Source organism: Oryzias latipes, chromosome 19, assembly GCF_053564925.1.
Source record: "Oryzias latipes strain Hd-rR chromosome 19, Olatipes_Hd-rR_3.1".
NCBI lineage: Eukaryota > Metazoa > Chordata > Actinopteri > Beloniformes > Adrianichthyidae > Oryzias > Oryzias latipes.
In genome coordinates, this window is record NC_136255.1 from 22883827 (window position 1) to 23005722 (window position 121896).

The 121896-nt window shown below is 45.8% G+C and overlaps 4 protein-coding genes, 3 long non-coding RNA genes and 1 pseudogene across 10 annotated transcripts; 1 reads left to right on the forward strand and 7 right to left on the reverse strand.

Moving 5' to 3' along the window:
* Window positions 1-6203: 6203 nt before the first annotated feature.
* On the reverse strand, window positions 6204-39818 carry LOC144987816 (uncharacterized). 2 transcript variants are annotated; one of them, XM_078937282.1, is made up of 3 exons: window positions 39256-39818; window positions 8111-8684; window positions 6204-7099 (listed from the first exon to the last, which is right to left on the reverse strand). In XM_078937282.1, the coding sequence occupies exons 2-3, from the start codon at window positions 8375-8377 to the stop codon at window positions 6263-6265; spliced, it is 1104 nt and encodes a 367-aa protein (XP_078793408.1). In that variant the 5' UTR covers window positions 8378-8684; window positions 39256-39818; the 3' UTR covers window positions 6204-6262. The 2 variants fall into 2 exon arrangements, with proteins under 2 accessions (XP_078793408.1, XP_078793407.1); XM_078937281.1 differs by lacking the exon at window positions 39256-39818 and having other exon boundaries at window positions 8111-8928.
* Window positions 37683-38859, forward strand: LOC144987748 (serine/threonine-protein kinase pim-3 pseudogene; annotated as a pseudogene). The gene has a single exon (XR_013651410.1). The product of XR_013651410.1 is annotated as a serine/threonine-protein kinase pim-3 pseudogene (transcript).
* A 5847-nt stretch (window positions 39819-45665) lies between the features above and the next one.
* Window positions 45666-46863, reverse strand: LOC144987817 (uncharacterized). The gene is made up of 4 exons (XR_013651486.1): window positions 46726-46863; window positions 46549-46632; window positions 46347-46457; window positions 45666-45799 (listed from the first exon to the last, which is right to left on the reverse strand). It is a non-coding gene; the product is annotated as an uncharacterized LOC144987817 (long non-coding RNA).
* Window positions 46864-51648: 4785 nt separating this feature from the next.
* Window positions 51649-54665, reverse strand: LOC101170404 (uncharacterized). The gene is made up of 3 exons (XM_004085855.5): window positions 54524-54665; window positions 53042-53559; window positions 51649-52975 (listed from the first exon to the last, which is right to left on the reverse strand). The coding sequence occupies exons 2-3, from the start codon at window positions 53529-53531 to the stop codon at window positions 52554-52556; spliced, it is 912 nt and encodes a 303-aa protein (XP_004085903.5). The 5' UTR covers window positions 53532-53559; window positions 54524-54665; the 3' UTR covers window positions 51649-52553.
* A 2294-nt stretch (window positions 54666-56959) lies between these two features.
* LOC144987818 (uncharacterized) lies at window positions 56960-58096 on the reverse strand. The gene is made up of 4 exons (XR_013651487.1): window positions 58038-58096; window positions 57848-57920; window positions 57646-57756; window positions 56960-57132 (listed from the first exon to the last, which is right to left on the reverse strand). It is a non-coding gene; the product is annotated as an uncharacterized LOC144987818 (long non-coding RNA).
* Window positions 58097-62826: 4730 nt separating this feature from the next.
* Window positions 62827-68297, reverse strand: LOC144987819 (uncharacterized). The gene is made up of 3 exons (XM_078937283.1): window positions 68203-68297; window positions 66729-67246; window positions 62827-66662 (listed from the first exon to the last, which is right to left on the reverse strand). The coding sequence occupies exons 2-3, from the start codon at window positions 67216-67218 to the stop codon at window positions 66244-66246; spliced, it is 909 nt and encodes a 302-aa protein (XP_078793409.1). The 5' UTR covers window positions 67219-67246; window positions 68203-68297; the 3' UTR covers window positions 62827-66243.
* Window positions 68298-69961: 1664 nt separating this feature from the next.
* Window positions 69962-71049, reverse strand: LOC105358628 (uncharacterized). The gene is made up of 4 exons (XR_912204.4): window positions 70980-71049; window positions 70789-70873; window positions 70593-70703; window positions 69962-70134 (listed from the first exon to the last, which is right to left on the reverse strand). It is a non-coding gene; the product is annotated as an uncharacterized LOC105358628 (long non-coding RNA).
* A 2171-nt stretch (window positions 71050-73220) lies between these two features.
* kcnh4b (potassium voltage-gated channel, subfamily H (eag-related), member 4b) lies at window positions 73221-121361 on the reverse strand. Of its 2 annotated transcripts, none has more exons than XM_004080237.5 (16): window positions 121136-121361; window positions 109288-109521; window positions 104675-104806; window positions 104182-104315; window positions 96624-96864; window positions 94474-94631; window positions 92154-92355; window positions 91220-91414; window positions 89361-89560; window positions 88884-89133; window positions 88588-88802; window positions 80644-80682; window positions 79763-80130; window positions 78176-78267; window positions 76430-76506; window positions 73221-75050 (listed from the first exon to the last, which is right to left on the reverse strand). In XM_004080237.5, exons 1-16 carry the CDS (start codon window positions 121209-121211, stop codon window positions 74094-74096), a joined length of 3570 nt encoding a protein of 1189 aa, XP_004080285.1. In that variant the 5' UTR covers window positions 121212-121361; the 3' UTR covers window positions 73221-74093. The 2 variants fall into 2 exon arrangements, with proteins under 2 accessions (XP_004080285.1, XP_011486239.1); XM_011487937.4 differs by having other exon boundaries at window positions 79763-80133.
* Window positions 121362-121896: the final 535 nt, after the last annotated feature.

Sequence of the window (121896 nt, forward strand, 5' to 3'; positions counted from 1 at the left end):
ACCTCGTTGTAACAAGGGGGCGGTCGGTCGCAAGGCGACGAGGAGGATGATCTTGCGATCAGGGTGCTTAGGTGGCCTCTGGAGGTTACGGTGTACCTGCGCGAAACCTTCCCCGTGTCGCGATCAACCGGGTCCTCCATGAGGAGCACAGGGTTTATCGATCCCCAGTGACAGCGCGCGGGCAAGGGACCCAGGGGTCCCGAGGCTCGTTTCAGGCAGTAGTCGACCAGGTCGTTGAAGCGTAGCTCCGCGCCCGTGAACACAGTGAACGCGTAAGGAAAGCCCTTCGGGCCGTCCGTCAGCGTTCCGGACAGATTGTTGAAGGCGGCATAGATCTCCCCGACCCCGTGAGCGATTCCCGGATCGACTGCGGCCACGTCTTCGTCCTCGCTGCTCGCGAGGTCCTCGCCATCATTGCCGCCGACCTCCTCTTCGCGGGAGCTCCCGTTTCCTCCGCTAATAGGGGTCTCCCCCTCAGCCTCTGCGCTCCCGGGCTCTTCGACGTCGAGTTTGTCACCTTCTGTCTCGTCGACAGAGCCGTCCCGAGCCTCGCCCTCTCGGTGGTCCTCCGCAGGGTCCTCGTCTTCTTCGTAGTACCTCCATCGAGAAAACGAAAAGCGGTCCGAACCCACCAGTGGTACACCGTGCAGAGTGACGTGCTCCCCCGCACTACGGTCGAGCAGCCCCCCTGGCGCCACCATGTCCTCCAACTCGGGCGGCCCGGACCGGACCTCGGACGTGTAGTGCAGGCTCAAAGCTCGACGGAACAGGGGGTAATGGTGCGTCACGTCGTACTGCCTGCGGAGCATCTCCTTCACGGAGCGCGCAAACAAGACCTGAAGCCGGGCTCCGAGCCTTGAGTCCTCGCCCTTCTCGTCCTCGGGCTTCTGCGCGTAGCAATTCAGGAAGAGAGAACAGTCCACTCCTTTGGACAGGCACAGTCTCGTGAGCTCGTCCTGGCGCGCCGCGCACTGAAGGACGCCGCGTGCGTCTGTGTGAAAGCGCACATCTCGATCGAGGGCGCAGGCTCTGCCAGAGCACCCGAGCAGGACGAGGTCTACGAGTGCTTGCACGACAATGCTCGCGCAGCTCTCAAAGTTTCGATCCAATATCCTCGCCGAGCATTTGTCTCCGGGGCGCAGGTTCACAGCTTCGGACGACGCGTTCCACACGTTCCACTCATTCTCCTCAGATCCTCTTGTCAGGTAGCAGACGGGTTTGTACACGCGGTCAGGCGAGGGCCTCTGAGTTCCTCCCAGAGGACCAGAGCGCTGCTGCTGCTGCTCTGCCGTGTTCACCCTTCTTTTCGCACGCTTCATCGTGTGACTGACGTTCTGCAAGAGGGTGCGATGTTGCTGATATTCTTTTCCTACTTTTTTTTTTTCCTTCTCTTTCGGTAACAATCCACAAAGTGAAATTCGTCTCAGATTCTCGGGCCCGACGGGGACGAGGCGCAGGGTGAGGCTCGCTCGCGCCTAGAGAACTCGCCTCCGAAGCTCGGTGACCCGTCACAGAACCGAATCTAGGAGGGTGTCTTGTAGAGCGACCGCCAGCAGTCTTATTTTGTGATAACAGCGAGGCCCGTGCTCCCCTGGGCAGCGGCCGCACATGTAGCACCACAGTTTCTCGGACAACGTTACGTATAACCCGTGGGTGAGATGAACTTTCAGAGAAATGTCCGTCCCGGCCGGCACCCACACAGCCTGAGGGTGAGCGATTAGGCCTCTAGTGAACCTGGCTTGGCCCAACTCAATGGCGATGCGCTCGGGTGTGTAGTTTGAAGTCAGGACGGGGCAAGCGCCTCCCGAGACGAAAGCGTGCTGGTTCAGATAGGTCTCGCCTGGCGCCGCAACGACCACGTCCATGCCGCAGGAGAAACATCGACTGTGCCCCATGGGCTCGGCGGGAGCACGGCCTTGGGCGGCCTGCGAAATACCCGTTTCATCGTTCTCTCTGGGCATTCCCAGCCGTACCATTTCTTGTGCAAAATACAAATTGTCGTCCGGGTGGACGTCTCGGCCTCCGTTTGTGCTGTTCAACCACTCGAGCCTGCGCGACATGGAGACGTCAAAGTACGGGTCTAGGCCGATCGGCACGTACACGCCGTCCCTGCGGACGATGTTGCTGTAGACCGTAGGTTCGTCTCCCTGTCGTCGCTCCATCCCCTGGACTAGTTTGACTCCTGATGCGAGCCTGGCTGCATAATGTTTGTGAAACAGAATCCTCGAGCCTTATAAAGAGTCACTTACCTGGCACAGATGTCTGAAGTTGGTGTTACGAAATAAAATGAAAGGAGAGAGAGATAAAGAAAAAAGCAAAGACAGCAAGAAGAAGGAGCGAGGTGACAGAGAATGAGATAGATAGGGACGGACGAGGAGAACTAGTAAAAGAGTGCCCACTCACGTCGTTGCTGCTGGACAGAAAGTGAGCGAAGGACGAGCCCTTGTACCCGGGATCGAATCTGTACACCCGGTTCTCTGGGCTTCCGTGAACGCTCACGGTCCTCTCGGTCTGAAGGAAGGATGGGAGTCTCTGGAGTTCCTCCATGGCGGCTTCCACCCCTAGCCTCAGTGTGGTGCACATGTGTTTGTTCTGAGCCTGCACCATGACGTTGATGTCCAAGTGCAAGAGCACCGCCGCCAGTATCAGCCTCATCGCCAGGCTCTTGCCGCACTGCCTCGGGGCGAGGCACAGGGTGTACGGGTTGGCGTATCGAGCAAACTCCTTTTCCACTTCGTGCAGGTGGCTGCGCGCCGGGTCCTGGTAATCGTAGCTCTCGGAACCAAGAGGCGCGAGGTTCAGCGTGCTCAGCAGGGCGTGCTTGTGCCTGAAGAGCTCGTCTCCGAACTGTGCCTCGGTGACGCCCAGCACGACTCCTCTCAAGAGCTCCATCTGAAAGGGCTCCATGCGCATGCCGTTCGTTTGGAAATATTCAAACACCCGTTCTACCATGCGCCGAAATCGATACATGAGGCGATCGGAGGCGTCCCCTTCTAGATTTCCAGAGGCCCGTATCTCGCGCACCCTCGCCTTCGCGCCTTCCAAACCCAGCTCGCGAATCAAGACGGCTTGCGCCACTCGGTCTGTCATCAGCCGGTTGTATTCCGAGACCCTCTCCCGTTCCGAGCGCCTGCTCTCCTCCTCGACCTGATCCTTGTAGAGCCTGAGCCGTACGCAGTCCACAGCCACAGCCAAAGGCACCGGCGGCCTGGAGCCAGGCACGGGATCGCGCACGATTTCTCTTCGCAACCAAAGGATGTCATCAGGGTCTGGTGACAGAGCTCTCCACGGGGCTCTCGACAGGCCAGGGCGCGCTAGGCGCAATGGCCCAGGTCCACGCGTGAGCTCGCTGCTCGAGGAGAGGGCAGCGGGTGAGGCGCTGTGTCCGGCGGAGCTCATCGCGCACAGTGCCTGGGCTCGCCGAACCCGCGACGCAGAAAGACGTCCCTGCAAGGCCGCCGTGAGCGAGTTTGTGCTGCCGCTCAAAATCCACTTCAGGTACTGCTGGCTCTTCTCTGGGATTCCCGTCAGCGATGCGGCGCGACCGAGAGACGCGTGCCTGCCGGGAGTTTTAACAGATCTCGAAAGAGTTCGCTTCAACCGCGTAATGATGTCAGGAGACGGCGATCCCGAATTCTGCTGCGAGGGAAGGCTCTCGGACGTCTTCGGGATGAAATCTTTCTGGCTCACCACCGACGGAAGGTTGGTCGTCGTCGACTCGCCTTTCGAAGACGCCAAGTTGTCTCTGCTGAGGCACCGAAATCTCACGGACGCCCTGGCTCTCTGGGAAGTGCAGCCCGAGCTGTGCTCCCGGCTCACCGAGGACTCGAGCGCTGCGCACTCAGCCTTGATCGGGCTTTGCGGGGACGCGTGCCGCCTGAGCCGAGGCCGCTTCTACAACCTGTATGCCAGGTACCCTTTGCCCGTGGAGAAGCAAAGCGGCGGCCTCGCTTCCGCACCTCCCCAGAATCGTAAGGCCCCCGTCGAGGAATGCGACGTCTCCGCTCAAGAGATACGTTCTGGTCAGGAGTTGCTCTCGATCCTCGCACCTCTTTACGACACGTATTTCGCCTTGGTGGAGGGGGACCCGGCTCTGGATGAGCTCTGGCGCAGAGTGGATCTCCTCGGGGCGAGGTGGCTGGTTCGAGAAGAGTTTTCGGAGCTGAGCCTCTCCGTCAGGCTGCGCGACAGTCGGTTCGCGAGATTGGCGTTCGCCTGCGCTTTCTTTCTCTCCGACTGTTGAGCATGGCAGGTCTTTTGGGCGCAGAAACCGCCGCTCATTAACCCTGGACGCTGACCCGCGAAGGCCGCCGTGATCAGCTCTCGCTCCACCGAAGACATGGACCCTCCCAAGTTCGAAGACAAGGAAGAAACGATTAGGTCCATGCTCAGCACCCGCTTTGGCAGCTACCGCGTGGTCTTCAAGCAAGCTGCGTGCGACGTGTGGGTGCGAGGCAGAGATTGCACGGTCCAGTACCAGGTGCGCAAGCGCCCGGACGGGGCCGGGTGGTACGCCTACTCGAAATCCGAGTCCAGAATATTGGGGGAGTCGGCGGAAGACGTGATAAAGCTGTGCGTGAAGGACACGATTTCCGAACAGGACGAACGGGAGGACGAGGTGGTGGGGAAGGAGGACAACGAGGATGAGAACGAGGCGTCGCGGCACGACTACGAAGTGATACGCAAGCTCTTGGAGCGCGAGAAAGACAGCCGGCCCCAGGGAGAGACGATCCCGGACGTCGGGGACTATCGAAGGGCCGGGGGGTGGTTGAACTCGGGGCGGAGATGCGAGGATGGCGACCGATCGACCGAGGACGACGAGAGTGGCGATGAGCGAGACCGCTTGCGGGAAAGCTTTGGCAACCTCAGGCTCGGGGCAACGGATCGTGTGAAAGTCCAGCACCGCCATGCCGCTCGCCCCGTCAGCCCGAGTCTGGCTAACTGGGACCTCGACCCATCCGAAAGACGCTGGCCTGGCTTCCCCCCTCCAGTCCGTCGAGACCTGAAACCCGTGGAGCGCCTCTTCGCCAGGGGAATCCGTTCGATCTATTGTGGTGACGAGGAAGTCACGGATTCGAAAGGTCCATCGGAGTACGACAGCGAAGAGGATGGATACGCGTGGGGCTGCCGAGATAACAAGTCCTGAGCGTCGCAGCAAGCACCCGTACAAGCGCAAGGCAACGGGGCTGAATTTAGAAATTTAGAGTGTGTGTAATAATTTTTTTTTTAATTTTATTTCATTTTCTACCCATTTTCATCGGAACCACTTTACACCTCAGAGCTCCGGTCTATGTTCCGTGGAGATGAACGAGGTCGGACGAGCCTTTCCCGTCTACTTGAGCCCATAAGCAGCATAAGAGCGAAGAGACGAAGCCTCGGTCTTGTCTACTTGTCTGTTTCTGGAGCGTACACTCACACGAAAGCAGTCTGATACAACAAGCCCATCCGCCACTGCAGCAATGTCAACCACTCCAGAACAAGACTTGTACTCCTCGGATGTGACGCGCACCAGGGCATCGTCCTTCACGGTCACAACGGACACTGAATCGTTCACCACGGCCCGCAGTCCCGAAGGAGACGGTGTTGTTCCCGGATTCTCGCCCAGAGAGATGGCCCGCTCGGAGCATGACGGCGATTCGGGCCTTGAGGAGACCGAGGCCGAACCGGACAGCGTCCTTTACCTCCAGCTCTCGTCGAACCCTGGGATCGCAGAGCCGCGGATCGATTTCGAGCCCCCGTCCGATTCATCGGGAAGCGAGATCTACAGCTCCTCCGATGACGATGAGGAAGACAGCAGCATAGAAAATTATGATCGCTACGACCCAGCACTCCGGTGGCACCACCCAGACGTTGTAGACCACATGCGAGGACTGGGCCTGGCCATCGACGAAGAAGGATACTGGTTCGATCCGGGTTCCTTCCCCCTCTTCTCTGAGCCTAAAGGCGTCGTGTTTGAAGACGACGATTGAAGTTCTGCTTGCTGTGTGTGTGTCTGTTCACATTTTCGCTACCATCTTTATCTTATGAGACTCAATAAAGGTTCTGCTATCTGATAACCAGTGTGCTTGGGTTTGTCGAGAGCTCCCGACGCTCGTGCAGTGAAAGGTTTAGGGGGAGCATGGGTTCGAAACCCTAACGCCGGGAGTTTGAAATGGGGGACATAAAATGAAATAAAGAAACGTGACCACCGGCAACAGCAAGCGTTTGAGCCTTTTCCCTTTTCATTTTATTGAGGTGAAACAAAACAAAACACAGCTGCATTTCACGTACAATGAACCTCTCCGCATATTCTCACGGAGCTCTCTCCCCCGTGAATCTCGTCTCTTGTGTGGCAAAGGAGCAGAAACGCGGAGAGCACGTCGTCCCTGGTGTATTCGCCCCCCTTGGACTTTTTGCCTCCGGTGACCACGGTCCCCCCGCCGCCCTTGGCTGACTCCTTGATCGAGACGGCAGCCATTTCCTCCCTCAGTTTGCCCAAGAGCCGCTTCCCGTGCTCTGCGTGCAACCTGTCGGCCAACCTGCTGTCGGGTAGGGAGATGGTGTCTCGGATCTCCAGAGCTCGAGCGGTCGCGTCCGTGGCCAAATTGATACCGCTCCTCGACCTCCTGTACATGTGCACGGCCATGGAGGAGCCGGTTCTCGTGCTGGAGCCGGCGCCCCGAGAGACGCCCAGGGTGGCTTCCACGGCTCTGCCCTTCCCCACAGCCTCGGCCAGCACGGCCCAGCCGAGGGACATGACGCACTCGCAGTAGCCCAGATCGTCCCTCTCTATGGCGGACACGGTGCTGAGCACCATGGCCAGTTTGGTCTTGGCACTGACGTGTTTCCCCAGCATGTACCTGGAGTTGACCTGGGACCACTTGCTGTAAAAGAGAACCCTGAAGCCAGCGCGTGCCAGAGCGTGTTCGAGCAGCTCCTTCAGGTCGGCCAGCGCGTTCACGTAGGTGTTTTGCTCAAACACCACAACCACCGGCACCTCTTTCCAGTGCGCTGAGGGCAAAAGGACTTTGAGCAGCCTGACGTGAGCGCTCAAAAGGGCCGCGTACACCCTGGTGACTTGATCTAGGTCACGTATCTCCAGCTCGTCCAGTGACATGATCTGCAAAGAGACGGGGGAGAAAGCAGGTTTAGGTACTTTGTGGCGAAAAACGAATTGCACATAGGAAACCGCTGGCTGCTCAACACGATCACATTCCGCTTCTTAATCATCATCATCGTCATCATTATCATCATCATCATCACTTGTTGCAATATCACCCTTCGAGTAAGACGAAGGTTACGCTTTGTCAACATGTCTTTCTGTCCCGCGTGCCGCAGGGCTCGAAGACAACTCTTGAGCCTCATGCGCATGCCGTGGGAGCTGCTGCTCTCCCGGTACGAGTTCATGGTAGCCCTCGCTTCGTTCCGCCGCAACATGGACCTGTTCGTCGAGATGGACATCGGGCAACTGAGGACGGCGTACAGTCAGGTGGTGTCGTTCTCGCCCGCGAGAATACTGGTGACAGACTCGCTCGTCTCTCATTACGTGCTGAGTTCGAGGAACGAGCACTCGGGGCGACAAGCTCTGGCTTCGGCCCCGCGCGTCCCTGTGGAGCTTTCGGAGGCAGTGACCCTTGCCCTCGGAAACAGCGTGCCGAGACGTTTTGTGCACGATTGCATGAGCCAGCATGAGTGGCGTGGGCATGAGGAGATGGTTCTCTCTGCCTTCGCCTCTGCAGAGTCTGTGCGCGGCGGGCCCCTTAAGTACCTGGCCCTGGTAAAGGCCAGCTCCCGGAACGTGGCCTCTCTGCACACGGTGGTGGCGCTCGCCATTACGGGCTGGCTGATGGAGCTGTCGGGGCATAGCGCGGGGAGTTGCAAGTGCGGGGTCTGGGAACAGGCCCTGGAGCTCATCTCGTGCTCCGTGCCAGATGCGGAGACCTCCCTCAGCGTGCAGGACGAGAACCGCGTAAGCGCGTACATCTGCACCCTGATGGACGTGAAGCCCGGGCCCGAGGAGCGAGCTCTTCCCGGGCCGGCTCCCGATTACGGGTACGTTTTTAGAGATCTTCTGGTGTCCGGTTTAGGGGGGACAGAGGAGGGAGGCGCCGATCGTGGGCGGGAGACCTACCACTAGCTTGCCTCCAGCGATCTCCACGGCGCAACAAACTCCGGCGCAGGACCTGGAACCTCCCCCGAAGGTTGGGTCCAGACACAAGTAAGCCCTGGTCACGATCGATCGGGCCACGTCTTCCAGGGCCCAACAGTTGTTGGACAGGAACCTGTTGATGACGGAAGCCTCGAACGGGACTGTGGTGTCGGTCTTGATGTCTTCGGACGAAGTGCTGCTGCTGCCTGTGACCTCGCTCTCGAAACCCTTGGGTGAGACCATGTTCATGAGCTCCTTGAGCTGCCCGTCCACCGAAATGTGTTGCGGGCAGTAGACGCCGAGGCAGCAGCAGGTGAGCCCCGGATCACATTGCGCATTTGAAACTCTGAGACACCACGTGGTAAGCAGGGCCTCCCCGGTCGTCGCGGATGTCCGCGACCTTGTTCAGCCAAGGCGTGTTGTTGACGTGGCTGGTGATGTGAACCTGTTTCCGTCCTCTGAACGCGATGTTGGGCAGGACGGCCAGAAGCACCTTGGAATTCACGAAGCCTACTTCGTCCACCAGGATGAGGTCGGCGCTCTGTCCCCTGCTCGCCTGTGAAGAGAGGCAATAAAAATTGATAAGGAACAAAGAAAAGGGAAAGGAGAAGAACACAGAGAAAGGAAATACGAAGGGAGAGGAGGAGAATCGAGAGACGCTAAGGGAAATACGAAGGGAGAGGAGGAGAATCGAGAGACGCTAAGGGAAGCGCCGATGGACCGCTGGCCTTCAGAATTAATAGACGATCCGCAGTGGGTGAGCCACTGCGTGGAGGAGGAATGCGCTTTCGACGACCGATACATCCCGGGCTGTTACGTATGCTCAGCGCACCTCAGCAAGCACTCGTGCTCGGGATTCAACTGCGCCCTCGTGCGGGCTATGGCCGCCCGGGTCTCTTACGCCTCGGCGTCGGGGGAATTTTCCTGCCCCGTGGTGGGGCTAGCCGCATTTCGCAGGGAGGACCCTGACTTCAGGGGGCCCTGGTACTCTGGGACGGAGGCGACGGTGGGCTACGGAGCATTGGAAGTTGACCCGCGGACGGGCGGACCTCGCGGAGGTCCGTGGGTCGAAGACCAGTGCGGCGTATCGGCGCGGGTGCTGAAATCCTGCCTGCCGGCCATGATTGCACTTTTCTCCACCATCCTCACGCGGGAATTCGCAGAAGAGTACCGGACCGTTGAGCGCGGGGAGGGTCAAGTCCCGTCGCAGCGCTGCCGATGGACCTCTCGAGTGTTCAGGCTCGCGGGCTGCATCGAGTTCCGGACCGTCGGCGAGCGGGTCCGAGCAGACCTAGGAGATCTGGGAACGGTGAGGGACGCCACTCTCAAAAGCGCAGCCGCCGTGTCCACCCTTTTCTGCTCACCCGAAGCCAGGATCAAGCGCTTCGTGAAGAAAATGGTGAACAAGCAAAGCGACAAGCACTCGAGGAGAGACGGCTTTTACACTCTGGTGATCATGGCCTCTCTTTGCTTCTTCCCTTACTTAAAACTCGCCGTGCTGAGCGAAATGTTCGACAACAGGACCCTGGTGCTCATGTTTTTCGACAAGACCCTCGCCAGGCACAACCAGTGGTCCATGCTCTCTACCAACGTCCACCTGCACGTGAAACGGCCTCAGTTTCAGAGAGCGCTCGCCGACACCGACCCGGGTAGACTCCTGCCACTGGTCGTGAGGGCCGCCTTGGACGACTACGTTTCGCTATCGGGTCAGAACAGCGAGCTGATATGCCTCCCGGCCACAGTAGGGGCCGCGAGCCCATCCGAGCCTCTCTCGGAGAAAATGGAAACGCGCTCCGAGGCCGCTCCCGAGGCAAAAGGGGGATGCCCTCTCCGGCGGGCTTTTACGAGGTCCACAGAGGCAGGGTCGAGGAGAAGAGAATCCGCGTGAGCGGCGAGTCGCCCTCGTCGCACCGATCCAGACAAATCCGCGTGGGATGACGACATGCTACCTTTCGTCCGATGTCTTCGCATCTCACACTGAACATTGTACCTCGTGGCTGTTGTTTCTCTGCTGTGTTGTACCTACGCTACCTTCAATAAAATCTCCAACGAAAATGTGTCTGATGTGTTGGTTTGCATGCCTTGCCATCTTTTCTACCCCTTCATCCCCCCTTAAGAAAAGAATGGAAAAAAAAAACAGCGCTTGTTCAAATTCAGGTTTGGTGTATCGGCTTTATTTTCCCAACCATGTCACCCCAATGATACAAAGAAACGATGAAACGAAAGACAACGAAACAAAAAACAAAACAAAACAACAACCATAGAACCAGCAACTCGCAAACGTTACACAGCAGCACAAAGACACAGGAGGGCCTTAGACATCCCCATATCTCTTCTCTTTCAGTTTCCTCCCTTTCTTTCGCTTGGAGCACAGAGGTCTCTTCCATTCCACCCCCTTGCGCCTCGCGCGTTTCGCCTCTCTCGTCTCCACGTGGCCGGACGCATCCTGCTCCCGTAGGGCCGCGCTCTCCAGAGGCAGCTCTAAGAATCGCAGAGCACGATCCGATTTGAGCTTCTGCAGCGCCTCCCTCTTCCACTGGAGGTTGACCACGGCGGTCAACGGCGCGTGTCCGAATCGCACCAAAGCGTCGTACGAGCTTTCTGGGTTGGCCCTCGCCAGCCTATCGGCGAAAAATCTCACAAACGCGATCTCGCATCGCAAGCAGTTCCGCGATGCGCTCGAATGGCACGTGGGCTGATGCCACGGGTTGGGCCGAGTCCGATCCTCTTTGTCCTCTCGCAGACAGCCTGAATCCAACGTGGTCGTCATCAAACACGTAGATCCCGTCCCGAGACAGTTCCTCGGGTGAGTCTCCCATGAGCACGTATCCATGAGGAAGCTTGCGCAGTGTGCAGTACGATGTGATGTGAGCGAACAGCCAGACCAGAGAAGCGATCTTTCTGTTATAGGGCGTGGGTCTTGTCGTGTGTTTTAGCTGTCTGTCCACTCCCTCGCTCAAAGTCGCTCCGATCAGCGGAACCTTTGCTACCCGAGACACGCTCCTCACCAGGCTCCACGAGGTCTCCACCGACAGCCCCGACGCCACCAGGTGCTTGAACAGAACGATCCTCTCGGCCGTCCCGTTGTACCTGTCCGTGTATCTGCGGACAGGGTCCAGCGAGGCCATGCACACGTATGAAAGCAGTTTGTCGTTGGTACCCGTTGAGGCAACGGAGGCCAAAGAGAGCTTGAGCTGCTCCACCTCGAGGCCCGCTCGCGTGCGATAGTCCTCCCTCGCCGGGTCAGGGCAACACGTCGCCAGGAGCCTGGCCCTTTCTCGGCTCCTGTTCAGCGAACCGTAAAAGCGGTGCAGCCAGCGCACGGGATGGGTGCTCAGGTACCTCGGGGCTTCCAGCTCCTCCAGCGTGCGCACGTACGATCGGAGCTGATGAACCACTTCTTTCCCTAGGGCTATCTGTTTGTCCATCTCGTCCCGCCGCTTGATCGACTCCAGCTGCTCGAGGAACCTCACGGACCTCGGGCCACCACCCGTACCTTCCGCGGTCCGCTCCGTCCCGGGAAACGCGCCTCCGCTCGGCCTGGCCCCGGCCACCTCCCCGAAGCCTTCGCTGTTGCCCAAGTCCAGCGCGGCCAACGCGGCAGAGTCCGGGTCGACGGGGGGCTCCGCGCCCTCGTGCCTCAGCGTGAAGTGGCAGCAGGAAAACATTCTCCTGGTTTCTTCCCAAGTGTCCAGGGTAATGTCGGTTTCGAAGTAGCACTCAGGGCACTCCTTGGTGTCTGCGACCAGCCTCGGAATCATTGGGTAGCGCAGCACCAACGCGAAAAAGTCCCTGAGAGAGTCCAGCGCGAGCAACAACTCTTCGGTCGAGATTGTACCGAACTCCCTGCTCAGCCTCGCGTACACCTCCAGGGCTTCGGAGAACGTGAGGGGCTGGCCCGGCCGCCTGGCGATGGCTTCTCCTTCTTCTATGCCTCGCACCGCGAGCCACAGGGTGAACTCGTTCACTCGCTCTCCGCCCGGGTCCGCTGGGGTCGAGGCGGCCGTGCGGGGCTCAGAGAAAGTCCTCGCGAATTCTAGCAGCGTTGCGTCCGCGTGGCCCAGCAGGCGCGCCGCACAGGCTCTGTCGTACAGCTCGGCCACGGACCTCTGAGCCGTCACGGCTCTCGCTTCATCTCTGGAGCCATCAGGGCTTCCAGGGCGCCCGGAACCAGCGCGTTCGCGACGAGCCGGTGACCTTGCCACTCGGCCAGACAAACCATGAGTCCTATCCATCGCGGGTCCCCCGAACACGACGGGTGCTTCACGTCTGACCTGAGCCCCGCCTGAGGCCAGAGGGTTGTTAGTTGAGCGAACGTGGCCGCTCCGCTCTCTGAGAGGAACCGCCTGGGTTCGCCGTAGACGGGTCGCGCCCCGTAGCTCGACGAGGACGGCGATGCGGCCAACTCGCGGTCCAATCTCTCAGGCAGTTCTTCGAACTCGTAGGCCCCTGCCTTTGTCACGATCACGCAACGGGAGAGCTCTCGGGCGCGCTTCAGCATCTCCCCTCTGCCTCCGCGCACCACCAGCGTGACACCGAACCGTCCCGGGGGCGCGTCCGTCGATAGCACGTCGCCCAGCGCCAGAGCGCAAAGGACCAGGTCCAAGATCTTATCCCCCGCCGGGTCTGCCGATCCGTGCTCAAACACTGGCCTGAGGCCGCAGCCGAACGTCAAAACGGTGTGAACGTGATACGTCAGGGGTGAAAACGAACAGGGTCTGTAATAGCGTACGAGCTTGCCTCTTTCCGTCAGATCGAAATGCCTTTTCCAGGCCGGGTTGGGAGCGGGTGCGAAAAAAACGTGGCCCTCCACGGCAGGGACGTCTGGAACCAATTCGATTTCCAGTCGAGAGTTCAACGTGAGGATACTCGAAAGGCCTCTCTCTCGAAAGTCGCACTTTACTCTCACGGGCGCGGGCGTTGGTACCGCAGGGTCTCCTTCTCCTTCATCCACAGCTTCCCCTTCTAGATCTTGGTCTTCTTCTTCTTCTTCATCCTCCTCCTCTTCTACCCGTTCGTCTTCATCGTTTTCAGCTCTCTCGGTCTGCACCTGTGCATTTTCCGCTTCTGCATTTAGCGTCAGGGAGGCAGCTCGGCGCCTCATCTCGACGAGCGACGCCTTTGTGTCCACCGAATGCCAAAACCTGTCTCTCTTGAGCACGAGTCGACCGTCTAGGCTCCTCTGCCATCTCGGAGGGCTCGAACGTAGACGGGGAAGCCATTCGCAAGGTCCTCGAGCCGGCGCTTCGAGAGGCTCTTCGGTTCCCGACTCCCACCTGAACTTCAGCTCGGCCACCTTCGCGCAAAACGATCCCGGGTATCTCTTTGACCACGGCGAGGGGCCCTTCCAGGTCTCGGGGCCTCGTACACCCCGAGGCACTCCTTTCATCTCGCAGAAGGCCCTGAGGGAATTTTCGTTGCGCATTCGCAGAGTCTCCTGCTGCTCCTCCAATGGTTCGGCGTCCTCGGGTGCGCTGACGAGCACGTGCAGGCCGGGATCGCCCCGGATCGCTGCGGCCCTTAGGGTCCTGGGCTCGGAATGCAGCACCAAGTTGCCAGAGTGTTTCACCGGTATGACCCCTTTGGACCTTTCGACCAGTAGCGCAATAGCGTCGTCCTCCCGCGCGCCGTCTACGCCCGGACGCGACACCAGGTACCCCGTCCTTCTGCTCATCAGCGCGTCCAAGTCCCTGGGCAGCGCGTGGGTCCAGCGACAGGCGAAAGTCTGCGAGTCTGCCTCCGGGGTGTACACGGTCACGGTGCGACTCCTGAAGGGGCCCGTGGCTCCCGCGAACCAAGCCACCGCGCGCTGCAGGTAACCGTACAGTCCGCGTCGCGAGCATCTGATCTCCAGCTCCGCGTGAGTGTCTCCCGAGAGCATGGCTCTCGCGAGCGCGTCCGCGAACTCCCGGGCCGAGCTCACCTCGGCCCGTGAGGTCCGGCTCTCGAGCTCATCATCGTCGTCGGCCTCCCGCTCGCAGCCGTCGTCCTCGGGAACCGGCTTCGCGAACCACCTCCCGGGCTCCGCTATTTCGATCAAGCTGGAGATGGGCACGCGAGAGTCGCGCTGAAACCTACTGGTGCCTCTATTCGTGACGACGCAGAGACCCCTGGTCCACTTTCTTTCCGAGGGGCACGTCAAAACGCGCGATCGCAGCGCGTCGAAGCCTCTCCACTCTCTCGGATTCAGGGCCCTGGCGTGCCCGTCTTCCGTCTCCACGCGCCCGAGGCCCTCGCCTGGGCGGCCGTGGTGCGCGAACGCTTCCGGGGGAGCCCCGCAGAACCATCTGACGATCTTGACCCCTGCGCCTTCCGGACCTGCGGACCTGGAGCTCCGGGACACCGGATAGTCTCGCTCCCAGTCGCTCGGGCACGAGGTCTCGGCTGGGACTTTGGCGAAAGTCCACAGAGCGTTCTTCAGCCTTTTCCAGGAGCTCTCGCTCGCGGCGTAGCCTTCCAACGGATCCCTGCGCCCCCGACGCATGAACATCTTGTCGATGGCGGACGCCTTGTCCAGGCACTTGATGCGCGCCCTGGCCTCGAGGGGATCGGGAACGGGCCACGCGGGGTCTTCGTTCGTCAGAGCGTCGGTCCGGAACAGCGAACAGCTCTCCACGACCACGGCCACGGACTCCAGCCTCTGAACCAACGGGCCTTTGCCCCTCAGGTAGAACAGGGGAGACTCCGAAGCGAACGCCACCGTGTGCCCGTCTATCACGGACACGCCGGGGCGTCTGGAAGACGCCGTCGACTCGTGCCTCGAGGCCCCTTCGCTAGCTAGCCTGAGGAAGCTCCAGTCCCCCAGGCTCGTCGAGATTCTGCCCGGGAAGCGCTGGACCCTCTCGAACACCAGCGCGGGTCCCAGAGTGTCAGAGTACGCCCTCAGGAGGAGGTCTTCCTCGTCCCCCCGAGGCAGCAGCTGGCTCCCGGGGCAGAGCTCGGAAGCGCTCAGGGGTCTGGGTTCGCAGCACCTGGCCAGGAGCGGAGCCAGCCTGTGGTCCCGGGAGCAGAGGAAGGCTCCGATCGTGTTGACCCTGAGGCTGCGAGCGTGGCGAAACTCTGCGTCCGTTCCTCTGGTCCAGGCGGACGCGCCCCTGTGCCTGCTCAGCGTGAACAGCTTGCAGGACGGGTGGCAGGTCAGTCTGCAGCTCTCGGCCAGGTGGCCCAGGAGAGCGTGCGCCGGGGGCAGAAGGCCCCGTCCGTGCAGGACGAACTCGTAGTCGAGCATCACGTCGCCTCTGCTCATCTCTGGCACGCAAGGGTGCACGGCTCTGTAGAAGCGGGTCAGGCAGGCGCTCACGTCAAAGTCCTTCTCTGCCCCCTTCGTCGCCAGGACTCTCGCACAGTGGCCCAGCATCACAGCCTCGTCCAGGCAGGCTTCGTACGCGGAGCCGCACTCTCCGGGGCACCTGTCAGCCCTCTCCAGCGCGAATCGCTTAGGGCGCGGGTTCGCCGTCAGGTTCAGGTTGTATTCGCGCAGGGGACGGGAGAGGGCGTCCTCTGAGATGCTCCCGCTCGATTCTTTCTCGTCCCTCGCCACCTCGACCGTGGGGAAGAACTCTCCGTCCCCGATGGCGCCTCGGCACGGTCTGTCTCCCGCCGGCGACCTGAGCCACGAATGCGCGTGCGGTGGCTCTCCTCCACACGGCCCTCGGATGAAAGGCTCGTCTACGGCCAGCTCCAGCTCGCAACGCCCGGCCGTCCGGCGGGAAGATCTGAAAATGCGCGACAGCCTGCGCTCTTCGTAACCCCTGGCCTGATCGCTGCGCACGGCCCGTTCCAGGCCGGACGCTGCTTCTGCTGCGAGCGGGGAACACTCGAGCTCGGGGCCGGAACGGCTCCAGATGCGTTCCCTCCCCGTCTCCGGGGCGTAATTCAGCTGAAAGTAGCAGTCGTGCGTTTCGGGCGGCGGGATCCTCGGGGAGGCGCCGATCGCGCACAAGTCGTCGGTGAGCCTCGTGCGATGGGCGCCGCCTGACGCGCGGTAGCCCGGGCGCACGCCCTGCGTGTCGGGAATCTTCAGGATGGCCCTGTGGCGACCGCGTCTCGAGTGAAACACCCCGCAGACCCTCATTATGTTCAAGTCGGCGGTCCCCAGCGTGCGTATGCCTATCGTAATCCACTTGAAACGAGAGCTCGGCCCGATCCCCCTCCCGAAAAGTACGAGGTGGCCTGTCCTCTCGCACGCCTCGCTGGTCGGCTGAAAATCTATGCGGACACGCGGATCAGCCTCGTCGATGCCCCGGGCGTCCGAGAGCGGCGGCCGTCTCGGGGTGCCCCTTAGCAGCGCCAGGTCTCCCTCCAAACCCTCGTGCATCGGGCGCTCAGGCGATGCAGACGGCCCTAGATTCGCGAGGCGAGGGCCGGTGCTCAGCACGTGATCTGACACGATCTGCCTGAGCTTTGGCAGGATGGAGCAGTCGCTCGCCTCGAAGCAAATGCTGCTTTCCCTGGAACCTCGTTCGAAGCCCGCGTTTTCCATGCGTAGGTAAGAAAGGACCAGTGCCCGCGCCTCTGTCCACTCCAAGGGCCCCGAGAACCATAGGCTCGTCGGTACGTCTGGGCCCGCCAGCCTCACAAAGACTTCCAGCGCGTACAGCACTGCCGCGCAGCTCGCGCCGTCGAGCTGAGGAGGAGCGATCACGTCCATGCCCCCGGGGATCAGACACACGGCCCGATCGAAGAGGTACGCCTCTGACCTGAAGCCCTGCGGCATGACACCGCTGTACCGAGGGGTCCTGGAGACACGCAACGCGGGCGTCCTGCTTGCAGACGGTGATCTAGAGTTCCCTCGGACGACCTTCGGCGAGGATATCAGCAGGCGGGGCGCCCCTGGCGCGCCTGTCTCGATCTCCAGCACAGAGTGCCCGCTGGGAAACCATTCGGTGAGCCGTCCGCTCGGGCCTTCCGAAGCTGACCTCCATCTACTCTCGCTTTCAGCCCCCCGGGTTTCCCGCGCTGTCCTCGTCCCGCGTCCGCTCACACCTGAGGTGTCCTCGCGGCCCGCGCACCTCCTGGAGTTCGGACTCGACTTGGGCACAATCACCAGAGCGTCCCTGAGAAGGTGTCTCAGCACGGCAACGTGGTCGTTCTCGGCGAGCACGGAGAACGCAAGTGGCGTGGAGATCACCTCCCTCAGAGCCGAAAGGTCGGAGACCGCGCCGCGGCGAGTTTCGGCCGCTCCGTCGAGTTCCAGTCGAAAGCCCTGCCTCCTGCACCAGGACCCGACGGCTTTCCTGCAGAGTTTTATAAGGAATTCTGGGAACAACTGGCACCAACGTTTTATAAAACGGTAAAATTCATCAATGAAAGCCAATCTCTACCACCTAACATGAACTCTGCCAACATTATCCTTCTTCTAAAACCAGACAAAGACCCCACGAGTCCTTCCAGCTATCGCCCCATTTCTTTAATTAATGCAGATGTAAAAATTATCTGCAAAGCACTAGCACAGAGAATAGAAAAAGTCACTCCTCACATAATTCACTTTGATCAAACTGGATTCATCAAAGGCAGACACTCGGATGACAATGTCCGCAGACTCGTTAACATAATAGACTTTGCCACCATCAAAAACCAGGAAATGACCATACTATCATTGGATGCTGAAAAAGCCTTTGATAGAGTAAATTGGAAGTTCCTCATTGCTGCCCTCCATAAGTTTGGGTTTGGAGAATCATTCATCAATTGGATCAAAATATTATATCACAACCCCAATGCATCAGTTAGAACTAATAAACAGACTTCCAATAGGTTTTTTCTTGGAAGAGGAACTAGACAGGGTTGCCCACTCTCCCCCTCTCTTTTTGCAATATTTATCGAGCCTCTAGCCGCAGCAATAAGACAGAATGAGAGTATTAAAGGAATTAAAACCAAACACAGCCATCATAAAATTAGTCTCTATGCAGATGACATATTACTGTTTTTAAGTAATATACATTCTGTAAATGAAACGGCAACAATCATTAATGAATTCTCTTCTATATCAGACTATTCCATTAATTGGAATAAATCTGTTTTATTACCACTGAACAGTAACGCGGAGCAAGGACTCACAATACCAGTTAAATCAGGCAATATAAAATATCTAGGTATTTATTTTTCCCCCAAAATATCAGAACTGGTGCAGCTAAACTACACCCCATTACTGAAAAACATACAGGACGATCTAACACGCTGGACCAACCTGCCTTTGTCCCTTATGGGCAAGGTAGCCACGGTAAAAATGAAAATCTTACCCAAAGTTAATTATCTCTTCTCAATGATTCCCACACAACCGCCATTAAAATGGTTCAAAACATTAGACTCATCCATATCAAGCTTTTTATGGAACAATAAACCTGCAAGAATTAGTCTAAAAACTTTAAAATCTGCAAAAAGCTGTGGAGGATTAGAATTACCTAACTTCCACAATTACTTTCTTGCAAATAGATTACAATATATCTTAAAATGGTTAAAAAATAATCCAGAAACCAACTCATGGCTAGACTTGGAACAGGCGCTATGTGGAAAGATCAACCTGTCAGATCTTCCATTTATTAGCCAAATAGTTAAAAAACAGGATTGTTTCAAAAGTATTAATATAAATGCCACTTTAACAGCCTGGTGGGAATTTCTCAAAATATCAAAATCATCAATTCAACCGTGTAACATGACACCAATCTGGAACAACCCGGACATCCTCATAAACAAAAAAATTATCCACTTCCCAGCCTGGCAAGCAGGGGGCATAAAACAACTAGAGCACATAATTATTGATAGAAGATTCATAACTCCCCAGGAACTTCAAGACAAACATGGAATATATAACTTCTTGGAATATCAGCAACTTAAATCAATTATTACTAAAAAGTTTAAATACAGAGACAACGATTTAAAGCTACCAGATGTAGTTACCACTCTGATCAATTTCTCAATGAATAAAACTCTCTCCAAAATATACAAACTTTTATGTAATTTAGATAACAATATTTCACTTCCGACAACAAAATGGGATGCAGATTTGAGCATCAGCACAGATGAAAGCTTCTGGTCAGAACTTTGTCTAAACACCTTTAAAATGACAAAAAGTCCAAATCTGCAGCTAATCCATTTCAAAACTCTTCACAGAATTTACTACACTGGACAGAGGATGTTCAAGATGGGTCTCAGTAACTCAGACATTTGTCAGCACTGTGATAATAATCTACCCGATAATTACATGCATGCACTATGGTTCTGCACGCCTGTCCAGGCTCTCTGGCAGCAGGTATGTGCCGATCTATCAGTCTGGCTTAAGGTTTCAATCACAGCTTCACCGTCACTTTGTGTGCTTGGTGACATGAGTGCCATCGATGTTGAAGGAGGATTAGGTTCTATCATTTTCATAACTCTTTGCATTGCTAAAAAAACTATTTTAATAAATTGGAAAAGCAAGAAAAATATAAATATAAGTCAACACAGAAATCTGCTGCTTGATCATATCAGCTTGGAAAAAATGTCAGCCCAAGGTTCAAGTAACTTTGAAAGAATTCAGTCTCTCTGGTCTCCCATGGCTAACTCCATGACTTAGGGGGTGGGGGGGGCCTGGTCGTCGCTGCTCCTTGCCCTTCTGCCGTAGGCCGGGGTGGGGGTCGGGGCCTCCGGGGCCTGGCGGGGGGTGGTGGGGGCTCCGTTGGTCGGGGGGTCGGGTCCGGCGCCTGGGTGGGGCGGGCTGGGGCGCTGCGTGGTCCTCTGGGCTTGGGTGTGGGGGTGCGTGGTGGGGGGGTGGGGTGGTGGTCTGGCTTGGCTTGGGGGGGTGGTCCCTTTGCCTGTGCTGGGGGGGGTTGGCGGGGGGCGCTGCCCGGGGGGGGGGGCCCAGCGGCGCTGGATGGGCTTCCCATCTACACCTGGGGCTGGGATCGGCCCTTCCCTGGCTCTGGGGCGGGACGGGACAACCCTCTTGGGGCCCCCGGTCGCTCCGGGTGTCATCCGCTTCGGCTGCGGGGTCTGGAGGGGGGTGGGGTGGGGGGTCTTGTCGGCCCTGTCCTGTGGGGGGGCATTCTGGGGGAGGGGGGGGGGCCACTATTGATACGGGGCAGGGGGGGTTGACGGGTCGGGGTCTCCGCTGAGGCCATCGGCGGTTTCCCCGGCCGGTTGGCTGCCTCGGCCCCGTCGAGGCCTGACCAGAGCTCTTCTAGGGCCGGCGTTTGGGGGTGGGGGCCGGGGCTTGCTCCGGGGGGGGCCAACGCTTTCTGGCTCCTCTCTCTCTGTGTGGGGGGGGTGGTGCTGGGCCTGGGGTGTCGGCGCCTCCGGGGGTGGGGCCCCTGGGCTGGGTGGGCCTGGCCCCCTTGTTGGGGGGGGGGCGGGGGACGGCTGTTTGACCACCGGGGGACAGTCTATCAGCTGTCCCCAACTTACCCCCTTCCTCATATAACCTCATAATAGGATGAGGGGGTGGGGGGCTTAGCCTGCGATGGGCCTTGGGGGGGGGGTTACAAGGCAGTGGCCCCCCTCCTATGGTTGCCGTATGGAGTGGGCCCCCCCTCTTTCGGTTTTATTTGCACCTTAGACATGTAGGGCCCTTGGTAGGGGGGGTGCTTGGACATCACTGCCAGCAAGCAGCAGATGTCCTCCTAGCACCCTACCCGCCAATTTTAACCGCACCTTAGACATTTAGGGCCCCTTGGTGGGGAGGGTGAGGGGACGTCACTGTGAGTAATCAGGAGATGTCCCCTTAGTGCCCTACCCGCCAATTTTAACTGCACCCCCCCTTAGTACATACACCCCTCCCCCCTCAATATATACATCCCAACATAAACGCACACACATGCACACACACACTCTCTCAAACACACATACACGCACACACATTTTGCAAGGAAGGTGGGACCTGGGACCATCTGTCCCCTGCCTCTTCCCTGGTGGGGGGTCTGGGCCCCTTTGCAGCGGCGGCCGTGTCCCCGGGGTGCCGGCTTCCTGGGCCCGGCGGTGCTCTCTCCGCGCGGTGGGGGGGTTCACATTACATCTGAGCCGGGGGTGTTCGTGTCCCTGGGGGGTGGGTTCTGGTCCTCGCTCCTGAGTGCTGGGCCCCGCCAAATTTCCAACTGTGGCCGAGCCTGGTCGGGCCATATTTACAACACCCCTTGTGGGCCCTCCTTTTTCCCCGGGGTTCCCCCCTCCTGGGCGGGGGCGGCGGGCCCCTGCCTCGCTCTTCCCTGGACCAACCGTGGGCCGGGCGGATGGCTGCCTGGAGTGCAGAGCGGGTCTCCCTTGGGGGGTCCTGGCTCGTACCTGGGGTTGGGGCGGGGGGATGCCCGGAACTCCTGGGTGGTGGTGGGGTGCTCGTCTGGGGCTGTGGGCGTCCTTCTCCGGTGGGGCCCTGCGTTGGGTTCTCCCGGCGCGGCGGGGGGGCTGCTCTCCTGGTCGGGCTGGGGCGGCGCTCTCTTTCCCTCCGTGCCTCCCTGCTCTCTGGCCCTGGGGGCCTTGCGGCGGCCCTGCTGGCCCTGGCCTGGGTGGCGGGCTTGGTCGCCCGGGCGGTGGTTGTTCCCTGTCGGTTCCCGTGTGGCGTTGGGGGGATTCCGGCTGCCGCTGCTGGTGCGGTGGGGGTCTTGGGGTGGGGATGGCTGGGCACTCTCCCTCCTTCTTTTCACGTTCCACCATCCATTTTAGAAGAACATAAACACTCACCTGGGCACAGGTGTTAGCTCACCTTTGTACTAACAGTTTGCATGACTGAATGACTGAAATATTTCACATTAGTTGGATTTAAGGCATAAGTATGCGTGTGAACACTATCTGTTTTGTGTACATGTCGACAGGTGGACATTTTTGCAACTAACAGGTGTGTTTATAACATTTGAGTGTGTGTGTGGACAGGCTCCGCCCTTTTTGTACTACATTTGAACCTTACCGTAATGATTAACAACCAGTAAACTTGTTGCTTTATGCTGCTTCATGGTCTTACCCCCCTTCCCCTCCTGTTTTCACCCTCCTGCCCCCCCCTCTCTCTGGCGTCCCTCTCTCTTCTTCCCCTCTTTCCTTTTCCGTCCGGTCCAACACCAAAGATTTTCAGACATGTTTGAAATTAATAAAGGTTGGCCTCAATTACAAAAGGGGTTTATTCAGGCATACCTTTGGTTTGTCTGAAGATTAATAACCCCTCTTGTTAAAGTAAAATATGTCCAACCCAAGAGGCCCTCAGCTCTCATCTGACTGCCCAGTTGTTGGACAGGACAAGTTAAAAAAAAAAAAAAAAAAAAAAAAAAAAAAAAAAAAAAAAAAAAAAAAAAAAAAAAAAGAAAGCCCTGCCTCCTGCTGGCCCCTGGGCCTCGCGCAGGCCCCGGGAACCAAGGATGGGTCGGCTCCAGGTCCCTCAGGTCCAACGCGCAGTTGGCTTCTCCTGGAAGTACGCATCGCAGGGCGAACCGCGTCCCGAGCCCGCAGTCGCCCAACGCCAGGGCGCACAGCGTGCGGACGACCTCATCTCGGCAGCCGGGCGAGAAGACGAGGCAAACACGAGCCTCCCAAGAAGACACTGCCTGGTAGAGCGACAGGCCGTCTGAAGCGTAGATGATACCGGAGACGACCTCGGCTCCGCTCACGTCCCTCTCCTCGACCTCGTAGCCCACGCTCGTTTCTGGCCACCAGTGGGAAGAGCCGCCCGATTCGATCTCTGAGCGCGTCGAGATCACCAAAGCGGGCTCTGCCCCTCCGCCTGCGAGCTCCCTGAAGGCCACGTCCGAGAACACGGACAGGGTCTCCCTGAACACGGCGAACGCCGTGTCTGCAGGCCGCAGCCTCCTGGGAGGACGAGGCTCCGCGAATCGCTGGATGCTCAGCACTCTCCCTTCCGTGTCGGCGGTGACCAGCGCACCGTCGCCCAGCCTCGCAGCGTAGAGCGACGAAGCGTTCGAGATGCTCAGGGGGCTCGGCCGCAGGCGCCGCCGACGTTCCCGCTCGTACGCGTCGCGGCACCTCGACCGGTAGCCCTCGAGCCACTGCGGATGGAGGCGGGCTCGCAGGTTTCGGCCCCGCGTCCCAAACAGGTAGGCCAGCTCGTCTTCCGAGAGTTCTGCCTTGCCGGCGCGGAGGCATGCGTACACGTAGCGGATGTACTTATCACACATGCGGACGGGGGGCCCCGAACGGCCTCCTCCCGAAATTTTCGGAGGCGAACGGGCTTCGAGGGAGCTGCTCTCGAACGCTTCTACCCCATGGACACGGGCGCGGCCCCATCTTTCTGCTCCGCGTGGAGCCGGGCCGCCGGACATGCTGGCGGATCGCAGCGCACGACGCTGTTCCAGGCCGTGGAGTCTGCGTTTCGGAGGTATGAGGAAAGGGCTGCCGCTTGGAGGAAGATCGAACGAACGGAGCGTGAGACTAGCGGAGGGGAGCGCAGAGAGAGCAGAACCGGATGGTCCGCACCGGAGGAGGTCGAAATGAACACAGAGGACGAGTCGTTCGATCTGGATTCTCCGTCCGAGAGGTCCTTAGTGAACTTGAGGCGCTGCGAAAGCGAAGAGAGCATGTCTGTGCTCTCTCAAGGAAGCGAAGGCGAACCCGAGGGCGAACCCGGGGACGAACGCGAATACAGCATTTCCTGGGTACCCGTGAGACGGGAAAGACGCTGGCTCGAAGACTCTCTGAGCGACGGACGCCTCGGTCCGGGAGATCCTCCGTGCGGGCCCGCCCGGTGCCTCAAGTGCGAAGCCTACGACGCCCACTGCAAGTCCGCTGCTGAGAGCTACAGAAGGACCTTGGGCTGCTACACGAAAACGGTGTCCGAGCTCATGTTGGGCTTCAGGACCGTGCTGGAGAGGTATCCCGAGCTCAGGGTCGACACGGGCGACGAACGCCTGCACTTCATGGTTCAGGCCGCGCTGGGCCGTAACAACCTGGTCCGAGAAATGGTCCGCCTCTCTGCGAGGAGGACTCACGAGCGCGCGCTCGGGGAATCCAGGCGGGGAGAGTCCTGTCGAGAGTCCTGTCGAGAGTCTGCGGCGGCGGCGACCGTGTGCGAAGCGCTGAACTCCTGCTACACGGACGGCGAGGCGCTGCGGATGATCCTGGAGCGCTACACCGACCTGTACGTGAGGTACATGGAGGTGTGGAGGGGGATGTGCGCCAAGATTTCCAGGGATGTCACGCCACTGGAGTTTGTGGAAATCGTGCGGGACAGGCCCGGGGTGAGCCACGGTGAGCCGTGGAGCGAGGCGAGAGCGTATGTGGGTCGCTTGCTCGTCAAGGCATCTTCGCTGGTGCCCAGGCGCGTCGGGGACGAGTGCGCCCGGACGCTCAGGATGCTGGACCTCGAACTGTCCAGAGCCAGACCTCAGAGCTCAGAGGGTCGGGACAGGGTCCTCATAGGGCACGTGGAGAACGTGCGCGAGCGTCTCGACGAGGCGGGCTCCGGCATGTGGAGCTGGGATTTTCACTCGAACGATGCCTACTTTGACATCAGGAGCGACCTGGCGGTTCTCGAGAGCCTAATCGGCATCGGCGACATCTCCGTCAAGAGCCTGCTTTACGAGAGATCCCTGCTGATCTCTCAGTTGAGAAAGGTCGTGAGGAACGAAGGTTCTCTGGAGCTCAGCCTGAGCAGGGCACGCGGCGAGCTCGCGGAGGCCCGAGCGTCGATACGCCAGCTCGAGGCCGCCAGCTCCTACTCCGCGTTCTGAAGGTGCGCGTACGGGGGTGGGACGGGACGCGGTAAGATACTTAACGCGGAGGGCGACGGGCCGAACTCGCCATCCCCCTCACCATGGACGTCGACTGCGATTACTTGACGATCGGCGGTGTCGACGCTGAACCTGACGGTCTGATTGACTCTTGTCCGCATTGCTCCTCCGCGCGCTCCCTGCGCAGGGCATTGGTGTACCAGCCAGCGCACCAGGAATCTGACGGGGTCCCGGCTTCCATTTCGGTCAGGCCGGTCACTTTCGAGGAGGCTTCTTCCGGCAGCATGGTCCCCTACGTGCTTTCGCATGAGACAAGGGACGGTCGCGGCGTCTGCCCTGAGGACAGGGACGAGGCTGCGCTTTACTACGCGGTGCGGAACTGCCTCGCCTCGATCCGAGGCAGCGTCCACCTGAGAGACGCGGCGGAATACGGAACCTGGCTGTCAGAGGTGGACCAGTGTGCGGCGGCACTCGGCCGGTTGCGAAGCGCAGCTCACGTCTGCTGTCACCTGCCCGACCTGAAACGATTTGTGCTCGAGCAGAAAAATGACGATGGCCTGCTGCATCTCGCCAGCAAGTGGCTCAGGCGGGGCGAACACGCAACCGTCGGGATTGAGATGTTCGGGCCCTTTTTCGTCGACGTGGCTTTCGCGCCGGTTCTTCACAAGATCTTGAGATCTGACTGGCTCGTTATGCGCAAACGGAACTGTGGCACCTGCAACGAACTGAAACCGGGCTGGGCTCAGGAGTTCTACGACGCTCGCGAGGTCCCGCGCTCTCCAGACAGTGAGATGAGGTTCGTGGGCCACCCGACTTGTCCTTGTTGCAAGCCGGGGGAGGCGAAGGACCTTGGCGTCGTGGCTCGGACCATTGTGAGGGAGATGAGGCTCTGTGGATACACCCCTTGGTCCGCTGTGCAGGCGGTGCGGCGCTGCGAAAGCTCCATGCTGGAGCTGTCGTGCTCCGAGTGCCGTCGGGTGATTTTTACCCATTGCGCATTTCTCATGGAGTGCGCTGCGGTCGAGGCTTCTCGGGAACGCGACTGGCTGGTCCGCAACGAGGCCGTGATTCAACTGTGCTGGGTCGTTCATTCCCTCCTTCCGCTCGAGAAGCAAGCCGCGTTCCCTGCGACGGACCTTTCGGGCGCCTGCTGCTTATCGGAAAACTTCGCAGAATCAGAAGATGGGGGTGGAGGAGAAGGAGAAATCCCCAGACGAGGAGAAGAAGGAGGGAACGGGGAAGGAGAAGAGGATTTGCCGGCCTGCGAGACGCGCCAGCACGGAGGGGCTGCTGCGATGGACGCTTGGGCTTTTTCGGTGGCCGCGCACTGCGTCGCGTTTCAAACCTACGAGCGAAACGGCTCGCTGGATTTGGAAAAGATCGTGGTGCAGTACGCAAACGATCATCTCCCCATGCTCCTCGACGATCAGGACGCCCGGGGAGAAGGCATCCTGACGACGAGCGTGTCGCCGGACCCCAGACTGTTTGAGACGGCAGCGCTGAACACCGGCTTCGTCTCTCCTGGGCTCGACCCGAGGGATCGCCTCGAGGAGCGGGACATGCGGGTCCCCCCCGCCGGAGAAGTGCTGTACGAGCTCCCTGCGCCGAGGATATTCCGTAGCTCGGGTTCCGGGACCCCGGTCGCCCTGGCGGAGATCCCCAGTCACACCGAGGCCCGGGCTCAGGATCCCGAAGCGATAGCGGCCGCCATAGCGCTTCACTTTCCCAAAGTGTCGCCGTGCGCTCTCGACCGTCTGTGCCTAAAAGTGCCTCGACCCAGCTCGCTCAGGGCTGACGCCAGCTTGTTCTGGCCTGTGTTTGTCAACCCCACAAGGTCCTGCCACAAGCTGTTCAAGGCCCTGGCTCTGCCCGCGTCTCCGAGTCCAGCTTACGCGCTAGAAACGTTGGCGCGAGGATGGCGACGGGTGAAGGACTTCGTGCGACCAGACTCGCCTCTGCCCACCGCCTCCGGAGGGTGGGTCGCTGTGGAGCGCGAGCATTACGAACGTTATTTCGAGGGCCCCCTGGACCTCTTGACGCGCGCAGGGTTGACGAGTGAGAGCGAAAAGGAGGCGATGCAAGAGGCTTTGGCGAGAGGCGTTTTGCCGTGCTTCGCGGCCGAAGGGGAAAGCTTACCCGACGCGCTTGTGAATTCCACCCTGGCGCTATCGTTCGCGGCCAGCGGGTTGAGACTCTCTGCGCCTCGTCACCTTGGAGGAGTAGAGCGGGGTCGGCGAGGAGTAGAGGCGGACGGCCGGTCCGCGGTGAGAGTCACCGTGGCGGGTCTGTTGTACTTTGCCGCGTGGTACGTGCTGGTGTACGGTAACGCTCTGCACTCTCGTCCCAGCGCTCTCGAGGTTCTGGCTCGCAACCCGGGAGGAACAGACGCAGACAGGCACTTGCGTGCGGCCATGGAACTGAAGATCGACCGACGTGCCACGACAGGAGACTGGGGAGAGGACGACGTCGGCCCAGACCCGTCTTGCCGCTACTCTGTCCGCGGGTACAACGACCGCAGCATCGTGAGTGCCATGCTGATTGTGTTTGAGGGATTGCTCGATGCTCGAACTGTGCTGCGCGCGGCACAGCTGTACGTGCCCGAGCTCACGGCTCAGCTGCCTTTCTTCATGGCCCTGAACGTCGTTCCCGGTACGGTGAAGAGCGCGATCGAGGCACGGGACTCGTGGTTCGCTGCCCGCCTAGGCAACGCGGAGTCGTCTCCGGACGACCCGCCTTACGCCTACCTGGGCGACATTGCCCACGGGATTCGCAGCAGCCTGAGAGGCGCCTTAGATCGCGGCGACGAGCGGCCCGTCGCGGCTCCTCCGGCGAGCCTCGACGCTCGAGCCTCAGACCCCTGGCACGGCTGCCTCCTGTCTCTGAGCGAGAGCGACGACGACTGGGGTCCTATCCTCAGTTGCGCGACGCGCGACCTGGAGAGCATGTCTGTTCAGAGCGACCCAGATTGCTGGGAAAACGAGGTGGAACCAGGGAACCAGTACGTCGATTCGACCGCTCGCCATCCAGGCACTGCAGACGGGACGGAACGAGTTGCGACCTGCTCTGAGAGCGCCCCTCGAGACCCCCCGGTCGCCTCCGGAGATCAAGACGTTCCGAGCGCGGCACTCGCGCAGCGTGACTGCCCTCGGTCGACGCTGGAAACGCTGCTGGTGGTGGACTCTCCGGATAGTCTCGGCTTTGCGCACCAAAAGGTTTTTCCCAGCGAAACCGCGGACGCGAACGAATGGCCGGGTTTTGTCGGGGTGAGCTCGGTTCCGAGTCTGAGAAAGCCTTGCCTGACGAACGTGTGGAATACGACTTTCGCCAAGACGCGCAGGGACGCCGTGCCGAGCTCAGAACCTGCCGTATGCAGCTCGGCGTCTCGCCCGTGCAAAACCCTGGCGGAAGCGCTCTGGCTGATGTTCGTCGGCGCGTATGGACGCCGAGAGTCGGACTCGGCTCCCCTGACGGTGGAAGCCCTCGCGGTTGTTGTACACTTGGCCTCGAAGATCATCGATAGAAATTCTATCTCAGGCCTAGGGCCCTGCAAAGACATAAAGGCCCTGTGCGGCGACTTGTACGCAGCGCCGGAACAGTTTCTGCCCGTCGTCTCCATTGCGGCAGGTTTGTTCGGGCGCAACGTCACGGTCTGCTCGCAGGGGACCTTCTTTCACATTTGCAACAGCCATCACGGGAACTCGTGGGTGCAGGGCTTTCTGGAATGCGACGGATCATCGTGGCAGCTGAGGGGCCTGCCGCCGCACACGACTCCAATCGAACTTCTGTTCGAGAGTGGACCGAATCACAGAGCGGGCTCGCTCCGCGCCTACGCGAGGCTACACGACCTCGATGTGATCGAGGTTCCTTCGGATGGTTACTGCGGATTCCACAGCGTAGCCCAGCTCCTGTTCAATGACACGGCCAAAGGGGAAACCCGCGCGTCCCTGGTGACGAGGACGGCCGAGTTTGTGTTTCTCAACGCGGAAAGGGCAGACGTCAGAGAGACGTACCTGACAGTCAACGGACCCAAAAACGTCTCTGAGCTGAAGCGACTCTTGTCTGAGGAGAAGAGGTGGCTCAGTGTACAGGAGGTAAAATACATGCTAGAAGCTCACGGCAAACGCTTGGGACTCCTCACGGAGACGTCGTACCCGATCTACGATAGGGCTTGCGCTCACATCGTGTGGACCCGAAACCATTACGAGCCCTTGAAACCCAAAGTGTTACGATGCTGAGCTATGCTGTTTTCTGTCAGATGTTTTTTTTTCTTTTTCCTTGTTGTTTCGATGAGGTGAGGGAAATAAAAATCAAAGACATACCAAATTCTGTGGTGCACGACTGAATTCTTTATTTTGTGAAAAAGGAATACACTGGAAATACTGTACATGAACACAAGTACATGAACACAACCGCAATGCAGTCAGAGGGTGACTTTCTTTGCTTCATGCAAGATAAAGTAAACTGCAAAAATGGTACATGGCGACTGCTCTCGGTAGAAGCGACACGGGTCACTACACAGTCAGAAGGAACATTCGGTACACTGCCCCGTTGCCGAGTGAGAGACGGTGCGTGCGCTACAAATTGAAGCAAATTGAAGTGGATGAAACCTAATAGTACATGCTGCTTTGAGTGTCCTCTTCCCGCTGAGGGAGCCCTAGAGAGCTTTCCCCCGCCCCGTCACCGTGCGTGTGCTCAGACCCTCTCGAGGTCCACCCGTCTCCAGCCACTCCTTCCCCGTCGAGTTCTTCGTTCTGATTGGCAAAGGCGGCGGCGAGCGCTCTGGTGACCAGGTCGTACCTCTCCAACGGGTTGAGCTGAGCGAGGGTCACGGGCCCGGCGACAGCGGGCTCGACCACAATCACCCGATTCCACTTGATGACTTGATTTTGTATCCGTACGACAAACGGGCCGTAGGGTTGCACCTCGAAGCCTTGTTCCGTGGGCAGAGAAAGCATTTCGTATCGTCCGTCTCTACCCAGCACGTCCTCCAGCGGGCTTCGCGGTCCCGTGGCTCTTTCGGAAAAGCCGCACAGCCCGTACACTTGGTGGATGAGCTCCTCGTCCTCGGGCAAAGTCCACTCTCTGAAGTAGTTTCTCATATCCCCGGCCTGGAGCCACGACACGCAGCTGCGCTCCTTACTGCGGCCGCCCTTTGAGCACATCGGAGAGCCGTAGGCTGAGTGCGGGCACGCTCCGAAAACGGCGATGTACGCCCGCTTCAGCTTGTCAGCTGCCGCGTCGGGCACGTATTGTCGCAGGTTTAGCTGGGAGAGGGTTTCCCACACGGCGGCCAGACCTTCCAAGGCACCCCATGCGGGCCCGTTCCCGTCCCAGACGTACAGCGTGTCGACAAGGCACGCCAGCAGGTCGACCCTAAATCCCGTCTTGACCCTCCAAATGCGAGCCGGCTGTATGCGCTTCATGGTGAAGCCGAGAACCCTCAGGGAAAGGATCTGAACTCTGAGGAGGCACTGTAGCACGTGGTAGGCCAGCAGTACCTTGTCGTCGTAGAACCACGACACGAGCGACCCCTTAGAGCACCCGAGGTTCACAGACCCGGGGCTCTCGCCCACAAACACCCCGAGCGCCATTTCCTCCGTGTCTTTGGTCACGCAGTGTAGGGCGAAGGTGCGTGCAGCAAAGGAGTGGACTTGCAGGCGCGTGTGCATGTCCAGCAGATTCACCAGAGACTCGTAGGCCATGTGAATCCTGTGTATGATCAAGCCCTGGACGTCCTGGACGGTGCACACGGCACCCAGGTAGTTGGTCTTTTTCCCGAGCACTCGAAGGAGATGTGGCGTGTCCTCCTTGCACAAGCTCGGCAAACTGTCCACGAGAATCTCCGTGAGCCTGAAACCCCGGTCCGGCGGAGCGGAGAGGTCCACGGTGAAGTACCACTGCTCCGAGAGCTCGCAGTTGAGCACGGTGCGCTCCACCGCCGGCACGTAGGCAAACCCTGTGGGCCATGAGAGCTTCGTGCACCGGGCGTGCCCCCGTCTCGTCATATCCCCGTCCCTGTGCGAGTACTCTCTGCCCATCCTCCACAGAAACCTTTGGCAAGTGATTGATCCGTGTACCAGGTCCAATACAGCTGGCCCCCGCTGCATTTGCTTGTCCTTTGCGCCCGGGCCCCACGCATCCCATCGCTCCGGCTTGTTGAGTCCGTGGCACGGCCTGCTGACGCAGTCCTCCTCTGAGTGACGTTTCACGGTGAGGTTGCTGATCAAATCGGTTATGTCCCTCGAAACCAGGTAAGTGACGGGGTGAAAGCGGGCGCAGTCTGACAGTTGCCTCTCCCGCCGCGAGAGCCCTCTGGACCTCCATCTCATGCAATTAGCCTTCTGCACCTGCTCGCGTTTGGCCGAGCTGAGACTGTCCTCCTCGCCGCGACTGTCCTCCATTCGGATGGGGCCCTGAAGCGACTGCCTATCTGCGCTTCCCGAGGGGTTGAGTCCTCCCGAAGCGACGAGCGCCTCTTCTCCGTCGCACCGGGTCGTCTCTGGCAAGGGGTCCTCCGATTTTAGGCGAAGAAGGGTTAGAGTCGTGTCCGCACTCGTGCTCTGCTCGGGGTAAAAGGACTCTTGTAAGACTCTGTACACCATGTCGCTGCTCTGGAAATTGTCGATGTCAGTTCTGGCGAAGAAGAGATTCGTAGTGTTGTCTGTCACAATGCAGTCCAGGGAGCCCGCCGTGTGGAGGGAGCCTGCCGTGTGGAGGGAGCCGGTCGAGCGAAGGGAGCTCGCCTCGTCCTCGTCGCAAAGTCCGAAGTCCTGCAGCTCGGCGAGGGCGTCCCGCTTTTCGACCTTGGCACTGGGCGAACTGTGGCAGCCTCTGGGTGCGCGGCGATCCAATCTCTCCCATTCCGCAGAGAAGAGGTCCTCGTTCAGGGGGTTCACGTCCGCGTCTAGGTAGGTCACGGTCCGCGGCTTGCTCGAAGGTTCGCTCGACGACCCGCGAGAGAGAGCCAGTTCCCTTGTCAGATCGCTGCTCATCTTCATAATGTGCTCCAGGCCGCAGCATTCTTCCAGCGTCCGCTGGCTCGCGGACTGGGATGCCTCTGGAAAAAGCGGCTGACAGGGATCCATCGTCATGCTTTTTGTGACGTGCGGATTGCTCAGCGTGTTACTCTTGCGCTTCCTCCTGCCGGTCTTGGTTCGGGCTGGACTGGTGGCACGGGCGCGTCCCGAAGCCTGGCAAGACAGAATTTCCGCCAGGGTCTTACAGCGCTCCAGTGTCCTCCTCGCTGGCCCCAGCGAGGACAACTCGTCCTCCTTCAGGACCTCTATCATGCAGGCGAGCCCGGGCGCCGCTGCGGCCCCGTCGCACCGCGTCAACCAGTCGAACCGCTCTCTCAAAGAGCTGCGATCCCTGGACCCGGGCCCCAGCCACGTGGCCCGCGGCCAGCGCCCCGTCTCTTCGGACCGCGGCGGTCTCCCGAGGCAATCCAGCACCGTGGACCAGAGGTGAGCGTCCGCCATGCCCGTCCTGCAAAACTCAGAGATGGCGGCCTCCGTTGTCGAGCCATCGTCCGGGAGCGCTCCGGCGCGCAGCACGCTCAGCGCCAAGTTGGAGCACGCGGCACGAAAACTGTCTTCGTCGTCGGTCAGCGCAGAGGCCCTGTAAAGCCCGGGCATGGAAACTAAGGGGAGCAGCGACATTGTCTCCCCTGTGTGTCGGTGGATGACGAAGGCGCATGAGAGCTTGGAGGTGCGGCTGTGAGAGTCGTCATCCTTTGCGTTCTGGTACAGAACTCTGCAAGGATGGCGATCGGTGGAGCGGAGGTCTCTCAGGGAGTCCAACACGCAGACCAGCGCTCTGCGGACCACGACGTCGCGGACCTGCTTTCCTCGGGTCTCCCTCAGCCAGCTGTGGAGCGGCAGCCACCCGGCCCCCGACGTTGTCACCACGTGCATGACAGTCGACGGCGCTCCTCCCGCTTGCTCCAGCGCGATGCAATCGAGCTGAGGGTAGTGCTGCCCGACCCCCGGCGAAAAGACCTGTCCTTCGTCTTTCAGCCTGACCCTCCGCCTCGCTCTGCATTGGTTCTCGTAAGCCCTCGCGGCTTCGTGCAAGGTTTGCTCCAGGTGTTTGTTGGAAACCAACACACTCAGGACGACGGAGACGTCCCCGTGGAGCGAGGTGCGCACCTCGCGCACCCTCACCAGCGGCTTACTCTGTGTCCTTTGGCTCGTCATTTCGGGTCCGGGCGCGGCCCTCAGCTCGTGAAACAGGCAATGGTTCCTCACGAAGCCGTAGAGGGGTTCGGGCATCCTCAGCTCGAAGCGGTCGGTCGACGGGGTCCACGACCAGCTCTCCAGCTCCGAGCCCAGGTTGAAGTAGTAGGGAATCGAAACGCCTAGCCTGGTGCTCTGCTTGTCCTGATATCTCCACCAGAGCTTGAGGATGCTGGCATGAAGGTGAAGCTCCTCTTCTGGGTCGTGAGGCGAGCGCCGGGATGCGTCGGGACCTAGCGCTAGAAGTAGGTGCCTGGCCACGTCCCTCAACTCGCCGGGGGATCTGTAAAACGTGTAGCGCCTCCTTTTCGCTAGGCTGACGAAGAGCATTACGAAGTACGGAGTGTGGAGGGTGGCCAAGTGTTCCAACCGCCGCAGGTTCAGCCCCACTTCTTGCGGTGCGCGGTTATCGCAGCGATCTTCCACTTCCAGCACGTGGCGACACAACGTTGGTTTGAAACGTATTTTCACCCCTCTGCACAGCTGACAATCTTTGCACTGGCCTGAGACGAAAAACGAACTTAGTCCGATCGAGCCCCTTAGGTCTTGCGGGTGGTAGAAGTAATCTCTGCGCTCTGCTGCGAGGCGGTCCCGCTCCCCCGGTGGAATCTCCCACGTAGCCCGATTGCAGAGGTAACAGATGGCCTCTTCGATGCATTCGAAGCAGTCTCGGTCGACGTGGAGTTCCAGAGCACCTGCGTGCAGTGCTGCGGCTGCCACCAGCCACTTGGAGACGCCGTCCTTTGGATCCATGGGCTCAGCTGCGCAACTGACAAAAAAAACATAACACAGAGGAATGGTTGGGCAGGGGTGAGAGACAGAGGAAAGGACTCAGATGATGATGATGATGATGATAATGATTATGATTTGTCACAGACGCGGTTAGTTTTTTTTTTTCACTGCGTTTTTATAACTTTGCCTCGTCCTTTTCACTGGATCGCTTCGCGCTTCGAAGAAAAGTCTGAAAAGTCTGTTAATATCCCTCACGTGACGCCCGCCATGTAAGCATCACGAGCGCCCCCCTGTCATCTTGACTCGGCGTCACAGTTTGTAAATGTTCAGCGAGGTGTCGCCGTCCAACACTGTGTGCGTTACCATCAGTCTGTACTCTCTGTCTCTCGCGTGGTAGTACAGGGTGTGTTGCACGGCTATGGCGAGGCAGCAAGCCCCGTCCGTCTTCCCGAGAGCCCAGGTCCTGAACTCGTCCCGAAAGCCTTGCGGCTCACACACACGGCGAGACCTGGAGCCGCTGCTGAAAGGCGTGGGCTTCAGGGCGCCCAGGGATGCCGGCAGCTCATACCAGAAAGCGGGAGATCCTGCCCGCGGGGAGCCCATCCTGCTCGAGGCCTCGGGGAGCTCACCGATGGCCGCCGCGGCGAGCCCGACATCTCCCTCGAAGTACGTGTGCGCGAAGCAGGAGGCTTCACCCTCGGGTGGCTCGGGCAGAGTCCCCGAAAAACCATCCACGTCTACGATGATGTAGCGCACGCCGAGACTCTCGTTTTTGTAGTCTACGCTGCGGACGGCCGCGGGCAGCACGGTGACGTACCCGAAGAGCCAGGCCAGCACATCGGACTCGATCTTCACAGGGTCGGGCACGTGGTTGGACCAGACCACCGCCTGCATTCCCCTGATCTTCGGAACCGCCTTCATGCAAGCGCTCATCACGTCGAAGGAGTTCCAGCGGAGGTCTATCACGCAGGCTTGCTCCGTTCTCATGCCGATCAGGTGGTGCTTGCAGGCGACGGCTTTCTCGCATGACTCCGGAGACACCAGGTCGAGCGCCAGGGCTTCTCCGAAAAGCCTGTTTCCGTATTCGGGCGTGGGTGCCGTGATGGCGCGCCCTATCACGTACAGGGCGCTGAAGTTGTCGCGGCCCGGGAAGAGCTCCAGGGTTATCTCCTTGGGCAGCGCACTCTCGAAGCAATGCGGCTCTTCCTCCACCGAAGCCGGTCCCCGTCTCTGGACACGAAAATTAAACTGGTCCACCACACAGAGGGGTCTCTCTGCGGTGCATCCGAAGTGGGATGGGCGTGATTTGTACACGTACAGTCCCGGAGGCAGGGTCCTGGAACGGTCTACCTGGTAGACCAACACAGAGTCGCAGCATTTGGGGTATCTCGCGCTCCGGTTGCACATCAGCCACCTGTACGCCGCTGCCACCGGCTCCATTTCGTACGCCCACAGGACTTGGGACTGGGCTCTGGCGATTTCGCGGGAGGAGCCCTGCCCGCCCGGTTTGGTGGCGCACCGTCGGCGGCGTTCGGGGTTCGGAACATCTGCGCCGTCCCCCCCTCTGTAGCGCTGTTCCGCGGACGCGCTAATCCGTTGCGCGCAAGTGCAGGGCCCTTCTTTCGTGCCATGTCGCAGCAACGCGTCCACTGCATGCCTAAAGTTGAACCTGTGGTGGGAGCAGTTGGTCGTGCCCTCTCCGAGAGACCTCAGGCTCACGCCTTCAGTTCCGGGGGCGTACAGCACGCCGCCGATCACCGGCACGGGGTCTAGCGCCAAGGCCCTGTACAGGGAGCAGCACAGCTCCCGCTTCGCTTCCATCGTGGACTGAGCTTCCTCGGACGGCGGAGGGGGCCACGGGTGTTATGTCGACGATGTCGCGAGGAGAGGGGGAAGCTCCACGAGAGGGCCCTCACGACGCCTTTGCAGGGAGGGTACCCGTCGAACTGTTGATGGAGTGTAAAAGAAAGCATCAGAAGGCCTCGGTGGAGGCCGCTCTCAAGTCTACGAATCTATACAGGAGAGTTTCCACGATCAGCTACGTCGGCGGAGCGTCCAAGGTCGGCAGAGCAAGGGTCGACAAGCGGTCGGGGTGCGCAAAGTGCCTGTCGTGTCTGGTGACCTTGGTCAAAGGCAGCAAGCAAAGGAGCAGAGCCGGCGTCAAGCTCCGATGTCCTTGCGAAGCCAGGGTGTGCGAGACCTGTTTCGTGAATGACCCACACTGGTACCTGACGGAGCCTCACTTCAGCAGCTGCCCGTCCCTCCGCGGGTTCATCTGTTCCGCGTGCGCCTGTTTTGCAGGACTCGTCGAGAAACCATGTTGCCTCTGGATGTGCCCGGGCTGTTCGGACGGGGTCCGAGAGAAGGGCGTCGCCTGCTCGCTGTGCTCAAAACCCGTGCCTCGCGGCAAGCCATCCGCGCGTCGCTCCCTCTGGTGCGAAGCGGCGGATCCGGGTCGACGGGCTGCGGAGCCTCCCTCGGACGCCCCATGTTTGGACGAGGGCAAAGTCTCAGACGGCAGGGATCTGATCAAGGCTCGCGTCTTGGAGCGTGCGGCAGAGAGAAGACACCTGTCGTCTGCCGACCTCGCCGTCCTCTTCCCGGAGTGCGAGCCTCGGCCGGGCAGATGCTCGTGCGAGGCAAACGGTGACCCCAATCCCATGTGCCCACGCTGCACCCCCGTGCTGGCCGTGTTGGAGCTGCTGGCCAAGAACCCGAAACCGCTCATGGCATCTTTCGCGGAGCGCGCGGTGCCGGGACGAGCCCTGGCCCGTAACACGTACGACAGGGCCCTGCTCACGGAGATGCTGAATGACAGAGGGCTCCCTTGGTGCGCTAATCGCAACTCCTGCAAAGGAATGCTGGTCAACGTGCGGACGGGCCCCTTGACGACTCTGATGTCCCCAGAGGCTTACAAGCAATATGTTCTGGAACGAGATAAGGTGCAGCGCTCGGGCGACGGCGAGCCGAACATCGTGCCGCAGCCTTCCTGCTGCGTCCTGTGCCTGCTGTTTAATCAGTCCGCCGCGGTCGCGCAGATGTGCGGTTCGCAGGGCCTCCGGCTCGAAACCCCCCGCACGGACCCCGTGTACTACTTCAACGTGAAGTTCGCACCAGACGTGGGCCTGCCTGAGGTATCGGTGAGAGACTACCAAGGGTTCCTTGTCAACTTTCAAGGTTCCGTGGGAAGCTACAAGCCCGCGTTCTACTACAACTGGAGACACATGCTGGAAATGTTACACAGAGACGCCTCTGGAGCAGTGACCCTCATTCACCCCGGACAAAGGCAGCTTTAGACTCTTGTCTCTTCGAGGTACGATAAGCTGTGCTCGAAAAGGGCGACTGTTTTCTAAAAGAAAAAAAAAAAGAGAAAAGCCAACCGTTGATCAATTAGGATTTAAAGTATGAACTCACTTACGTGGTCCTGAGCTCTAAGCTGTGCGATCCAGGTTCAGCAACACGAAGCCTTGTGAGATTCTGCAAAGTGGAAAAAGAGGGGAGTATGCAAAGGAAAGATTGCCCTCCTCTGTGTTGCTCTTTGCAGCGTGACAACTGGCTTTGCACGGGCCCTTGGTAGAAATCTGCCACACTGCACTGAGTCTTAATCTCTGTGGTTGGACCTCACTGTCCTCTTTGCCCCTCCCTCTTTCCCTGCAGCGGGTGTGGGGGGGGGGCTTACAATCAGCCTCCTCCTCCTTCAGAAGGAAGGCCCCACCTTCTAACGTTTCCTCTTTTTCTTCCAGTGTCCTCCTTCTCCCTCTCTGTCTGACTCTGCCTCGCTGAAGTCTGACGGAAGTGCGGCGGACCGGAAACGGAAACTAGACCAGAAGATTTGGATCACAGGCCCTTTAAAACTTGTTCCGTGCAAACCAAGAGAGGTCATAGTAACCTTACGCGAGTTTAACAAAGACTGGAGGGAAGTTGCTCCGTGAAGAGCGCGACAGTGAAGGTTCGAGAGAGAGAAAAAAAAATCAATCCTTCTGCCATGGAAAAGTACTGGAAGACCAGCTTTTGCCTGGGCAAAGGGGGCTTCGGCAAAGTGTTTCTGGGAAAGAGGCGAAGCGACGGGATTTCCGTGGCCATGAAGATTATCCCGCTCTCGCGTACGAGATGCTGCGAGGTTGATGGGACCAGTAAGCCATTCGAAGCTGTCGCCTTGGAAATGGTCTCCAAAGACCCTCCGTTTCCTGGGATCATCCGCATGCTGGACTTTTACAAGACCCCGTATAATTGGGTGATAGTCACGGAGAAGCCAGAGAACACGCAAGATCTGTACGAATACATCACGATCAGTAAGCGTCTGCGCGAGGACACGGCCAGAGAATTTTTAGGTCAGGTCATCCAGGCCTTGCTCCACTGTCACAGCCGCGGTGTTGTGCACATGGACGTAAAAGACGAAAACCTGCTGGTGGACCTGACGACGCTCGAGCTGAAACTCATCGACTTTGGCTCCGCCGAATTTCTTGAACCCGACAAAGTGTACGACATGTTCCACGGGACTGCGGCATATGGGCCCCCCGAACGGCTCACCCAAGGATGCTACAAAGCTCTTCCATCTGAGGTTTGGTCGTTGGGGATTCTTTTGTACGACATGGTGCACGGGGACATACCATTTCAAAACGACAGGGAACTCCTACTGGGCGAGCTTAGATTCGAAAAAGACCTCTCTGAGGACTGCGTGGCCCTGATAAAATGGTGTTTGAGCAGGACGCCCGAAGAGAGACCGATGCTGAAAGACATACTGGCCCACCCTTGGATGCTGAAGCGAGGCTCGGAGGCGCACGAGGGCAACGCCACGGCTGGAGCCCCGACGCCCACGCGAGGGGATCTCCAGCAATCGGAGCCCGGCTCTGCTCTGGCGGCCCGAGCCCACGATGTCGACACGCCGACCCGTCGAGGGTCCGTCTCGTCCGTGGGAAACGAAAAGCAGCTTCGTCCGGCGATGGCGACGCTCTGCTCCGAGGGCTTCGAATCAATCTGGAGGAGATTGCCGTCCTTCGACCGACTTCCCAGTCGTCAGGGGAGTATCGCCGCAGAGACAGGACTTACCGAGGCTCGTTGCCACTCAGAGGTCTCGCAGAGCGGAGCGCATCGTCCGGGTCAGGGAGAACTCCCAAAAACGGAGTAGGATGTAGGATGTTGAACAAAATGGCTAACTGCTCATGTTGTATAGATGCCAGTTCCATGATAACTCAATAGAGCTTGTTCCCTGATGCCTACTGTACAGTTTTTTTTTTTTTGCCTTGTTCGAATAAAAGTCAAACTGGAACCTCAACGTTGCATATTCACTTTCTTTTTTGCTCATGGGTTTTGTCCCAACATGACTACTTGAAGAGACATTTTTCTAATTATTGGATACATCACACAACAATCTCGGTTTTTAAAGATTGAAAAAAAAAATACATTGGTGTGTACATTTTTAATCGTATAATGGTCAGCATATACACGTTAGATAAAGTGATTACCACACACAAAGGTTTCATGATTTTGGTCAGCATATACACAGGTTAAATGAAGTGATTACCATATACAAGGAATGACAGCCAGAGCTGTCTGCTGTGACGTTACTTTGATGACCCAGTCCTCCCGCTCGCCGTAGCACCAACAGAGTGGGGTGGAAATGAAACGGTCCAAAGAACCTTCATGCAGCTCTACTCAAAAAGAAAAAAAAAACAAAACAAGAGTGTGTTGGAAAAGTCAGCAGAAGTCGATGGTATTTACTTACCAAATACCAAAAGAAACAAAATTAGTTGTAGCGTTAGATACAAGGGGGCTTACAAAGAGGCTCCGACCCAAGTTTAGGGACACTGACCTGAGTTCTGAGACTCAGACCATCAGAGGAAGCTTTGGACCCTAATCTCTCACAAAAAGAGTCTCAGTGAAAATCTGCTAAAAATGTATACTAAAAAAAAAATAGTTCCACACGCTCTCTTGTAGGTCCGTTCGACCCCAATACTAACTAAAACTAAACAGTAGCTCCGCGCACTGTCTCGCGGGGTCCGTGAGACCCAACGCCGACTGGAACCAAACAGTGGGTCCGCGCGCTGTCTCGCGGGGTCCGTTAGACCCCGAACAGAATTGGAACGAAACACAGGCTCCGCGCGCTGTCTCGCGGGGTCCGTGAGACCCCGTACAGAATTGGAACGAAACACAGGCTCCGCGCGCTGTCTCGCACGGTCCCAGCGACCCCGTCTCGATTTGGAACCAAACAGTGGCACCTCGCGCTGTCTCGCGGGGTCCGTGAGACCCCGTACAGAATTGGAGCGAAACACAGGCACCTCGCGCTGTCTCGCACGGTCCCAGCGACCCCGTCTCGATTTGGAACCAAACAGTGGCACCTCGCGCTGTCTCGCGTGGTCCGTGAGACCCCGTACAGAATTGGAACCAAACAGTGGCACCTCGCGCTGTCTCGCGGGGTCCGTGAGACCCCGTAGAGAGTTGGAACGAAACACAGGCTCCGCGCGCTGTCTCACGGGGTCCGTGAGACCCCGTACAGAATTGGAACCAAACAGTGGCACCTCGCGCTGTCTCGCGGGGTCCGTGAGACCCCGTAGAGAGTTGGAACGAAACACAGGCTCCGCGCGCTGTCTCGCGGGGTCCGTGAGACCCCGTACAGAATTGAAAAGGAAACACAGGCTCCGCGCGCTGTCTCGCACGGTCCATGAGACCCCGAACAGAATTGGAACCAAACTGTGGCTCCGAGCGCTGTCTCGCGGGGTCCGTGAGACCCCGTACAGAGTTGGAACGAAACACAGGCTCCGCGCGCTGTCTCGCGGGGTCCGTGAGACCCCGTACAGAGTTGGAACGAAACACAGGCTCCGAGCGCTGTCTCCCGGGGTCCGTGAGACCCCGTACAGAATTGGAAGGAAACACAGGCTCCGAGCGCTGTCTCGCGGGGTCCGTGAGACCCCGTACAGAATTGGAACGAAACACAGGCTCCGCGCGCTGTCTCGCGGGGTCCGTGAGACCCCGTACAGATTGGAACGAAACACAGGCTCCGCGCGCTGTCTCGCGGGGTCCGTGAGACCCCGTACAGAGTTGGAACGAAACACAGGCTCCGAGCGCTGTCTCCCGGGGTCCGTGAGACCCCGTACAGAGTTGGAACGAAACACAGGCTCCGCGCGCTGTCTCGCGGGGTCCGTGAGACCCCGTACAGAGTTGGAACGAAACACAGGCTCCGAGCGCTTTCTCCCGGGGTCCGTGAGACCCCGTACAGAATTGGAAGGAAACACAGGCTCCGAGCGCTGTCTCGCGGGGTCCGTGAGACCCCGTACAGAATTGGAACGAAACACAGGCTCCGCGCGCTGTCTAACACGGTCCGTGAGACCCCGAACAGAAGTGGAACGAAACACAGGCTCCGCGCGCTGTCTCGCGGGGTCCGTGAGACCCCGTACAGAATTGGAACGAAACACAGGCTCCGCGCGCTGTCTAGCGGGGTCCGTGAGACCCCGTACAGAATTGGAACGAAACACAGGCTCCGCGCGCTGTCTCGCACGGTCCCAGCGACCCCATCTCGATTTGGACCCAAACCGTGGCACCTCGCGCTGTCTCGTACGGTCCGTGAGACCCCGAACAGAGTTGGAACCAAACTGTGGCTCCGAGCGCTGTCTCGCGGGGTCCGTCAGACCCCGTACAGAGTTGGAACGAAACACAGGCTCCGCGCGCTGTCTCGCGGGGTCCGTGAGACCCCGTACAGAGTTGGAGCGAAACACAGGCACCTCGCGCTGTCTCGCACGGTCCCAGCGACCCCGTCTCGATTTGGAACCAAACAGTTGCACCTTGCGCTGTCTCGCGTGGTCCGTGAGACCCCGTACAGAATTGGAACCAAACAGTGGCACCTCGCGCTGTCTCGCGGGGTCCGTGAGACCCCGTACAGATATGGAACGAAACACAGGCTCCGCGCGCTGTCTCGCGGGGTCCGTGAGACCCCGTACAGATTGGAACGAAACACAGGCTCCGCGCGCTGTCTCGCGGGGTCCGTGAGACCCCGTACAGAGTTGGAACGAAACACAGGCTCCGAGCGCTGTCTCCCGGGGTCCGTGAGACCCCGTACAGAGTTGGAACGAAACACAGGCTCCGCGCGCTGTCTCGCGGGGTCCGTGAGACCCCGTACAGAGTTGGAACGAAACACAGGCTCCGAGCGCTTTCTCCCGGGGTCCGTGAGACCCCGTACAGAATTGGAAGGAAACACAGGCTCCGAGCGCTGTCTCGCGGGGTCCGTGAGACCCCGTACAGAATTGGAACGAAACACAGGCTCCGCGCGCTGTCTAACACGGTCCGTGAGACCCCGAACAGAAGTGGAACGAAACACAGGCTCCGCGCGCTGTCTCGCGGGGTCCGTGAGACCCCGTACAGAATTGGAACGAAACACAGGCTCCGCGCGCTGTCTAGCGGGGTCCGTGAGACCCCGTACAGAATTGGAACGAAACACAGGCTCCGCGCGCTGTCTCGCACGGTCCCAGCGACCCCATCTCGATTTGGACCCAAACCGTGGCACCTCGCGCTGTCTCGTACGGTCCGTGAGACCCCGAACAGAGTTGGAACCAAACTGTGGCTCCGCGCGCTGTCTCGCGGGGTCCGTGAGACCCCGTACAGAATTGGAACGAAACACAGGCTCCGCGCGCTGTCTCGCGGGGTCCGTGAGACCCCGTACAGAATTGGAACGAAACACAGGCTCCGCGCGCTGTCTCGCGGGGTCCCAGCGACCCCGTACCGATTTGGAACCAAACAGTTGCACCTCGCGCTGTCTCGCGGGGTCCGTGAGACCCCGTACAGAATTGGAACGAAACACAGGCTCCGCGCGCTGTCTCGCGGAGTCCGTGAGACCCCGTACAGAATTGGAACGAAACACAGGCTCCGCGCGCTGTCTCGCACGGTCCCAGCGACCCCATCTCGATTTGGACCCAAACCGTGGCACCTCGCGCTGTCTCGCGGGGTCCGTGAGACCCCGTACAGAGTTGGAACGAAACACAGGCTCCGCGCGCTGTCTCGTACGGTCCGTGAGACCCCGAACAGAGTTGGAACCAAACTGTGGCTCCGCGCGCTGTCTCGCGGGGTCCGTGAGACCCCGTACAGAATTGGAACGAAACACAGGCTCCGCGCGCTGTCTCGCGGGGTCCGTGAGACCCCGTACAGAATTGGAACGAAACACAGGCTCCGCGCGCTGTCTCGCGGGGTCCCAGCGACCCCGTACCGATTTGGAACCAAACAGTGGCACCTCGCGCTGTCTCGCGGGGTCCGTGAGACCCCGTACAGAGTTGGAACCATCAGTTTTTCTTTGAAAGCTCAAACACGAACCTGTCTCTGTAGATCCATGACATGTGGGTTACAGTGGGCCACAGGCTGGTTTACCTTCTCCCTTTGCTGCGGATCAGCAGCACCAGTGTTGCTGGCTTGTGACTGTGGGGCAAGTAAGATTAACTGAATATCAAAAAAAATAAGTTGTTTCAAAGAAGTTGGATTTGACGAACATCCCACGTTGACCAACCTCAGAGTTCTTCATTGTTTTGGTCCTCGGCTCGTAGTTTAGCATGTCAAACGGGTCGAGCCACTCACCGTTGACTGTCTGTCCGGAATTGGACAGAACCAGACTGCAGGACAGCAAAAACAACCAGAGCATCTCCTCTGGAGACCAAATTGGTTTGAACTAGCTAGCTAGTACCGGAAGAAGAAAACTATGGAAGCCGAAATTGCTTCCGGTTATTTTTTTTTTAAAAAAAGCAGCAGAAAACCATTTAGGTTTGTTCATTTGTTTCTCTTGACCTTTCTTGATCACATAAAAAAAAAGAAACGTAAACACAAACAGTACACTTCGAAAAGCATCAAGGGTGATGTAGAAAAGTGAATGCTAAAGAAAAAAAAAAATACTTGGGGTCAATCGCACCCCATGAGCCAGCGGGTGGAAGGGAACCGGAAAAGCGAGACCCCCGGTGGTGGGCCATGAGAGAAGAGTGAATGCTAAAGAAAAAAAAAATACTTGGGGTCAATCGCACCCCATGAGCCAGCGGGTGGAAGGGAACCGGAAAAGCGAGACCCCCGGTGGTGGGCCATGAGAGAAGAGTGAATGCTAAAGAAAAAAAAAATACTTGGGGTCAATCGCACCCCATGAGCCAGCGGGTGGAAGGGAACCGGTAAAGCGAGACCCCAGGTGGTGGGCCATGAGAGAAGAGTGAATGCTAAAGAAAAAAAAAAAATACTTGGGGTCAATCGCACCCCATGAGCCAGCGCCAATCCCCTCAGTGGCCACACAAAAAAAAAAAAAAAAAAAACTTGGGGTCAATCGAACCCCACGAACCAGCGGGAGGAAGGTGGTTGCTAAATAAGTGGCGCCCCTGGTGGCTGAGGGCAATAAAAGAGAATGGGGTATTAGTGACCCCTAGAGGCAGGGTATAGAAATGAACGGTGGAAAACAAGACCCCTGGTGGTCGGGGGGTATAACTAAAATGGAGAAATGGCGGCCTCTGCTGGACGGGGACAAAAAAGAAAAGGGGGGTTTGGCGCCCTCTACCAGTCGGGGATATAGAGGGTGCCTGAAACGTACAAAAAATTTTTTTCAGGAACTCGACCCTCTTCGATTGCGGGAGGGTGTACGGGGGTGTACCTGTCTGGGGTCAATACCAAAGGGGGGTATGCGTTTTTAAAATGACCCCCCCTCCTTACCTTTTTTTTAATCCATGCTTTTCTTTCCCCCTAAGACAGCACAAGGGTTAAAGAAGATTTTTTTAGGTTTTGACACATCAGAATGCAAACACAATGAAGTTCTTTTCATGATTGAATTTCTCCATTTTAAACTCAACAAAGAAATTATAAAATAAAGAAAGAACACAGTCAATACATTTTTTACTTACCTATATACATTCAAATACTATTGTTTTATCCATCTTAGGTGACAAAATTGTAGCAAAAGGTATCTAACCCTGAAGCTACAGCTAATTGGCAGAAAATTTATATTTTTTTCTAATGTTTTTTTAACATTATGATAACATCCACAAAAATTGAAACTTATTTTTTCAATGAGCTATAGATAGTATTAATTATGACACATTAGGTGATTTGGTAAGCTTCTCTTCACAGGTATGTCCCTTTAAGATGCAAATATGTTCAGGGAAAAAATCACCTTATTTAGCCACTTATCTCAAATTTGATATATATATTTTTTTACATGGTGTAACTGTATTATTTATCAACAGTTTTAATATTATTTCAATAAAGATTAATAATTATTATTAAAAATTATTTTAATAAAGAAAATATTCTTTTAAAAATGGAATAACAATTGGTTGATTTTCTCCGCTAAGTTTTAAAAATTAGCAAAACCTTCTTGAGATTTCATGGAATCAGCTGTTTTGAAACAAGCAGGAAAAGCCCTTCTTCTCCTCCTAGTGGAATGATGATGAACTACAGGACAGAAAACGGATCAAGTTCTATACAATGGTTTTTAGGGGAAGTTTGGATCATGCTGATGTGATGGGGTCTCAGAAATGCACATATCCTATATTTTTATTTTATTGGCTTTTAATTTTTTGAGGTTGGTCTTTATATGCTCCATTATAAGCCTAGGGAGGGCAGCAGATCACCTCCTGTTATCTGGGTCAGCACTGGTGTCAATTGGTTCACCACCTTCACCAAGGCCTCCACCAGAATCAGATTTCTGGTCTGTCCCTGAGCTGCCTTCCCCACCCCAGAAGGAAGCCCCAGAAGATGAACGGCTTCTCTAGTTTGACTCTGAACGTCTGCAATAGTTTCCCGTTTCATAGACAAGTCCTGCAGTTCTGCCTCAAGCTCACTAATTCTGCTGCTGACCTCTTGGATTTCTGCCTGAGCTTTAGTGATCGATTCTTTACACTCGGACACTTTTTGACTGTAGACCTTCACCTGGGCGTCACATTTGTTGCATGAAATTTCTTTGAAAATAATTGTGCAACAACAGACAAATGTGGGTAAAACACTGTTTTATTGTGGAAGACATCAATTATTACACAAGTCAGTCGTGCAACAAGTGGCATCCACACCAGGTCCGTTCAGGAATAAGCATTCGCTGGGTTTTGCACATCTCTTAGCGTAGCTACCTGTGAAAGCCAAAGAAGAAGATCAACTGTCATTTTCTTGTTTCAGTTTTGTGGTTCATTAGCCTCTGAGTTACTGTGACGCAGGATCGTTGGCATGGAGTAAGCTTGGCCCCGTATCCCATCATCCCTCTGTTTACACTCTCTCCTGTTAGCTTACACCCCCTCACACCCCCAGCATAACATTACCAGTGCAACATCCAGCTGTACAGTTCAGAGCCAGATGCCAGCTCAGATGAGGAAAGTAAAGATGTACACGGATCTACTTGTTTAGAAGTGGATGTATTGGATTGGACAGTAAGGAGTTTTTAACCTGCTGGTTCTACCTATGTCACTGTTAAGCTTTTTCCAGCTTCATGTTTTCGTCTGCTCCTGATTCGTAACAATTTGTATAAATAAATACTAAAAAATCCAACTTTTATATTAGTTTTCTTAATATGAGTTCACCATCATGAGAGAAATGCTACAAGAACATGTTAGAAAGACCAAAAACACGATTTTTATTGTAGTGGGTTAAATGAATTGTAGACAAAAGAAGAGTCAAACTCACCATCGTAATGAAAGATCATCGTGATGCAGACAGTTTTGTCAGATCTGCAGTCCTCGACTCTACGGCTACAGCCCGTCCTTCTTCCACCACAGTGACATCTCAAAGCGTCATCTTAAAAACGAAAATATCACTTTTTAAAATTAAATACACACATATTTGAAAGGAGAAACTTTTTCAAAAAGTCTTTTTCAGAAGGACTCACTCTGGCTGATGAGCACCAGAACCAAAACAAACAGAATGGCAGGCTTCATGTCTATGAACACTTTGTCTCCTTTCTAAAAAAAATCTGAAAACAAAAAAATGACAGAAAGAGAAAGGAAAAGGTTAAAATAAATTATTTTAGAGCTTTATGAGAGCATCAATTTTAAACCAATCTTACCTGAGAACCTTTGCTTCTGAGGTTTGAAAGTTTGAATGAGTGACAAGCAGATTTGAAGCCAGCTTTTATAGTGGCTCTATTGCAACACAAAAGAACTACAAAAGAATTATTAACTATCAAAATGATCATCTGGCTTGCCTCACCCCTCCAACTTTACAGATAGGAACATGCACACACAAACGGCATAGTTAAAAACTAAATCTATTTAAAAAGTTGGAAATAGGGGTGTGCCAAAATATCGATACGGTGATATATCGCGATATTCAGTCCCGTGATTGATTCTCGATATGTCTTCATCAAGTATCGACCTTTTATTTATGTTTAAAGACCCTGTAAAACCATATATTAACCATCCTTTGGTAAGACAATGCTTCGGAGGGTGGATAGGGGAGCTCGTTGCGAGATTGGCTGTTGCAGGCGGACAAGGAAGACTACACATTCAAACAAAGATGGCGGAGGGGAAAAACAAGGAAAATAGCGAGAGCAGCAACTGACACACCGGCAGCATTGAAGCAGCATCACCCAGAGTTGTGTGAGGAAAGCCATGGTTGTTGCTGGCCTGAAGCCGACACAGCCCGGCGCGGATCCTTTTTTCCAGGCGAAGCTACCACCGTCTTCTGCAATAACAAACGGAAAACGGGCTCGGTCCCTGCAGCGAACTGGAGGACGAGGGATTTCGTTTTTTATTGAATGCATTAGAGCTGCGCTTTGACATTCCCTCTCGGAAATACTGAAAAAATGATCCCTGCACTGTACGCCCAGACCAAAGCTGTGGTTGAGATGGAAACAGCAGAAAGAGTGGCATCCCTGCCCTTAGACCCCCCTTCACTGGTAGACGAGCGGCGTCTTGATGCTAAAAAGCTTGTGGTTCTCAAGAAAAATCATGCAGCTTTTCCCCAAACATGTTCTTCACAAAGATGTGATTTACTTTTAGCTGCACTTTAAGTTCTTCATGTATTTTATCCCTGGTATATAATTTTGAAAGCAGTTTATGTCTTGAACAACTTAAGGGAAAGTTCCTAGCTACTTTATTTTTTTTTCTGGGAGAATTTTATTATTGTTGACACCACATTTGGACTAAATGGTGTCATTTATTTTTAACAAAGAGACTAGAATTTGTTCACAGAATTAATATCTGATTCACAGCTATTTTCTTAAATTAAGCAATGGCTATGGTTTTATTTTTCAACAGTTAATACCAATGTGCCTGGTAGCTACTTGACTTATTCAATTTTTATACTGTTTACAGCAATTTTTTACTAAATAATGGCTGCTGTTCATGTTCGCTATCGTTTTAACCAAATTTTACAGATATTTCCAAATGAAAATTGTCATTGTTTGTTAAAGACAGAGTATTACTGATTTCATCAACGTTACACAAAAGTCTGTTATTCATTACACTAAATAGGACACAAGTTGTTTATTATCATTATGTTCAAAAACTAAAAAATAAACAGGGAAATATTTTCCCCAAAAAGTTTTTTAAGTTCCTCCTTCTTAAAGTTTGATTTATTATGAGTTGTTAGAGACGAGATATATGGATTATCCCATAATCGCCATATCGTGATAGTATTGTTATCGTGAGCAATGTATCGCAAATCGTATCGTGCAGTGATTCCCAGCCCTAGTTGGAAACATATTAAACTTCTTTTTAATTTTTATCAGTTTGGCAGAAATTTTGATTTCAAAGGAACGCTGCTTTACCTTTAATAAAAAACACTTTATGTTTTGTGCCCATTAAGCCATGCATTAATAAAATGTATCTTTTAAACATCTACAATAATTGAAGCAGCATAGTTTTATCATATTATTTTTGATTACAGAACATTGAAATTCCCTTCAAAATAAAACACCCTGAGTCAAATAAGATCCTCTTATTGCAGCAGATATACTTAAATCAAAAAGGCAAGAAGGCCAAATCAAACATGCTCTTTTCTATCCTTATGGTGCATTTTTATCCTTTATATCATTTTACTATCAAATATAAACATAAATGCAATAAAAACTGCTTCTGAACGAAATCTAGATTATGTACTTTTACGCTTATTTTGATGATAAGACAGTTGATTAAAACATTTTACCATCTTTTTGCTATGATTTGTAAAAAATGTAAACATCAATGACAAAACTTATTTTTCTTGAGAGATTTCAGGCCCCCAGCAGATGTTTGTAATGTCTTTTGTACCATTTGTATTGTTAGCATACTTGCAACAGAAACCATTTCAGTAGAAATTACACAAAGCTACATTTTAGTTTAAAACTGCCAAAAAATAAAACAATCAATTAAACGGTGACACAAGATTGATAAAAGCTGAAGAAACTACTTTCAAATGTTTATAGTCCTTATGACTAAAACTTTCAGTTAACCCTTGTGCTCTCCTATGCCCCCACCCTTACATTGACGCGTTCTCCCTACCATGACAAAAGTGGATAAAGGTGAAGAGGATATCATGTAATCCATGGACACCAGTGAAGACCACAAATCATTGAAGAAAAAAGGTTCAGCGCACTGTCTTGTGGGTCTAGATGACCCAACTCCCAATGTCAGAGTGCCTAGGATAGCACAAGGGTTAAACTAATTAAGAATTGGATAATGCAACACATTAATTGACAAGAAATGAAAGTACAGCTAATTTTTGTAATCTAAGTTAAAGGAAATATTTTCAGAAATTTTCCCTAAAGTGGCTTTTTAAGCATAATTGTTTTGGAAAATGTGCAGTTATTTAGCCAATGTTGGTATAAAACTTCTTTCAAGTTTCCTGCCAGCAGCTTTACAGCCTTTTATTGCTTTTTATGATTTATTTGTACATTTCTTGTTGCAAGAACAGACAATCATTGTCGTTCATGTTGTGCAAATCCAAAAAGTCCCTCAGTATGTTATAGGCTAGAGTAACAATAGCTAACTGTGTATTATTACATGTTTCTGTATAGAAAGTTACCTGGATGTTCCAGCCAAAAAAAGAAAGGGCAGAGCTGGAGTGTACCACAGAACTGGAGTGCTGTGCGTGCTGTCCTGAATGTGCTTATCACCATGTTTCTATTTACAAGTTGATAAAACCCTGATTACCATAAAATGACGGCATGTTTACCCAGACAGACTCATCAAAGTAAGTCAAGGATTACAGGAAAACACAATGATTGCTGAGAACTTTCTGTTATGTTTTGACTGACAGCTGCATACAGAAGAATAAGTTTTTAAACATTTCACTGACTTAAGTTTTGATTTTTGTTTGTTATTTTTTAATAAATTGTCACTTGAACGTGATTTTTTTAAAAAAATCTGCATACATTAATGCTAAATACTGTTGTTTGTGTCTTACGTCTTGGTCTACATGCCTATAGACTGTTTACATTTCTGCTCTGATGGATACAATCAGGGTTACTGACGATCAATTGTACAATAGAAAATGCAGCCAAGTGGTGCTTTTCAGCAGTAGCACCAGGCTGATACATTTCTATGTTCTGCTTCAACATTTTAACCGTTATTCTTTTCTGCTGTTAAAACAAAATACTAAATCTAATAGTTCATCTTGTTTTTTTGTTTACATTGAATATACAGATTCCTTTTATTACACATTTAAATTAAACCACAAAAAACCCAAACAATCAATTCTTAAAAAGTAGTCTTGATTATTCATTTTTAATGTTTAATCAAGTACATTACGGTTTAAATTTGTGTAAATTAATACTAATATTGTGGCTATACTACATTTATTTGAAGAAAAAAAATCGTTCTATATGGTGTTGCCAATTGATTGATGTCTAAGATGTGATGCTGCCATCTAGTGGAGAGGTGTTATACTACTATCAATAAAGAGCTTTTAGGTTTTGACACATCAGAATGCGAACACGATTAAGTTATTTTCATGAATGAATGTATTCATTTTAAACTCAACAAAGAAATTATTTAAAAAAAAAGAAACAACATAGTCAATATATTTTTTACATACCAGTACCTATATACATTTAAATACTATTGTTTTATCCATCTTAGGTGACAGAATTGTAGCAAAAGGTATCTAACCCTGGAAAGCTACTACATCAAATAATTGGCAGAAAATTGATATTTTTTATTTTAATGTTTTTTTAACACTATGATACAATCCACAAAAATTGAAACGTAATTTTTAATGAGGTATAGATGGTATTAATGATGATACATTGGGTGATTTGGTAAGCTTCTTTTGACAACCATGTTAGTTTAAGATGCAAATATGTTCACAAGTGTTCAGGGAAAAAAATCACCTGATTTAGCCACTAGCCTATCTCATATTTGATAGATATATTTTTTTTACATGGTGTAACTATTATTTATCAACAATTTTAAAATTCTTTTAATAAAGCAAATATTCATTTAAAAATAGAATAACAGTTGGGTCATTTTCACCACTAAGGTTTAAAAATGAGCAAAACCTTTTCCGGTCCAAATACTTGAGATTTCATGGAATCAGCTGTTTTGAAAGAAGCAGGAAAATCCCTTCTTCTCCCCCTAGTGGAATGATGATGAACTACAGGACAGAAAACGGATCAAGTTCTATTCAATGGCTTTTAGGGGAAGTTTGGATCATGCTGATGTGATGGGGTCTCAGAAATGCACATATGCTATATCAGGGGTGTCAAACTCGATCGCACAAGAGTTCAAAATCCAAAACATGTTGAAGGTCGTGGACCAAACAGAATACATTTTTGTTGAACACTAAAACAAAATTTTTGAAACTTACCTTTGGAAAAAAAAAAAACTAAATATGAATAAAAAGAGACGGAAAATATTATTCTGGAATAAATCAATGTAAACCTTAAATAACATACATCATATTAATAACTTATCTTACATAACTTATATTTTTCACCACATAAAAATATATCCTGTCTAAATGAGGAAAGTTTAAAAAAGGTAAATGTTAAACGAAAAAAGCACTGACATTTTTTTCTTCTGACTTGCTAGAGTTCTTTATTTGAACACTGCTTAACATTCCACACTTCATGCTTGCCTGGCACAGGCGTGACATCATTCAATAGCGACCCCTAGTTGTGTAACGAATTCCTTTTAAAGCAATGCCATAACACCACAATGAATGAATACAGGGTTAACATTGTGTAGATGTATTATAAATAGTTATCACCAAATTTTACATTATTTCAATACAGTAAAGAGTCATTTTAAAACAAATAACAAAAGAGTAGTTATTCTTACAACAAAGGTTTGAAACTTAGCAGAACTTTTTCCAACTAAAAGTGTTTTTGAGACTCCATTGAAGAAGCCATTTTGAAACAAGCAGAAAAAGCCCTTCTTCTCCCCCTAGTGGAGGGATAATGCACTACAGGGCAAAAAACATGGATCAAGTTATATACAATGGCTTTTTGAGGGGAGTTTGAATCATGCTGAGACAGAAGTCTCAGAAATATATGTATCCTATATTATATAAATGGTTATACAGGTTTAAACAGAGTATTATCACCATCAGCTGAAAAATACTTTTGTATGTTATATCCTGTCAAGAGAACATTTTTTATCATACCAAGATAAAATCTTAAAACTCCAAAGCTCTTTCTTTTTTTCTTTTTTGCCTTTTCATTTATCAGTAGATACAGCTGTGACAGAAGTAAAACTATTCATGATCAAAAATGATTGTAATTTAACCTATCAGTAGGTTTTTAGATCTTCACACATACAAAAAAAATCATAAAACCAAATTACAGATAAAAACATAATTGATATCTTTTTTGATTTTGTGAAAAGAAACAATGAAAAACAAGTCAGTAAAATTGCACATCTTTTAAACTTAGATTGGCTTTTAATTTTCTGATGTTGGTCTTTCTATGCTCCATTATAAGCCTAGGGAGGGCAGCAGATCACCTCCTGTTATCTGGGTCAGCACTGGTGTCAATTGGTTCACCACCTTCACCAAGGCCTCCACCAGAATCAGATTTCTGGTCTGTTGCTCAGCTGCCTTCCCCACCCCAGACAGAAGCCCCAGACGATGAACGGCTTCTCTAGTTTGACTCTGAACGTCTGCAATAGTTTCCCGTTTCATAGACAAGTCCTGCAGTTCTGCCTCAAGCTCACTAATTCTGCTGCTGACCTCTTGGATTTCTGCCTGAGCTTTAGCAATCGATTCTTTACACTCGGACACTTTGTGACTGTAGACCTTCACCTGGGCGTCACATTTCTCCATCTCCTGACGAGCTTTTTCTATTAGCTCCCAGGCTGAGTTTAAGTCGGTTTGGCCAACACCAACCATGACTGCACCTGCAAAACAGTGAAGGACATTTTAGCAGCAAATACCAGCTCTGATTTCATATTAAATTTACTTACCAGCAATCCATCCAAAAATTGGTATAGCAAAAAGGCCAGCTCCAACATTCCTTATTGTGGTTGCATAATCTCTATTCTGTTCCATTTCCTTCAGGGTCTGCTCTGCAGATTCCAGGTTTCTCTGCTCAGTCTCTTGAGCTTCACTGTAACTCTTTAAGGAGGACTCATATGAGTCCAGACAGGTTTCCAAGTCTGCTAACTTGGCGTCTTGCTCCTTTCTCTTTTTCATTATATTGCTATGATCAACAGTGAGACTCTCAGTTTTGTCATCTAGACGATGTAGCTCCACATCGGCTATCTGCTCTGACTCTCTCAAGTGCTTCTCTATTTTCTCAATCTCTCGTCTGATGTCATCAAAGGTCTGACATTCAGAGGAGACAATGTCTGCATCTACTCTGAGGACCATCTCTGACAGGTGGTTGAAGGACAACAGCCCAGTCTCAAGAGGCTCTATGACAGCCTGCAAGGCATTCAGATCAGATTGCTCCATCCTCGCAGATGTGGTGGTGTGTCGGAACCTGGGAGGAGAAAAAAAAAGGTCGTGGAATGAACTCTTATGCGACAAACACACCGGGCATGTGATGCATGTTCAAGAATGCGCTTTTAGCATACGGTGTTCACACAGGTCTGTCACTACCTGATGCTAGTGCATATACCACTGTTGGAAGAGACTTGGTGCATAATGTCAAAGCGGTGTAAAGCTTGCAAATCTTGTTCTGCCTTTTACAGCCCTATAGCGATATATGGGAGACTTGGTGTGCCCAGATGAGCACAAACTGCAATTATGAATTACTCCTTCATGATCAATTTTCATTGATCTTCATATATCCCAGGGAAAAAATGGTTTCCTGACATGACAAAGCATAATGTTTTTCCCCCTTTTAACCTTATTTAAAGTTGCACACTCTCATTTTTTTTTAAATTATAGGTTAAAAACATGCCAAAAATCTTCACTGGTGGTCCCCTTGTTGTTGGTTGTTCATCATACAAGTAGCGATGACTATCAAATGTCCACCCTGTTAATTCTTGCACAGTAAATGTGAAGAACGTACATTCACTCTACTATTAGGCTGTTCCAGTACTTCAACAATAACAATAAGTATTTATTTTAATAATACCTATTAGTATTACTTATAGATGTGGCTGTACAATTTTAAAGTAAGCTAAATTTGTAAAGCTCCAGTCAGACCTGTGTCTACTTAAACCATGGGTATATAAATAACGTCAAGCCTGCAGCGAGAGAGAAAAATAAACCCGCTGTAACATGGTCCATTTTATTTTGAAAATCATGTGGTGTTTTATTTTGTGTTTTGAAGGCCCGTTAACTCTCCATGCATGCGCTGTTCTGTGCCGAATCGTTCCAAACTCAGGGCGTCAAAAGTAGAAATGGACACATTGAGTAGTAGAGAGCGTTTCGCTTAAATATTACTCAACGTTGTGCTCGTTGAAAAAGTGGACTAAAATACTTAGACCAGGACTTACAGGTTTAAGTTGACCCACTTCTGCGTCACCGTGAATCAGCAGCTACTTTCAGTTTTGCTCTCTCTCTCTCTCTCTCTCTCTCTCTCTCTCTCTCTCTCTCTCTCTCTCTCTCTCTCTCTCTCTCTCTCTCTCTCACTCGCCCATTTTCTTTTTTTAAACCAACTTTATTAACAAATATTGCAAATACAAAATGACAACTGTGTAAAAGACAAAATGTTCACATTTGCCAGAAAAATGAACAAAAAAAGCCACAATAATGGCAACAAAAAGACAACAAAAATAATAAAGGTAAAGGAATCTGTTAAAGTGTCAAAAGTGACCATGCTTCAAATGTTATAAATAAAATAAATATAAATTGTCTCTGTATTAAATATACCTTGTGTAAAATATCCCAAAAAATATGTTCATAGAATAATTTATAGACTTAACATAGATGGGTTGTTATAAAATGTGTCAAATCTTTCTAAAATGTTTGAGTGAGAATGCAATATCCCAAAAGATAAGACACAGTTTCTGGTGATGAATAAAAAAAAGGAACAGTTTATGTCCAGATCTTTTTTAAATTAGGTAACAACGGGTTTTACAGTGTCAAATGTATGAATAATTTTGAATGAAATTTCTTTGATTTTATTGGTAATAAAATATTTTAGTGGCAAACTTTTTCCCACTGAATTCTACAGCCAAAACTATTCCAGTAAGAGATAACATGGGGTTTTGTGGCAATCTCATTTAAAAAAAATAATTACGGATTCTTTGATTACTTCTGCCAGCTGAAAAAATATTTTTCAATATGGGGGGAGAACATGGAGTATTTGAAGGAGAACTGCTACACAGCATCTAACGCCACTTAGGATTGCTCCAGTACTCTCTCTCTCTCTCTCTCTCGCCCTAATCTGGACAAGTGTTTCATACGGTGGCCCGGAAGTACAAATCTCATTAACAATCCATTCAACACAAGAACACATTACAGATATACTTTGCTGAAAATCACATTTTTGCTGTTTTTAAAATGATATTGAGGCATTTTCTGATGATGGAGGATGTATATTAAGAACATTAAGAACATTAATTGCATTTCTGAGTATTTTTTATTTTATTTAAATCTATGTGAAACAGGAGCAGATGAAAAACTAAAGTTGGATGAAGCTTGTGGCTGTGATGGAGGTGTTACCATTGGTGGACAACAAGCTCCTTGCTCCGCTCCGTTCCCATGCATCCACTTGTAGACAAATCGATTCACATAAGTCTTCTTTAAAATGTCTAAAATTTACTTTTACTATGGAACATCGCTGATTGGATGATAAAAATGTCATCATGCAATCAGCGATTTCCCATAACACTTATCTGTTCTGGGAACTGTTGCTGCCGCTTTGTAACTGACTGTATGATCAAACCAATAGGTCTGTTCAGCATGTTATATGAAGGTTTTTGGAGCCACTTTAGTATCTGTGTGGACAGGCCCCGTCCCTTTTGACTCACATTTACACCAGACAGTAATGATGAAAACCCTCCAGGACTTTGTTGCTTAATGACTGTTGTCTCCAACATCCTTCTTAGTTTTGTTTAAAATATCATTTCAACATGTTTTTTTCATATACAAACTGCAGCATAGAAAAAAGCACAAACCTTATTATCGTCTTACCGTTACTTGTAAATAAAGTCAATACGCCGCTCCTTCTGAAGAAAATGACTTGCCGCTTGCTATCACTTATTCTATTATTTTTTAGCGTCATAATCTCAGGGCTAACCGGCGCCCCCTAACATGAGGCACGAGAACTGCTGGCCTCACCCAGCGGCTTTTTTGCCGGCATTTAGCGCTCAGCACAAGAAACACGTCCCTCACATACAGTTATTTATAAAAACAAACACTGTACATCATATACACCTGCTAAATTATGTAAACTCAGCTCATATAGTTCAAGTGATTGAACCAACACACAGAGAGACAGCAGTACCGTCTGACTGCATAGGTATTGCGCAATCCAAGGTGAGGCTCAGCGGGCTGGTGCCTCATCGCACGTCACTTCTCAGTATCTGAACGGCAAATGCGACTGCACGTCACTGATATATCCCTTTTTTAATCCACACCCTGCAGCCAATCAGAACTGACTATTCACCTGTAGCATGGTATAACTCCAAGTATTTTTATCCCTTATTGTCTAATTCAATCTTAAACATGTTTCTCGTTTAAAAATCATTACATTAGGTTCATAAAACTGTTTACTGCCAATACTACATTCATTTTTTAGATTTCAGATGGACTTCAAAATGTCCATCTGAATGTGTCCCACATTAGTAAAAATGCTTACAAATAACTAACTATTGACTGCTTATCAACTTGATTGCATTTAAACATGTAAGACCAAATTAACCCTATATACTCAAAAGCAAATAATATGAAATTTCTTTGAAAATAATTTTGCAAAAACAGACAAATGTGGGTAAAACACTGTTTTATTGTGGAAGACATCAGTTAATGACAAAGCAGTTTTGAATGACTTCAGCGCATCAGTTGCACAAGTCAGTCCTGCAGCAAGTGGAATACACAAGACCAGGTACGTTCAGGTTCGAGCATGCGCTGGGTTCTGCACATCTCTTCAAGTATCGACCTGTGAAAGATTAACTGTCAATTTGTTGTTTCAGTTTTGTGGTTCATTAGCCTCTGAGTTAATGTGAGGCAGGATCGTTGGCATGGAGTAAGCTTGGCCCCGTATCCCATCATCACTCTGTTTACACTCTCTCCTGTCAGCTTATAGCCCCTCACACCCCCAGCCTAACATTACCAGTGCAACATCCAGCTGTACAGTTCAGAGCCAGATGCCAGCTCAGACGAGGAAAGTAAACACGTCCACGGATCTACTTAAGGAGTAAGGAGTTTTTAACTTGCTGGTTCTACCTACGTCACTGTCACAAGCTTTTTCCAGCTTCATGTTTTCGTCTGCTCCTGATTCGTAACAATTTGTATAAATAAATACTAAAAAATCCAACTTTTATATTAGTTTTCTTAATATGAGTTCACCATCATGAGATAAATGCAACAAGAACATGTTAAAAAGACCAAAAACCCGATTTTTATCATAATGGGTTAAATAAATTGTAGACAAAATAAAGGCCAAACTCACCAGGAACTTGAAGAAAGACAGTCGCAAGACAGACAGTTTCTTCAGGTTTGCAGTCGTGGACTTCACCGGGACAACCCTCCATTCCATGACAGTAACATTTCAAAGCGTCACCTTAAAGATAAAAATATCACTTTTTAAAATTTAATACACAAATATTAGAAAGGGGAAACTTTTTCAAAAAGTCTTTTTCAGAAGGACTCACTCTGGCTGATGAGCACCAGAACCAAAACAAACAGAATAGCAGGCTTCATGTCTATGAACACTTTGTCTCCTTTCTAAAAAGAAATTTGAAAACAAAAATCGACAGAAAGAGAAAGGAAAAGCTTAAAATAAATTATTTTAGAGCTTTATGAGAGCATGATCCTTTAATTTCAACATTAAACCAATCTTACCTGAGAACCTTTGCTTCTGAGGTTTGAAAGTTTGAATCAGTGACAAGCGGACTTGAAGCCAGCTTTTATAGTGGCTCTATTGCAACACAAAAGAACTACAAAAAGAATCATTAACTATCAAAACCTCTCACGCCCCCCCCCCCCCCCCAACTTTACAGATGGGAAAATGCACACATGACAACATGCACACACGAACGGCATAGTTCAAAACTAAATCTATTAAAATAGTTGGAAAGATATTCAACTTCTTGTTAATATTTATCAGTTTGGTAGGAATTTTGGTTTGAAAGGTACGCTGCTTTACCGTTTAGAAAAAAGAAAACACTTTATGTTTTTGTGCCCATGAAGCCATGCATTTTTAAAATGTAGTTTTTAAACATCCACAATAATTGAAGCATAATAGTTTTATCATATTATTTTTGATGGCAGAACAATGAAATTCCCTTCAAAATAAAACACCCTGAGTCAAATAAGATCCTTTTGCTGCAGCAGATATGCTTGTATCAAAAATGCAAGAAAGCCAAATCAAACGTGCTCTTTTCTCTCCTTATGGTGTTTTTTCATCCTTTATCTCCTTTTACTATCAAATATAAACATGAATGAAATAAAAGCTGCTTCTGAATGGCATCTAGATTTTGTGCTTTTTAAGCTTATTTTGATGATAAGACAGTTGATTAAACATTTTACCATCTTTTTGCTCAGTTATATGTCTTGTAAAAAATATAAACATCAATGACACAACTTAATTAACTGAAACAAATGGTTATATTTCTTGAGAGCCTCAGGTTTCAGAGCCCCGGCAGATGTTTGTAATGTTTTTTTTTACCATATGTATTGCGAGCATACTTGCAACAGAAACCATTTCAGTAGAAATTACACAAAGCTACATTTGAGTTAAACTGCCAAAAAATAAAACAATCAATTAAATGGGAGTTCAAGATTAATAAAAGCTGAAAGAAACTACTTTAAGATGTTTATAGTCATTATGACTAAAACTTTCAGTTAAACTAATTAGGAATTGGATAATCTAACACATTCATTGAAAAGAAATGAAAATACAGCTAATTTCTAAGTTACAGGAAATATTTCAGAAATGTTTTTTTTTTCCCAAAGGGGCCTTTTTTAAGCATGTTTTAGAGCATAATTGTTTTGGAAAATGTGCAGTTTTTATTTCAAGTTTCCTGCCAGCAGCTTTACATCCTTTTATTGTTTTTTTTTTAATCATTTATTTGTACATTTCTTGTTGCAAGAACAGACAATCATCGTCGTTCATGTTGTGCAAATCCAAAAAGTCCCTCAGTATGTTATAGGCTAGAGTAACAGTAGATAACTGAGTATTATTACATGTTTCTTTAAAGAAAGTTACCTGGATGTTGCAGCCAATAAAAAGAAAGGGCAGGGCTGGAGTGTACCATTACCAGAACTGGAGTGCTGTGCTTGCTGTCACAAATGTGCTTATCACCATGTGTCTATTTACAAGGTGACAAAACTCTGATTACCGTAAAATGACAGAGAGGTGTACCCAGACAGACTTATCAAAGTAAGTCAAGGATTACAGGAAAACACAATGATTGCTGGGAAGGACTTTCACTAAACCTTCTTCTATGTTCTGACTGACAGCTGCAGACAGAGAAAATGGAAAATATACCATACTACGGAAAAGATATTTTTAAAACCTTTTAAAAGATGAATGTTTGACCAGCAATATTTCGAATAACCAATTAGAATTTTGGTCACTTTCATTCTTATTGGGTCCACATGTTGGAGCACCAGGGAGAAAACAAGAGAAATAATGTTTTAGATTTATATCGTGTCTCCCTAACCAAAGAAAGTCAATGAACTGTTCATGCATTATTTTTTTTAATGTTGTCATGAAATCTCAACATACGCAGAGTTTATATGTGGAAAAAAATGAATCCTGGCTGTGCAAGATCCCGTCATCTTACCTTTACCTCTGATTTGGGTGACGCACATAATGAAAGAGTCATTCTAGTTTGGAACTGGATGATTAAGATCTGGACAGGCCCTACACCCAAAAGACTACCAAAGCACTGCACTGTTCGAGTGTCTGGTAACACAACTGATCCAACTGTGAGAACAGCTAAGTGTAGCATGGACAGTCCTGATCCTGACGAAGCTCCAGCTTCAACCTTATGTCCTAAAGTCCCAAATTTTCAGTTGTCTTAAAAGAGATTGTATGTTGAGAGTGACAGCACAGTAAATAAAGGAGACTACACATTTCCTTCATATTTACTTTATCAGCCAAAATAAAACTCATTTAAAAAGATTCAACCCAGCAGTCACGAGCACCCCTCCAGCAGTATCTGGTGGGGGCCCCAATGGAAAGGGTCGGCGTGGACGTCTTGGGCCCCTTTCCAGTGAGTGATGCAGGGAACCGCTATGTCATTGTGGCAGTGGATTATTTCACGAAGTGGCCAGAGGCATATGCGGGAGCCAGTTTAGCTCGTGCTGATTTGCGGCGCCTTCCGTCCGTGAAACCCGGCTTCGACTCCGGGCTGCTCCCTGTTCCCTTCTCTACCTCTGCCGGTTCCAAGCCCGGTTTGAGAAAGTTGCGTCAGGAAGGGCATCCGGCGTAAAACATTGCCAAATTTACCATGCGACTCGTTCGCTGTGGCGACCCCTGATGGGAGAAGCCGAAAGTGGAAGAAGAGGCCAGAGGCATATGCGGTGCCGGATCAAAGCGCTGCTACCACTGCAGAAAAACTGGTTGAGGAGATGTTCACCCGCTTTGGGGCACCAGCTGAGCTCCACAGTGACCAGGGTAGGAACTTTGAGTCTCAGGTGTTCAGTCAGGTTTGCCGTCGCCTGGGGATACAAAAGACAAGAACCACCCCACTTCGTCCTCAAAGTGACGGGTTGGTGGAAGGTTTTAACCGCACCCTGGCCACACAGCTGGCGATCTTGACCAGTCGTCACCAGCGGGACTGGGACCGTTTCTTGCCCCTGGTTCTATGGTCTTACCGTACTGCAGTTCAAGAGTCCAGCCGGTGCACACCTGCAGTGATTATGTTTGGGCGGGAACTCCGTACACCGGTGGACTTGGTGTTTGGAGCACCACCTGAACCCGAGATCTCCGGTGGAAAAGAAATGGATTACTGCCGCAGACTCAAGGACCGGCTGCATGAAATCCACGAATTCACTCGTGGAGCACAGGCTGGGAATGGGGTGCGGCAGAAGAGGGCTTATGACAGCCGGTGCTGGGATCGAGAGTTTGCACCAGGAGACAGAGTGTGGGTGTACTGTCCTGAACGTAAAAAGGGAGTCTCTCCCAAGCTAAGCAGCCACTGGCGGGGGCCAGGCGAAGTGCTGCAACGACTGTCAGATGTGGTTTATAGGGTGCACGTGCCGGGCAAAGGACGGGCTGTGGTACTCCATCAGGACCGGCTGGCCCCTTACCAGCCCCTTGCTCCACGGACTATCGAAAGAGGTGGACCTATTACCATGGACTCAAATGTGCCAGACCCCGTGGCACCATCACACGACCGCACACGACCGTTACGCTCACGCAGACGCCCCACGTACCTCGATGATTTTGTGGTAGATGGGGTCGCCGAGGACGGCTGACCCTTCAGAAGGGGGCTATGTAGTGCATTGCATTGTAGGTCTGTAGCAGCAGGGGATTGTGGGACGTGGTCCCACGATCTAATTAGGGCTCAGCAGGAGCGTTTCTTTTTGCCCACGTTTCTTTTCATATGGCAGTTTTTGTTGTTCCACCTTCGTTTATGCTTCCTGTTATGTTGTTTCTTTATGTTGAACCCTGAGTGTGGAAGGGAGAAAGGTTGATGACCCCTGTGTAATGTTCAATGTTGTGTGTGTTAAAAATAAATGGGCTTGTTATGCCAGAAAGGAGACTGCACTCTCAGCTGCTCTTTCTGCCTCCTCCTCACTGAGACTGTTCGGAGTCGTGCGGTGTATGGGACAGACAGTTCTACAGCGCAGCCAGATTGATTGACAGCTCAACTGGTCGCTTGACAGCTCAACTGGTCGACTGCTTGGCTCCCGTCGTTCCCGCTGCAAGTGACGTACCTGCTGTACGTTACAATATTAATATACGTTTTTCATTCACATTTTGCAAACAAACAGGCCTTAAATATTTGAAAGGACATTTCCTTAAATGTATAGATGTTAATTTAACAGCAGCTTGTTCCTCACAGGTGTTTAAAAATATATGAATTTTCTAAACTAAAGGAACAAAAGAGTAAGGACACTCATTTATACTTCAAGCCTCAAAGAGGAGTTTTTACTGGACTTCTAGGTTGAATTGATTATATTTATGACACTAGTTGATAAAATGTGGGCTTAAATTCTTAAAATAGTTTAACAAATTGCCAAACTGAACGAACCAAATTTTCAAAATAGGAAAAAATACAATTTTCCAAATTATTTTTGTGGATATTTCGAAGAAGTAAAGGAAATAGTCATTTTTGTTTTTTGGAATAATAAAACAGTGAAATAACTCTGACCTATCTGCCATACAAATGCAGTATCTGTGAACACAATCAATACGTTGCCCATGTAGAATGCTTCCACATTGATCTGAAAAGCTTTTCCTTAGGAAAAACAAAACAGTAGAAATACTTTACCGTGCAAAGAGCTAACAGGTGTCATTGACAGCAAAACTTTATATAGAAAATATGTGTAGAAAATCGGTGTGTGAGGGGCCAAGCCAGGACTTCCTGTTTGGTAATCTGGGCTGATGCTAAGTAGAGGTGGACTCATCCATTGATGTGAAGTCATCTTCTCACAGCTATGACATAGACCCACAGAGTTTTTAGAAAGTGGTTGATAGTTGTTTAATTGACAAACTTGACAGACTGTTTACATTTCTGCTCTGATGGATACAATCAGAGTTACTGATGATCAATTGTACAATAGAAAATGCAGCCAAGTGGTGCTTTTCAGCAGTAGCACCAGACTGATACATCTCTACGTTCTGCTTCAACATGTTAACCGTTCTTTTTTTCTGCAGTTAAAACAAAATACTAAATCTAATAGTTCATCTTTTTTTTACATTGAATGTACAGATTCCTTTAATTAAACATTTGAATAAAACCACAAAAAACCCAAACAATCCATTCTTAAAAAGTAGTTTTGATTATTCATTTTTAATGTGCAATCAAGTAAACACGGTTTAAATTTCTGTAAATTAACACTAATATTGTGGGTATACTGCATTTATTTGAAGAAAAAAAATACTTCTATATGGTGTTGCCAATTGATTGATCTGAGGTGTGATGCTGCCATCTAGTGGAGAAGTGTACTACTACTATTAATAAAGAGCTATTAGGTTCTGACACATCAGAATGCGAACACGATTAAGTTATTTTCATGGTTGAATGTATTCATTTTAAACTCAACAAAGAAATTATATAAAAAAAGAAAGAACACAGTCAATATATTTTTTAAATACCAGTACCTCTATACATTCAAATACTCTTGTTTTATCCATCTCAGGTGACAAAATTGTAGCAAAAGGCACCTAACACTGGAAAGCTACTACATCAAATAATTGGCAGAAAATTAACATCTTTTATTCTAATGTTTTTTTAACACTACGATATAATCCACAAAAATTGAAATGTAATTTTGTAATGATCTATAGATAGTATTAATTATGATACATTGGGTGATTTGGTAAGTTTTTTTTTGACAACCATGTTAGTTTAAGAAGCAAATATATTCACAAGTGTTCAGGGGAAAAAATCACCTGCCTAACTCAAATTTGATAGATATAATTTTTTACATGGTGTAACTGTATTATTTATTAACAATTTTAAAATTCTTTCAATAAAATAAATATTCATTTAAAAAATAGAATAACAATTGGGTCATTTTCACCACTAAGTTTTAAAAATTAGCTAAATCTTTTCCGGTCCAAATTCTTCTTGAGATTTCATGGAATCAGCTGTTTTGAAACAAGCAGGAAAAGGCCTTCCTTTCCCCCTAGTGGAATAATGATGAACTACAGGGCAGAAAACATGGATCAAGTTCTATACAATGGTTTTTAGGGGAAGTTTGGATCATGCTGATGTGATAGGGGTCTCAGAAATGCACATATCCTATATCAGGGGTGTCAAACTCGATCGCACAGGAATCCAAAATCCAAAACACGCTGAAGGTCGCGGACCAAACAGAATACAGTTTAGTTGAACACTCAAACAAAACTTTTAAGACTTTTTTTAACATAAATAAGAAAAATAAGAGACAGAAAATATTATTCTGCAATAAATCAATGTAAACCTCAAATAACTTATCTTATATAACTTATATTTTTCACTAAATAAAAAATAAATCCTGTCAAAATGCTGCAAATTTAAAATAAGGTAAATGTTAAACGAAAAAAATCATTGACATTTCTTTTCCTCTGACTTGCTAGAGTGCTTTATTTGAACACTGCTTAACATGCCACACTTCATGCTTGCCGGGCACAGGCGTGACGTCACTCAATAGCGACCCCGTAGTTGTGTAACAGATTCCTTTTAAAGCAATGCCATAACACCACAATGAATGAATACAGGGTTAACATTGTGTACTATATTGTGTATTATAAATAGTTATCACCAAATTTTACATTACTTCAATACAGTAAAGAGTCTTTTTAAAACAGCAAATAACAAAATATTAGTTATTCTTGCAACAAAGATTTCAACTTAGCGGAACTTTTTCCCACCAAAAGTGTTTTTGAGGATCAAATGATGAAGCCATTTTGAAACAAGCAGAAAAAGCCCTTCTACTCCCCCTAGTGGAGGGATAATGCACTACAGGGCAAAACACATGGATCAAGTTATATACAATGGCTTTTTGAGGAAAGTTTGAATCATGCTGAGATAGAAGTCTCAGAAATATATGTATCTTATATGATATAAATGGTTATATAGGGTTAAACAGAGTATTATCATTATCATCATCATCAGCTGATATTGACTTTTGTCTAATATCTCATGTAAAGAGGAAAAAAAAAATCATACCAAGAGAGATATTTTTTTGATTTTGTGATAAGAAACAATGGAAAACATGTGAGTGAAAATGTACATCTTTTAAACTGGGTTTTAATTTTCTGAGGTTGGTCTTTATATCCTCCATTATAAGTAGGGATGGGTATCGTTAAGGTTTTAACGGTACTACTACTCTTATCGATACTGCTTATCGATCCGGTATTTTAACGGTACTCTTATCGATACTTTTTGAGGACGAAAAATAAATAAATAACAAATGAAGAACATAAAGTATTTTATTTCCTCATTATGCAACAACACTTTTTTTAACAAAAGATTTTACTTTATATACATGAGAATGTTCCAGATGGGATATTCATTTAATTATTTAATCTAATTATTTTTATTCTTTATGAGCGTGATGTTTCCTTTGATCTTTTGTCCATTTTCCACAACCTTGAATAGACTTTTCTAACTGTCAAACACCCAGAGCTAAGTTAAGTGAGATGATGGAAACAAATTCACGTTGATGCCGACTTCTTTATATTTATTTATTTTTGTTTAAATCTAGTAAACCCAATAAATTATATTAATTTTACAGATGACAACTATCATTAGTCATTAATTATTATTAATATATATATTATATTATATATTATATTAAGTATTAGGAAGCAGCTGATAGTGTGTCACGGGTCTGGAATCATAAGCGGTGAATCTAAACCCCGTCTCTCAACCTGTTTGTGTAGAACACGCCAACACGCCGCTCCAGCGCGTTCTACACAAACAGCGTAACATGCGGTCATCGTAGCAGCAAGGTGACAGGATGGTAGGGGCTCCTTGATACAAACTTCATTAATTTTACACAGAAACGGGTGTTCTTAGTCTAGGGCGCTCACGTGTCCCCTACAAGATCGCCACTGTGTGTGCGCTGCCTTGTCTTGTGTGCGTGCGCGCGCGGCGCGTGCTGTCTGAACAACAGCCCCGCCCCCCGTGCACACAAATAGACAGACAGAGCTCTCCGCTTCAACGAGAATACCGAAATTAATATCATCATTAATTAACGGAAAATTGACTGACTTGGTGAGTTAAATATGGCAGATAACGCTTGTGGGACACACAAAAAAAGAAAAAGTAACTTCTCCAGTACCGATAGCAGAACCGATCAGGTCAGATCTTAACGATACTACGGTCCCGAAGAATGTGGCCCCGGGGCTGGTTCAATACCGGGGCACGGTACCCATCCCTAATTATAAGCCTAGGGAGGGCAGCAGATCACCTCCTATCTGGGTCAGCACTGGTGTCAATTGGTTCACCACCTTCACCAAGGCCTCCACCAGAATCAGATTTCTGGTCTGTCGCTCAGCTGCCTTCCCCACCCCAGAAAGAAGCCCCAGACGATGAACGGCTTCTCTAGTTTGACTCTGAACGTCTGCAATAGTTTCCCGTTTCATTGACAAGTCCTGCAGTTCTGCCTCAAGCTCACTAATTCTGCTACTGACCTCTTGGATTTCTCCCTGAGCTTTAGCAATCGATTCTTTACACTCGGACACTTTTTGACTGTAGACCTTCACCTGGGCGTCACATTTCTCCATCTCCTGACGAGCTTTTTCTATTAGCTCCCAGGCTGAGTTTAAGTCGGTTTGGCCAACACCAACCATGACTGCACCTGCAAAACAGTGAAGGAGATTTTAGCAGCAAATACCAGCTCTGATTTCATATTAAATTTACTTACCAGCAATCCATCCAAAAATTGGTATAGCAAAAAGGCCAGCTCCAACATTCCTTATTGTGGTTGCATAATCTCTATTCTGTTCCATTTCCTTCAGGGTCTGCTCTGCAGATTCCAGGTTTCTCTGCTCAGTCTCTTGAGCTTCACTGTAACTCTTTAAGGAGGACTCATATGAGTCCAGACAGGTTTCCAAGTCTGCTAACTTGGCGTCTTGCTCCTTTCTCTTTTTCATTATATTGCTATGATCAGCAGTGAGACTCTCAGTTTTGTTATCTAGACGATGTAGCTCCACATCGGCTATCTGCTCTGACTCTCTGAAGTGCTTCTCTATTTTCTCAATCTCTCGTCTGATGTCATCAAAGGTCTGACATTCAGAGGAGACAATGTCTGCATCTACACTGAGGACCATCTCTGACAGGTGGTTGAAGGACAACAGCCCAGTCTCAAGAGGCTCTATGACAGCCTGCAAGAACATTAGATCAGATCGCTCCATCCTCACAGATGTGGTGGTGTGTCGGAACCTGGGAGGAGAAAAAAAAGGTCGTGGAATGAGCTCTTATGCGACAAACACACCGGGCATGTGATGCATGTTCAAGAATGCGCTTTTAGCATACAGTGTTCACACAGGTCTGTCACTACCTGATGCTAGTGCATATACCACTGTTGGAAGAGGGTTGGTGCAAAATGTCAAAGCGGTGTAAAGCTTGCGAATCTTGTTCTGCCTTTTACAGCCCTATAGCGATATATGAAAAACTTGGTGTGCCCAGATGAGCACAAACTGCAATTATTAATTATTCCTTCATGATCAATTTTTATTGATCTTAATATATCCCAGGAAAAACATGGTTTCCTGATGTGACAAAGCATAATGTTTCTCACCCTTTTAACCTTACTTATAGTTGCACACTCTCATTTTTTTTAAATTATAGGTTAAAAACATGCCAAAAATCTTCACTGGTGGTCCCCTTGTTGTTGGTTGTTCATCACATAAGTAGCGATGACCATTAAATGTCCACCCTGTTGATTCTTGCACAGTAACTGTGAAGAACGTATATCCACTCTACTATTAGGCTGTTCCACTTCCAGTACTACAACAATAACAATAAGTATTTTATTTTAATAATACTTATTAGTATTACTTATAGATGTGGCAGTACAATTTTAAAGTAAACTAAATTTGTAAAGCGCCAGTCACCTGTGTCTACTTAAACTATGGACATATAAATAACGTCAAGCCTGCAGCGAGAGAGAAAAATAAACCTGCTGTAAACATGGTCCATTTTATTTTGAAAATCATGCGGTGTTTTATTTTGTGTTTTGAAGGCCCGTTTACCCTCCATGCACGCGCTGCTCTGTGCCGAATCGTTCCAAACTAAGGGCGTCAAAGGTAGAAATGGACACATTGACTAATAGAGAGCGTTTTGCTGAAATATTATCCAACGTTGTGCTCGTTGAAAAAGTGGACTAAAATACTTACAGGTTTAAGTTGACCCACTTTTGCGTCACCGGGAATCTGCAGCTTCTTTCGCTTTTGTGCTCTCTCTCTCTCTCACTCACTCGCCCTTTTTCTTTTTTTTTATTAAATCAACTTTATTGACAAATATTGCAAATACAAAATACCAAACATTAACACTCCACACTATGTGTAAAAGACAAAATTTTCATATTTGCCAGGAAAATGAACAAAAAAAGCCCCAATAATAGCAACAAAAAGACAACAAAAATAATTAAGGTAAAGGAATCTGTTAAAGTGTCAAAAGTGACCATGCTTCAAATGTTATAAATAAAATAATATAAATTGTCTCTGCATTAAATCTACCTTGTGTAAAATATATAAAAAAATAATATGTTCACAGTATAATTTATAGTCTTCACATAGATAAGTTGTTATAAAATGTGTCAAATCTTTCCAAAATGTTTGAGTGAGAATGCAATACCAAAAAAGACGAGTCACAGTTTCTGGTGAGGAATAATAAAAAAAAAGGAACTGTTTATGTCCAGATCCCATAACCCTTATCTGTTCTGGGAACTGTAGCTGCCGCTTTGTAACTGACTGTATGATCAAACCAATAGGTCTGTTCAGCATGTTATATGAAGGTTTTTGGAGCCACTTCAGTGTCTGTGTGGACAGGCCCCGCCCCTTTTGACTCACATTTACACCAGACAGTAATGATGATAACCCTCCAGCACTTTGTTGCTTAATGACTGTTTAGTTTCCAACATCCTTCCTTCTTTCCTCTTCCTCTTTTCTGTCCAGTTCAACAAAGAAAAGACACAAATGTAATCAATATGAATAAAGTTTAGCCTAAACTACAAAAGGGTTTATTCAAATATACACCTTGTGTGTCAGAAGATCCACAACCCCTTTTTGTAACAGTAAAATGTATCCAACACAGCTGCTGTCTGTGTGCCCAATTGTTGGACAGGACAAGCAAAAATAAATAAATAAAAAAGGTTCAATTAAGCATCAGTTCAGATAGAAAGGTCACTATTTCCCACTTATTTTTGTTCAGATAATAAAGAAAAAGTCTGTTACAAAGAAGCCAGTGCAGTGATATAGAACATTTGGGCTATGTGGCCATAACTTCTTTTTTAGGTGTGGTATATCACTGAGGTATGTGTATCCCTTTTTAAATCCACCCTGCAGCCAATCAGAATTGAGTATTCACCCGTAGCATGGTATAAGTCCAAGTATTTTTCACCCTTATTTTCTAATTCAATCTTAACCCTTGTGTGTTATCTTAGATGACCCCACCCTTACTTTGACGTGTTCTTCCTACCATGACAAAGCTGGATAAAGGTGGAAAAATTTCATGTAATCCATGGACACCAGTGAGGTTCACAAATCATTGAAGAAAAAAGGTTCAGAGCACTGTCTAGTGGTTCTAGATGACCCAACTCCCAATGTTAAAGTGCCTAGGATAGCACAAGGGTGAAACATGTTTCTCGTTTAAAAATGATTACATTAGGTTCATAAAACTGCTTACTGCCGATACCACATTAATTTTTTAGATTTTATCTTTTAATTATAATTTATGAGCACAAAGTCTGCTACTTTTAACTTCAAAGTGTCCATCTGGATGTGTCCCACATTAATAAAAATGCTTACAAATAACTGACTATTGACTGCTTATCAACTTGATTGCATTTAAACATGTAAGACCAAATTAACCCTATATACTCAAAAGCAAATAATATGAAATTTCTTTGAAAACAATTGTGCAACAACAGACAAATGTGGGTAAAACACTGTTTTATTGTGGAAGACATCAGTTAATGACAAAGCAGTTTTGACTGACTTCAGCGCATCAGTTGCACAAGTCAGTCCTGCAGCAAGTGGAATACACAACACCAGGTACGTTCAGGTTTGAGCATGCGCTGGGTTCTGCACATCTCTTCAAGTATCGACCTGTGAAAGATTAACTGTCAATTAGTTGTTTCAGTTTTGTGGTTTACACTCTCTCCTGTTGGCTTACAGCCCCTCACACCCCCAGCCTAACATTACCAGTGCAACATCCAGCTGTACAGTTTAGAGCCAGATGCCAGCTCAGACGAGGAAAGTAAAGAGGTACACGGATGTACTTGTTTAGAAGTGGATCTATTGGATTGGACAGTAGTAAGGAGTTTTTAGCCTGCTGGTTCTACCTGCGTAACTGTGACAAGATTTTTCCAGCTTCATGTTTTCGTCTGCTCCTGATTCGTAACAATTTGTATGAATAAATACTCAAAAATCCAACCTTAATATTAGTTTTCTTAATATGAGTTCACCATCATGAGAGAAATGCTACAAGAACATGTTAAAAACACCAAAAACACGATTTTCATTGTAGTGGGTTAAATTGTAGACAAAAGAAGAGCCAAACTCACCAGGAACTTGAAGAAAGACAGTCCCAAGACACACAGTTTCTTCAGGTTTGCAGTCGTGGACTTCACCGGGACAACCCTCCCATCCATGACAGTAACATTTTAAACCATCACCTTAAAAATGAAAATATCACTTTTTAAAATTTAATTCACAGATATTAGAAACTTTTTCCAAAAAGTCTTTTTCAGAAGGACTCACTCTGGCTGATGAGCACCAGAACCAAAACAAACAGAATAGCAGGCTTCATGTCTATGAACACTTTGTCTCCTTTCTAAAAAGAAATCTGAATACAAAAAAATGACAGAAAGAGAAAGGAAAAGGTTAAAATAAATTATTTTAGAGCTTAATGAGAGCATGATTCTTTAATTTCAACATTAAACCAATCTTACCTGAGAACCTTTGCTTCTGAGGTTTGAAAGTTTGAATGAGTGACAAGCGGATTTGAAGCCAGCTTTTATAGTGGCTCTATTGCAACATAAAAGAACTACAAAAGAATCATTAACTATCAAAATGATCATCTGGCTCGTCTCACGCCCCCCCCCCCCCCCCCAACTTTACAGATGGGAAAATGCACACATGACAACATGCACACACGAACGGCATAGTTCAAAACTAAATCTATTAAAAAAGTTGGAAAGATACTCAACTTCTTGTTAATATTTATCAGTTTGGTAGGAATTTTGGTTTGAAAGGTACGCTGCTTTACCGTTTAGAAAAAAACAAAAATGTCCATGAAGCCATGCATTTATAAAATGTAGTTTTTAAACATCCACAATAATTGAAGCATAATAGTTTTATCGTATTATTTTTGATGGCAGAACAATGAAATTCCCTTCAAAATAAAACACCCTAAGTCAAATAAGATCCTTTTGCTGCAGCAGATATACTTAAATCAAAAATGCAAGAACGCCAAATCAAATGTGGCCTTTTCTATCCTTATTGAGAATTTTTTATCCTTTATCTCCTTTTACTATGAAATATAAATATAAATGCAATAAAAGCTGCTTCTGAACGGTATCTAGATTATGTGCTTTTTAAGCTTATTTTGATGATAAGATGATTAAACATTTTACCATCTTTTTGCTCAGTTAAATCTCTTGTAAAACATGTAAACATTAATGACATAACTTAATTAACTGAAACAAATGGTTATTTTTCTTGAGCGCCTCAGGTTTCGGGCCCCTGGGTGACATTTGTTATGTTTTTTTTACCATTTGTATTGTTAGCATGCTTGAAACAGAAACCGTTTCAGTAGAAATGACAGAAAGCTACAGTTTAGTTTAAAACTGCCAAAAAATAAAACAATTAAATGGCGGTACAAGATTAATAAAAGCTGAAAGAAAGTACTTTCAAAAGTTTATAGTCATTATGACTAAAACTTTCAGTTAATTTAATTAAGAATTGGATAATGCAACACATTCATTGACAAGAAATGAAAATACAGCTAATTTCTGTAATGTAAGTTACAGGAAATAGCTTCAGAAATGTTTTATTTTCTCCCTAATGTGGCTTTTTTTAAGCTTGTTGCAGAGCATATTTTTTTTCAGCTAATGTTGGTATGAAAGCCTTTTATTGTTTTTTTTATGATTTATTTGCACATTTCTTGTTGCAAGAACAGACAATCATTGTCGTTCATGTTGTGCAATTCCAAAAAGTCCCTCAGAATATCCCCAGTGTACAAATTACAGGCTAGAGTAACAGTAGCTTACCAAGTATTATTGCATGTTTCTTTAAAAAAAGTTACCTGGATGTTGCAGCCAAGAAAAAGAAAGGGCAGGGCTGGAGTGTACCAGTACCAGACCAGGTCAATTTGAGTATTGTGTCTCCTGTCCTGAATGTGCTTATCACTATGTCTCTATTTACAAGGTGACAAAACTCTGATTACCGTAAAATGACGGCATAGGTTTACCCAGACAGACTTATCAAAGTAAGTCAAGGATTACAGGAAAACACAATGATTGCTGGGAAGGGAAGTCCTTTCACTAAACCTTCTGTTATGTTCTGACTGACAGCTGCAGACAGAGGAAATGGAAAATATACCATATAACGGAAAAGAGATTTTTAAAGCTTTAAAAAAAAATACAGTTGTCTAAAATACCAACAATTTATTGGATAACCAATTAAAAGTTTGGTCGCTTTCATTTTTAGTAGGTCCACACGTTAGACCACCAGGAAGAAAATGAGAGAAATAATGTTTTAGATCTATATTGTTTCTCCCTAATCTAAGAAAGTCAATAAACTGTTAATAATTTTTTTCTTTAATGTTGTCATGAAATCTCAACATACACAGTGTTTATTTGTGGAAAAAATGAACCCTGGCTGCACAAGATCCCGTCATCTTACCTTTTCCTCTGATTTGGGTGACGCACATAATGAAAGAGTCATTCTAGTTTGGACCTGGATAATTTAGATCTGGACAGGCGCCACACCCAAAAGTCTACCAAAGCACTGCACTGTTCGAGTGTCTGGTAGCACAACTGATCCAACTGTGAGAACAGCTAACTGTAGCATGGACAGTCCTGATCCTGACGAAGCTCCAGCTTCAACTTTATGTCCTTAAGTCCCAAATTTTCAGTTGTCTTAAAAGAGATTGTATGTTGAGAGTGACAGCACATAAAGGAGACTACACATTTCCTTCATATTTACTTTATCAGCCAAAATAAAACTCATTTAAAAAGATTCTTATATATATTAATATATGTCTTTCATTCACATTTTGAAAACATACAGGCCTTAAATATCTAAAAGGACATTTCCTTAAATGTTTAGATGTTAATTTAACAGCAGCTTGTTCATCACAGGTGTTTAAAAAATATATGAAGTTTCTAATCTAAAGAAACAAGAGAGTGAAGACATTCATTTATACTTCAAGCCTCAAAGAGGAATTTTTACTGGACTTATAGCTTGAATTGATTATATTTATGACACTGGTTGATAAAGTGTGGGCTTAAATTCTTAAAATAGTTAAACAAATTGCCAAACTGAAAGAGCCAAATGTTCAAAATAGGAAAAAAGACAATTTTCCAAATGATTTTTGTGGATATTTCGAAGAAGTAAAGGAAATAGTCATTTTTGTTCTTTGGAATAATAAAACAGTGAAATAACTCTGACCTATCTGCCATACAAATGCAGTATCTGTGAACACAATCAATACGTTGCCCATGTAGAATGCTTCCACATTGATCTGAAAAGCCTTTCCTTAGGAAAAACAAAACAAAACAGTAGAAATACTTTACCGTGCAAAGAGGTAACAGGTGTCATTGACAGCAAAACTCTATATAGAAAATATACAACTCATACTGCAACTGTCGGTGTGGAGATTTAGTTAAGTAAACACAAGTGCAGCCCAGATGATGCTCAAATGCATGCTTTTGCATAGAAGGACACAGATGTAAAAAGAGCAGGACGCAGAGCCCCTTCTCTGATCTTTAGCTAAATCTAATTTTTGAACACTGTATTAGCAAAACAAGCATCTCTGAGTCCTGCTTTGTTCCAGTCCACCCTCACTCTGTGAGGTCCAAGCAGCAGGACTGCTCAGAGCTCTGAGTCTGGACACCGATGCTTGATCTTCGAGAGGACTCACTTCCGCTGTCCCTGCTCTCCATGGAGTCTCTGTTTCCCAGTAAACACTCCAAACTGTTGTGTTCCAAAGTGGATGTGTCACTGAGTGGGAGACAGGAGACCTCCAGTGGTAATTCTTTATCCAGTGAAGACACAGAAGCCTTATAATGGAGCAAAGGTGCAGAGGTGGGGACAGGGTGTGGGGTACGGGGCAAGTCCTCGTTTTGTAAAATTGCAGTATCTTGAGTCAGAGTGTCATTTGCGGCTTGAAGAAGCTGAGAGTGAGAAGCGACTGGCGGCTCCAATAGTGTGGATGTACTTGTGTTGGGCAAAAGGCAAGAGTTTTCATCATCATCATCACTGGGAGGCTGTGAGCATAAAATGGGATGGGACTGGCTGGTCATTGGATCAGGACTGGGAGCTCTTGATAGCTTGTTCGGTGTGTGAGGGGCAAAGCCAGGACTTCCTGTTTGGTAATCTGGGCTGATGCTAAGTAGAGGTGAACTCATCCATTGATGTGAGGTCATCTTCTCACAGCTATGACATAGACCCACAGAGTTTTTAGAAAGTGGTTGATAGTTGTTTAATTGACAAAACAGTTGATGACTCTCAGTTTGGGAGTCCGCTGTACCACTGCAGCTCCAAGGCTCTCCACCCAACTCACTTTGATCCAGCAGGGTTTTAGGGATATTAGGGTCGTTTTGGAGGCAGTAGGAAGAAGAATTAGATGGTTTGCAAGTTTTGTTGAGTACTGCATGACTTGAAACCAATTTGACAGAACATGAGCAGGAGGGTATTGGTGTCCCGTACTGACGTACAGACAGGTGGCCCTGTAGCAGATTCATCATTTGGTGCAGGCCTTTGGTCAGCTCTGATACTTCCTGGTTTAATTTCCCCATCTGAGTGAACAAAGCACAGGTTGGTCGATGATGTTAGAATCACAAAAAACACACATATATCCATACATTATCTTAACCCGCTATATCCCTTGCGGGGTCACATGGTTGCCGGAGGCTGTCCCAGGTAATTGGGCAAAGGTGGGGTAGAATAAAAGTTAAAAAAAGACAATCTCTCAAAACCTGGCGTCCATATGCGTGGACATCACATTTTGGTCTATATTACCAAAGTAGTTAATTCTACTTAACTGGTGCCCTGTGACCATATGTGTAGAGTAGGCATGCCCACAATTTTTTTGCCTGTGAGCTACTTGGAAAATTAAAAAAAAACATGGAAAATTTTCCAAGATGGCCACCATTTCCAGCCTGAGAAACACATATTGCCACAGAATTGGACTCCCAGGGCCAATTTGGCTGATTTTGTTATCTAATGCTACTCTTCTGACCACAGGGAAGTCAAATGAATAGCTTTACATTCTTTTTATGGCTTCTTTATATCATTTCTAACTAGTAAAGTGAAAAAATTCACCTAAAACACAACATCATAGCAAAACATAGTGTGTGCCTCATGTGTTTAAAATGAATTTTCTATACATTCTCAGACAAGTATGTCAATCTTTCCCAGCGTGAAAGCAACATAAGTAATGTGTTTTAAATGATAATGAACTTAAACTCCTAAAACTCCTAAACCACCCAAAATTAAAAAACCTTCTCGTTTCCTTCTCAAGGAAGTTTGATTTCCTTATAAAAACTGAATATGTGAAACTATTCTACTGGAAAAGCCTTCTAAGTCTGGAAAATAGGTAATTTAACCAGTTTTGTTGTAGCTTTGTTGTTTTTCAACATTTCTGTGGATTTACCAGCATTTACGAAAGAAATCAAAAGTCGTCATGATTGTTTATATCACAAGATAGTTTCCCCTTAGAGTAGCAATCAAAGAAAATATAGTAAAATTAGGCAAACATAAAAAAATAGACGTTTGGGAAGTAGATTTAGAAGCATCATAAGCTGAGAGTTTGTCGAGTCAGCACTTCAGTCGTCCTCTGCATTGCAGGGGACGTCCTGCTGATAAATGAATATTGCCTTTAGACAGCATCTAGCTGCACCCATCTGGATCCTCTTCTGCATCTGCTTTCACTTCATTCACCAAGTAATAGTGCAGATACAGGCCAGAACATTGTGTAGCTACAAGTACATCGATTTAGACAAATCAAAATGTCTATAAACAAAATGCTGCTTTCCTAAATATGCCACTTTTTAAAACTAAATCTGGCCCACAAATGATTGCATTTCTATGAATCATCTCATATTTTTACATTTATTCTATGGAGAATCATAGCAAACTTGGCCTTAAGTTTTAAGTCTGTGCTCGTCAGCTGTACCTTTAGGTTGAGCTGGTTAATGCTTTGCCTGACTTCTTCAGTCTCCAACAGCAGAGCAGCGTTGGCTTGTCTGGACTCTGGAGAAACGAGAGAAAGAAACTAGAAAATGCAACACAAAGACATTTATTCCTTTTGATCCTAATAAGTGTCTTTATATACTTTTTAAAAATCAGATGGTTTTTCCTTGGATCATACATTATTCAATGCTGGTAAGCTACAATAAAAATATTTTAAAAGAAAATATCAGATTATTTTTGAAGAATCATGCAACTCTTGTAAAAGTTTGACCTTTTTAGACGGCTGTTCTACTTTTCCCCTGCTTTTTTTAAACATTCTGTGTTCAATTGAGGGATTTCTAAGAAATATATTTCAATTGACGTCATCTGTTTTCAAAACTGTAGTCCCAGTAAAAATGTAACAATTTTACAAAAATGTTGTGCAGAGTGCAGCAAGATTTTCTGCGGCAAATATTTCAACCAATGGTTTTCTCTAGAAAGAATTCAGCACTCATAAAAAGAAATAAAAAGTGACAATCTTTAAAACTGCACTTTAGTACCTTTTAAGCTATAAGAACATGAAACATTTCGTTTGAAATCATCCGCTTTTCCAGAATATGACTGAATACTAAAAAAAAAAATTAGAGGGTTCTTGAAAATAAATAAAAAATAAATAAATACAAAACTTAAGGAACGCTAAACAACAACAGCCTCTAATGCTGAAAAAAACCCCAAACAACATATGCAAGCTAAATTATTTATAAAAAAATGACACCTCGGTAATTGAAATTATAGTTGGTCAAAGTAATTCTAAGTTTTTCAGTCCTGAAGGCCCCAATTATTGATCTGACCTACACAATGCACCGGTGGGTTAGGAATTAAAGAAACAAACTGGTTGCAAACTGATTGCTAATCAGTCAGCGAGCATTAGAATCTTCTATGGTGGCCCTGAAGTGCAAATCACATCAACAAATCACTTGATGCGAAAACACATTAAAGATGACAACAAACAATAAAAAAATCAAAACAAATTTCCAGAAACCAAAACATCATTCCAAAAAAATGAAACAAAATAAAAAGGAAACTATTTGGAAAAACAAAAGTAATTTAAAGAATTTACTTGTATCTACCAGAAAATGTGGGTATTATGGGACATCACTAATTGGATGGTGACGTTTGTTTACCTTTTCAACTGAAAGGCATTTGAAACGGCAATAAGATATTTCTTTAAGCTTTGGATTGCATAAGAGACTCTATAGCCCAGTTCAAGCAAAACACCGGTCTGCTTTTCCCCTTTTTCAAAATTCAATGATCATTGTCCAATCAGTGATGTCCGGTAATACCGAAATTTTCTGGTTTCTTATGTTATTTCTCTTTTTTTTAATATTTCATTTTTAGTTTTGGAAATTTCTTTATTTTTTTCCAAATGTCTTAGTTTCTGGAATTTTGTTTTAATTTCTAAAATATTATGTTTTTTAATGTGATCTTTACTATGCTTTTGCACTAGTGATGCTGTGATTTGCATTTCAGGGCCACCCAACCTGGATGACTACCTTTTTCAGCCCCTCTGACCTTCCCAGTCCTTAAATGACCTCTCTGAGTCTTTCCACACTCTCCTGTCATTCCATCCCGCTTCGTTCTCAGATTTCCCCAGAAGGAGGCAGGCTTGTCTCGCTGTTTGACCTCATGAGCGTCCTCCCAGCCACCTGGCAGGCATGTGACCTTCGCAGCTGGAGGCAGTTTGACTTACCGTGGGTGGTGCTGCCTGCGTTGGCACCAGGCCCGCCGTGTTCCACTGTGAACTGAAACGTGTGCCCGTTGTCTTCGATGCCATCTACAACCCTGGCAGGAGTGACAAGGAGCAGAAGGAAAACGCAGGTTAATGTAACAGTAGAGCTTTTTCAATTATCATAAGAGCTGTAAGACAGCTCAGCACTGTGGCTTAGGAACCCCATGTGGGTTTAAACGTCAGGAGAAGACTGTTGAGGCAAGAGAGTGAAATTTGAGCTGAATGAACCTGCCTTTACCTATGTCCAAAGCTCACTGGATAACTTAGGGATACATTATAAACACAGATGGCTGGTCCTGGAGGATAAGGTGCTTCGGTAATGACATGCAGCAACATCTGCTGAAATATGCATTGCAAATACATCCCGTTTCCATTCAGCAAACCAAGCAGGTTACTGTGACGGGAGTTGAGAAGTTCATTGCTGAAAAAACTTATTAAAAAAAAGAAGTTATTGGAATTAAGGTGAACCAGTTATTTTTGTAAGGATGTAAACTTTATTGTAAAGTTTATCTTTTATGTTATCCTTACTAAATGTTTCAGATGGTTTAGAGAAAGAAATAAAATTAGATTGTTACCTGATTATCATCAATTTAGTGCAGCTTTAAGTACTACTTAAGACCATGTCACACTTCTGCTACACACAATTTGCGGATGAAAATTGGTGATATGTGAATATACGTGGAAAAAGTATGAAAAGTTATCATGAATGAACCATGCAAAGAGCACGTAAACCCACGCTTCATTAAATTCCTTCACTTTGACATCCAGAGCCCTGAGCAGAATTCACATTGAATTCAGCACCATGGTCAGCACCCACCGTGGGCGATGCATTGTTTTGATTAAACCAGGGGTGGGCAATTCCAGGCCTCGAGGGCCGGTGTGTCTGCATGATTTCCAGATAGTCTTGCACTACTCATGGCTGATTACCTGGTTCAGGTGTGTCCAGCCAATAATCTTGCCCTACTCATGGCTGATTACCTGGTTCAGGTGTGTCCAGCCAATTAGAACATGCCAGAGCAGGGTATGCTGGAAAACATGCAGGAATGCGGCCCTCAGTGCCCACCTCTGGATTAAACAGTTGGATTCCCCTGTCTGCACCAGTTCTAAGTCAGCTTCTAGGCACCAGGCGAGGCGGCCCGCCAAGACTGGGAGAAGGACTAGAAACGTGTGCATAGTCGCATCCGGGAACCACCATACCTGGCCCCTTCCCACAATCCACCTTCTGAAAAGTTTGTTAAACACACGTGGAATGGTCATGGAATGCCACAAATGTGCGTTTGCATTTAGCAAAATTTACACACATTTGTATAAGATTGGCAAAAATTTCAAACAGCTCAAACCGATATCACGTAAAGACCCGTCGGCCGAAACCCTCTATGGACATCTGCGCACATCGACGAATGACGAACACAAGAAACACTTATGAATTATGTAAATTCCGCATGTATCACGGAAGTGTGACACAGCCTTTAACAAACAGCAAGAATCCACTCACTGCAGTGCAAAAGTATATCTATTATTGTCATGTTATGTTTGAGTTTACAAAACCTTGGGCTAAGTTCTGGGGGTGCAGAGCAGGTCAAAGTGGGGATGAGCAGCTTGGAAGGCTTCTGCTCAGGTTCTGACTGTCCTTTGGATAAATTGGAGGCGGACCCAGAGTTGCTGTGCTCTTTCTTTGAAGGTGGTTGAGGGCTCTGACCCAGGAAACCTCGGCTAAGATTTGGCGAGCGGCAGCGTCTTAGAGCACTAAACTGCCGCAGCTCGTCCCCCAGCAGGTTCCCCAGGGAGGTGCGGCGGACGGGGCTGGTGAAGTTTGGGAGCAGGAGGTTTCGGCGAGAGCGCGTGGTTGGAGAAAGGTGGAAGGAGTCGTCTAAGTTGCCACCTTTGGTCTCCACAATAGATGGCAGCCTGGGCTCCTGCTGAAAAGAAGATAAATTAACATTTGCTGGGTAAATGGCAAACATAAACACGTTTATACTCAAAAAAGTTCCACTCTGATCAAACTATTTGCATTTATATGTATATTATTCTAATTTGTCAGATAATTTGACTTTTTTTCTCCTTCAGATTCCCCAATATCATAAATTTTTGCTCTGACTTCAATAACTAATAAAGTTACGCCCGTGAACCTTTTTTTAAGCATAGTAAGAGCAAAAGTATAGAGTTCGTTGTGAGGAAAGTAGCCCACAAGGTTTTCCATTTGGAGCGCTATTGACCCAGTTAGTGAAGAAACTCCAGGGACAGAACAGTTTGTTCTATATGAGATCCAACTTGTACGGGAAGACATTGAAGAAGCTTTCCTGCTGCACAGTGGCTTCTGTATTCATGTTCTATTAGCTAGAGTAGGCAGAAATCAAGCCACATGCGTAGAAAAAGTTTATTTGCACAGAAACAACACTGGATCAACACTAAATTTGCTAGGTACTCACATGGTAAAGTCTTGGTGACCTGGAAAATCTGTTAAAGCCCTGCAATTTCAAACAACAAGCAGATGGTCAAACAAGTTTCTTTATAAGTAAGCCACCTGTGTATGACGGAGTATTAGGAAAGAAAAATAAACAAATAATAATAAGGTCTTAAAATAATAAGAAAATATTCAAAATTATACAGGGAATAAAGTCACACAATTATGAAAAAATAAATCATAAATTCCTATGTCAAACAGTCATGCATTTGTGAAAACGGTGTTATATTTAACTTTTAAAATGACATTAAATATTAACTGTTATTTTGATACTGCAGACAATTCAGACAAATTGGATAAACTCAAACGTTTTGCGGGATCAGTTTTTTTGTAAATATACAATTTTATTCCAAGAAAATCACAACTTATTATTAATTACAAAAATTAATAAATATTTTACTATTTTTAACCCTATATAATTCTCCGTCACACCTGTGTATATTTACAAAACTTAAACATATTTACTGAATAAACCTTTTTTTTAAGTCTTTGAGTCAATTGTTTGAAGTTTCTTCTGCTAAAATTGAATTCCAAAAAAAAAAAAACTTTTCTACACTTAATTTTATACTTAATAATTACTGGAGTGTTGGACTCAAGCTAGCTGGTTGGCAGATTACAAGATGACAGTAGGAATGCTTCCTAGAGTGAAGAAAATGCCTCAAATTACACCCAATATTACAATATTACACCCAAACAATTGATGAAACATTGAAAATAGACCTTAGCTAAAGTAGTAATGGAGGGAAATTCGGCGTGACATCAGTTCAGTTGGAAAATGCAAGTCTCTTCAGACAAGGTCAAATTCTCCTGACGAGGAAAACGAACCCTGAGGCATATTGGAATGCTTTTAGAGCCAGCATGGAAGGCATTGGTGCCAAACGGCTATATGTGAGCCCCTCCAATTAATGAGCCGCTGCTTCTACAGGTGTCCCACATAGCAAAGTAGGTTTGCTGGGATATTTCAGTGGGACTTCTTTCAATTCTTTCAAGTGGTCAGTTAAAGGGTTCAAAAGTGGCTTCTTCCTATTTTATTCAGTTCTTTTAAAAAATTTAAATCCACAACGAAGGATAAGTTAATCAATCAATCAATCAATCAATCAATCAATCAATCAATCAATCAATCAATCAATCAATCAATCAATCAATCAATCAATCAATCAATCAATCAATCAGTCAAAACATTATTTATAAAACCCTTTTTATAAATTTAAAATGAGTCTTTGTAAGAACAGTGAGAATAGTCAAATAAAAGCCTCCTGAGTGTCTTTCTCCACTCACGGAGGTTTTGAGGTGAGATACAAATAGTAAGACAAATATAAATAAATGTATAAGGCCAAATTTTTTCAATGACAGCCTGTATAAGTGACCAGTAGATAACATCAAAGTGTGTTTTCTGTTTAACTTGCAAACTAATTAGTGATTGTGGTTCATAAAGACCATAATAAAAGAACAGGACAGGTGTGAATAAAAGTTTTATTTTACTGTTATTATTATTATTAGTCTAAGCATTAGAAATGCTTTTTTCAACTGGCACCATGTAAGGCTGCCATTTACCATAGCTCTGTGTTAGCTTACCTGTTTTTATTTTTTAATACTATTTTTAACCTGTTTTTGACAAACATGAACTTGTTTTGCACACAGCGAGTGCCTGCTGCTCTTTTTTGGACAAATTTCCACCACTTCTGGGTCTGAAGCGGTCTGTGGGAGCAACATTTACACCTGGGCTGCCCAACCCTGGTCCTGAAGTTCTACCACCCTGCCTATTTTCCTGCAGCTTCATGCAGCTAATTACCTGGATCAGGTGTGTCTAGTCAATCAAAATGAGGAGACACCTGAGTCAACAAGTCAGGAGAAAGCAGTGCAGAGTGAACTGGAAAAAAAGGCAGGGTGGTAGATCTCGGGGACCGGGATTGGGCAGCCCCGGTTTACACGACCGCCTGCTGTAGCTTGGCAACAACAAAATGCCACTGGAGAAGCGATCAGGGATCGCAGGAGAGGCCGAGGAGACTGAGGTCATTCAGAGTTTGCAGGACTTTTAACGAGTTTTTCAAGATAGCGTTGTGGCATCTGCCCACTTCTGCGGGGTGAGCTGGTAGGGGGACAGGGGGATTGAGGGAGTGAATATGGACAGGAAGAAGAAAAGGACCGACAGATTGGGGCGGAGATCCGGCTACGTTCCGTCAGTCTGTGACTGTGGGGGGTGAAAAAAGGATGCTACGGAATCTCAAATCTAACATGGTCAATCCTCTTCCTCATCATCATCATTCTCTGCCAGACCCCTCAATGCATTGAGGAGTTCCTTTAGCAGATCTTTCCTCCTGTCAGCTATTAGACTCTACAACACCTCATAGACACCAGACACTAAATGCTGTTGGTATTGATTTTTTTAGGTGCATCTTTAGTGTTATTTCTGACATGTATGCTCTTATTTAAAAGATCTATATGGTAACAAGGTAATTTGCCCTTTAAGGGATCAATACATTTTTATTCTATTCTGAAAGTTAAACATGAATTTGCCAAAAGAGGATTTTACAGTTCTTACAGTTTATTTAGGCGATTGAGAGTGTCAATAATATATAAATATATATAATATAATATTTGCAATATTAGGAATAAAGAAAATTGTATCTGTGAGTGTGTGTGATTGGCAAGATTCTAGGATTCTGTTTGTTTCAGTCACAACTGCTCTGGGTGAATGAACTAAAAGAGAAACACCAGAGAATGATAGACGGAAATCTGAACAACTAAAATAAATATACAGTAAATCCAAATGTGCCCCAAAAGGGAAACTATATTGCAAGGATGGGTAATTCGTCAATGGGTCTCCTTAATTATGGTGCATTTTTGTCTATGGACCAAACAACTGAGGGACAACACATAGTTTAGATAAACAAAGTATATTGTCTGTGTTCTCAAACCCTATAAAGGTCAATGTTATTCATGCTGCTGCCACATTTGCTCTTTAAGTAGGCAGAGGTATCAAAACTTTGAGCCAATTGAAATTCATATTCTGTTGAAGTTATTTTATGCAAAAGGACCAAATGCTAAGAATCCAGCAGACGGCGTGGCCCTTTCTTGTTTTGTTTCAACACTCATTCCCTTTCAAGTTGCCAGTTTTTCTGAGCTAATTAAATCTTTGACACAAATAATCTTTTTCTTCATTTTTCTTTTCTCGTCTTAATCTCGCTGACTGACACAGTGGCCTAGAAAGAGAACCCTTAGAGCCCCTCCAGCGTTAAACGATGAGGTGGGTTAGGATGTTTTTATAAATGATCTTCTTACAAAATATTTTACAGCTTTTATTTCATTTCAGCTGTATAGAAAAGTTCCAAACTTAACCCTATATAACCATTGGATTATTTCTGTTTTTTTCCCCATTCTTTCATTTTTCTTTTAGTTCTTCTTGATATTTGAGGGAAAAAAAGAGAGAACTCATGTTTGTTCTTCTTTGGTTACTAATAAAGTTTAAAAGGAGTTTGTTATTTTATACTTTGTTCTGATTAACTTCAAAAATAATTGATTTAATATAAATAAAGATGCCTTAAACTTGAACTTCCATTCAAAACGATAAGTAACAAATAAGAGATGATTATTACTGCTAATTAACCATTGATTAACTATTTGGGCGGCTTTTGTGGGATGTTCCCTTGACAGATTGCTGTCACACTTTCTGTAACCGGTGAGCCCACTCACAGTTTGTATGTTTACCCAATCGAACCATCCAAAACACCTTGTGTTTTGGTTGAAACCCCACAACTGACAGCCTTTAGAAACTTGCTGATCCTCATAACTCCCCCCAGGGACCCCCTAACATGCCGTGCCTCATTAACCTCCTGTGGCGACGTGGCCATTAGAGTCACAGCAAATGTTCATTTGCTGTCTCATCCCTGTGGGGGGGCATCGGATGTCACGTTCGTTGATGACAGCACAGTCGCCCGTCATCTCGTGAAAATCATGAAAAGCGTCTCTCCCAGGTTTTGCATCAAACCAACGTGAACTTTCTGCAGCCGACAATTAGGTCATTCAGAAACCCAAACCCGAAAAGGACATCATAATGAGCCTCTTTAATGGCTTTTGTGGGCCAATTAAACATTCGTCCATCACCGAGGTCGCATGTGAGTTTCCCTCCACTGATGAAAGGTTATTTTAAATATGCATGCCTGCTGTGAGCTGTGAGAGACGTGCCATTAAACCCATCCTGATTTCAATTTCTTCATAATTGTAGCTCAATCTCAGACTCCTGGAAGCCAAAAAAATTGCAAACAAACAGATGTGACACAGAAGAAACGCACTTGAATTAAAAACGATTGATTAAATTAATTGGCAAAACAAACAAAGGCCTGTGGGATCCAAAAACAAAAAGCTGGAGGTAGCAAATGAACACAAACGAGTGAAAGAATTTGAGGAGTGTCGTTCTTTAGTCACACATCACAACACACAAATAATTAGTTTTGATTGAACAAAAAGCTTCACAATTACTCATTTTGGCTCTTTCTACAAAAATATTCATCTAAAAAATGCTGCAAAGAATAGTGAACAAGAGGAGGAAATACATGAAAAGTTCCAACATATCTTCTGAACATTACATTTGAGCCATTTTGAAGGTCAAAAAATAAACTAAAAACACGGAAATATCGGTATTTCTTTAACATGTAAGTCAGAGATGTGGTCTTCGTGTAACAGTGAAACACCAACTTGTGTTTTTTAGCTTACGGGGGGGTAAAGGCAGCTGTGAAGATGGAAAACTGTCACGTTGCAGAATGGATTAAACATTGTTCTTTAAATGAAAGCAAAAAAAACTCCCCTTATGAACTTGTTTTGAGATGATTGAAGACCCTCCCCGGTCATCTTGTTAACTATTTTGTTTCCAGTAATCTTTTAATGATGACATTTTTAATCAAAGTTTTAAAAAAAATGGTGTCATTTGCTAGGACATATGTTCTGCATAGTTCCAGTAGATCATTAGAAATTTGTCTCCAAGTTGTGGGGGGGACTGAGCAGGGAGCTTGTGGCCTGCCTGCCCAGTCTATACGTCATAACTACGCTCCTTTTCAAACAGTGTATCTTCTACGTCTGCTTCTGATTCACAACAATTTAATTTATTTTTTTTATCAGAAAGGCTCTTTTGATTTTAGTTTTATGTCGTGATATATCTCCTCGATCCTCAAAAATCCCACAAGTACATGTTGAAAACGTCTGAAACACAATTTTTCTTGGAGTGGGTTTTTTTTTTTTTTTTAACTTGTCCTGTCCAACAACTGGGCAGTCAGATGAGAGCTGAGGGCCTCTTGGGTTGGACATATTTTACTTTAACAAGAGGGGTTATTAATCTTCAGACAAACCAAAGGTATGCCTGAATAAACCCCTTTTGTAATTGAGGCCAACCTATATTAATTACAAACATGTCTTTGGTGTTGGACCGGACGGAAAAGGAAAGAGGGGAAGAAGAGAGAGGGACGTTAGAGAGAGGGGGGGTAGGGGGTGATAATAGGAGGGGAAGGGGGATAAGACCATGAAGCAGCATAAAGCAACAAGTTTACTGGTTGTTAATCATTATGGTAAGGTTCAAATGTAGTACAATAAGGGCGGAGCCTGTCCACACACACACTCAAATGTTATAAACACACATGTCGACATGTATACAAAACAGATAGTGTTCACACGCATACTTATGCCTTAAAACCAACTAGTGTGAAATATTTCAGTCATTCAGTAAAGCAAACTGTTAGTGCAAAGGTGAGCTAACACCTGTGCTCAGGTGAGTGTTTATGTTCTTCTAAAATGGATGGTGGAACGTGGAAAGAAGGAGGGAGAGTGCCCAGCCATCCCCACCCCAAGACCCCCACCGCAGCAGCAGCGGCAGCCGGAATCCCCCCAACGCCACACGGGAACCGGCAGGGAACAACCGTCGCCCGGGCGACCAAGCCCGCCGCCCAGGCCAGGGCCAGCAGGACCGCCGCAAGGCCCCCAGAGCCAGAGAGCAGGGAGGCACGGAGGGAAAGAGAGCGCCGCCCCAGCCCGACCAGGAGAGCAGCCCCCCCGCCGCGCCGGGAGAACCCAACGCAGGGCCCCACCGGAGAAGGACGCCCACAGCCCCAGACGAGCACCCCACCACCACCCAGGAGTTCCGGGCATCCCCCCGCCCCGACCCCAGGTACGAGCAAGGACCCCCCAAGGGAGACCCGCTCCGCACTCCAGGCAGCCATCCGCCCGGCCCACGGTTGGTCCAGGGAAGAGCGAGGCAGGGGCCCGCCGCCCCCGCCCAGGAGGGGGGAACCCCGGGGAAAAAAGAGGGCCCACAAGGGGTGTTGTAAATATGGCCCGACCAGGCTCGGCCACAGTTGGAAATTTGGCGGGGCCCAGCACTCAGGAGCAAGGACCAGAACCCACCCCCCAGGGACACGAACACCCCCGGCTCAGATGTAATGTGAACCCCCCCACCGCGCGGAGAGAGCACCGCCGGGCCCAGGAAGCCGGCACCCCGGGGACACGGCCGCCGTTGCAAAGGGGCCCGTACCCCCCACCAGGGAAGAGGCAGGGGACAGATGGTCCTAGGTCCCACCTTCCTTGCAAAATGTGTGTGCGTGTATGTGTGTTTGAGAGAGTGTGTGTGTGCATGTGTGTGTGTTTATGTTGGGATGTATATATTGAGGGGGGAGGGGTGTATGTACTAAGGGGGGTGCAGTTAAAATTGGCGGGTAGGGTTGTGGGTTTTTAATTGAGGCCCAAAACCAGAAGAAACAACTATTCCAAACATCAGTTTATGTAAGTTTACATTAAAATGTCATGAATATTATGTGAATGAGGGGGTCATGTGCAGATGAAAAAAAAAAGATTTATAATAGATAAAATCTTAATAAAATCCTCAAACTGTCACTTGTCACCTGAACAACAATAAGGTCTGGTCTTCAACCTATTTAAAGGGACTACATCATGCAAAATCAACTTTGAGCTTTTGAGTGTATTACAATGTTAATTCTTTATTACTAACAACCCCAAACATCAAAATGTCTTTTTGGATAACATAAACTATGAATTAAATATTTCTAATGTAGTTGCCAACGAATTAATATAACAATAAATTTGAGAATAGAGTTTAATAGTATATTCTTTGAAAAGTCTTTGCAAAACTTCTCAATAGAAAATTTCAGATTTTGTATCTACCCTTATTACTGTCATGTTGTTGTTTGCTCTTCTCTGCAACCTATTTGTTAAACAAGGGTTCAGAACAACAGCGGCTGCTGATGGGAGTCGGTTGTGTGGGTGTAATGTCATCCTGCTGTGCTTTGGGGGGGGTGAGACGCTGCCTGACAGTGGTACCCACTCATTGTAATTGGCCTTTGGTTGCTGTGACAGAACAAGTGTCAAGGAGAGTGATGAGAAGACCTAAGGGGGCACCAATGTCAAGGAGAGTGACAAAGGTGCCTTAAGGGGCAGCATGACTGTTGTTTATTATTTTCTGTGCACAATTCTACTGTCAGACTATAGTGTTGAGAAAATACAGAGTTTGCTTCAGTTTAAAAGCTTTTTGTCTATTTTTTCATGTTCTCTTTGCCAGTTTTGTACAAATTATGGCACAATGGACAAAAAAGATAAACAGGTCGGAATAAAGGCGTTTGCAACTCTGTATTAAACCATCATTTTAATAAATAAACCTATATCTTCACATTTTATGTTGCCAACCAAAACAGCTTTCAAACTTTTTACAAATCTCCAAAACTAACGTAGTTTTCACACAACGAGGCCCACTTAAAAGCATTCAGTTTTTTCCACTGGACTTAGGTTAATTTTGTATTTTTTTTCATTTGAGATAGCCAAAAGAATGTCGACACTGGAGCTAAATCTTAAATGTACAATTTCACATATGGCGTCTTTTCATCGTGGTTCTGTGTAGATGTGTGCTGGTTACCTCGCCCTGGCTGCCTTCACGCAGGTTGTAGGTGAGGTTGTTATGGATGTCTGAGGCAAACAGGCTGGCATACTCGGGGTACAGTTCCAGCACCTCTCTCAAACCGCGCACACTGATATACTGGAGATCGCAGTAGGTGAGCGCTTTCACGTCCGCATTGGTCTTGATCACCTGCTCACTCCCAGGCAAATCCGATCCAATTAAGTCTCCTTTTCCTAAAATCCCAAATAAGGAATCACTTGATGGCTTCACTTTATAACATACACATTTCACTGGTATTTCCCCTTGATACACACCTAATATAGCCAACACCATGTCATCTTTCAACACCTCTAGAGAGCCAGAGCAGACAAAGTAATTGGCATGCAGAGCGTCACCCTGCCGGATCAGGTACTCCCCCGGTACACAGAAAGAGGTTTTTATGTGAAGCGAGAGCGAGCGCAGGCAGCCACGACTGGCCCCCTTAAAGACGGGCAGCTGGAGGATGTCTTTGTTCAGATGCATTGCGATGTCGGCCCGCAGCTCATCAGGAAAGTTGTGCAGGAGCTGTTGTTTAAAGGATATGTAATCAAGTCAGACACACACTGATAATCATGTAACAAAATGCATCACCACTTCTTCTCAACTTCAGCGGGGTATCTCTTTATCTTTTGGCAAAACAACACATTAAAATGGATAAGTGATGGATCTCCCAACAGGTTGTTAAACCTTGAAGTCTCTTAAGGACAGAGAGCCTCACCTCCTAAAGCTATCACACTGAAGAGGACTCCTACCTCGTTAGCATCTATACCATTGTTGACAGACCATGTTGTCTGGAAGTACTCCAGCATGCGCTGCTTGAGCTGCTGAGGCAGGCGGTGCACTCGGATGAAGTCCTTCAGGTCCTTCATGCGTGTGTGGTAGAGAGACCGGCGGGAGTACATGCGCTGGATGATGGCGGTGACGTTACCGAAAACCACGGCGTGCATCAGAGCTGCAAGAGCCAAATACATGAAAAAACAGCAGAAAGGAATGAAAAAAGTACTGAAGTTTTTACAATCAGTTTATTAATTCTGGGTGCAAAGTTGGTCCTAATTAAAAAAGAAGATCTAGAAATGGTTGCTAATGGTGTTTTGTCCAGCAGACAAATTTCATTTTGTGGTTAATTTGTTTTGCATCCACACTGTAGTGAACCGCATTAGGGGGTTCACTAGTGTGTGAACTGGTACACTTGTTTTAAACGGACCACAGTTTAGATGAGTTTTATAGACACCAAACAAAGCAGACTGTATGAGGAAACAAATTGGCCTGAACCAAACAAAAACCAATGTGAAAGCAACATCAGGCTTTGGGAAATGAACTAGTGACTTGTTTACTGATTAAGCCTTAACCAGAACCAGAAGGGCACCGTGCAATAACAACAACCAAACGTCATAAATGCCTGCAACGTACATTAGCCTTACGAATACTCCATGATACACTTATTACACAGACACACAACAATTTTTCTATGGTCACAACGTACCTTGCTTTTTCAAGCTTTTCACAGTAAACTATACTCATTTCCAAAAGAACGATTTGTAATGACAGTTATTTTTGCAGCTCATTTTACTACTCGCAAGTAAGACGACTCGATCTTTGATGCATCGCCTTTCGCTCTTTGTAGGGTGTGCCCATTTCATAACGTCAACCTAGAGTCGGCCTGGGCAGTATGTCTGCGTTTCACCCACGAAAACAAACAACATCCGAACTTTTGCGAAGACGGACGTGCAAATGGTGCATTTAAAATAAATGCGTTTTAGCCGATTACCGCTGGCATCTGTGTTCCCCTTAAGATGTAGCGGCTTCTCTCTAAGACCCTTCATGAGCCCTTACAACCCAAAAACCAACAGTACCCGAGTACACCTGAGTCTTTCTGGGAAACCGATGACTAGTTATTGGTCACTGGCACAAAAATCCTACCAGGGAACAAATATAAAACTACTTGGTAGTTAATAGCCTTCTGGTCAACTTATATATATGGTTTTGTTCAGAAATGTACATTAATTAATGACTTGCACAAAATTGGTTACAGTAATTAATTAATTGAAATTAATTAATTGTTTGAAAAAAGAAGTAAAGGTCAAAGGATTGAAATAAAAAAAACTGTCCTCTTAAATTTGTTAGACAGTAAAAAATTGGCAAAAAGACAAAATAAATCAGATGTAACTTTAGTTCAGAATTAGAGCTAATTTGGCAATTTTTACTGGTTACAGATTCCTTTCTCTGTGGTAAAATATTTTTGTTGTGCTACAACTATAGTTCAGTTTCAGGTGGGACACCATTATTTTTTAATTAGTCCCTTTATATTAACTCATTTATTTCCAGGTAGATTTTAATCCCATAGAACCATGAGCTTTCAGCATCAATAAAATCCCATCTTTAATTGGTTTGTCACCTTGCACAGTACATAACATTTTTTTTTTACAAAAACATAAAGGTTTACCAAGTCTTTGTTGGGTTGTTGCACCCATCGTTTCCACCTTTGCTTAAATAATCTTTTTTTCTGAAAGATGGCAGCAAGCTGTGATTTAAAGGTCAGCTAAATTCCACCTAATCCCAGCTGAATTCCCTGCACCGGCATGCGAGGATGACAACCTGGTGTCAGACATACCGCCTATGAGCATCGTGCAGATGGAGAAGATCTTCTCTGCATCGGTGTTGGCACAGACGTTTCCGAACCCCACACTGGTCAGGCTGCTAAGGGTGAAGTATAGGGCGGCAATGTAGGAGCTGCGCACAGTCGGACCACCTGCTGTGCTGTTAATGTAGGGAGTCTCCAGTCGCTTCCCCAGCTCGTGGAGCCATCCTCCAAAACAAGAAACAGTGTTCAAACAATAAGGATCTTGTTAGCAGCATGTCAGCCAACACAGGGGTGGATGTTAGAGACAAAATCGTCCTTGGATGTGGTGTCTGACAAAGAACAATGTCTTTCTGGTTGTGTGTCAGAAAAAAAGGCTGTATGCAGAGTGAGGAAGGCGGTTTGTTGATGCAGGACATGCTACAACCATTTCCTGCTGTAAAACAGCCGTGTGTTAGGAGGAATGATCTAATCTCCTTTGAGATACAAAGAAGTATACACAAGCATGAGCTGTTAAAAACCCATGCTGACTGCATCTCATTGTGCAACATGATGTTCTGCTGTTGTCAACATCTGCAGTAGTATGTGAACATGCTTAAATGAGAAGCATCAAGAGGATAATCTCTGATTTTTCTTGGATGATAATCAAAAAAGAGGCGTGCTGTCATTTGATGAGCTTTTATTTTTTTTAAACAGAAGAAAAAAAAGAAAAGGCTGCTTGCTTCCAGCTCGTAATCTGGTTTTAGACAGTTCTCATTACGGCTGACGAGTACGTGGCTCACCACCGCTGAACACAGCCAGAGACCCAATAGGTGAGCCAGAACTATTTATAGCTGACAAAACAAACATCCGTTTGCTGCACTGGCAGAAAAACTCTACAAGTTGTATAAACTGTGAGCTTAAAAAGAAAAACACAAACGGTTAACCTCATGAAGACAGTTAACAACACCAGAATTGTCAGACTTACCTATTTCCCAGGTCTCATTGGTGTGGATTTCCTTGCGTCCAATCATGTACCAGACGCAGGCCATCCAGTGCGCCAGCAGGGCAAACACAGACATCAGTAAGGTCAGCACCATGGCGCTGTACTGAGAGTAACGGTCAAGCTTCTGCAGAAGACGAAGGAGGCGCAGCAGACGCACGGTCTTTAGCAAGTGAACCAATGAGGTCTAAACACAACCACAAAGAAAAGAAATTTGTCATTTTAATATATGAGTACATTTAATATGTTTGATATTTAACTGCACATGTATGTACGTACTAGGGATGCAATGATTCACTTTCCCCACTATTCAGTTTAATGGTGTAACATACAGTTGGGTTTTAAATCAAGAATTGTGGTATCCCTGGTATGTACACTGCTCATATGTTTTTGGGATTGTTTATTTCATGGATATACACTCGCAAGCTTCTAGCTTTGCTAACGTTCCACCTGGTCTCCTGGACACACAGTATGTCTACCTTTCTCCTCTGCATCATGTCAACCAAGTCTCTACTTTTACTTGTTAGTTCCAACACACAAAGTCCCTACTCTCAGTCCAACACTCAAGGTTTTTCTATGTTCTCTTTTCGTACGAACGCGCCTTCCTCCTCTCCTTCGACCAACATTAGTCCAATTTCCTCTGGCACCCTGCGACAAGAAGGATGCTGAGGCTAGAGCTGTCAGGCAAGATGTCTAGAGGAAGACCAAAAAGGAGGTTTATGGATGCATTGAACAAAGACATGAAGGTAGCTGGTGTTAGAGGAGAGGATACAGAAGACAGTGTTAGATGGAGGAAGCTGATTTGCTGTGGCGACCACTGAAGGGAAAAGCCGAAAGGAAAAGAACAATTTACTCTTACCCACCCCCTGCTGTGGAACAGTGCAATTTCCCCTTCTGAGGGATTAATACAGACATCTTGCCTCGTCTTATCTTAATTATCCATCGGTCCGAAGCATGTGTAAAAGTTGATTTCTTTGATTGGCATTGTGCCATTTTTTGCAACCACTTTTTAAAAATGGTTACTAGGTAAATACTATCGAAGCACACAAGTGGACTGAAATATTGCAAAAACTGGCCATGTTTTTATCAAAAACCTGTGTCAGATGAATGTACATTGTTTGGAAATATATATTTAATCCCAAAATGATACAATGGTAAATGCAAAGGAGACCTCATGTATGAAGATGTTCCTGTTCATGCGCGTTTCCATTTATTTAAAAGGGATTACTGGTATTGTTTTCTACTTTGACCTCAAGTATTTCTATAAGTGTTTTTTGGTTGTTGTTCTTTAGTTCAGTTTGGCATTCTGGGAGTATAAGTGGTTTAGTAGCATCACCAGAATTGGTTTAAACAAAAAAATCTGATTTGAACAATTTTCGTTAAAATTCAATGTGACTGGAGTTTAATGACAAACATTTTGTCTGCTCCAAGACATGACTTCTGTTTTGAAATACATAACTGTCCAACAATGTTGAATTTAACTTTTTTTTTTTATGGGCAAAATCTGAATGTTTATAGCTTTTTTAAAATATTGTTGTCTCTATCAATAATTATGTATTTGTTTGTAATTAAAAGATATTTAGTCACATAGTAACAAAGCAACATCAGGAAGGGACAAAACTTAGACAATTTTAAGTAATTTACTGGAAATGTTTTATTTGTAGAGTTTCCAGACCATCAATTTAAATAATATCAGCACATTTGCTAACAACGATCCCTCATCTAGAGTTGGATTGATCCTCTTTTTTTGTTTCAGCCTTATTTGCAATAAATAAAAAAGCAAATTAAGGTTTTACGTGCTAATCCTGAATAATGAATCAAGTTACATGATGCATAAAATACTGTCCAGCAATACTTTGATTTAAAAAACAACAACTTTGAAACATTTGAGTGTGTTGGTTAAAATGAATGTGCTACTGTATTCTAAGTCTTCCTTCTCTTACCTGAAAGCTTTAGTTTCTTTTGACATCTTCTACATTAAGCCTTTTCACTGTATTATTTAAATTATTTCCCTACATGTGTCTCTAAACTATAATGAAGAGGTTGTACTTTTCATGACAACCCACTTATCAGTTTTTCTAAAAAGGTATTCCAGCTTGTGTTGCTTTCAAAAAGGATTTTTAAAATTAATTTTTTTCTTTTTAAAATTCTTTTCTGTTTCACGATTGTGTGTTTGTTTTTAAAATTGCCACAAGTCCAGCTACAGCATCTTTTTCCAGTTGTAATCTACATTTTCTCTCTCATGTACAATGGAGTTGTTGCCATTGAGATGAATCATAGAGTCGTAAACAGTTGTCGTACTCACTACTGTGATGTTGAAGGCATATAACAGGTCAAAGGGAAGAGCTGCAACCAAGTCCACAAAGAACCAAGTCGTGACATAGTGGATGCAAATGGAACGGCCTTTGTACACCACCTGGCCCGACTGACTCACATAGGTGGTACGAAAGTTCAGGATGATGTCTGTAAATACAAGGAAAAGCAGCAAAAGTTTTCACATTGATTTTTCAAAGGAAGGAGCAAAACTAGCAAAAATGTAAAGTTTAGAAGAAATCATTCCTTTTTTGGTGGTTCACTTGAATGATGAATACTTAAATGGCGCTTTTATATCTTCCTTGAAGGCTCTTTTACGGTCACAGTCCCATTCACCCATGCACACACACACATTCACACACTTCTCTGCCTAACATTGCTGCCAACCTATAACCTACACTTACAGCTCTTTTAAACTACATTAAAATTCCACTTTAAATTTTTTTTAAATCAAAGGAACTAATTTCTTTGAAATACTTTGCAGTTGCAACAGCTACCCATTTGAGGTTACCCACCGCAAAACCTGAACAGTTTAAAAGGCACGGAAGAAAGTTATCAACTGCATATCAGAACTGGAGCGAGTACGTAAATGAGTAGTAAATGGTATTCTTTTGGCTACGTCAAAATTAAGTCAATTCCGTCACCATTTTTTTGCAATAAGGTTGCACCAATGTTAGAGCAAGACGAAGAAAAGAATTGGTCCGAATCGGTCAGTCATTGTTTCTACGACAACCATTGCTGCCAATCAGGAGTGAGCTTGTTGGAGGAAGTCCACACCCCTACCACTTGAAAGTGGGTCACACAAAATCTGTCAATGTCTTTGAACGTTCAATGTAGGACCACCTACTTTTATTGGTGCATCTGATTGGACTGTGTGTCTTACAGAAAAAATATTGTAAAAAAAAAATTAGAAAATGTTTTAAAAAAAAAGGTAGCAGAACAAGTATGGTTATTCTGACAAATAGAATGACAGTAGTAGCCGTTTTTTTCTCTATGGACGTTTGTGGGACTTTGGCGTCTTGGAGCTTGTGAGCACTTCCTGTTTGGAATGACGGGGGGAGGAGTCAGTTAGTCCAGTTCTTATTCAGTCAGTAAAGAAAACCAACAAGTTGCACTAATCCTTTGTGGCAGTCACCTGCACCTTTTTTCCAACCAATCTGAGATCTGTGCTCCTTTAAATTTCTGCAGTAAACATTTCTACTTTTTTTTTCCCTTTTGTTCTTTGGTCCCTTTGCATTGACGCTGGAGTGAATCACACCAAAGTTCACTTACAGGTGAACAAAGAGCCTTTTTTTAGGCGGATTAGAGCTCGCGTTCCAAAGTCAACTAGTGTGAAAGAATCAGAACACTGGGAAAGAAAAGCAGCTTTTGCGTCTAAAACATGTAGAATCGTTTAACAGATGGAAAATGTTGTCGTTTTCAGGCGTCCTTATGGATCGGGAAGAGAATCTGACAGGATCATCTGACCCAGCTGTCAGACTGCAGTGAGCACAAACAAGCAACACATCTTTAGGTCTGACACAGTAACACCTCGTCTGTTATTCCAGCTGTCTATTAAAGCAAATTTCCAGTTAAGCATTCACATGAGTGTAAACTGAATTTGAGATGGTGCACAACAAAAGGGGATTTTTAAAATAAAATAGGATATTTTCTAAAGGAATTGTTGATGACTTTCTTACATGTGCTTTTTCTTCTCTCATCCGCATTTTTCTTTTACAAACTTATCTCTATCGTACAACAGCTGTTCCAGTGTTTTTGTTTTGTTCCTGTCACCTCTGATCCAAACTAGTTTGGGCGCTGACACAGATTTCATCCTGTTCCTCTATTAGGAGGTAGTTTCCCCCTTTCACTACCACACAGGTTTTACCTGGTTTGATGTTTTAATTTCCTTCTTTGTAAAACCTTGAATAAACTTCATTTGTGCGATGGTGCTTCACAAACTGAACTGTGGTTTGGTGCTGACACATATAACAGTGGTCCCCAATCTTGATCAGGCTACACACCAGTTTACCAGTACTAACTGCCCCACAGACCAATACTGGTCCACCACCTGGGGATTGAGGACCAGTGTTTTACAGTATATTGAATTATTATAGTTGGGAGTAATACTTCATCTCAATTAAAAATGTTTAGACCACCCACCGATGATAAAAAGCATCTCCACTGCTATGTCACTGACGATGGTGGAGCGTGCAGCCGTGACAGAGTCATCGTGCGGCGTGAAGCTGACATTGTAGGGGACGGTGACAGCAACGTAGAAGGTAGCCAGCAGGATCAGCCAATCCCACAGGGCCTTGGAGACGCTGTAGTGGAGCAGAATGAAGCGAGACTTCTGCACCGCCGCCACTTTGTACTCCGGTATGGATGGCTTGTCGACCATGTTCTATCAGAGAGTGTGAAACAGGAACGACAAAGCGGTTGCTGAGTCGAGTAGTAACAGCCTCCAGAATTTTAAGCTCATGATGATAATTGTATGAGAACACTAGACATATGCATAAATGAATATGCTGATAAGCAGATGGTCATGAGACGGGGACGTAAATGGTAGTCAGATGGAGGCTGCAGTGCCAATATTTTTCCGAAACAGACAATGTAATTGTCAGCATCCTTTTGAATGAGTCACTATATGGTAGCAACTCATAACAAGCACTTATGAAGATGTTTCGAGTATTCTCTTCATGACAGACACTTAAAGAAACCATTTTATTAAACCAACATTTGTGCTTGATCATTTCAGAAGGTTATTAACATAGTAACAAATCATTGTACTCGAATACAAGTAGAATTACTTTAAAATAAATTCATTTAAAAATGTAGTCAACCAAGTAATGACGAAAGGAATAATGAAAGAGTTAAACTGCAACTGGTAAAAAGAACTATAAAATCTTGAGTAATCGTTTAAATGCGTTAATTATACATGTTTATAAAAAAAAAAGGTTCTTTAAAGTCATTTTTCATGTTCATTCAGTTTGTAGCTGTTAAAAATGTTTGGTACCTTGAGAATTACGCAGTTTACTTATATTTTGCATAGTTTATATGCAATTATCATATAAATTGTATGCCATTTTGAATGATTTTGCGAGATGCATACACAAAATTGTGGCTTTCCACAATGGTAACATTATGCAATTGATGCACAGATCACTACTGAATTGCATAAACAGCATTTAAACATAAACAAGTATAAACAGCGCGATAATCACACACAGTTCATGTTCTATGCTGATTTACGTTTTCTTTGCATGGTTTAGTAGTACTTCATCTGTGGTATTAATGTGGTTCATTTGTGATACAACTGTGAAAATCTACTTTAAAGACCAAAATTGTTCTCACTTTTTCCATGTATATTTACGTATGACCAATTTTAATCAATGCACTATGCGCAAAATGTACGTAGCGACTGCATGACAGGGTCTACGTTATGTTTTCTTAAAGTGTAAGACTTAAACTAACATTATTTTGCCTTTTAAAAAGCTTTCTTGATAAGATTATTTTTCTTGCGAGATGGAAAATACAACAAAATTATTTGAAGCAAGGTATGTTAAGAACCAAATAAACCAAAAACTTCAAAATAATATTTTTAATTCACTAATTTTTTGTACAATTTATGTCTCTTTCAGGAGTTTATAAATAAATTAAATAAAAATATACGTCTGTCCTTTTTGCCAACAATAGGACTTTAATTTGTGTAGATTAAACAAGGTAAACAAGAGTAACAATAAGACAAACCAAGGCTGAGGTAAATGTCTGAATTAGTAGTTCTTCGTCACTTAAATATATAAAAAGTTCTGTGCAGTAAAAGTACTCTTAAGACTACAATTTAACTAAAGGTTCTTAAAAGAAAATAAATGTAACTTGTTGCCACCTTTTGATTTCAAAAAATGGCTTTTCTGGAGCACAATAAGCCACTTTTAGTATATTTTTAATGTATTTCATAATGTTTTTAGGTGAGAAAATAAAAATGTCATGAAGCAAAAAGTTCACCAACAGACATGGTGTGAAAATGTGGTGAGAAACTAGAGGTAAGACGGTTCACGTGTGCCGCATTTATCTACAGCTCTGCAACACGTGAAAAGACAAAGAGACGTATACATCATGCAGTTTCACTGCCGTGTCGTTGCTTTTGTGAAAAAGACAAGACAGCAAACCATCTCCACTGAGAGATGAAGCAGCTTGAGGTCAAAGGTCTGAACGCTTTGGCTCCCTCACAATAACTGATTCAGTCTCAGGCTGACAGCATCGATTCTGGCAGAACAGCCATAAACGGCATCTTAGATTGTTTTTGTGCAACTGAGATGAGAAGTGTGCACGTTCTGAAAAAAGGGAATCTGAAATGATTTCAAATGAGCAATTGTGGTAATAATATAAACATTAAAGAATGACGAAGTGTTAAATTTTCGAAGAATGGAAATACATATGCTGTTCTCATTTTCAGTAAAATATATAACATAATTTCCGGACTATAAGCCGCTACAAAAGTAGCTTATTCAGTGACGCGGCTAATTTATAAATTTCATTGGCGGCGGCCGCCGTGTACGTATTTTCTGACACAGCGAATGGTTTGAATTCTCTAACACCAAACACAAGTCAATTGTTTTTCAACACACCTCTAAGCAGCTAAACAGCATGGACCTGACTTCAGGTCTTAGACACTTCAGTCATGGTTCAACAAAACGAAACACGCATGCCCAGCCGCATCCCAGAATCCTTTGGTGCCATTAGACCCAACGTGCACGTGATCGCCGCTACAATATGATGAAGCTTTCAAGTTAAAAGCAATCGTTAAAAGCAGCGTGAAAAAACCCACCATCACCAACGGGTTTGGAAAAGCCGGTCAGCTGCGTGACGGAGACAACAGCGCATGGAGTGAATTTACCTCTGAGTCATAGTGACTCGGCTGGCTGCACGTAAATATGTGGGAATAATATCAGCCTTTATTTTGTCGGGACACGACTGGAAACACAAATTGACGTGATCGTTTTAACGGTTATTAAGGACTGAGCGGAGTTTTGCATTGAAACGCGAGGCGAGCCTCCGTGTGAGCTGGATACTGCGTGTCGTTTGAGCTGCGGGGCCGATGGCAGTCTGAAGGCTCCCACACGTAACAACGCATCCGCCCCTCATACACAAAACGTACAGTATTAAGTCCGATTGCTCTGCACAGACACGATTTGCTCCGTTCACGGCGCAATGGGGACGAAGCGCTCCTCCTTGAAGCCGCCCTGGCCAGAGCTGTCGGAGTAGATAGGAAGGGGAGACAAGGAGCGCGCGGGAGCGCAGAGGCGTCGAGCCATTCTGCAGGCTGCAGCCAGGGCTTACTCGAGGCGTCCGCGGAGCAACAGTGTTTGTTGTGGAAGGAAACTTCTGACCCACGCGCCGCGAGGAGGCGCGCGTATCGCGCTGAGGCGCGCGCTTTTCAGTCGTCGCTGCTTTATTTTACCGGTGTGTTTTTTAACCAGCCCTGTTACTCCCATAACGCTGCCGAGACACAAGCGGAAGGAGAGCTGTTCCCGTTCACCCCTCCATGCACTGCTGATACTTGCTCATTCTTAAACACTTACAACAGAATGGCGAGCCGGGCGTTGGCCCCGTCTTTAGCCCTTAAGACTCATGGGAAATGGGGGATCGCGGATGTAAATTTCCTCATCATAACTGAGGGATGTAATGTTGATTATATGGTTACTGTTAGTAATTTTATGTATGATACCTAGATTGTCAATAAGTAAATAAAATAAATAAATAAAAAACCATAACTGAGGAACTTGTGAACAGAATAGAGGTGCATACTGTTTGGCAGATGTAGATATACTCAAATTCATGAGCTTGAGGCATAACTGACTCCACCCACTGTGTGCTAATAAATCACACTTGCTCTGTGAGTCAGGACGTGATTCGTCAGGATGACAATATTGCCTAATTCATGCGGCTTGTACTCCAAAGCGGCTTGTGTATGTATAAAATTAGTTAAACACGTGAAAATAGGAGGGTGCGGCTAGTAATCGGGTGCATTTTGTAGTCCGGAATTTACGGTTTATATTTTTACTGACATGTAAAAAAAATGAAATGTTTCTATTGTAAAAAAAATTAGAACTGCAATACACGCAATTTTTTCGCGGTATGAATGCCCCCATGTCATCAGACATCATGTGTAAGCAGTCAGTCTGTGTCAGCGTTTCTATGTCAACCATTTCCACAAATCAGGAGTGAGCTTCTTGGAAGTCCATACCCCTGTCACATGAAAGTGGGAAATCTGTCAATCTAAAGCTTTGAACGTTTGGTGTGGGACCACCACCTACTTGCACTGAGGTCTCTGATTGGCCAGTTTATAATTTGAAGAACTTGTAAAAATAAAAATCAGGATTAATAAGAACAAGTTAAATAAAGGTATCAGAGCAACAATGATTATTCTGACCAAAAGAATGACTAAACAGCTGTTTATTTCTCAATACCGGTACTTCCTGTTTGGAATGGCAGGGGGAGGAGACACTCAGTCCAGTTCTCTTCTACAAACAATGGTGGGGTGTACTTGATCCGTACCACACTCATACAGTTTTCTCCATACCACCACTTAATGGACACGATTGACTCTGTTAACGCAGATACATTATAAACAGTTAATTTGGCTGCAAATGTGGCTGCAGTCGCGGGGGGGGGGGTCCTCCTCAGAGTAAAATGCTCTAAAGTTCTCTTTCCCTCTCATATTGTCCAAATATCCTGTAAAAATAAAAACAATAAACCACATAGAAGAATGGCTCCAAGCTGTGTGTTATTTTTTTTAATGATTTTGCGTTTCGCTGAGATTTTCATTGTCTGTAATGGCAATAATGCAAGAATGTACAGTGTTGCATTTAAGAGCCATTCTTCTTATTTGATGGGACTGTAATTCAGTCAGGGGAGGGTCTCTGTTGTTGAGGAAAGCAGAAATGTGTGTGAACACTGAGGATTCGCCATTGTTTATATGGTTATTATAAAGGAGGCAAAACTGTCGGAGAAGACTTCAGGAACTGCTGCTACTTGATCTGTATGGGATCAAATTCCTAAACTGTTGGGGACAAAAGAAAAATTTGTGGGATATGTGCCTCTGTTTGTATTATGTGTACATTCTCTAAAATATTTTAGAACATTGTAACTGTTACCATGAATTTCTGCGCTTCTATGGTTATATCTTGGAAATTTACCATTCGTTACTAACAATTTTTAACCACTATTTATCAGATGCGTACATCATAATATATATATAGCATATTGTTAATTTCTCAGACAAAAGCAGTGAACTGAGCTAAACTCTGACAGCACTGTTCGGATTTCTGCTGGTGGACTTTTTTTTAAAGAAACTGTGAATTATAGATTCTTGCTTTTCTCTCTTTTGTCGCCTGTGAGGAAGATCCTGACACCAACCACCTTTAAAAAAAAATCCCAGCTCTGTGCAAATTTAACGATCAACAGTTCTGGAGACAAAGGTGAAGTAGGAGGATAATTAAGGCTGTGTCTGGGTGAAGCCACTGAGGCATGTGCACGGTTGGATGAAAGTGTAAAATAATGTGAGCTTGTTGAAGAAAACGGGTTGAAAAACCAGGTGATGAATGCGTTGAATCTTTGTGTTTCTGCTTTACTGGGATGTGAACTGATAAACCCCAACAGCATATGAAAATTGACTGAAAACTAAAAAAGCAAATTCATTATTCCATAATCTGTCGAATGACCAACCTTGGTCATTCGACAGATTATTGACCCTTTTTTGTTTTATTTCACAGCATTACCTTATTATAATTAAAATAAATGCATAATCAATTATTGCAGATGGTTAAATTGACTGATTTCTTAAAATATTACTTCATTTGCTCCAAAAATTGATCCATGATTTTTCCTAATGAAACATAATTTGCACATATTTTTTAACTTTTGATACTTGATCAATTTTTGCTATGAAAATTTTTAAAACAGTGTTATGTCTATTTTACTAATATAGCATTATTTTTTTGATCATGTACATAATTTTTATAATTACCAAATCTGCACATATTTTAGATAACTGATCTGCATTTGCCATGTTGATTTCTAAAATAGTTATTTTTTACATTATAATTTAAGTAATTCATCTTTGTCATGTGCTTTATTGAAACCTAAGGATTCTTCTGATAAAAGTTAGGAACCGGATAATGATAAATCATGTAATAAAATGGTACAGTAGAACAGGGGTGAGATTATATAAATTCTCTTCCTTCCACTCCCTTTGCAAGTTTGATAGGTCATTGTATGAATGTTTAACTGATGATTGTAATGTTTTTGTGTTTTATTCTTATTTGATTTCTTGAAATAAACCATTTCATATAAAAAAATCATTATTTCAGCAATTGGTTAAATACTTTGATCATATTTTGACCTATTTTCAAAGCATTCCCAGAGGTCTTTTCCTCCTGATTGTGCAGTTTTTACCCAAAATCAAAAAACTTGTGTAGCTCTTTTTAAACATTTTTTCTTCTGCTCCTGATTCACCAAAATTTGAGTGAAGAAATACACAGAAATACAATTTGAAGCTTAATTTTCTTCATGTGTGTCCTCCATCATTCAAAAAATGCCACAAAAACATGTTAAAAACACCAAAACCACATATTATATTAGATGTGTTAACAGAAACCCCTAATTGATCTAAAGTTTGGTCAATGATAAATGTTCTAAAGACCAATAAATTTAGCATCTTCTAATGCTATTTTATTTTTGTTTTTTTAGTTAAACTTTCTTTAAACAGACTGTTTTTTGTGAGATTCTGTGCCTTTTTAGTTTTGTTTTCTTAACACTTTCAGTCAATCAATAGATTTGTTCTTTGTCACTGCCAAGTCCCTTCTGGTTTTCCTGCTTTTGTTAGTTCACAGTCTTGATTTTGTTCTCCATATTCTGTCTGAGTTTGTTTAATAGCTGAAGTTTTCATCTGTGTTAGGATGCTAAGCTAAAGTCATGGCAGTTCCTGAATGGATGCTTCTATCTGGCCTGCAACTGGAGCCTTTATTTACAAGGAAACAAGAAATCTTACGTCAGGTTTTCACGATTTACTGCTATATTACATGGTAGAGGTTCCTTAGTTTCCTCATCTCATTTTTTCTTTTAATATTTTGAATAATTTGAATCAACTTCATTCCCATCAGCTTTAAGCATTTAGGCAGGCATTATACCTAGAAAAGACACTGGTGAGTAAGTTTAGAAAGGTCCTAGAATAAATTGAATAATAACAGGATTACTGTTTATGAGAATCCTCTGTTCAGAAGAAACATCTGCTAAACCACACTGAGAAAGACAGGTAAGGGACATCACTTTAAGAAAGTTTTTCAAATTTGCACTTGACTTCCTGCTCTCCCAGGAGGATTACAGGAAGCGACAGCTCGAAAAGTGACAAACAGGAAAACTGGAGGTGTAGAGAAATAACAGTAACTGTATGGGGTCCTTGTATTTTGAGATCCTGACTCTCTGTTTCCGACTATTCCCGCTCAATAACTGCATCGTTGGCTGTTGTCAAAACCTGAAACAGGACTTTCTGTGTGGACAATTTCTATAATTGTCAATTATCAAATTGACAATTATTTGATAATAATCAAATATTCAAACTCAGGATGAAGTGTCTCATTTCCTCCTGAATGCAGGTTGTCAGTAAAAATATTAATGACTGGAAATAAAGGACAGGAATGGATGATAAAGTTGAACTCACTCCACCAAGGTTGACATCTCCTTTGCCCCCTCTGGAGAAATGACTAGTTAGTTGGTACAACATGGTGCGTCCTCGCTTCCTCGCCTTACTGAAGTGAGAGTGGCTCCTCCTCCTTTGCCTCCTGTCCTCTGCAGCTGTTCCACAGAGACATCAGTCATTATTGATGCAATATTACCGAAGACAGAGTCACATTAAATAGGTTTGTAAAACTCACAGTTTTCCTCTTTTATTTAACCCTCTGCAAAACTTTATTTTCACCTTTGATCATCAATTTCTGCTTTATGAACTTCTTTTTGTTTAAAATACATTTCTATTCCATTTGAAAATCAGTCACAATAAGCAGAAAATCAATGTTGTCTTTGCTGCCTGAGCCACAGCTGCTCAAATCAAACTCCACATTTTAAAACACTATCTGAGAGTAAACATCATCTGCTGGACAAATATATGCACCATTGATGTTTTCTTCAATGCAAAACTTCCTTTGGCTGCCTACCTTCACTTTTATTTGTTTGGTGTCCTTTTCCATATGTTTCAGTGATGTCCTTGAAGGAGAAGAGGAAGAGGACCATCTCCCCCTTCTCGTTCTTTATAGGTACAATATCCAGCAGACACCAGAAAGGCACACCTAGAAGAAATACAGACGTGCAATAATACTGATGAAGATATTTCTTTCAGCTCATTCTAACTATAAACCCAGAGAGACACAAGACAAATGTCTACAAAGCATCAAAACAAATCAGAAATTGTCACAATCTGTGGGATCTTCTTGATCTCTCCTGCATTATTTGCCATTCCATTTTTGCTGTGAATGATTATTTTTGGATAATTTTGTTGCTGCTTTCATGAGCCTGCTTCCTCCCTCTGTAAAATGCCTTTACCCTAACGTTGTGTCCCAGGTCAGCTGATCAGCTTTTCCTTGAGGTACCAAGGTCTGAGAGGTAGTATCGGGGTGAACGAGCCTCCAAAGCTTTGGAATGATTTGCCGCTAAATATCAGACAAGCCTCTTCCCTTCAAAACTCGACTCATTTTTATATCCAGGCATTTGGTCACACTTGAGGCTTTGCTCTATTATTGAGTTTTATGTCTTTTTACCTTCAATTTTTTAGTGTGTTTTATTCACTTTAAATTACATTTATTTTTGAAAGTTTTCATTATTTTTAGCTTTATTGTGCAGCTTTTTGTTTCAACTTTAATTGTACAGTAAATAAAGATGATGATGATTATAGCCAGCAATGAAAATGTGTCCTCTGTAGAGAACATACATAAACTTAAATATCTCCCAACCACTGCATGATACAGAATTAACACATTTTGTTATCTAGAGAGGACATATAGAGCTTTTCAATGATACCAAATGAGAATTGTAGTTTTCAATGGATTTTTAAAAAATTGGACAAAATTTTGTTCTGGTAGTCAGGAGGAAATATTCTGTTGCAGGAGGTCTGAATCCAAACAAGGTGACACCTTTCAGGTCTTCAGTGTTTGCATCACCATGGTCAAACAACATTCAGACTCTTTCCCTTTGTTTGGTGTAGAAGTGTATTCAAAATCCCAAACACAACCTTGTAAGCTGTTGTTTTGTTGAGGAAATAGCGATGTTTTTCTTTTACATATGTTGAAATTCTTCCCATTTGTATTCTGTAGCAGTGAAATGTTAAGTGTGTGCAATTACAGGTAGAATCTGCCCTCATGGGTGCCAAGTTAACTGTGAGAGTGGAACCAAAATGAAGACGGAATGACAGCGGAACAAACATGGAATGAGTTCAGAGAGAACACAAAGCACAATCAGAATATAGGCAGACTGAATAGAGAGCAAAGGTAGACTTTGGCCCCACCTTTGCTGCATTACAGCTGTTAAAAAAGGGTCTTGTTAGTTTGCTGGTGTGGTCAAAATTATTTGACAACACCACAAAAATAAGCACTTCTTATTCTGATACTTTAAGCCTTTTATGGGTCCATGAATCAGTTGCATTCCTCTGAGGGGCTTCTTTGTGTAGGCATAGTGGGCTTTGATTTCCAGACACTAGGTCTTATCTGAACCATTGATGTGTATTAAAAAAAAGAAAAACCTTTCTTAAAAAGCATCTAGAAAAGGATAAAATTCTGAAGGATTGTGCACAAGTTAAAGGGAAGTCACAGGATTCAAACGTTTGAGACGGGGAGGCAGCAGTTTACAGGAAGCCAGACTCCTCATTAGTGGATGTGCCAAAATGACACTCTGCCATGAAACAGATGTTTTATGTCTCCTATAGTGTCCCCGGTGTGTGCTGTGGAGAAAGACGGAGGAGCGCGGAGAAAACTGTGACTGAAGGCTGCTTTTGAGCTGCAAAGACAGTGGGGTGTTCTGCATTCATGTAGAAATGGGTTGCATCATCTCAGCCTCGCAACAAAATAGAGGTGGATGAGAAACATACGGAGCCACAAAGCAAAACGTCTCACTGCAATGACTCAAGTATTACAGCTCGTTTGATGCTCCATTTCCCCTATATACTGTTAAACTCATTATTCTGTGAGAAACTGGCACACAATGGTAAAGATAACTGCATTTCAAAGAGAAACTATGAGTTATTATTAACCAATCACAACTAAGATTACTTAAAAATACATCAAATGTACAGTGGATTTTTGAACATATTCTGGGGAACCAAATTGTTCTTAAATTTGTTTTATTAGACTTCTTTAATGTAGATGATACTCACCAGCCACTTTATTACCTTGCTAGTACCAGGTTGGACCCCCTTTTGCTTAATAACTGGCTTGATCCTTTATGGCAAAGACTCAATAAGGTCCTGGAAACATTCCTCAGAGAGTTTGCTCCATATTGACATGATAGCATCACGCAGTTGCTGCAGATTTGTTGGTGATGTCATTCCCCCGATCCACCACATCCCAAAGGGGATCAATTGGGTTGAGATCTGGTGACTGTTGAGGCCATTTGAGTCCAGTGAACTCTTTGTCATGTTTAAGAAACCCGTCTGAGATAATTCCAGCTTAATAACATTGGGGCCTTATCCTGCTGGAAGTAGCCATCAGAAGATGGTACACTGTGGTCACAAAGGGATGGACATGGTCAGCAGCAATACTCAGGTAGCCTGTGGCATTGGAACCATTCTCAGTTGGTACTAAGGAGCCAAAAGTGTGCCAAGAAAATATTCCCACACCACCACCAGCCTGAACAATTGATACAGGGCAGGAGGGATCCATGCTTTCATGTTGTTGACACCAAATTCTGACCTTGCCATCTGAATGTTGCAGCAGAAATGGAGACTCATCAGACCAGACAACATTTTTTCATCCTTTTGATCAGTTTTGGTGAGTCTGTGTGATTTGTAGCCTCAGTTTCGTGTTCTTAGCAGACAGGAGTGACACCCTGTGTGGTCTTCTGCTGCTGTAGCCCATCTGCCTCCAGGTTGGATGTGTTGTGCGTTCAGAGATGCTCTTCTGCAGACCTCGGTTGGAACCAGTAGTTCTTAGAGTTCCTGTAGCCTTACTTTCAGCTGGAACCAGTCTGACCATTCTCCTCTGACCTCTGGCATCAACAAGGCATTTCTGCCCACAGAACTGCTGCTCACTGGATATTCTCTCTTTTTTTCAGACCATTTTCTGTAAACCCCAGAGATGGTTGTGGGTGAAAATCCCAGTAGAACAGTAGTTTCTGAAATACTCAGACCAGCCCGTCTGGTACCAACAACCATCAAAGTTACTTCAATCACCTTTCTTACCTGTTCTGATGCTCAGTTTAAACTGCAGTAGATCATCTTGACCATGTCTACATGCCTAAATAAAGTGAGTTACTGACATGCGATTGGCTGATTAGAAATTTCTGGAAAAATCCAGTCTAGTTCTGTGATAAACAGTTGTATATGCAACAAAATTACTTGTGAAATTTCTGTGCTTTTCAATAATAACATTTTTCAGTTGTATTAGAAAAAGTCAAAGGGATTAGGAACGTTGTTTGACTTTTTCCCCCACATTTTGTTGTCATTACACTTATGGAAATCTATAGAATTGGTTGGAAAAGCCCAGGAACAGGAAAGATTCAAAAGGAAGGAAGTGGAGATACATTCAATGGAAATCAGATTGAATGCAATGGAAGATGTGTTTAAAACACCCTTGCTGCAGGAAGGAGAGCTCTTGCAGGCCTTTCCTCCATCAGGTATTGGACTCTACAACATGTCATAGACAATACAGTTCATTTGTTCTTTATTGAAGGTGAATATGTTTAAAAAATGCATTTTAAATCAATTTCTGGGCATTTTTTGATTATGGAGAGTGTCTATTATTTACACGCATAATGAGACCATTTTAAAAAAAGTAGAAGAAATGTTCTTTGTGTTGTTTGACCAAGAATCATCATCAGTCATTGGTTTCTTACCTTTTGAATATACTTTACAATATTTCTGAGGATCTGTTAAAGCTCAGTGAAAGCAATATGCCTTTACTGCTACTTCCTGTACTTTGAAAAACATGTAGAAGAACTCTGGATGCACTGAGTACCTGGCAGAGATTTGGCAGTCAATCAGCATCATTAGTGGTTCACACACTCAGAAGCCTTGGGCTTGGGTCTCTGTTAAATAAAGATAATCCTGTGTGCCAGTCAAAAAGGCTTAAGCACTGCAGTGTTTTTTTTCCACCACACATGACAACATACTTTCATCTTAAGACTTCCATAGGGATTAACATGATTTAGATTAGAGAAGCCAGAACATTATAGACCGCACTTTTGCCTCCATAAAAAATGGTTTAGCTGTGGAATAGGTTACAAAAGAAGCTGAAACTCAAATTTTAGGGCACAATAACGTACCGTTTAAACAGAAATTATTGCCAGTTGTTACTATCACTTTATGTGATAGTTTTTTTTTCCATTGATGAGCATGAATAAAGTGTTAACTCTTTGAGCCCTATCATTTAACCAAACAGGCAGCTCTCATCTAAAAATATAATGTTCTCTTCATAGTGGAGGGATAAAAAAGAATTCGAAAAGACTTGTTTATATTCACAGCTTGATAAAAACAGAAAAATACTGCTAATTAAACTCTAAAATGTTTTTTAAAGCCTGAACCTCTTAAAAAAAAGGGGTGTAGCTACTTCTGCTGAATCCTCACCATCTTTCTTGTAGAAGTGAACTTCCGTCTTATATTCCTCCCGACCTTCCAGAGCCTTTTCCATCTGCTGGGCCACGTGCTCACTGGTGTCAGCGCCGTACAGAAAATGGCAGGTGCAGTTCTTCTGCATCACCTCTGTTCTGGTGAAGCCTGTCAGGTCACAAAAGCCGTCGGAGCAGTAAACGATGGGGTATCCTCTGTGGCCCTGGGCATTACCTAACAGGAAATTACTATCTGTGAAAGAAGCAGAAGAGGTCATGTTAGAAGAGTTCAATTTTTAATCAAAAAAGCTCATCTTGTGGTTGATTATTTTTTAGATTATTGTTGTTAAATAATCTACAAGAATAATCAAACTTTAACAGATCCACTCTAAATCCGAACTGATATGTAATTAGCAGCTCAAACATGTCATAACATCCATCAGTTCATCCATTTTCTGAACCTTCTGAAACCTTATCGGGGTCACAGGGGTTGCTGGAGCCCATCTCAGCTAATATGTCATACTTAAATAAAATAGAAATCTAATTCTAATGGACCCATAAAGGCCCTTGGTCAAAGAAGTTGGAATGTAAGATGGCAAAAAAGCTTTTAATTTGAAAATATCTTTCTCCAACAGTTTTCAGCATCTCAGCAGTCTTGTTTTCAGCACCTTGGACAGTTCTCTGGACTTTTTCTGCTGAGCAGCTGCAATAATTATAGTTTTAAATCTGCTCCAAGCATTAGGACTTTATGTGGCAGAAGGTGGCTAAAAAGTGTTTTTTTTGTGAGAAGTAGAAGGTCAAAAGCTAAAGAAATGTGTTGATGAAGCATATGGAAACACTTCTATTGTGTTCTAATTTTTCATCACATTAAAAAAGACCATACCTTACAAATTCAGAGGAACATTTAAGAAGAGGTAAAAAAAAAAAACTTGAAGTAAATATAATTTTTGATGCATAGGAAAGAACAATTTAGTATTTTTGTTGGAAAAATATGGTCAATTTACCTGAAAGTGATATGTAGATCTGTATGTGTGTATATGTGATATGTACAGCAGCTAAAACTGTTTAATATTTTTTAAATACTCACTGCATTGTGTTCTTGAGATTTTATGTAAGGTATATTTATAATTATTACACTTGTTTTAACAATTATAAACATACTTTTTCAAATGTAATTCCTTGATTCTAATGATTGATGCACCTTTTAGTCGTTTTAGACTAATTAGTTGTAATTGTTCTTGTTTTTAATGACCAAATACTGCACTTTTATTTCTAAGATGCAAATTATTTAGATGTTTTTTCTTTTTTTTAAATGACCCAATAATGCATTGTTTATTAGTTGCAACTGATCTAGAAGTAAATTATTTTTCTTTTTTTAATTATATACTGAGCTAAGAGTACTTTAAATGTTGTTGTACACGGTGCAATGACAAATAAAAGTAGCCATTCATTTGTTGCGTTATTATGACTTCATATTTGGCTTTATTAGAGGACTGCAGGCCACTACTTCATTTCTGTAACTCTACAGAAAAAACAACTGCTTAAGTGAAAGCATCATAATGTAAATTTTCTAAGTGCTGAGCAGAGAAGCAACAGAGAAATAACGATTGCTCTGTAATTTTCTCATTCCACAGAGCGACCCAAAGACAAAGAGTTATGAGCAGCTGCTGCTGCACTTCCCACAATGCAGCTCTTTAATTGGCCAATGTGAGCCCATAGCAGTCCATCGGGATGTCTTTTCTGTGCGGTGACAACCTTTCGTGAGTGTGCAGCGAGCAGCAACTAAACTGTCACCATGGAATTACAGAAAGAGATGGGCATTAGTCGAATCCATCAACAGGCAGAGCTGGTTATTGCTTACACCAAGCCTTTCCTTTTTTCCACACTTTTGCAGGAGGAATTGCAATAATTGTTGTTTTGGCCTGCAGCAGATTTCTGTAAAAACAGGCTTTAAGGAAAAAAAAAATTTGCCCCAGAAAGAGAAGCTCAATAAGATGCAACCTTCTGTCGAAGCAGAAAGACCTGCCCTCTTTTTCATGGTCTATAAATTCCTGACACCCCAACTTGGTGAGGCAGCAAGAGCTGGAGAGCCGCCGGATATATCTGAGGTTTATGTAATGTTTCCCTAAGAATAGGTAAATCCATACTCAGCATCCCTAAATCAGTCCTTTAAACAGGTCAAGTTCAGGTGCAGTCATAAATCACTCTGAAAGGATATTTTAAACCAGAAGGAGAAGAAATTCTCAGCTGTGGAGTTGTACAAAGTTTGATCATTAACACTGTAGCATCGGTTAAAAATCGACAACAATCTGTGAACAAGCACTCGTCACGAAAAAGTTTGGATTTTTGTATTGTTGACTTGTGTCAGTCAGTACTGCCACTAAAGGAGCAGCTATCTGACATTTCTTAGTCGATTTATTCTGTTTATTCTTTCACCTTTTGCATTACATTCCTTTTTCAGCCTGCAAGACTTTTCTGGTGTCTTTAAATTCTGCATGAAGCGCCATCACACTTTATTTGACTTCATTACAATTTTTAGAAAAACACATTTGGTGTTTATACTATAATAAATTTACTTTGTTAAAATACTCATTTAAAATACTGTGCATTTTTTGTACATCCTAATGATTTTATAGTTTTAGATTAAATAGGACAGACTTGGATCATTTAAACATTCCCATGGGCATCTCGAGTCATGATAAAGAAGGAAATCCTTAAATTTACGGTTTTATTTGAAGAATCTCATAATATGTCAGGAAATACTGATTCTTTAAAAGTGTCTCCTTTCATTTCCTGTAGATTCTACGCTTCCCTCATGAACCACAAACAGTGCGAGTGTGCGCTCATGCTGTTGTGACAGAGCCTTCTTTCTCAGGCTTTAATCCTGTGAGGCGTTTGGCTTGGAGTGGCCGCTCTGCTGCTATGGAGCTTCCTTAATTAAACATCTGTGTTGGCTTGTTGAAACTCTAATCTGACATGATGCTGCTACTCGATGCTCCTGCTAATGCTCTCGGTTATTGTGACAAGTTATTCTGCATAAAATGACAATTGAATTAAATTTATGTCAAGATGAATAATCCCTGAGAGTGTGGATCGTCTTATTAAGGCAAATGAGCAGTTATGGAGGAAAAAGTTAGTGATTGGCAGAGATGGTGACTTCAGCCTCGCAGACAGGGACCTGGGACTTGACTTGATCAGAGGTCGAATTTGTTGTGGATGTTCTGGTATTTTAATACAAGATTTGCATCTAATTTTAAAGTCTTAAAAAATTGTCACTTTGATTCAGAGTTATTACTAAAAAGAGAGACTTTACTTGAATTAAGAACCAAAAACTTGATTTGATTTGAAGTTCAGAGCACTCTCTGACTTGTAAACACGACTTGCATTAATGTTCCAGAACTTGAGATTTGACTTGAATATGTGACAAAAAAAAACTTGAGTTGGATTAAAAACAAAACACCTGAGATTTGGTTTGGACTCCTAACAACATTTTGACATAGATTAAGACCCCCTCTGATCATCTCTTGATCTATTTTTAAAGGAGTCGTTAAATTTTGATTGTCATTTTTAGCCAAAATAAAAAAACATTGGTTGGCTTTTAGGACATAGTTTCTGCAGAGCGGCAGTAGTTCATTAGAAATTTGCCTCTGAGTTGTGGGCAGGACTCTTGACGAAGAGCAAACCCACTTCCACTTCCTATTGCTGAGAGCTTTCTGTTAACACCAGAAAGCTCATGTGCGATTCCAGGCCTCGAGGGCCTGGAATCGCACATGAGCAACATGTCCTACATGTTTTCCAGCCAACCTGTCATTTTAAGCTCCTTTTTGGCTAAACACACCTGATCCAGGTATGCAACAGCAGCTAAGGCAGGATTTGTGAAAAACCAGCTGGAGACCGGCCCTCAAGGCTTGGATTTGTCACCCTTGTTTGCACGGTCTAGCGCTAGCTTACTGCCCCTCACGCCCAAACCAGTACAACAAAAATGACGAGCAGTATTGTAGCTATCCAGCCGTACAGTTTTGGGCCAGATGTCAGGTCAGACGAGCAAAACAAAGATGCACATGGTTCTATTTGTCTGGAAGTGGATGCATCAGAATGGAGCGGAGCAGGGAGCTCGTGGTCCGCCCGGCATACTGTTAACAATCTTTTTTCAAACAGCGTGTTTCATATGCTCCTGATTCACAACAATTTCAATAAAGCAATATTCAGAAATGCAATTTTGATCTTCATGATCAGAAAAATGCCACGAGAACAGCTTAAAAAAAACAAAAACACAACTTCAGGGGGTCTAACAACGTGACACCTACGAGTTTCTGTCACCAATAATATCTTCAAAGAAGACTTGTAAAAAGGACTGTTGGCATCCAGATTTTATGACCTTTAACTTAGACTTGCAAAAAGTAACTTGTTAGAATCTGTGCTGATTGCTTTCAATTCCTTTAAATTTACAGAGAAAATGTTTACTTTATAGCTGAGTGGAAACAGAAGTGAGTCCAGCAACGAAACTGAAATCTTTGCTCTGTTTTCCACTGCAGAAAGCTTCGCGCCCACTCACCTAAATAATCATTCCAATGGGATCAAAGCTGCCATGCAAGGTGCAAACCTGAAAGTTCGACTTCTCCTGTCTCAACAGCACTCGCGTGAGGATTTTAGAGGTTTTTCAAAAAAAAACTCAGAAATCATTTCAAAAATCTTTAAAAAAAAATATTTTTAAAAGTGAAAATGCAGCTACAGAAATGTTGATTTCCTAAAATAAAAGGTATGGTCTGCAGGACTTAGGAAGCCTCTCATCAGCTGAGCAACAATGAGTCCCAAATCTTTCAGAGTGCCCCCCCCCCCCCATTCAGGTTCTTTGGTAGCCTTTTAACAGAAGGGTTGAGGGAGAAAATAAACCAGCTTCTTATCTTTGCCTGCAGCTGCTTTGTGGTTGCGTTGCCCCACAGGGCAGCGCCGCTGTGAGAAAAACCACCTATGTGTTTGTTTTTGGGGGGGGTTAGAATGAGCCATGGGAGGTAGGAATGGATGCACAGGCCAGGCATGAACGCACAACACAAACTGAGCTTTTGTGTCACAATGAGAGTCGGCAAACATCCAAACAACTGTTTACGTGCAAAACGGGGAAGGAAAAGACAAATCAGGTTCTTCTACATTCATAGAACAGGACAAAATGCTCAGTCAAAGGTTTCTGATAACCTGTTGTGACATCTTGATTGCAGATCATGATTTAGCGCCACAATTTTCCACAGTCCAAGAAGTATTAAATTAAAATCCCACTGCAATCACTTTCTCCTCTATAAAAGTGAAGGTCAAACGCAGAGCAAGCGGTATAAGCGTAGTCTATGAGGAATTAACCTTTATGTCTCGGGTGATTTGTATTGTAATAGAAGAAATAAATATGTATTTGTAGCATTTAACTGACTGTAGTGTTAAATTAGTCAAAATAACTCAATTAGTATAGAAAAAATAAAGTTATTTGAAGACATAAATAGATTTTAATATTCAAAGACCCACTCCAGTAAAAATTGTGTTTTGGCCGTTTTTAAATGTGTTCTTGTGGCATTTTCTGTTGATGGAAGACATTTATAAAGAAGAACAAGCTTAAAATTGCATTTGTTTTATTCAAATCATTGTTAAATAGGAGCAGATGAAAAAATTTCATCTCATTTGTTATGTAGAAAATATATTGGGCGGGCCACAAGCTTTTCGCTTTTAGCTCTCAGCAACGGGGATGGGAAGGGAGGGTGGGGTTGCTGCACGCCAACAGCTTTTTAAAAAATGGATTTAAAAATGGATCGGATTAGAACTTTTTACTAGAAGTATAAACAACTGTTTTGCTAAAAGAGAATGCTGAAACACAAAAAAGAAATGTGAGAACTTTAGCAAAGTTGGGGAAATTTTGCCTTTTAAAAATTTAAAAACAATTTTTTCCTAACGATTCATCAAAACCCATGGACTTATGTGTAAAATACACATTATTTCTGAGAATTAAATGTTCCTGCTTTGTTTTAATCTAATAAAGAACCTCTCCTCATCTCACACTTGCAGCCTAAACTGATGCAGATCTTTTAAGACGGGAAACAAGCACAACATGCAAGCAGCTTGTTTTGTTTCTGCTGCAAACACAGCAGAATTCTTCACATGCCAAAAAACAAAGACATACAATAAAATAAACCAGTTTAGATTTGTAAATTTTTCTGAATACGAATTTGAATTGTGTGGGGGTGCAACAGGGTACGTTGGGGAATAAGATTTAAATGGAAACAAATGAGGAAACAAATGAGATACCAGACCAATGTACTGTGGGGCAAAAAAAAAAAGAAGAAATTAGTCTGCCCCCCAATTGTGCAAGTTTTTCACTTAAAAGATGAGAGAGGCCTGTTATTTTCATCATAGGTGTACTGTATATCAGAGGCAAAATGGGGGAAAAAAACAAAATAAAAAAAACATTGAAACCAAATTGATGACCTGCACCAGGTTTGGACAACTGAATCAGCAATAAGTAAGCAGCTTGGTGCGAAGAAATCAACTGTGGGAGAAATTATTAGGAAATGGAAGACATACAGGACCACTGACAATGTCCCTCCATCTGGGACTCCCTGCAAGATCTCACCCCGTGGGGTCAAAATAATTATAAGAATTGTGAGCAAAAATCCAAGAACCACACGGGGGATCTAGTGAATGACCTGCAGAGAGCTGGGACCAAAGTAAAAAAGACTACCATCAGTAACACACCACGCTGCCAGGGATTCAATCCTGCAGTGCCAGGCGTGTCCTGCCGCTTAATTCAGTGCATTCAGTAAATTCAGTGCCTGTCTATTGTTTGCTAGAGAGCATTCGGATGATCCAGAAGAGGATTGGGAGAATTTCCTATGGACAGATGAAACCAAAATGGAACTTTTGGTAAGAACTCTACTCGGTGCATTTGGATGAGAAAGAATGCTGAGCTTCATCCAAAGAACACCACATCCACTGTAAAGCATGCGGGTGGAAGCATCATGCTTTGGAGCTGTTTTTCAGCAAAGGGACCAGGACGGCTGATCCGTGTAAAGGAAAGAACGATGGGGCCATGTATGGTTAGATTTTGAGTGAAAACCTCCTTCCATCAGGTAGGGCATTGAAGATGAAACATGGCTGGGTCTTTAAACATGACAACCATCACAAACACCCTGCTCAGGTAACGAAGGCGTGGCTTCGTAGGAAGCTTTCAAGGTCCTGGAGTGGCCTAGTAAGTCTCCAGATCTCAACCCCAACGTGGCCCTGAATGTAAAATGTTTTGCCACATATTTACGCCTTTTAAAATGATTCAGCCATTCACAATCTAGAAACTGTAGTCCTAGAAACTGTAGTGCTGGGACCCGTAAATTATTGATTTTCTGACAGAAAAATGAGATTTAAGATGCAACAAACCTAAAATTGCACCAGTTTAATTTTAACAATGTTGTTTTAAAGTTCAATAGATTTCGACAATATTGAAAATTCAATTATGTACATCCCTATCAAAGGGTTAATAATGTAAATATGATGAAGACAAGCAGGACTTGTCATTTATGTGTAAAGATATCACATTTAAATCATGTTTTTTAGGTTTTTTTTGCAATGTCTTTTAGTGCTAATTGAACAATGACTGGCTTGATTGACATTCTAAAATGCCAAATAATGTTAAAGTTTTTTTTTTCACAAATCCATTAGAGCCTAAAACAACAAAAAAAGGAGGTTGATAAGCCTGACAGACTGATGGCACTGAGGCGGAAAGCCACTGTGCCTTTCCGAAACAAGAGACCAGCTGTTGTCTAAAAGTGCTTGATTATAAAGCAAGTTCAAGGGTTTTGTGTTCAGTGGACAACCCTTTTCTAAAAGGGCCCAAGTGTTCCAGCATCCTTCACGTCAAGTGGTGGGACCCGGTCACCGGGGCAACAGGAAGGAAGCTATTTTGAGAATGGGCAGCGTGCCACTCCTCGAGGAGCCACAGCCTTATGGTGGCTCTGAGAACCGCAAATACGTGTGTCACGCTGTTAACAACAACCTCTCCGTTTTTTAAGCTCCCACTGGAGAATTACAGATCACTGGGATATTTAGATTAGGATCAAAACAAACTTCTTTATTTATTGAAGTGTGACGTAGCTCTGTACAACAGCAGGCTGTCGCTTGCAGCGGTGCTGGCTCGGCTCCAGAGCTTGAACAACAACTGCCACAGGGCTGAGATGCCGCAACATGTGAGCAACTTCAATAACACACAATGCAAACTATTTGATCCTTGCAAAGGTTTCAAACTTGTTTTTAGACATTCAGTACATTTGACCAAGTTGTTTTAACTTCTTTACTCTACACCTTTCCAAGTTTTTCTCAAAATCAAAGGTCAAGAATTTGTGGCTCATTGGCCGCCTTCAGAGACTAAAAGTGACTCACAACGATGATTTTAGACTTATGCTAGTGAGCTTTTTGTGTTGTCCCAAGCCAGCACACTGCAGGCTGTTTTGAGAAATCGAACGTATAAATTTGTGTCACCTGAATGCTTCTGTAAATATAATTATTGTATTGCTCACTAACAGAGCAAATAGTGTCAAACAATATACATCACAGCTGTGGAAACATGAGTGTTTACTGAAAGGATAACAAGTTTGTTGTTGGTGCATGTGTGTTTTTGTTGCTTTATGAACTACGACTCCGCAATAAAGTTTATCTGTCATTAAGAGCTAGGATCTGGGAGAAAAAATTAAACCAGTTTGCTCCATACTTTTGACATTAGAAAAACTCGATTTAAAACTCAAAAAGCTAAATTTTGAAAAGTTTCTATTAAAGTAAAAAAAAAGACTGCACTGTCAATATTTTTGGAAGCAAAAACATAGATTTATGTTCTAAAAGTGCTAAGTGTTAAATTTAGAATTGATTAAGATTTTTTTGTGTAGTTCAAAATCTTTTTACACCATTTTTTGTCAAATTAGCATCCTAGTACCTTTATCATGGTTTAAGAAAATACATGTCTTCGTGACTAGAATTGTTTTAAGAAAAGAAAAAAATCATTGGTGCGACAGACTTTTTTTTAAAGAAGTTGTGACTTATTTTTAAGGGGCCTGTTTTTGCAGTGTAGATTTCAGAGAAAAGATTAAGCCAAAAATAATTCACTTTAATTCAATTCCTTCGCATTCCCAGGGTTTGATGTCCCAAGGGACATCAAAGTACAATCATAAATAAATATCGAATACAATTAGGGCTAAAACTTTTTGTTTTTGATGTCTATTAATTCACAGCCTTGTATCAATCTTTTATTTTGTCATTGTTTCTTTTTTAAAGCTTTGGTGCTAAAACAATACATTTTTGGTTCATATTGTTCTTCAAACTGCAGAAGTAAGGATCGCTGATCCGCATTCTCTATCCACCTTTTAAATAAAGCTTCTGCATTACCCTGAACCAGCATTTGGCCTTTCATATACTGTCAACAAACCCTTTTAAGCATTTGAAACAGATTCTAGAGTTTCTTTAAGTGTTTCTGCGTATAAATATTGTTGCGTTTTAATCAAGTGTTTTTCGCCCACGTCTGAATCAACATCTGCTGTAGGTTCTAGGTGTCTTTTAACCAGAACTATGAAATATATATATTTTAATACTAAGGCATAATACGTATAAATAAATGAAGATGGGATTCTTTATTTGACTAAAGATTTGAATGTTTTTTGTAGAAAAATGCACCCTGAACAAATGCAAACATCACAAAGCTGAACATGCATGAGGAGGATCGAGTGCATCTTGAACTCAAAAACATCTGTGATGCAGAACCGCATGCAATGCAGCTTCACCTGCAACTAAGACACGAGGCTATGGAATTCACAACGCGGATATTCAGAGAAAAGTTAGATTTTAAGGAAATAAAACTAGATAAAAATAAATTTGAAATACCTGGAAAAATATGTAACGTAATATAAATACTGTATAGGAATGTTGATTTTCATTGGTGCATGTTAAACAGTTTAAGTGTGGCAGCATCATGTTCATCCAAAAAAGAAACCACATAAAATAAATAAAATAAAACTTGGCTTGAAAAGCATTTGCACATTTTGTAAAATAAATAAATAAATCATCCATAAAGTGTAGTTGGTTCTACTTGTTTAAAAAGTGATTATTTTATTTTATAAAACGTTTTAATGCATAAATTATGGATGTTTTGCATTTGAAGGAAAATCTAAAGTTTAATAAACAATATTATAAACAAAACTGATGAGTCAGATTGCACTCTGTGTAAAAGTGAAGCAATTCAGCTACAGATAAAAAATAAATAAAATATAATATATAAGCTAAACTGGAATGAACTGTAGGGGTCTGCAGGCACTACCCACCCTCGCCTCACGCCCATTATCTTCTTGTGCACCTGCCCTTCATTTTGCCTCTCTGTTCAGATTGTTCAGCGACTATTTTTCAAAATGGCAGCTTCTATAATAGTTTTATCTCCATAGCAACCATTTCGTTTTTTGGTCATCTGGGTGAGATGCACAGGTCTGTGTAAGTTTGAGAAGAATCTGCAAAAGTAAACTTTTGGATTTCCTTGGCAACAGAGGTTTTTTGTTACCGTAACTGCTCCCACATTCCTAAAACGTTCCTATCATATGCCGTATCGTTTCATTCAGTTTGAACTAACGTTTCATGTTTTAAATTTTCACAGTACGCTGCGAGTTCCCAATGATGCTCAAGGAGTTACTTTTTATCTTATCAAGATCAAAGGTCAACCAAACTTCAGTTGTGGTTAGAACCTGGCAGTGCGTGAAATTTTAAAAAGACTTTCGTATGACCACCTTATGGGAAAACTTACTAATTGGCAAATTTTACACTTTGCTACAACATGGCCACCAAGCCTTGGGTCTGTGGCAATCCCATAATAATTTCAAAACTTCCTTTGAATATCCATGACGTATATGGTGGGGTGACATTTTCACTCAAAGGCACATAAAAAGAAATGAGAAGAATTGCTAAACCAATCTGGTGCCTGCACTCCAGGACTAATGCAGGACATAAAAATTGCATTTATTGCACCAACTTCATCTTGATTGAAGAAACGGTTTTAGGTGCTCACCAGCCTGTGTGTGTGCAGTTTTTAATACACAAAAAGACTGCGTTCTCTTATTAGTTTCATCTTTGCATCTGCATTTCCAGGATATTTTGCATTTGTTTCTCCACTTGTTCGTCTAGACCTGCTCACAAAAGTGGATCCACTTGGGTAAACAATTGAGAAAATATATTCTTTCTGCAGAATTTTTATAATACAGACCAAAAACACTTCCATTTTTTTGGTGCATTTTCTGCTGAATTGTTGACCTTGACGAGCCAAAAAATACAAAAACACGACCGTTTTTCACCTCCAACCAAGCTTGTTCACAGCTCATCGAGAGCCGTGTGTTAGTCTGCTTTAGGATCTTAAAGGTCACAGCTCACCTGTCAAACCCCTAACTGCATGCTCTACTTTCAACTGCTCCGTTTTCCTCCCCAGGTGTGACTAAAACTCTGGTTTTAGAACAATGTTTGACTCTCAGTCAGCTGAGGGAGGACAGGTTAAACAAACACAGACGTCTCCACGGCATCGTTCTGCGGTGAGATACAACCTCCCATGAGGAGCCAAAAAGTACAAAACAAGAAACAGAGGACAAGCAGGTCTGGCAGAGTGGAGCGGCGAGCTTTAAGGAGACAAACCGCGAGGAAAAGTCCTTTAAAAAAAAAAATCACCTTTTTTTAGTTAATGCTACAAATGTTTTGATCACTAAATATCTAAGTGTTTATTAAATATTGATTTTTAGTAGTAAAAGTTTCACTAATTTACATTTTCCCCCCCGAAATAAATGTGCCCAAAAAAAAAGAAACTCAGATCATCTTCTGGTACTTACGGGTGCCATCAAAGCGTGTGGCAATGGTGTCCAGGAAGGTGTTTTGTGGGGCCAGGAGGCCCTTCATGACGGGCATCTTGACCCAGAAGTGGGGCAGCCAAAGGCTGGCTGCTTTTCACACCATCTCAGAAGCACGGCTGGAAGCTTCCAGGGTGTCTCAGCCGGTGTGGGAGACTTTATGGGTGACAGGCTGGTACAAAGCAGAGAGTTGCACATTTACAGTACATGAACCCCCCCCCTTCCCCTTTGTGCAAATTCTCTCTGTGCAGATCCAGAAAATGAAATCGGCTGCTCTGTTCTGAAGACATCAAGTTTGGGTGAGATCCTGAGACCAGCCGGCACGGCTGCTGCTCGTCTGCATCTTTCAGTCACAGAGCTGATCCCAGCAGCAGCAGCAGCAGCAGCACACAGGAGCTTTTGTTTCCATCCCAAATGAGACCAAGCTCTAGCATCCTGACGCTCCGTGAGGTGTGATACTACTGCCACGGCACAGTAGTTGCATCTTCTTGAGCTTTTTCGCCCCCTCGCTACTCTATCTCTCTCCCATCCAGTCCTGTAACGTGTCAGCCAATGAGACGCTGGCATTCTCTCTGGGGACCTGTTCTGTGCCGAGGCTGTAGAGAAGAAGACAGGCAGAGAAAGGTAGTTTATTTTTTTATTTTTTTGGAGCATCTGACACCCTGCAGTGTCTCTGTGGATTGTCTGTACGTCAATCAGACATTTATGTTTACTAAGGTGGGTTAATTTATATTCATTATATT

What these genes read in the sequence shown, in the direction of transcription:
- kcnh4b (XM_011487937.4), bottom strand. Translation starts at nt 121,211, where the DNA reads ATGCCCGTCATGAAGGGCCTCCTGGCCCCACAAAACACCTTCCTGGAC. An exon ending in GGTCACCAAGACTTTACCAT is followed by an intron (nt 80,134 to 80,643) that starts GTGAGTACCTAG and finishes TCTTCTTTTCAG; the next exon opens with CAGGAGCCCAGGCTGCCATC. An exon ending in CGCAGGCAGCACCACCCACG is followed by an intron (nt 76,507 to 78,175) that starts GTAAGTCAAACT and finishes TCGTTTCTCCAG; the next exon opens with AGTCCAGACAAGCCAACGCT.
- LOC144987819 (XM_078937283.1), bottom strand. Translation starts at nt 67,218, where the DNA reads ATGGAGCGATCTGATCTAATGTTCTTGCAGGCTGTCATAGAGCCTCTT. An exon ending in AATTTTTGGATGGATTGCTG is followed by an intron (nt 66,663 to 66,728) that starts GTAAGTAAATTT and finishes ACTGTTTTGCAG; the next exon opens with GTGCAGTCATGGTTGGTGTT.
- LOC101170404 (XM_004085855.5), bottom strand. Translation starts at nt 53,531, where the DNA reads ATGGAGCAATCTGATCTGAATGCCTTGCAGGCTGTCATAGAGCCTCTT. An exon ending in AATTTTTGGATGGATTGCTG is followed by an intron (nt 52,976 to 53,041) that starts GTAAGTAAATTT and finishes ACTGTTTTGCAG; the next exon opens with GTGCAGTCATGGTTGGTGTT.
- LOC144987816 (XM_078937282.1), bottom strand. Translation starts at nt 8,377, where the DNA reads ATGAACATGGTCTCACCCAAGGGTTTCGAGAGCGAGGTCACAGGCAGC. An exon ending in TCGCTGGAGGCAAGCTAGTG is followed by an intron (nt 7,100 to 8,110) that starts GTAGGTCTCCCG and finishes GTCTCTTTGCAG; the next exon opens with ATCATGTCACTGGACGAGCT.